The sequence below is a fragment of the Mauremys mutica genome, unplaced genomic scaffold, assembly GCF_020497125.1.
Source record: "Mauremys mutica isolate MM-2020 ecotype Southern unplaced genomic scaffold, ASM2049712v1 Super-Scaffold_100290, whole genome shotgun sequence".
NCBI classification, from domain to species: domain Eukaryota; kingdom Metazoa; phylum Chordata; order Testudines; family Geoemydidae; genus Mauremys; species Mauremys mutica.
In genome coordinates this window covers 108443-248333 of record NW_025423305.1, presented here as the reverse complement: position 1 = coordinate 248333, position 139891 = coordinate 108443, and the positions used below count along the sequence as shown (strand labels likewise).

Here is a 139891-nt window from a genome sequence, read left to right as displayed (position 1 = left end):
GGACAAAGCAACCGTTAGTGTGGAATGCTGCTGTTGTGAGTGTGTGTGAGAGAGGGGGGGGTCTGCTGCTGTCTGAACACACAAGACAGCATGCTGACACACTCTCAGCCCCCCAAACACACTGTCGCTCCCCCCACGTACACACAACACACTCCCTGTCACACTCCACCCCCGTCCCCCATTTGAAAAGCACGTTGCAGCCACTTGCACACTGGGATAGCTACCACAGTGCACTGCTCTCTGTGGCATTGCCAGAGCTGCTAATGTGGCCACTCCAGTGTGCTTGCAGCTGTCAGTGTGAACACACGGCAGCGGTTTCCCTGCTGTGGTTTAACTCCCAGTGCTCTACATCTGCAAGTGTAGCCAAGCCCTAAATTTGCCAGACCAACCGAACTCAGTAACTGCCCTCCACCACCACATGCAGGGAGTAGGGGCACCGTGGAGCACACGCCGCACTTACTGGCTCAGCCTTGTGCATTCTGGGGTGGCCACCTCCCCGTTGATGAGACCTGGTCCCATCATCTCCGCGGAGCTCCAGTCTGCCCTGCTGCCATCCCTGTCTGTGTTGTCTTCTCTAGCAGTTGACTGGAAGGTGAGCACTGGCCGCATGCCATGTAGCCGTGTTGTCTCGAAGGGCGAAAGCAGGAGGAATGGTGCCTTCATAGCCCACCTAATATTCCATAACATAGTTAAGGAAAATATTTCTCAATGAATTCTCAGTAAAAGATCAGAGGCAGCCAGTGTCCGCATCAGTCTACGAGCATTGGTATTTTCTTGAAATTTGTCAGACCAACCTATCTAACACCTAACACACATTTGAAGTTCTTCTTTTCACACTGTTGCTCATTCTCAGGTTCTGCTTTGTCTCCAGACAGATCCATTCTCTTTCAGGACAGCCTTGCTCTTTCTGTCCGTGTCACTCACTGAGGTGTCGGAGTAAACACTCCCCTTCCTTCTATTCTCAGACAAACACTAGTATTAAGTGTTTGCTACTGATGGGTCTAGAAAGGATTTGTCAAGTGGAAGATACTGTTTCTGGGGGAGTGCTCCCAAGATCCAGTACTTTGGGTTCAAATGTCTCCCAGCTTCCTTGGGGAACATAACACCAAGGCTTTGTTGCAATATACAAGGAGTTTTTCCACCCCAGCTGAGACTCGAACCCACAATCTGTGGCTTAGGAAGCCAATGCCTTATCCATTAGGCCACTGGGGCCCTGAAAAGCAAGAAAAAGAAGGATGGAAATTCCCTCTCAGGATTGCACATTCCTCACATTCACTCAGAAGCCAAATACCCCATTTAATGGCCTTACAGAAACGTCTGCATCCCCTGGCAGTGAGGCAACTGGGCAGGTGGCTGACAGAGCTGAGCACCACCTTTCTGCCAGCCATCTTTAGAGAAGAACCCCACCCTAGAGTCACCCCTCCCTCCTTCAGCACCTCCACGGCTGTGGCTCTGAGCAGCAGTAGGATGATTAGGGGGTGAATCCGGGGCTGGAAGGGGGGTAAGGTAGACCCAGGGGGAGGCTGTGGGCTGCTGGTTGGTTGTTGGGATCCGAGCTTTAGATCAAAGCTGCACAGTGACCTGACACCCAGGGTTATGTGGAGGCCAAGAATTAATTAATAAAGGTTTGAAGGGATCTTAATGTATGTTAGCTAATTAGCAGAGGTTAAGCTGTTACCCTGTATCTGGTGCAGAGTGAATTGTGTGAAAAGTCGTTACGACCTTGTGAATTGCAGTCTTGTTTTCTGTTCTGGTATTGCAGACAAATAAGATAATGAATAGGCTTATGTATAAACAAATGCAAATGTTTACTTTTACTGTCTGCAAGTTTGCTAGCCACTGTCTGTTAAGAAGGTATAAAGATTGTTATGATTGTTTTACTAATTGAGAGAGATCTGTTCAGGACAAGGGGCAACCCAGTTCCTGACACTCTCTCCCTCTTGTGTTCACTAGAGTATTATAATAAAGTATTTGTTTTTGCTGCACCTAAACATAAGCGAGAACTGAGTTTTCTTCGACAATTTGGGGGCTCGTCCGGGATGGCAACGCCCACGGACACACAGACGGCTGCTACGGATCGTTCCCCTTCGAACCCCATGGCGCCACAATAGAGGTAAGAGACCTTTTGAAATCTCTATTGGGGTATCGGAGGAGGACTGTCTGTGGGGGACGTCTGTTTCTATTGGGCTCACGCCATCTGAACTTTTTGACTGTGCAGCAGGATCAAATGCAGAGTGGTATTGGGGAGAGGCCCCAAGAAGGTTAGTTATAGCAGTACTGGGAACTGCTGAGTTGGCCAACAGGTAATGCATAAGGTAATGCATTAGAATGCACCGGTGCTGAGGGGTTTTTACCGCCTCAAGAGGGGTTGTCATACCGCCTCATGGTATTGGTCCGGACCAGGTAATGATGCATCTTGGTTAAAAAAAAAAATATAAAAAAATAAAAGAAAAAAGAAAAAAAAAATTTTAAAAAGGTTAAAAAAGGGTTAAATAGAGGAAAAGAGGCCTTGGTGTGTGTGTGTGTGTGTATACCTGTGTGAGTGTTCGTTGCTGGAAGACGCCCAGATTGCCCTGTGAAGCGATTGCTAATGATCAGGAGTAGTCTAACGCAAGCCCAGTAACTAGTGGATCTTTAGGAGATCCGACCCACGGTGGGCTGACTCAGCTTGGCATAGTCCGGCGAGGAAGCTGCCTGGGTCTAGGAGTGTGTGAACCCATTTTCCCTCCCTTTCCCTTCTGTGTGGGCTACTGACAATCTGATCGTCTCCCTGGATGCAATTAGAGTATGCGGGTTTATCTCCCGGAAATGGAGTCTTTAGCCGACGCTCTTTGCTGAAAGGAGATGTACGAGGGTCGTAGTCTTTCTTGTGAGTCTCTCCTGTACGTGAGTGCCCTGTAGGGAGGGATTCTTAGATTCTGGTCCGCTAGCGCGGACAGGGACCCCTTCAGTTGGTGTGACTGGAACATGGGGGGGGAACAGTCTAAACTTTCCACTTTACCCCCTAAGGGTACCCCAGCATATTACATGTACGTACATTATGGTCCTAAAACCTGCAGGTATTTAAATGATTGGAATCTGTACACGCGTGAAAATTCATTTAAACAATGCCCATTAGAAGGTACCTTTGAGTTAGATAAACTTACATGCCTCCGTGAAGCCCTTAAATCACACACCTCTGCTGCGCAGTGCGAGCAGTTTCTGTCTTGGTGGGAGGAAGCAACAAAGAGACTCCATGAGTCTCGGGTGCGGAGTCTGAAGGACTCCCAGGAGAAATTAAAAACTGAAGTACAAGATTTAAAACTTAAATGTCAGACATCCAAATGTCTTCCTGCTTCAGTGCAGCCCTCTGCTTCTCTTTATCCTCAATTAGTTAAACCTGAAAGTGAGGAGGAGACTACAGAAGATATAGTGGATTTTTTTAGCAGCATTCCACAGCCGCAGCAGGCTTCCCCCTCGGCCCCCCCTTCTCGGGCTGTGCAGGCAGTAATTGTTTCATCGCCGCAATTATCAACTGCACAAGTTGTTCGTTCTCCTTCTTCGGAAGAATTATCTTCTTCCCTACTGACTGACACCAGTAGTCCGGTTAACCCTGCTTCTGCTGATAACCATGCCGGCTACTTTCTTAGAAGCACGACACAGGCACTCCAGGCTCCTTTAAGGGACTTGCCTGGAGCTGGAGCGATAGGGGGGTTAATTAAGGTACATGCCCCGTGGACACCTGGAGATCTTAGAAACTTGGTGAAAGAATTTCCTAAAATCAGGGAGGAGCCAGTAAAGTTTAGAGAAGAGCTCCAGACAGTGATTCAGTGCTATAATCCATCTTGGGCAGATATTAATCAACTTTTACGAGCTGTACTGCCCGCCGAAGTACAGCAACGCCTTAACAGACAGGCGGCTTGGCCTGATTCCGACCCTGGTATTGGGGATGCTTTGACAGAGGCTAGGAATCGTCTCTTGACCTCTATTTCAGAAGTTTGTCCTAAGAAAACAGATTGGACCAAGATTGCAAATTGTAAACAAAATAAGGGAGAATCCCCTGCTGATTATCTTGATAGACTGACTAAGGTCTTTGAACAGCATTCGGGAATTACTGATCCAGCTGATAATGCCAGGGAAGCGGTGGGAGCTGCTTTTGTTCAGGGACTCTTGCCAAAAGTTCAGCAACCATTGAGAACTATTTGTATTGGCTGGCAAACTAAACCCCTTTCAGAATTGGTGACAGTTGCAAATCATTGTACAGCTTGCATAGACCAGAAGTAAGAAACCAGTGAAACAAAACTTATGGCTTTACAGTTACAAACTTATCAGAATAGGGGTCGTGGGGGAATGAGAAGAGGACGGGGACGAGGTCGTGGGAGAGGTATGGGACGAGGTTCCTCATATCCTGCCCAGAATCCTGCCCCGACTGGGAGCACTGCATGCCACTTGTGTGGTCAGGAGGGACACTGGAGAAATGAGTGTCCAAATCGATTTGCTCAAAATCCTACTCAGTTCCCCAATCCTGAAGCGCCTGTTTTCTCCCCACAAGGAACCCCTTACTAGGACAGCCTGAGGGAACGTAACTGCATCATGAATCCTTTAATTTCTATTAATCAAGAAGGCCCGTTTGTTGATTGTAATATTGCTGGTAAATCTGTTACTTGTCTTGTAGACACTGGGGCTAGTAGGTCTGCTCTGAGATCCTCGGAGTTTCCCTCTGTTCCTTTGTCCGCTTTGTCTGTTAATGCTGTGGGCATTTCAAACTGTCCTGTTTCGCATCCTGTCTCAGTACCCCTCGAAATTTGTCTTGGCCCTCTAGAAGATAAACATTCCTTTCTACTCAGTTCTACTTCTCCTGTGAATTTGCTGGGAAGAGATCTGTTGTGTAAATTAGGTTGTACCATCTACTGTACACCAGATGGCGTATTCTTACAGGTTCCTGATGAGAATACTAACCTGGTGTTGGCTACACTCCATATATCCGAGCCAGCTGCGTCGAAGGGTACGTCTACACTACGGGACTATTCCGAATTTGCATAAACCGGTTTTGTAAAACAGATTTTATAAAATCGAGTGTGCGCGGCCACACTAAACACATTAAATCGGTGGTGTGCGTCCATGGTCCGAGGCTAGCGTCGATTTCTGGAGCGTTGCACTGTGGGTAGCTATCCCGTAGCTATCCCATAGTTCCCGCAGCCTCCCCCGCCCCTTGGCATTTCCGGGTTGAGATCCCAGTGCCTGATGGGGCAAAAATCATTTTCGCGGGTGGTTCTGGGTACAGCCTCACCCCTCCCTCCCTCCCTGACAGCGGCAGACAACCGTTTCGCGCCTTTTTTGCTTGGTGAACCGTGCAGACGCCATAGCACAGCAAGCATGGACCCTGCTCAGCTCCATACCGCAATCGTGGATGTTTTAAACACCTCGCGCACTCTCGTGCAGTATATGCTGAACCAGGACCTTCGAACCGAGGCGAGTAAGAGGCGGATACGGCAGCGCGGCGATGACAGTGATGAGGACGTGGACACAGAATTATCTCAAACCGCGGGCCCCGGCGCTTTGGAGATCCTGATGGTAATGGGGCAGATTCTATCCATTGAACGCCGATTTTGGGCCCGGGAAACAAGCACTGACTGGTGGGACCGCATTGTGTTGCAGGTGTGGGACGATTCCCAGTGGCTGCGAAACTTTCGCATGCGTAAGGGCACTTTCATGGAACTTTGTGACTTGCTTGCCCCTGCCCTGAAACGCCATAATACCAAGATGAGAGCAGCCCTCACAGTAGAGAAGCGAGTGGCGATAGCCCTGTGGAAGCTTGCAACGCCAGACAGCTACCGGTCAGTCGGGAATCAATTTGGAGTTGGAAAATCTACTGTGGGGGCTGCTGTGATGCAAGTAGCCAAAGCAATCACTAAGCTGCTGCTACGAAAGGTTGTGACTCTGGGAAACGTGCAGGCCATAGTGGATGGCTTTGCTGCAATGGGATTCCCTAACTGTGGGGGGGCGATAGATGGAACCCATATCCCTATCTTGGCACCGCAGCACCAGGGCACCCAGTACGTAAACCGGAAGGGGTACTTTTCAATGGTGCTGCAAGCACTGGTGGATCACAAGGGACGTTTCACAAACATCCACGCGGGATGGCCAGGGAGGGTTCATGACGCTCGCGTATTCAGAAGCACTACTCTGTTTAAACGGCTGCAACAAGGGACTTACTTCCCAGACCAGAAAATAACAGTTGGGGATGTTGAAATGCCTGTCGTTATCCTGGGGGACCCAGCCTACCCCTTGATGCCATGGCTCATGAAGCCATACACAGGCAGCCTGGACAGTGGTCAGGATCTGTTCAATTACAGGCTGAGCAAGTGCAGAATGGTGGTGGAATGTGCATTTGGCCGTTTAAAGGCGCGCTGGCGCACATTACTGACTCGCTCAGACCTCAGCCAAACCAATGTCCCCTATGTTATTGCTGCTTGCTGTATTCTCCACAATCTCTGTGAGAGTAAGGGGGAGACCTTTATGGCGGGGTGGGAGGCTGAGGCAAATCACCTGGCCGCTGATTACGCGCAGCCAGACACCAGGGAGATTAGAAGAGCACACCAGGAAGCGGTGCGCATCAGAGAAGCTTTGAAAACGAGCTTCATCAATGGCCAGGGTACAGTGTGACTGCTGTGTTTGTTGATGAACACCCAACCCCCTTGATTGACTCAGTCCCTGTAAGCAACTCCCCCTCCCCCTTCGAGTACAGCTTACTTATGCAAATAAAGTCACTCATTTAAAAAGCATGAATTCTTTATTGATTCATTATAAAAAGAGGGAGAGAAGTAAGGGTGTGCTTTGGGAGGAGGAAAGGAGGGATGGAGAAGGCCATTAAAAAAATAAAATTCAGAGTAACGACATCCTTCTGGTTGGGCTGTCCACGGGGGTGGAGTGGGCGGGTGCACGGAGCCTCCCCCCACGCGTTCTTACACGTCTGGGTGAGGAGGCTAAGGAACATGGTGAGGGGGGAGGGTGGTTATACAGGGGCTGCAGCGGCACTCTGTGATCCTGCTGCCGTTCCTGAAGCTCCACAAGACGCCGGAGCATGTCAGTTTGATCACGCAGCAGCCCCAGAGTTGCATCCCGCCACCGCTGATCTTCCTGCCGCCACCGCTGATTTTCCTGCCGGTCTTCCTGCCTCCACCTCTCATCTCGGTTGTCCCTCCTGTCCTCACGTTCATCCCTCCTGTCCTCACGTTCACTGGCCTCTTTCCTGTAATTTGAAACCACGTCCTTCCACTCATTCAGATGAGCTCTTTCATTGCGTGTAACTTCCATAATATCCGAGAACATCTCATCTCGCGTCTTCTTTTTCCTCCGCCTTATCTGTGCTAGCCTTTGGGATGGAGGAGGGACGCTTGAAATATTTGCAGCTGCATGAGGGAGATAAATATTTAGAAAGATACATTTTACAGAACAATGGTTATACTCTTTCACAGTGAAAAGCACTATTCACCTTACATAGCACATGTGATTTCCCTACAAGGTCGCATTTTTCATCTTAATAGTGCCTGCTTGCAACTCTTGGGTTACAGATCTCAGACACAGGTCCAGGCATCAGGATTCAGCTTGCATGCGGCCATGGTAAGCCACTGTCTCAGTGATTTACCCCTCCCCCCCCCAACGCATGGCTAATACCACGCTAGCTCCCTGCTAATCAACAACCTTCCCCCTCCCCCCCACCCACTGCTTGTCCGGTAGCTTGGGGAAGATCGCCTCGCCGGTGACCAAACAGAAAAGATCATCGGCATTTCACTCCTCCCCTCCCCCCGCTTCGCTACGTGCAGGAAAGTGTTTTTTTTAAGCTGCTGCATTCCACGAACCCAGTAGAAAAATGGCCACCCCCCCTTACTTAAATTCCTGATTTCTAACCAGGTTATCCTGAACGATATCACTTTGCTGAGGATAACAGAACAAGATAAAGAGCGCATGCTTCTTGAATGCCAGCAGTCACCGGGACCATACGCCGCTATGCTTTGCCACGCAATGATACCTGATTACTTGCTACATGCATGGCATGGTAAAGTGTCCTACCATGGTGGGCGGAACAAGGATGCTTTGCCCAGAAACCTTCTGCAAAGGCTTCTGGAGTACCTACAGGAGCGCTTCATCGAGATGTCCCTGGAGGATTTCCTCTCAATCCCCGGACATGTTAACAAACTTTTCTAAGTAACTATACTGTCTGCGAATGCGTCCCAAGTCCTCAGGGCAAATCAATCATTAAAAAAGGCTTGCTTAAAAAACACTGTTTGCTATTTGCAAAGGTACACTCACCAGAGCTCCCTTCCATGGCGTCATTCTCTGGAATAGTTGCTTGTGAGGGCTGGGAGCAGGGTAATTCCGTCAGGGTGATAAAAAGCTCCTGGCTGCTGGGGGTCACGGAGTGCTGTGTGCTCTCTGCGAGGTCTTCCTCCTCTTCTTCATCTTCATCTTCCCCGTCTGACATGGCAGAGATTACAACCCCCACCTCGGAATCCACGGTCAGGGGTGGGGTACTTGTGGCGCAGCCCCCTAAAATTGCATGCAGCTCAGCATAGAAGCGGCATGTTTTTCGACCTGCCCCGGACCTTCCGTTTGCTTCTTTGGTTTTCTGGTAGGCTTGTCTGAGCTCCTTAACTTTCACTCTGCACTGCACGGAGTCCCTGCTGTGGCCTTTATCCGTCATAGACTTAGAAATTCTTTCAAATACTTTTTCATTTCGTCTTTTGGAACGCAGTTCTGTTAGCACTGAATCCTCTCCCCATATAGCGATCAGATCCATTACCTCCCGAGCGGTCCATGCTGGGGCTCTTTTTCGATTCTCAGGAGACTGCATTGTTAACTGTGCTGATGAGCTGTGCGTGGTCACCTGTGATGATGAGCTCTCCACGCTGGGGAAGCAGGAAATGAATTTCAAAAGTTCGCGGGGCTTTTCCTGTCTACCTGGCCAGTGCATCCGAGTTGAGAATGCTGTCCAGAGCGGTCAGTGGTGCACTGTGGGATAGCTCCCGGAGGCCAATACCGTCGATTGCGGCCACACTAACCCTATTCCGATATGTTAATACCGATATTAGCGCTACTCCTCTCGTCGGGCAGGAGTACAGAAACCGATTTAAAGAGCCATTAAAATCGATATAAGGTGCCTCCTAGTGTGGACGGTTGTGGCGTTAAATCGGTTTTAGGCTCCTAAAACCGATTTAAACGCCTAGTGTAGACCAGGCCGAAGTCTCCACTCAGCCCTGACCTTGTGCATTTGTTGTCACAAGTGCCCCCCCATCTCTGGTCTCGTCATGCAAATGAAGTGGGACAGATTAGAACAGCCGAGCTGGTTAAAATTCTTGTGGACCCTGCTAAGCTTTTGCCAAGGATTCCACAGTACCCACTGCGTCCTGAAGCAGTGGCAGGCATAGCTCCGGTTATAGAATCTTTATTGCAACAGGGTATTATTATTCCCACTATTAGTTCTTGTAATACTCCTATCTTTCCTGTAAAGAAGCCAGGAAGGAATACCTATCGTTTTGTTCAAGACCTTCGCGCTATTAATGCTGTGGTTTTGCCTTCTTTTCCAGTGGTTCCAAATCCAGCTACAATTCTTTCTTGTATTCCACCGTCAGCCACTTATTTCTCTGTTGTAGATTTATGTTCTGCATTTTTTTCCATTCCAATTCACCCAGATAGTCAGTATTTGTTTGCCTTTACTTATAAAGGATGTCAGTATACCTGGACCAGGTTACCCCAAGGGTATACTGAATCTCCCTCCCTGTTTTCTCAGATCCTGAAGAAGGATCTGGATGATGTGGTTTTCCCTGGAAAATCAGTACTTATACAATATGTGGATGACCTTTTACTGGCGTCTTTCTCTTTTGACTCTTCTAAAACTGATACTCTGACTCTTTTAACTGCTTTAGCTGCCAAAGGTCACAAAGCATCCCGAGAGAAACTCCAACTGTGTCAACCCAAGGTTCATTATCTTGGTCATGATATTTCTCATGGCAAGCGTCATTTATCAGACTCTCGTATTTCAGCTATTTTAAATATGCCTAGGCCTAGTACTGTTTCTCAAATGCGTACTTTTCTGGGCATGACTGGATATTGCAGGCAGTGGATTTTAGGTTATGCAACAGTGATTAAACCCTTACAGGATCTGACTAAGTCTGGTACCCCTGAACCTCTTCCTTGGCCCCCAGAGGCTGAGAGTGCTTTTGTTGCTATTAAACAGAGACTATCTACTGCTCCGGCCCTGGGACTTCCTGATTATACTAAACCATTTACTCTTTTCTGTCATGAGCGTAATGGGTTTGCTTTGGCTGTACTAACGCAAAAGCACGGGGACAAACACCGTCCAATTGCCTACTACAGTACTGCCTTAGACGCTGTGGCGGTAGGATTTTCCCCTTGTTTACGGGCTGTAGCGGCAACGGCCCTTTCTGTTCAGTTATCTGAATCTATTGTATTGGGTTCTCCTTTGAGTGTGTGTGTTCCGCATGCTGTGGCTGCACTCTTGTTGAAATCTAGGACGCAGCATTTATCCGCTTCTCGTCTTATCAAATATGAACTGGTTTTGCTTTCTTCCTCTCATATTACTTTGGCTCGTTGCCCTGTTCTTAATCCAGCCTCTTTGTTGCCTGGGCCTGAAGATGGAACCCCACATGATTGTGTGTTTGTAACGTCTGTTCTTACTCGTCCTAGAGATGATTTACTGGATGTGCCTTTGCAGAATCCTGATCTCCTTTATTTTGTGGATGGCTCGTGCTTGCGAGATTCTAAGGGTACATTAGTTGCTGGTTATGCTGTCTGCACTACCTGTGCTGTTGTTGAAAGTGCTTTCCTTTCTTCAGTGTTTTCCTCGCAAGTAGCTGAACTGGTGGCTTTGACTCGAGCTTGTGTTCTGGCTAGAGATCAAACGGTCACTATCTATACGGATTCTCGTTATGCTTTTGGAGTGGTTCATGATTTTGGATTGCTTTGGAAATATAGAGGCTTCCTTACATCCACTGGTTCTCCTATTAAGAATGGTTTTTATGTTTCTGCTCTTTTGGATGCTCTTTTGTTGCCTAAAGCTATAGCTGTTGTTAAATGTACTGCTCACAAGACCCCTCATGATGAAGTTACCCGTGGGAATGCTCTAGCTGACTCTGCAGCTAGGACAGCGGCTCTTTCTGCACCTCAGGCTGTACATTCCTGTGTACTGATAGAGCAGCCTTCACTGGCCTCCCTTGACGATCTGGCTACGATCCAGGAGGCAACATCAAGAACTGAGAAGCACTCTTGGAGTGCTGCTGGCTGCATTTTACATTCTGATAATCTTTGGCGTGCCCCGGATGGTCGCCTGGTGGCACCAAAGATGTTATTGCCCTATCTTGCTCGCATATACCATGGGATGGCACACGTGAGCAAAGGGGGATGGTTGCTGCAGTTGCCCGAGATTGGTTTGCACCCATTTTCCCTTCTGTTGCCCATTCCTACTGTCAACACTGTGTGATTTGTCAACAACACAACATTGGTAAAGCTGTTAAAGCTATGCGAGCAGCCCACCCTCCTCCTTGGGGACCTTTTGTAAATATTCAGATTGATTTTATTCAAATGTCTAAATGTTGTGGTTATGAATATGTATTGGTTTTAGTTGATGTATTTACCAATTGGGTTGAAGCTTTTCCCTGCAGGAAGGCAGATGCCAGGACTGTTGTGAAACTTCTGCTTAAGGATTTTGTCCCTCGTTTTGGCATTCCTGTGAGTATCAACAGTGATCGTGGAACTCACTTTACTGGACAGATTGTAAAGGAGTTATGTACAACTTTGCAGATCCAACACAACCTTCACTGCCCTCATCACCCACAATCTGCTGGGACAGTGGAACGCCAGAACGGGATTTTAAAAAATAAACTGGCCAAGATTTGTGCTGAAACGAACTTAAAGTGGCCAGATGCCCTTCCATTGGCACTGATGAGTATGAGAGCCATTCCCAATCGAAAGACTGGACTCAGCCCTCATGAGATTTTGACGGGGCGCCCAATGCGACTACCAACTGCACCCCCACTGACCTTAGCTCAGATGGACATTCATTTGATGGATGATATAATGCTTAAGTATTGTCAGGCACTAATGAAATGTGTTAAGTCTTTTTATACACAGGTGAAGGAAGCCTTACCGAAGGATCCTGTGCAACCTTGCCACTCATTGGAACCGGGAGACTGGGTCTACATAAAGGTCCATCAACGAAAGACTGCCCTGGCTCCACGCTGGAAAGGCCCTTTCCAAGTCCTGTTGACTACCAACACTGCTGTGAAGTGTCAAGGACTACCTGCCTGGACCCATGCATCGCACTGCAAAAAGACCCCTCCACCTCGGGAGGCCACACCTACTGATGATCAACGTGCTCCTTCTTCTAGCCCTGCTGTTCCTGCTGGACAGCGGAAGAAGAGGACAAGGTGACGTACTGGTGACCTCTCCCTTGTCCTCTGACGGACCTACTGTGCCTTTGGATTTTTCTAAAGGTATTCCCACATTACAACCCTCTTCCCTTTATCATGCTAGAACTGAGTTTTCTTCGACAGTTATAAGGCCGACATAGTGACCCCCTTACTGGCCTCGGTGACCCCCAAACCCTTGTTACTAAGGGCATTGAGGAGTCTCTGTCCCTTAATAACTTCTGGGAGCTCCCCAGCAGGCTGCAGGCGTCAGCCGCCTCCTGCCGCACAGGTTAGACTCTTGGGGCTGTGCCAGCCACCCCCTCGCTTGCAGGCCCAGTGTAAGAAGAAGGAGGCCCGGTGCTGGCAGAAGAGGGTTTTGATTGATCGACCTCTGTGTTATGGGCACAGGACGCTTCCACTCAGTAGCATAGCTGGGGGGGAGCAGGGGGAGCAGCTAAGGGCGCCGGGTTCCTCCGGTGGGGGTGTGGAGCAGCCGTTCGTTTTCCTGTTCGCACTCCTCTGCGGTGTGAAAATCGGGGAGGGGAGGCAGAAGCCCCACTTCCCTCCCGAAATGACGCCCAGTGGGGGAAGCCAGGACAACAGGGTGGGGCAGCAAGTGGTGGCCAGACTCTCACTGCCAGGGTCTAGTCTAGCTCAGGGTCCAACTCAACTTCCTCCCCGCGCCACTGGCCCCCAGTCCCCTTCCACCACCAGGTCAACTTGGGCACTAGGGCAGGAACGGGGTGAGGCAGCAAGTCAAGCTGAGCAAGGCAGGCAAAAGTGAGTCTTGTCTTCCTGGGCTGCTCACAATGACGTCCTTTTTGTGTGCAACTGCTGCAAAAACATCTCGAGCAGAGAAGCAACAGGCCAAAATATTACCATGCAGCTGCCAAAGTAACTCAGTTGGGAGAGCATTAGAGTGAAGTTCTAAAGGTCCTTGGTTCAATCCCAGGCTTTGGCAGGACCTTTCATCCCTCTTTGCACAGTGGTGGCTTGTTTTCTGGGAGCACAGTGGTCCCTGCGCCCAAGGTGAGTCCCTGAGCTTGGGCTCTACAGTAGGAAAAGATATTGTGGGCTTCTGCCCCTAATTGGCTGGCCTGACATTTAACAATGAGGGACAGGAGCTGTCTCTCCTAAGTGAGTTATTGGTGGATGCAATATGGCAGGAAGAGAGTGCTAGAGGGGGTGCTGGGCAGTGACAGGCAGGTATAGAGGATGAAAACTCCTCTGTGCAGCTGAGGGAGGGCAGTACCAGGGAAGGGGCATGTGTGAAAGTGGCCCTGTGGAAGGGAGTTGGGGGCCCAGGAGGAGGCACTTGATGTTCAGTGTCTTGGAGCAGCTGGGCTTGGACATGGTGGGTGTTCAGGAAATGCACATTAACAACTCTAGGGTAGCTTGATGGGCAGAGGGTGATTGGAGGAAGGGCCCATCTCTCTGGTCCTCCAGGCCAGGGAAGAATGATGGGGTTGGAGTCTTGTTCTTCACATTCGCAGTGCGAGTACAGAAGGGGCTGGAGCTCCGACCAGGGAGAGCATTACTGGTGGGCTTTGTGCTCCATGGCACTGGTTACGGCTATATTAGTGTGTATGGTCCCCAGTTAAGGCATGAAAGGAAAGTTCTATGAAGGAACTGGCTCCCTTCTACTAGACTGCACGGTGTTTGGTGTCGGGGGGGATTTCAATTGTTGCACCGGCCTGAGGACTGCTGGTCCTGTTTTCCCAACAGTCAGAGGAAATTCTTCTATGATGAGCACTACCTGACACAGGTCTGTAGAGAGGTTGCCTTAGAGGACGTGTTTCTCCACAGTGGAACCAGTGGAGGGTTGGCAGTAGCCTCCTATTCCTCTGACCTGAGCTCACAGCAGCCGCAGAGGGGATACACCTTTCTGCAGGGACAGGCCAGGAGTCGCACTGACCGGATTTCCGTGAAGGAGAGCACGTCGACAGCCCAGTGCAGGGTGGAGCCAATGGACTGTTCGGATCACGCAGCTCTCACCATGTGCTCAATGTGGGCAATTCCCTGACCCAGGGCAGAGGACATTGGAAGCTGAACATCCAGAGCTTGCAAGATAAAGGAGCAGGGGGGTGAAGCCTGGCGGTGTTGGCAGAACAGGAAAGCATCAGAGGGTTCTGTGGTTACCAGGGGGATTGGTGGGAGTCGGTGAGGGAGGAGTTGGCGGCTTTGTTCCGGCGGCTGGGGAAACACCACAACATTAAAGAAACCAGTGGTTCCAAGTCCTGCAGCGTCGCCTGTGGGATTTCCACAAGAGCATCCAGGCAGGGGAGCCAGTCAGCGTGTGACTGTACGACCGGATCAAGCGACAGCTGGCCGAGTTCCAGGAGATGAGGCTGCAGCTGGCCGATATGAGCGGGAGCATCGAGTGAAGGGAGGAGCAGACTCCCCTGACATTTTTGCAGCCTGCAGGGAATGGAGACAAAGCAGGGGGATGCAAGGACTCAGGGCAGGACCCACGGATCCGGTAGTGCAGGACCACAGTCACTGGAGGAGGACAGAGAGTCCCCCAAGAGGAAGCTGATGGTGGGAAGCAATAAGTGCAGAGTGCAAACCAGCCAAGAGTCAGAGGGGTCTAGTAAGTGAAATAGCAGCAGGTTCCATGGTGTAATGGGCAGCACTCAGGACTTTGAATCCTGGAATCTGAGTTCAAATCTCAGTGGGACCTCGTGGCGATATGTTGCTTTGCTGCAAAGCCCTGGAGCTCAATGTGTTTGGCTACCTTCTCTCAGGGTGAACTAGACTGAGTATTTTTTCCCCTTACGCTGGGTGACTGATGCCCACTGGAGATAGGTCTTTGGTCCGGCTTGTTCAGTGGACTGGCCACTGTAGGTTGGGGGTCCCAGAACTTAACAGTCTGGCTAGAGATTCCTGTGGATTGATCATATGGTTGTTTCTCGCTGCTTCACCTGATGTCCACAACTTTGGTCCCTGCAGGTGCCACACTCTTCCTCTTGCCCACATGGCATTTAAAGGAAGGAGGGCCAGGGCCAGGCTTCATAGTCAGGGCTAGGCAGGAGGGAGGCAGAGTCCCAGGCTGGAGCCCAACACACCTCTCCTCCTCTGGGCACCTGGGGTGTTGTTCCCCCCTGTTCAGGCACCCCTGGGGCCCTGCACTTCACACAGCTCTCCCTGATTTCAGCTGTTAGTGAGGGAGTCTCACTGCTAGCGCAGACTGGGCAGTTTCTTGCATGAGAGACACTGTCCCAAAGCAGGACTAATGCTTAGAGCTGGTTATCAGTGATTTCAGATGTGTTGGTCTGCAGCAAGACTCTCCATTGAGTCTTAACCGGCTCTGTTATTACACAGGAAAGAACAAAAGGGTGAAATGGGGCCTGGAACCCTTAAGAAGAATCCACCCCACCGAGTACAACACTTGTCGCTACCTGCACTCACCTCCACTGAGAATGTTTTGGGGTCACTCCTCACCTTTATCAACCTAGGAAACTGGGATAAGAGCAATTAACAGGTGCTCCAGTGGTGCAATTGGTTAGCGCACAGTACTTATAGGGCAGTGCTGATAGGAGCCATGCTGAGGTTGTGAGTTCAAGCCTCACCTGGAGCACTGGTTCTCATTAGCCAAGTGGTGTCACCCCCTCCTTTGGCCTGTGGGATGTAGAATTCCAGCCCTGGGGACCCTCAGGAGGGGGCTAATAAAAATGCCCCCTTCACTTATTACCTCCTCTCCAGGTCAGAATCTACAATCCTTTCTCCCCCCAGCCCCTGTGCCAGGATCCCTCAAGCAGAGCCTGGAGTCCTGCCCAGGGCGTCTGTACTATTGACAAAGACTAAGTGACAGGGACAAAACACTCAAATCCCACCTGGTGCGGGGAGCCAGGTTTGCTCTTCAAATTCTGTCATTGGTACATTTTCAGGCCTGGGAATGTCCCACAACAGCATTTAATGGGAAGCTGCCTGCAGAACAGTTACACTGCACAGAGCTCCTGTGGAGGAGGGGTGGGAATTAGTAACATTTTGAGGATCGTTTGGGAAATAAGCCTTTGCTGACAAGGTTTGTCTCTGTTCATATTTCACCTTCAGGTGTTATGTTGAGGGATCTTTAGTATATTTTTGTGAGGTTAATAACTATCTCCTCAACTTTATTTACTCATCTTAAAAATTGGTGTCACTTGATTTTTTGCATGTCCCTGTGAAAATACAACTGACACGTGTGGCTTTCTACAGAGGGTCGTGATGTTAAAGTTAAGGAATTCAGTCTCTGTACTTGTGTGGGGGGAGTGTTGCTTTTTTACAGCTGCCTCAGGGCCAGGCACACTGGGCTGTTAGCTGCACCCACTGTCCTTGCCAGGGGCCCCTGCTGAACCCTGGGGGTTGCACTACCGTGCTGGGGTGACTGCAGGTAGAGAAGCTGCTGTGGAGCAATGTAGAGCAGGTGCCGGAAGGAGACGGGGTCACTATTCTCATTCTGAACTGCACAGTTTTCCAAATTTGGGACTAGATTAATAGATTCATAGACTTAAGCTCAGAAGGGACCATTATGATCATCTAGTCTGACCTCCTGCACAATGCAGGCCACAGAATCTCACTCACCCACTCCTGTAACAAACCCCTAACCTATGTCTGAGTTATTGAAGTCCTCAAATTGTGGCTTAAAGACCTCAAGGTGCAGGGAATCCTCCAGCAAGTGACCCGAGCCCCATGCCGCAGAGGAAGTCGAATGTCCGAGAACAATTCTAGGGGAAGGTGAACGCAGAGCAATGACACTGGAGATGCCCAGACCTCCAGTGGGGGCAGCGTGGAAATTAATAATGGGAAGATCATTTGTGAAATTAGTCGTCACTGACAAGATTTGTCTCTGTTCCTATTTCACGCTATGGTGTTAGTTAGAGGAATCAGTACAGATTTTTACTATATTAATTAAACACTTAATTTTATTTAATCAAGCCAAAAACTTAGTATCACTTATTTTTTCTCTGTCCTAGCAAGAATGAATTGAATTTTGTGACTTTCTGGAAAGTGCAGCGAGATTAAATGTGGGAAATTCAGTCTCTGTGTTTGTGAGCTGATGTTTTCCTCTCACAGGTCAGTGCCTGCATTGAAATACCCAGATGGCTCTAAGGGCTGGTGTACGCTGGGCACTGAACTGGCAAAGCGATGTCTCCCATGGTGTGATCCCTCCCACAAAGGTGACCTAAGCTTGGGTTAGACAGTGCTAAAGAAAAGGAAGAATTGTTCTGTCCATGTAGCTATTACAGGGATGGGAAAATCCTTCCAGTCCCTGTCTACTCCAAAGTGCTATAGCAGTGCCACAGCAGCGTTTTAAGTGTAGACAGAGTGAAACTAGATTTATCTCCAGTTCGCATTGTGGATGCTCAGGCACTAAGACTGCAATAATAACAACAGCACCGCAGTGCTTGCATAGTTGGCAGGATTTGAACCTGCGCAGGGAGACCCCAATGTATTTCTAGTCCATTGCCTTAACCACTCGGCCACAACTACTTAACATTCATATGTTTCACTGCATGATGGTTCTGTTGTCACTGAATTGTCACTTCAAATTGTTTGCTCAGACCAACTTCCCCAGCACACTCACGGCTGCGCATCAGTGTAAGTGTGTCCTTGGGTGAACAGCGAGAATTCCTGCCCATTTCCCTTCCGGCTGGAGCAGCATGAGAGTGTGTTTGTGTGAATGACATTGCTGTAGATTGTTGTTCATTCCCCACTCTGACAATTCAGACAGTCCCTTTCCCATTCAAATCTCCAGCACATCGTTCCAATAGCAGGCGGCAGGATTTCTCTGGGGCACTGAGGGCTGGTGCGTGAACTCAGCCTTGCATTCCACCCTTGATGTTTCATGGACTAACAACAGCAGCAGAAAGAAAGAGCCGAACCAATATCTCCCTGGCAGGGATGCAGGTGCCATGACCCCTCTGTCTGACCGTCGCCATTGCAGGAGAAAAAGGTTCACTGGCATCGAATGCCGTGGGTCAGACCAGAGACACAGGGAGGTTTTGCTGTTTATGGATCTGTGCAAAGGAATTTTGTCTCTGTGTGAAACTGAGGTCAGAAATGAAACGTCCACATGGTGGCCCAATGCTCTATGGAATGTGGGTGAAGGACTCGGGCTGAGAAATGATTTAACAGGGGTTTGTTTCAATTTATTGCCCTGATTAAAATCTATGGCTAAAAGGCAGCCACTGTTGTTAGTACTTGTACCTGTGTAGGGACACCCCAGTGGGTGTCAAGTCCATTGCCTTCACCAGGGGCAGTCGATTATTTTATCAAGGTACAAATTTCTTGGCCAAGGCATAGTCAAGGTCTAGGCTCCAGAGAAAACAATACACTGCTGATAAGAAGAAGTACATCAAAAGATTTTGCAGCCACCATGGGCATAACTATGATGTGTCGTGTTTCACTCTTTATACCTGGCGCCACCTCCTTTCCCTTTAGCCTTGTAGTTGACCAAGGGCAAAGCTGAACATCTCCTCAGATACCAGGGAGTGTTTATGTCCATTCCTGTGAGCTACACAGGGGTTTGATGTTGCTGTTTTAATCCTCCGGGATAAGGAACAATTCAGGCTGTCCCTGAACTGAAGGAGGAAGATCAGTTTTTGACAGGGAGAGGGACGCCTCCTCTTAAAGGTGTTTGTCTGGCTGGCAGTCCTGGTTCCCAGGTCTTGCCCGTGGGGCTCCAGCAGTTTTGGGACCAGGTCACTCCCTTGGCCCCACCTGCTGCCCCCAGGCGGTCCCCCCCAGGGGCCCTGTCAGTGCAGCGGAGCTGAGCAGCATCTGCCTGCTCACTGCAGTGGCTGCCGGCCCCTCCCCATGGCAGGGAGGGTCTGTGCCTCCACGCGCTGCCCCTGCCCCAAGCCCCTGCAGCCAATGGGATGCTGTGGGGGTGATGCCTGGGGGCAGCAGCACACGGAGGCCCCCCAGCCTGCCCTGCCTTGGAGCCCCAGGTAAGCGCCACACCCCTGACCCCCTTCCTGAGCCTGCACCACCACCCCCTCCTCATATACTCACTCCCACCCCCAAACTCCCTCCCAGAGCCTGCACCCCCTCCCTCCACACCCCCAGCCCCCAAACTCCCTCCCACAGCCTGCACCCCTCCTGCACCCCAATCCCCAGCCCCAACCCAGGGCCTGAACCCTAGACCTCCTCCCCCCACCCAAACTCCCTCCCAGAGCCTTAGGCAGGTGAGGGGCGGAGTTTTGGGGGATGGGTTCTGGGCAGTATGAGTGACATTATTGGCCCACTGGGAGGACTGGAGGACTGGCCCTGGCCCTAAGGTAAATTGTGGTTGAGACCCTGCTTTAAGGGATTGGAGCAATGCTGGAGAGACTGACGGGCAGGGAGCTGGGGAGCTGTGTGTGCCCCAAGGAGAGTTGTTGTTGTGCTCTGGTGACACAGAGCGGGGGTGGGGAGTTTGTAAGCTGTGGTGTTTGTATAGAAGAGAGAAAGTTTACTAACCCCCAGGTTAAAAACTGTTCCTGCTCTGGGCTATCCAGGGCACTCTCTGTTGTGAGTGTAGGTCAGTGGGTGAATGTTTCCTTCTAGGATAATAGGTTTGTAGTTCCAATCCAAGTGATTCCCTTTAAAAACTTTTTCAAATGAAAATCAATTTCCAGACCCATCTCCAGTATGTTCAGGAGTTCGCTGAATGGGGGCAGGGGGCTTGAAATGAATTTAAACACTCAGCATTTTCCTGTGCAAATGAATAAAGACCTAGCAGAGCTGTCCAGCAGCTGAAATCAGTTCCAGTCCTCGGCGTCTCTCAGAGGGACACTCGATAGCTGAGGCATGTGGGACACCTCTGTGGTGAGGACAGGTGAAAAAATGCTGGATTCAATGAAAGCTGAGACCATAGGAGGGGAAGGTGAACGGCAGCACCACACAGGGTCATAACACTCAGACATGGGGCTTCGCTGTCCCCTGTGTTTTCCATCATTTCTATCCTAAGGAACACACCCTCCCCCTCCTGCACACACTGTCACACACAGTGGGTTTGTGCCCAGTACTTATAGAGCAGTGCTGAGTGGAGTCATGCTGAGGTTGTGAGTTCAAACCTCAACGGGAGCACTAGTTTCTTTTAAGCAAATGGCTTCTGCCAATCATTTTGCCCTGCAGAAAATACAATTGCAGCTCAGAAGACACCGAGGTCCCCTTGCTTTACAGAGAGCAGGGCAGATTCCACAGATCTCCCAGGCTCTGCTCTCCACCAGCCGCCTGTGTCAGGAGGGGTCAGGCAGAGCCCAGAGCACTGCCCCCGACTCCCCCTCAGTCTTTGCTCCCCAAACCACCTGTGTGCTCACCCTCTTCGCTGTGAGACTCAAACCCTGCCTGCCTTTCTGTATGTTGGGTTTTTTGTTGTCTGTCGTGTTGATGTGCATGTGGGTCCTGTGTGGATGCCATATAGTTTTTAGTGTGTGTGTGTGTATGACTTTTGCATGCAGATTGTTTTTTGCTATGTATTCTGGTATGTGGTTTTTGTGCTTTCTTGTTGTGGGCTTTTGCTGTATTTTTTGGTGTGGATTTGTTCTATGTTTTGTGTGGCTTTCCCTTGTGTGTATATGGCTCTGTGTGCTGTGTGGGTTTGTTTTTTGTTTATGTCTGTGTGGGCCTGTGCAGTCTGTGATGGTCTCTTTCTCTCTATTTGTCTCTCTGTTTGTATCTTCATGTGTAAATTCACTGGAACTTTTCAAACTCTCCACAGCTTTGCCAATTTTCACCAGGAATTTTACTCATTAACAAATTCTCACTTGTTCCCTACCAGTTGGTGACCATTGCCCCAGGGGCCTGTCAGTCTCCGGGTCCTGATTTCCCATTGTTCCTTCCCCCTTCTATTGGGACTGGGAACTAGCCAACCAAAAAAACCCCACTCAGTTTTAGTAAAGGGCCAACAGTCCCCTTACACAAGCTGGGCCTGTGAGGGAGGGAGAACTCAGTGGTTTGAGTATTGGCCGGCTAAACCCAGGTTTGTGAGCTCAGTCCTCAAGAGGGCCATTTAGGGATCTAAGATAAAAATCTGTCGGTGGATTGGCCCTGCTTTGAGCAGGGGGTTGGACTAGATACCTCCTGAGGTCCCTTCCAAACCTGGTATTCTATGATAGGGTCACCAATGTTCAGAGAAACTAGCACAAGCTGGTCCCATGGTGTAATGGTTGGCATGCTGAAATCTGAGTTCAAATCTCAGTGGGACCTTGTGGTAAATCCCTGGAAATCCAAGTGCTTTCCTATCTCCAGCTGTCTAAGAATGAGTTGTTTACCTTGTGCTGAGTGACTCATACCCACTGGAGCCAGGTCTTAGGTTGGAATGGGGTCTAGAAGTGGCTATGGTTTGACTGGGTGTTTAGGATTTTTGATGCCCACACGTTTGGCCCTTGTGCTTTCTACCACACTTTTTTTCTTGCCCACATGGGGCTTGAAGAAAGGAGTGTCAGGGCCAGGTTTTATAGTCAGGGAAAGGCAGGAGGGAGGAAGAGTCCCAGGCTGGAGCCCAGCACCTCTCCTCCTTTGGGCACCTAGGACAGAGGCGGCTGGTGCTGACAGCTCCAAGGGACGGCTTAAAAGCCACAGAGCAACCAAGGGCAGGGCAAGAGGAGGGGAGAACCATGCCAATGCGTGGCCAGCAGACAGCCACAGAGACACCCAGCCAGGCTGCTCCCTGCTCCCTGGCATGCCGAACACCCACTGAAAACCACCCACAGCCAGCTGCTGATGCTTTGTGGCCAACATCAGAAGACGGTAGGAAAGCAGGGCCAGCCCCCCTGGTGGGGCCTCTTACCGTTCCCACTCACGGTGCTCACTTTGGCAGTGGGGCAGGAGATTTTACCCCAAGAGGCTTTTCCCCAGCTGGCAAGAAGCAGAGAAACACCCAGGCTCCCAAGGTGCTATTTAGCAAGTACCGTCCAGCACAGGGACAGGTGCACACTTGGAAGAGCGAAACTGCTCCACACGCTAGCCCGGGCAGCCGCCCATTTTCTTTGGCAAGTCAGGAAGGGCAAAGGCGAGACTGGAAGCACCTGGGGCTCATGCCCCAGCCTGTGTGACACCCAACCCCCAACTCCTTCCCGGGGCTCTAGCTGAAGCCAGAGCATTGGCCTGAGCGGCCAAGAAGAGGTTCCAGCCCTGAAGGGAGCAGGACTTTCAGCACAACGGTAAAATTGCACAAGCACAATCATGAAGGGACTCGAGCCCTCAATCACCTGATCAGAAGTCAGACGCCTTATCCGTTAGGCCACGTGGTCACAGGAACACAACCTTTCCAAGCACTGATTTGGAAAAGGCAGACACTGTGTTTCTCAGGTCCTCTACTGAGTGGGGCCGAGACTCTCTGGGCACAAGAAGTCGAGTTCCCAGCGAGATGTGAGACAATTCTCTGAAGCCAGGTACAGGACTTGGCAGGGAGGCTCAGGCATGAGGGATTGGGGTGCAGCGGACAGACCAGCTTTCTAGATGCTTAGATTTGGTCTCACTGAGGAGAAGGAGGAATCCTGCTGACAGGCAGTGGCTGTGGAGAAAAAGTAGGATCTCCAGGCTGCTCCGGTCTCCTTCTTCCAGCTCCTCATCTGGCTGAGCTGCTCCACCGGCCTGGACAAGTCCTCTGCATGCACAGCAAATAGCCCAAGAGCCATTTCTGCCCAAACCTGTGCTGGGGGGTGAGCGTCTGTCTTCCCTGTCCCATCCGCGCTAGAGCAGACCTCTAGATTGAGAGAGACAGTCAACAACGATTAAGGCTCAGATTATATAAAGGGGGTCACAGAATAAGTGACTGTCAGAGATCTCAGTGACATTTTCCACCTCAGCCCTGGGGCAGCAAGACTGGAGCTGTCGGCCGGTGGGGGCCCCACAGCTATCAGCCACCAGTGTCGGAAGGGGCTCCCACAGGCCCATGCCACCATGGATGGTCCCCACAGCTCCCAGCTACTGTGAGTGGATCCCAGAGCTCCCAGCCACGGGGGGTTGTGCCGATCGGGTGTCCGCACTAAGTTTGGCATCAATATGGTGATCCCGGGGAAGATTAGGGTCCCCAGGTTGCCTAAGGAGGAGTGAACCGGCCCAGGTCGGAAACAGAGCAGGTCAAAACTCCCGTGCTGATCAGTAGTGGGATCGCGCCTGTGAGTAGCCTCTGCAGCTTAGCCTGGGCAAGACAGTACCACGGTCTCTTTTTATACACCCCCCCTCCTCCGCAGAGACTGTATGGGGGGATGGGAGCACCCATTGTGGGGATCCTGAACTGGTGGGAGGGAGGCACCATGTACCAGGGATCCCAAAACAGGGCCGCCCAGAGGGGGGGGGCAAGTGGGGCAATTTGCCCCAGGCCCCGGGCCCAGCAGGGCCCCCCACGAGAGTTTTTAAAGGCAAAAATCCTGATCTTTCCAAGGGGAGCTGCTGCTTCAATGTTCAGTTTGGGGAGGGATTTGGCTGCACTCAGAGATCTGCCCGCGGGTTAGAATCTGCGATCCGAAGGGTCGAACGCAAACAGCGTTTAGATGGGACCGTTAGTGCCGCCCCCATGTGGCCAAAGATTAGAACTGACCAGCAGAGTTTACAGCTGGAGCCTGGGACGCTCCTGAACAAACTGTGCCCAAAGCCTCTCGCGTGGGATCCTCGCTGTGCAGCAGGAGGCGGAGGGAAGCTGATTGTCAGGGCTCAGGGCTGCACCCTGCCATGCTGAGCCGGTGTCTGTGCTAAGCTCGGCATCAATCAGGTGATTCTGGGCAGTTCGGGGTCCCCGGGCTCCCACAGGAGGGTGAAGCAGGTCACCCCTGGAGCAGGTTAAAGCTGCAGGGTGACAGTGGGGTTGCTGCTCCTGTGAACAGCTGCTGTAGCACCGCCTGGGCAGGACAGGGAGAGCCAGTTATACCCTCCCCCCCAGCCTGTATCGGGGGATGGGAGCACTCCCACCCTGGGGACCCACCCACCAGAGATCTACGGGGGGGAGAGTGGCACCCACACACCCAGGATCTTGTAGCGGGGGACAAGGGCATCCACACTTCGGGATCCTCTGCTGAGGTACGGACACCCACACATCCAGGATTCTGTATGGGGGGCAGAGGTACCCGGACACCTGGGCAGGGGATGGGGGCACCAAAACAACTGTGATCTTACCTGGCAGGACAGCGGCGCCTGCAGCTCGACATGAGACAGGGGCGGGGGAAGCAGGAGCATTTCCCAGTTCCAGGCTGTCCCTGTCTGGCCAAGGCACAGAGCTCACAAGCAGAGTTTAAAGCTCCAGCTGCCAGGCTGTGAAACAAGCTGGGCTCTGTGGCTGGTGCCTGTGGTCCCAGCGCCTGGGGAGGCTGAGGCCAGTGGATTGCTTGAGCTCAGGAGTTCTGGGCTGCAGGGGGTTGTGCCGATCGGGTGTCCGCACTAAGTTCAGCATCAATATGGTGATCCCAGGGGAGCTTGGGGTCCCCAAGTTGCCTAAGGAGGGGTGAACCGGCCCAGGTCAGAAATGGAGCAGGTCAAAACTCCCGTGCTGATCAGTAGTGGGATCATGCCTGTGAATAGCCCTTGTAGTGTAGCCTGGGCAAGACAGTGAGACACAGTCTCTTTTTATACAGACACCCGCCGCAGAGCCTGGAGGGGGGATGGGAGCACCCACACGCTGGGGATTCTGACTTGGGGGGAGGGACGCCCCCCTGAAACACGGATCTTGAAAAGGGGAACAGAGACACCCACAGTTCCCGGATGGGGGTAGGCAGTGGAAACCACACACGGGAGCTAGTTCATGGGGTGGGGGACAGAGACACCCACCGGAGATCCTGGATGGGAGCACCCACATGATGGGGATCTTGAACTGGGAGGAGGGAAGCACCATGTACCAGAGGTTCTGAAGGGGGAAGAGCAACACCCACACACCAGGTGTCTTGCAGCAAGAGCTGCGGTCTTCATTTAAACACGACAGTGATGGGGGTTTAACCAAATCCAGTGCGGAGCTTGTTCCACTAGATAATCAGCCTCACGGTTAAAAAATGGTAATTTCCAATTGGCATTTTGTGACATTGACAGCAAACCAATGTGGTCGTGTTCAACCTTTGTCTGGTGAATTAAAGAACCCTTTAAAATCAGATATTCCCCCCTCTGGGAATTTTTAAACTGTGTATTTAAAAACAGTGATTAAATCCCCTCTTAACCTCCAGTCAATGAAATCAATTGAGCTTCTTCAATCTCTCGCTGTAGACAGAAGAGAACAATGCACATTTTCCTTGTTTTTAAAGGCAAAAATCCTGATCTTTCCAAGGGGAGCTTCTGCTTCAACTGTCAGTTTGGGGAAGGATTTGGCTTTCTGGGCTATAATCTGCCTGCTCGGTTATAATCTGCCGTCTGAAGGGTCAAATTTAGATGAGACTGTTAGTGCTGCCCCCATGTGGCCGGAGAGGGGAGCTCACAAGCTCACAAAAAACTCCCGTGGGGTCCCCTGTGGGGCCCGGGACAAATTGCCCCTCTTGCCCCCTGGCCTCCCTTGCCTGGATGCTCTTGTGGAAATCCCAAAGATGACGCTGCAGGACTTGGCACTGTTGGTTTCTTTAATGTTGTGGTGTTTGCCCGACCGCCAGAACAAAGCCGCCAACTCCTCCCTCACCGACTCCCACCAATCCCCCTGGTTACCATAGAACCCTCTGATGCTTTCCCGTTCTGCCAGCACCGCCAGGCCTCGCCGTCCTGTTCCTTTATCTTGCAAGCTCTGGATGTTCAGCTTCCAATATCCTCTGCCATGGGACAGGGAATTGCCCACATTGAGCACACGGTGAGAGCTGCGTGATCCGAACAGTCCATTGGCACCACCCTGCACTGAGCTGTCGACGTGCTCTCCTTTTTTTTTTTTGGAACATCATCTTAATAAAATGTTGATATTTGTTCAAGATCCAGGCTCCTGTTTCTCTGCGAGGGGTGTGTGTTTGCTCCGGGTTTTAGTCTGCTAACACAGCGAGGGGGCCGATTGAGCCAGACAGATCCAAGTCTGAACCTCGTCCCCCCACAAGCTGAAGGCTTAACTGAAAACAGTTTAAGAAGTGCTCCCGTCTCCGGCACTCAGCTCCCCAGCTCCCAATGGGGTCCAAACCCCAAACAGATCCCTTTTACCCTGTAGAAGCTGTAAAATCCTGTGACCAGGGCAGCTGCCTAGCAGCCTGCGCATCTGCCTGCCAGCGCGAGAGCTCGTAAGGCACTAATCCAGATAGTGGCAACGGGGGGATGAAGAGCCCGCAGAGTGGTGCAGTGGAAGTGTGCTGGGCCCAGCAGTCTATGGATCAAACCATCCTCCACTACCTGTGTGCTTGTTTCTTTTCCCTCTGGGCCTTCAAGTGAGCCGGTGACCAGCAGAGCACCAAGAGCCTAGGCCATGAGGCAAGAGGTGGCTGAGGCAAAGCGGCAGCCTGCCAGGGAGCTCCCCGGCACCTCTGGCTGCCTGGGCTGAAGGCAAGAGGCAGGCCTGGGCCTGGCGAGGGCCTCCTGTCCAGGATTGAGGCTGCAGTGCTACCTGGTCCCCTTTTCCCACCCACACCGGCAGGCGGCTGCTGCAGGAGAACACAAGGGAGGGTCTTGGGACGCCAGGCAGTGCTGTGTGTGTGGCTGTCAGGGGAAAGAGCCTTCTTCTCTAAAGATGGCCGGCAGAAAGGTGGTGCTCAGCTCTGTAAGCGACCTGCCCAGTAGCCTCGCTGCCAGGGGATGCAGACATTTCTGTAAGGTGCAGAAAGAAGGTATTTGGCATCCAAGTTAATATGAGAAATATGCATTTAGGAGATGGAATTTCCATTCTTCCATCAGGGCCCCAGTGGCCTAATGGATAAGGCAATGGCTTTCGAAGTCAGAGATTGTGGGTTCAAGTCCCATCTGGGGTGAAAAAATCCCTCTATATTGCAAGGAAATCTTGGCCTTATTTTCACCAAGGAAGCTGGGAGATGTTTGAACACAAAATACTGGATCTTGGGAACAATCCCCCAGAAATGGCATCTTGACAAATGCTTTCTAAACCCATCAGTAGCAAACAGTTAATACTAGTGTTTGTCTGAGACTAGAGGGAAGGGGAGTGTTTACTCTGACACCTCAGTGAGTGAAACAGATGAAAAGAGCAAGGACGTCCTGTGGAGACAAAGCAGCCCCTGAGAATGAGCAACGGTGTGAAAAGAAGGGGTTCAAATGTGTTAGATGTTAGTTAGTGTTAGAGGGTTTATCCCTTCACCCTCCCATTACTGAGTCCTTCTTGCGCACACACAGAGCAGCAATACCCAAAGTCCCAAGGTGCAAACAATTAGATGTTTATTGGATTGAACTTCCAGCAAGCAATGATTCCTGTTTCCTTCCTCGGTGTCCCCATCCCAGCCCTGACGCCACAGAGCCTTGCCTGTGTCCCTGTTCCCATTCTCCCCCTTAGCAAAACATAGGACATATAGTGACACATTTCCTGATCGGGCCAGGCATCAAGGTGGAAGGTGTTGATATTCCATTTGTCCCACTGCCCCGTGCGTAGTACAGTGCCCTGCACCTTCTCTCGTACGGGCGGGCCACACCTGTTCCAATTAGTGTTCCAGACTTCCCACTATAGTGGGCCCAAGAAGGTTGAGTCCAGGTTGTCTAGTACAGCGGGGAGGGGCTTACTCCATTACTTGTAGGTTATTTCCATAGGCAATGTAACACAAGTATACTTAGCAATACACCAGCCACTGCAACAATCCACAGCAACACCGAGAGACCTGAGCACTGCCGCATGGTCCAACATCCCGGCCACCACCGAAACACCTCCTCTCCTCCTTCGATGGGGTCAAGCACTTAACATGCCCAGGTGCTGGCAGCTGCAATATGCTGCCGCTGCAGGTTTTCGTGCTTTTGTCCATATCATAAGTCCATTGAATGTCCACAGAGAAATGGGTTATTGTCCAAACCAACTTAACCTCATGGTGTGGAATCAGGCTGTATGTGCTGGTTCGATTATTCACAGCAGTAAGATTCACAGATCTATCTGTGCGCCAAAGCCCAGAGAGCAGTGTGTAGTGTGGAATTTGGTTAGGGGCTGGGGTAATTGTGCCCCCAGTAATATGTACATTTCCAGCAAAACACCTCATACACAGTACACCCAATTGTCCACCCCTTACCATGGGCCATTGGGTGTGCTCCTCCACGGCCATCAGGGAGGGGCACGTTCAAACATCTTCTCTGGATTTACACCATTTTACACACCCCTCCATTGATTCCCAGCAAGCAAGTCCCCTTCTCATTATTCCCATAGGGCTTGTGGGGCCCACCTTAGCTGCCGATTCACTTCCAGATACCATGGTAGCTATTGCACAGGTGCTGGCCTCCTAGGAGAGCATTTTGAATTTCCATACACATCTTCCCCCAAATCAGCCTTTTGAAGCCATCCTCACCCATGTCATGAGGTTTTCTGTTCACTGAAACACAACAATCCTAACAACAAGACAAAAACCACAGACAAACAATACAAAACATAGATTCATGGTATTATGGTTTAGTCTTTTGCTGGCACCAGCTTGCTCGTAGAGTGTCTGAAAAACAAAAGAAACAATTCCCCCGGTAGGGACAGATTAGTGCTTAATAATAATAATACCACTTCCTTTTACAAATTTCCTTGCTAATTGCAGGAAAAACAGAAGAATTCCCTCCAGGCTGTCCTTATTTTGTTCTATAGTCAGATAGTGAATTACTCCCCTCACTGGTCATTTATGAAATTCATGAGGTGGTGTGCCTCAGTTTCCCCTCTTGTACAGCAGACCCAGTTTGCAATAGTTTCTCTGCTGTACCAAGCTTTAAGTTTATCCTCAGGTAATAGCTGAGAGACAGCTTTAGATTTAGCTTTAGCACTGTACATAAACACACACACACACTCACTCCTTAGGGTTAACCTGTCCCCCTTATTTTCAGGCTTGACTAGTTTTTTCACCTCCCTTTCCTGGAGGGCCACAATCTGAGTCTTCCAGTAGCTTGTTTGCTGACCAGATGTATTTATTATTTGCAGCTCCTTTGTGCTGCCACTGATGGGCAGTTCTCTCCTTCCCCCATCAGCTAGGTCATTTGCATTCACACCGGCTTTCGGGCTTGGCTTTTGGATCCAAAGCCATCAGCAGCTCAGAGACTGTCTTAAAAGGGACACAATCAACTTCCACCTGAGTTCTGATTACTTTCCACTTTCATCTTCTGCTTCAAAACACACAGATCTGAAAAAGAAACCTCAACCTATTGTGGCTCCCTTTGGAGCCCTAATAGGGTTTGAGCTAAGTACCATGTTTTGTTTGCATTTCTTTTACCCCTTCTCCAGTATACACTGCACACGTCCTGGGAAAACGCACATTCCTTTCATAGTTTAACCTTCATAACATTATGTTACAAACCATCAGTCTCAGTTTAGGTTTTTAAAACCTTACACAATTACACACAACATTTTGTTTTGTCTAACATCCCTTGCACTGCAATAATTTTTTTTTACACAACTCTATCCCGATTACACGTCCATCTTGTACAACCAGAGACAGCCAGGGGCAGGCAGGTTAAGTGCCAATAGAAACCCCAGACATTCCTTTAGTGATTTTGCTTACATTACCCAGGAGTCAAATCATTTTGATGAGATTATCTCTCCGCCTGCTGCCTGCAGCCGTCCCCTATAGACCATTTCTGTGGGCAAAGGGCCCATTTCCCCTCAGAATGGCTGTAAAGGCTTCTCAGGACAAAACACAGTGGTGGCAGTAGCCACTTTACCTGACCCTCTTGTATAATTTAATTACTAAGCTTCCATCCAACGTGAGTGCACAGAGCTGCACATACAGTTACATTTATATAACTGGGTTTTATTATTAAACCAAAAACTGCCTTCTTGTAACACCACAACTGTTGCCTTTTACTATTTGCATAACTCACAAATGTTTACTGTCCTCCAAACTCTGTATTATTAATTTTTGCAAAACCCTGGGCGGCTGCACTGCAGTGCTGGGGTGACTCTGCAGGGGGAGAAGCTGCTGTGGAGCAATGTAGAGCAGGTGCAGGAAGGAGCTGGGGTCACTATTCACATTGTGAACTGCACAATTTTCCAAATTTGGGAATGTCTGAGAACAATTCTAAGGGGAAGGTGAATGCAGAGCAGTGACAGTGGAGGTGCCCAGACCTCCAACGGGGGCGGTGTGGAAATTAATAATGGGAAGATCATTTGCGAAATTAGTCGTCACTGACAAGATTTGTCTCTTCTTATTTCCTGTTACGGTGTTATTTAGCGGAATCAGGACATATTTTTACTATGTTAATTAAACACTTAATTTTATTTAACTGAGCCAAAAACTTAGTGTCACTTATTTTTTTCTCTGTCCTAGCAAGAACTAAATGAATGTTGAGACTTTCTGGAAAGTGCAGCGAGATTAAATGTGGGGAATTCAGTCTCTGTGTTTGCGAGCTGATGTTTTCCTCTCACAGGTCAGTGCCTGCATTGAAATACCAAGAGGGATCTAAGGGCTGGTGAACGCTGGGCACAGGGGTGTTTGCAGAAGGGGCGGGGCCTCAGGTGGAAGGGGCGGGGCAGGGCGTTAGTCTCCCCCAGCTGGCGGTTCTCGCCCTGCCCATGGTGTTGCAAAGACAGAGGCTGCCCAGGCTGCACTTGTAGCGAGGTTCCCCCACTAGGTGGCCGCGCAGAGGCTGCAGGAGACAGGCAGGGGGCAGCAGGGGAAGTGGTGACACGGGAGCTCTCAGCAGCAGGGTGAAGGACAATGCCGTGGAGCAGCAGCGATGCAGAGTGAACAGGGCAAACCGAGAGCCAGTTGAAGGAGTGTCGGCAGCAGAAGCTGAGGTTTCTCTTGATGCCTTCCCCTCCCTCCCCCACCTCTGGGGCTTTGCTGCCCAAGGGGAGTGGGGGTTGGGGGAAGGAGAGCGGAGGGGTCTGGTAAAGGAACATTGGATTGGCCTGTCACACTGCAAGGTGAGAAACTGAGTCACAGCACTGCCCAGCGTACTCTGGGGTGGGGGGGTTGCTGATGGGCGTAGATTTGAATGTGGTTGTGGGGTTTTCCCAAACTCAGGCTTGATTCTCTTTCCCTTTTAATAGAAGTTCTCAATGGCTCTCCGCCCACACAGAGCTGGGGAGTGGGGGCATGGTGCCTTTCCCCCAGGCAGAAGGGTGACACCTGCCTGGCGAGTGAGGCTCGGTTTGGGTGACCCCCACTCAGGGCAGGCTAAGGGCAGGTCTCTGCCCTTTACTCAGCCCAGGAGAAGTTTTTTGCACTAACATCCCAAGTGTGCAAGTCCGTCCCCGCAGAGCAGCCTCATAGTGTGACCTTGAAGCAACTGTGGAAAACGGGACAGGGGTGGGGGGGTAATAGGCTCCTATATAAGAAAAAGTCCTCCCAGACCGGCCTGTCCCTTTAAAAACGGGACATCTGGTCACCCTGGAGCAGCCCTGCACTCCTGCTCCCCGGTTGGTGCGTTTGTAACCCGGGGGCTGAAGCCGACGCGAGAAAGGGAAGTGAGCGAGCTCAGAGCTCTCCGGCGCCACCTGCTGGGAGCAGAGGGAAAGGACTGAGCGACGTCCTGGCTAATTTAAATATCACCTGGTTCTCTGACGGGTGGATCCACTGGAGAGCTGGGGCGTGGCCTGAGTGTGGAAGCACCTTATTTGCATATATTAAAAGCGGCAGTTTGGGGCTATTGGGGTAAAATATGAGTTAGTTTTGGGGTTGGGCCCCACAGGTTTAGTGCAGGCTGTGGGGAGCCGGGCTGAGCAGAGCCTGCCCCGATGGGGTGTGTGGTCACCCTGAGCTGGGAGCGTGTGGCCAGACATGGGGAAGCGGCTGCGGGGGAAAGGGGGGGTTCCCTTTTTTTGGTCTCTGGGTGGGGTTCTTGTTACCTAATGAAGAGCAGTGGTGGGGGAGGGGAATTGAGACTCTGGTTTGGGGGTTGCTGTGGGGCGTGACACAAGCCACCCGGTGCTGGCTGCTGCTGTGGGGCAGAGGACAGGTGGGGGCGGGGCTGTCTGGGTCCTTGAGACGAGGGGCGGTTCCTGGTTGGCTGGTGCTGGCCTGTCTAGTGTTTTCTTTCAGCTGATCTCCCATTGGCCCTCGTGCGGGGCGGGTCTCTGAAAGCTCGTCTCCCATTGGGCCCTCCCCAACGTCTCTGACAGGCTCATCTCCCATTGGTGACGTTGTCTGACAGTGATGCGGGGCGGAGCCGCCAGGGCCTCATGCGCTCAGAGCGCAGCGCCGCCCGCAAGAAGCTCCAGGGTCCCCCTGTCCCATGTGGTGGCTGGGAGCTCTGGGATCCACCCACAGTAGCTGGGAGCTGTGGGGTCCATCGGTGGTGGCATGGGCCTGTGGGAGCCCCTTCCGACACTGGTGGCTGATAGCTGTGGGGCCCCCACCGGCCGACAGCTCCAGTCTTGCTGCCCCAGGGCTGAGGTGGAAAATGTCACTGAGATCTCTGAAAGTCACAAATTCTGTGACCCCCCCTTTATATAATCTTGGCCTTAATCATTGTTGACTGTCTCTCTCAACCTAGTGGTCTGCTCTAGCGCGGATGGGACAGGGAAGACAGAAGCTCACCCCCCAGCACAGGTTTGGGCAGAAATGGCTCTTGGGCTATTTGCTGTGCATGCAGAGGACTTGTCCAGGCCGGTGGAGCAGCTCAGCCAGATGAGGAGCTGGAAGAAGGAGACCTGAGCAGCCTGGACATCCCACTTTTTCTCCACAGCCACTGCCTATCAGCAGGATTCCTCCTTCTCCTCAGTGAGACCAAATCTAAGCACCTAGATAGCCGGTCTGTCCGCTGCACCCCAATCCCTCATGCCTGAGCCTCCCTGCCAAAGTCCTGTACCTGGCTCCAGAGAATTGTCTCACATCTCGCTGGGAACTCGACTTCTTGTGCCCAGAGAGTCTCGGCCCCACTCAGTAGAGGACCTGAGAAACACAGTGTCTGCCTTTTCCAAATCAGTGCTTGGAAAGGTTTTGTTCCTGTGACCACGTAGCCTAACGGATAAGGCGTCTGACTTTGGATCAGGCAACTGAGGGTTTGAGTCCCTTTGTGGTTGTGCTGGTGCAATTTTACCTTTGTGCTGAAAGTCCTGCTCCCTTCAGGGCTGGAACCTCTTCTTGGCCGCTCAGGCCAATGCTCTGGCTTCAGCTAGAGCCCCGGGAAGGAGTTGGGGGTTGGGCGTCACAAAGGCTGGGGCATGAGCCCCAGGTGCTTCCAGTCTCGCCTTTGCCATTCCTGACTTGCCAAAGAAAATGGGCGGTTGCCCGGGCTAGCGTGTGGAGCAGTTTCCCTCTTCCAAGTGTGCGCCTGTCCCTGTGCTTGAGGGGGTTGCTACATAGCACCTTGGGAGCCTGGGTGTTTCTCTGCTTCTCGCCAGCTGGGGAAAAGCCTCTTGAGGTAAAATCTCCTGCCCCACTGCCAAAGTGAGCACCTGGAGTGGGAATGGTAAGCAGGGCCGGCTCCAGACCCCAGCATGCCAAGCAGGCGCGTGGGGCGGCCCTTTCCCCGGGGGGGCGGCATTTGGCTCCGGTTGAGCTCCTGCAGGCATGCCTGCGGGAGGTCCACCGGAGCCCGGGACGAGCGGACCTGCCGCAGGCATGACTGCGGCGGGTCCCCTCTTCCCGCGGCTCCGCTTGAGCTGCTGCAGGCATGCCTGCGGGAGCTCAACCGGAGCCGCGGGAAGAGGGGACCCGCCGCGGGACCGGGGAAGGGCGGCGCAGCGCGCCGCGCTGCTTGGGGCGGCCTAATTTATAGAGCTGCCCCTGATGGTAAGAGGCCCCACCAGGGGGGCTGGCCCTGCTTTCGTACCGTCTTCTGATGGTGGCCACAAAGCATCAGCAGCTGGCTGTGGGTGGTTTTCAGTGGGTGTTTGGCATGGCAGGGAGCAGGGAGCAGCCTGGCTGGGTGTCTCTGTGGCTGTCTGCTGGCCACGCATAGGCATGGTTCTCCCCTCCTCTTGCCCTACCCTTGGTTGCTCTGTGGCTTTTAAGCTTCCCTTGGAGCTGTCAGCACCAGCCACCTCTGTCCTAGGCATAGGCGGCAGGTTCGTATAATTTTTGGTGGGGCCCAAAATGGTGGTGTCCCCCCCCCCCCGGCTCTCACCCTGTAAGCTGATATAAAATGAAGCTACAATGCGTCAGCACTACAAGATTACAAGGGTCAATTAAAAGTGGAAAGTCAGAAGCTGCACTTGCCTGCTTTAATATACAGTATTAAATTTTGTTGCACCTGTTGTGACAAAGTGGGAATGTTCTTAATGTTTTCTCTGAATACTGTGTGGGTGCCTCAGTTTCCCCTGCAAAGTGCCAACTGACGGTGTTGGGGACAAAGAGATCAGGTGGCCTCCTTGTCCGGAAGAGACACAAAGGCCAGATGAGGGAGTGTCAGTTTGGAGCTGGCTGGGGAAATCGGGAGAGGCCCAGAACTTGGGTCTGGGCTCCCCACCCCCCAAGATGGACCTGACTGAGGGGTCCTGTTTTCTGTACCTACAAGCTCTGTTTTAGACTGTGTTCCTGTCATCTAATAAACCTTCTGTTTTACTGTCTGGCTGCTGGCAGCCGAGGACCTGGAGAGCCCCCTGGACCTGCTGCTCTTCAGCCTCACGGTGCCCTGGCCCAGCCCCGGCAGGAGGGAAGGCAAGGATCTCTGGCTGTGGGGCTACCTGCTCAGCACCGACGAACCCAGCCGGCCGCTCACCTCCTCACACACTCCAGGAGCCCCTCGCCGCCATCGCAGCCCGGGCTCGGCTCCAGGGGACCCCGTTTCCGTCCCTCCCCAGCTCCTCACACACACTGGGTAGGGCCGCCCAGAGGATTCAGGGGGCCTGGGGCAAAGCAATTTTGGGGGCCCCTTCCATAAAAAAAAGTTGCAATACTATAGTAACATGTATTTGGAAATGTAAAAAATAACTAGTGAAAATTAATTTGTAATAATTTGAAAATACACCAAATACATTATTTAAAAACATTAAATGCTTTACTGGTCTGTCTAAATTTGCAATTACATAATGGGCTGTTGCTGGGTGATGGTTGGTGCCAATGGGCTCTCACTGCCTGGAGGTGGTGCTGCTGTTGCCCAGGGCTGGGTGGGGAGCTGGGCTCTGGGGGGTGCCTGGCTCACAGGGGCTGGGCTCAGGACTGTGGGGAGATGGGGTCGGAGGTTGTCTGGCTCAGAGGGGCTCGCCTCAGAGCTGGGGGTCTGGGGTGGGGGGGGTGGGGTCGGGGGGTGCCCGGCTCAACGGGGGCTGGGCTCGGAGCTGGGGGTCTGGGGTGAGGGAGATGGTGTCGGGGAGTGCCCACCTCAGAGCAGCTGGGCTCAGAGCTGGGGGTCAGGGCTGTGGGGGATGGGGTCGGGGGTGCCCACCTCAGAGCAGCTGGGCTCAGAGCTGGGGGTCAGGGCTGTGGGGGGAATGGGGTCAGGGGGGTGTCCGGATCCGAGGGGCTGGGCTCGGAGCTGGGGGTCAGGGCTGTGGGAGGAATGGGTACAGGGGGATGTCCGGATCAGAGGGGCTGGGCTCGGAGCTGGGGGTCAGGGCTGTGGGAGGAATGGGTACAGGGGGTGTCCGGATCAGAGGGGCTGGGCTCGGAGCTGGGGTCAGGGCTGTGGGGGAAATGGGTACAGGGGGATGTCCAGATCAGATGGGCTGGGCTCAGAGCTGGGGGTCAGGGCTGTGAGGGGGATGGGGCCGGGGGTGTGCCCAGGTCCGAGGGGCTGGGCTTGGAGCTGGGGGTCAGGGCTGGGTGGGGAGGATGGGTTTGGGGGGGTGCCCACCTCAGAGTGGCTGGGCTTGGAGCTGGGGGACAGGGCTGGGTGGGGAGGATGGGTTTGGGGGGGTGCCCATCTCAGTGGGGCTGGGCTTGGAGCTGGGGGACAGGGCTGGGTGGGGAGGATGGGTTTGGGGGGGTGCCCATCTCAGTGGGGCTGGGCTTGGAGCTGGGGGTCAGGGCTGGGCCTGGGGGGTAATGGGGTTGGGGGGTGCCTGACAACCACCTCCCTGAGACCCCCCCAATCCAACCCCCCTTCCCTGGCCCCTGACCGCCCCTCCCCCCACAGAACCTGTGCCCCCTCCCTGCCCCCCGAGTGTCCCCGGGACTCCCTGCCCCTTAGCCAAGCCCCCGGCCCCGGCTGCTTACCCCCCGCTCACTGCGCGCCTCGAGAAGCGGCCCTGCACAGCGCTGCAGCCGCGTGGCTCCCGGAGGGGGCTGAGCTCTTCCCCGCTCAGAGCCGCATGGTCAGGGGAGGAGCCGCTCGGCCCGGAGCTCCCAGCCCCGCCCCCTGACCACGCGGCTCTGAGCGGGGCGGAGCTTAGCCCCGCCCCCCCCCAGCCAAGCTGCTGCTGCTGCGCTATGTAGGACCCAGGCGCGAACAAGCGGAGGAGGAGCGGCCCGTCCTCTGCAGCCAGGCGGGGCCGCGCTACCGGTAAGAGGCCATCCCTCTCCCCCAAGCGGAGCCGGTAGCGCGGCCCTGCCCCGGCTGCAGGGGACGGGCCGCTCCTCGGCTCGCAGCGGCAGGATGAGCTGGGGCCCCAGCTCTAGGCACCAGCTTGTTTTGCTGGTGCCTAGAGCCGCCCCTGCCGGGCGGGGAGGGGGGAAGCTCCAGCCGTGGCGACGGTGGCGGCGGCGGCGGCGGGGGGTGCGCTCCAAGCAGGGGAGAAAACATTGGTGGGGCAGAGCCCCTGCTTGGGAATATTCCTGGGGCTAAAGCCCCAGAGCCCCATATAAGTCGGCGCCTATGCCTGCAGGGGGCCTTTTTGGGCTGCTGCTTCTCACCTTGAAGCTTATTCTCAATAAACCATCGCTCCAGTCAATAATGGCCAATGCAAGACGGACATCGCTTGCTATTTTAGCACTCGGAAATGTCATTAACTAGTCTTTGGATCTCGCAAATGCTGCGCTTCAGTTCATGGGGGAAAGGTGAGAGAAGCGACCTTTGAACAAAAGGCCTGGGGTTAACATCCTAACGCTGTCTCCAACTGTAACACTATTTAATACCAGCCCACCCTGTGCTGGTGACAGTTTCATTGCTAGATGTTAGTACATTTCAGTTACTGTTAAAAGTTTCTATATGCTTAAAGGAAATTATTTTTTTATTTGCTTATATATGGCATGAATAAATACAGGTTTACACATCCTAGCATGAAAATTTATTGTCTTATATGACAGAGAGAATCATGCATCCAAACTGTGCATCAAAATCATGAAATGAGCTACAAATGCAACAAAAAATAAGGTATTCAATGGTTTAACATATGGAGCGGGGGTGGGGGGCACTGAAGACACGTCTTGCCTGGGACGCCACTTGGTCTAGGGGAGGCCCTGTCAGGGAAGCAGGAGTTAGTCTCACACGCCTATTTCCAGGCTGTTATCTGTGGCTGCCCTGCTCTGGGGGAGGGATCGCGGCAGCCCGGACTCAGGGCTGGAACAGGCCCCGGATTGAGGGGGTGGCTGCAGGGTTTGCAGCGCTCTGATGTCTCAGACAATGTGTCTCCCCAAAGCCTCAGAGCTGCGTCCCCAGTGCTGCCTCCGCTCCTCTCACAGTCTATAGCAAGGAGCAGCAGCAAGGGTCAGGGATGAGCCATAGGCACTAGGTGGGGGGCAGAGGCTTCAGGACTAAACCCAGCCCCCAGAGCAGAGGGGGGTATGAGGCTTTTTCTCTCTCCTTAGCCACGGGCTATGGCCCTGAGAGCTCTGTGAAATGCCTCCCCGCCCACAGCCTGGGGAAGGGGAAGGAGTCTCAGGTTCTAGATTGATTTGGATGAGGATCGCTGGACCCTAGAACCATTCACTGCCCTTTTCCGGAGAAACCTGTGATGCACAGAACGGGGCTGAGATAAATGCTGACAGGAGCCAGGAATTGCTCCCCTGGAATAGCAGCAGGACTGGGCAGCTGGAAATCTCCCCAAAGGAGCTGAAGCCTTGGTGGGTCAGACACAGATGTCCCAGGTACTGCATGGGGGGTTTAGGTTTGTTTCTGGACAAGAGCAGTGAGAGTCTTATTGTCTCAACATTTCAGTAGAAAAATTCAGACCCAAACTGTGTGTGGCGGGGAGGTCGATAGCGGTTTCTTTGGGTGTGATTATTTTGTTTTCTCATTCTCATTGTAAAAGCCTTTGATGATTTTGATGGGAACAATGTTTGCACAAGGCCAAGGAAAAGTAAGAAAAGTTAAAAATCTACATTGGGGTGAGGGGTTCTGTGTGTGCCAGGGCAGGGGTGGAGATTTTCATGGGGAGGGGTTAAGGGATAAATGAGAGGCTTTTGCGGGAACACAGGGGGATGTTTTGCAGCTTATTTTTTCCAAAGGGAAACCTCCCCCCTTTCCTGTGCTGCTGCCCAGCTCAGACCCCACTGACACCCGTGAGGAAGCGGGAATTGCCTGAACGTTTTCTATGCATATTGGGTATGCCTCAGTTTCCCCTATTTGTTGCACGATTATCTAGGTCAGAGGTCCAAAATGTGGGGTGCATCCTGCCAGGTGTAATGAAGTAACATTCAGGGGAATGCAACTGGGGCCCAGGCAGGCCCCACACAGGGGGTGGGGAGGGAGAGCCACCCAGCTCCGTCCTGGCCCCAGGGCTGCCCAGAGGATTCAGGGGGTCTGGGGCAGGGCCGGGTCTTCAGCGGCGGGTCCCGCTCGGAGGGAAGGACCTGCCAACAAATTGCTGCCGAAGAATGAAGTGGCGGCAGTAGAGCAGCCTAATCACTGCCAATCGCGGCTTTTTTTCCTTTTCCAGCCACTTGTGGTGCTTGTACTCACCGGCCAAAGTGCCGCTGAAAACCCAGAGCGACTCGCGGGGCCCCTGTGGGGCCCGGGGCAAATTGTCCCACTTCCCCCGCCTCTGGGCAGCCCTGCCTGGCCCCAGCCCCAGCTGCTGGCCCTGACTGCAGGCAGTGCTCCCAGGGCTCCACTCCCAGCCCTTCTCCTGGGGCTACACTGCCGGTCTCACCCCTCACCCCCAGCTCTGGCCCCTACCTCAGCCCCCTGACCCCTGTCTGCATCCCTTCGCCTGTAGCAGTGGCCCTATTCCCAGCCGTGGCTCATGGGGGACATGGACAGGGGTAAGGGGTGGCATGACCCTCAAAAGTTTTGGGACCACTGATCTCGGTGGTGGGACAAGGGTGTTTACTCTTTGCGGAGACCCCCAAAGGGCAGGTGTGGCTGCTGTCCGGCTGCCTGGGCCCAACAATGGCCACTAATTCTGTCTTCTAGCAACTGCTGGCCCGGGCGCACCTGCTGCAAGACACCAGCTGGCTGGGATGAGCTGGAGAACAAAGAACAAGGTGGAGGCCAGGTGAGCAGGTTGCCAGGGAAACAGAACAAAGGACAGAAGAGGGGAAAGGGTCTGGCTGAGTTGGGCTGTTGGGAGCAAGGAGTCTGCTGGTTTGGGGACTCGACGGGAGAACCCAGGCTCTGAGTTCGTGGTCTCCCCAAGATAGACGTTGCTGAATCTTCCTGCTTCCTGTGCTAACACAGAACTTTCCCAGGCTGGATTCCAGACCACTAATAAAGCTTCTGTTGTACAGCGCTGGCTGAGAGTCACTGGTGATTGTGGAAGTTAGGGGTGCAGGACTCCCCTTCGGGGGGGAAAGGCTTTCCGAGGTGTCTGATTCAGATGGACTCACGACAGGAAGGTCTTGGGGTGGGACAGGGATGCTGAAAGGTCCAAGGTTGGTCTGAGGACGTGCTGAAGCCAAGGAGGCTTCTCCCAGTGAGAGCATGTGGGAGGAAAGACTTAGACCTGCCAACTTTTTGAACATGTGAATGTGAAGTGACCAAGTGGTGAGTTAACAATGATGCTGTTGCACAGGATTTGACTGGAACTAGAAAACAAAAAGCCCTTAAAGTGGAACTCTTGGGTGACTAGAAAGATCTGATTTGTATTTGGAAGTAAATAGATTGTTACATCAGTCAGAACAGCCTGGTTTGGTTTGGATGGTTGGTTCATGGGTTGGCCGCTTTCCCTGGTAAATTGCAGAGGGTTCAGAGAAGAGCCACAGGAATGATTAAAGGCTTGAGCAGGAAGAAAAGTTTAAAAAAATCCTGCAGCCCAGGAGAACCTCCCACTGCTGGCAATGGGAATTGAGCCTTTGTAACTAGCTGCTGGTACCTGCGGTCTCAGCTATGGATTAAACTGGTGGCAAACACAGCTTCAGCCAAAGAAATGAAGGATGTAAGTGAAAGAGCAAAACTGGCCATCCGGGGAGCTGCTGCAGTCCCATCACCACAGCTGGAAGGGAGAAAAGGAAAAACTCCCTAAAGTGCTGGGAGCAGCACCGAGAAAAGGAAGTTTGGCCATGAGCTCAGTAGCAATAACTATGAAATGACGGAGTGCTTTCTCCTCTGTGCCGACAGGTTTGAATTGTGTCACTTTACTACAGGACAAAACTTTAAAATATCCTGCTCTAATTTCAGGATGGGTCTGTAAACATAATCGGGTCTCTGTGGGAAGTGGGACATTCAAAATTCCCAAGGAATTTAAGGGGTGGGGTTCACGGTTGGTCACCTGAGGGCAGTGCAGTTCAATCTGATGACCAGAGAGGAGAGAGCAGGGATTGTGGGACACCTACCTGAGGCCAGCTGCAGCGCTGTAATCGACCAGGGTGTCTACACCGGTACCGCGGCGCTGTAGCCCCGGTGCAGAAAGCTGTACACCTCTCGTCAGGGTGGTTTTTTTACAGCGCTGCAACTGTGCAGTTTCTGTGCACTAAGTGGCTTAGCAGTGTGCACACCTCAGGAGTTTTACTGTGCAGAAACCTGCCAGTGTAGACAAGGCCGTCAATGGCTTAACTAAGAACCCAAGACTGGTCATACTGGGTCAGACCAATGGTCCATCCAGCCCAGTGTGCTGCTGAGAGTGACCAGTGCCAGATGCGTCAGAGGGAATGAACAGAACAGGCTTGTTGACTGGCAAGATGAGGGTTTTTCACCATTGCCTTTAACTTCATTGTTGTTGATTCCTACTTATCCTATCTCACCACACCTCCCCCGAGGCCTCTGGGCAAATCAGGTGTGAACCACTCCTGTGATACAGGCCTGTCCCAATCCAGCTGAATTGAGGCAGACTTTGGGCCAATGTCCGTTTGGAAAAGGCCTGCTTAACCCAGCAGGTTTCTCAAAGTATCTGTTGCTGTGAACAGCATGAAGTGTAGCCGTGTGCAGGGGCAGCAGGTTATATGGGCTCGTGGTGCCCGAGCACCAGGAATATTCAAGGCTGGGGGCTGTGCTCCACCAATATTTGGAGCTGGGTTTCTCCCCTGACCCTGCCTGGAGCGGGCCCTGCCCCCCCGCCCCGCCCCGTCCCAGAGCATCTCCTCCCCCCGCCCCCGCCTCAGAGCTTCCCTGCCTGAAAAAAACAACCGGTGCCTCCGTCCCTTGCTTGTGCTGCCGGCTGCCTGCCGCTGCTTCTGCCTAAGGCTAGAGAGAGCAGCGACTGGCAGCCTGTTGGAGCACCAAGGGAGGGGGAGGGGGAGAGAGGAGTGGGGAGGAGGCACACATGTGCTTGGGAGCCCTCTCTCCTGTCCCCAGCACCCACCTGGAGGAGACGCCAAGGGGACTTCCGGCCAGGAGATGAACATCTGGAGTGGACCTCACTCACCAGAGCAGCTGCTGGGGCTTCCATGAGGCTTGACCCTGTGATCCATCCCCAGTGAGGCTATGGTGAGGGGCAGCAGGCTGCAGCAGGGGAGGCAGGAAGCCACATGTGCTGGCAGTTCCCCCTGCCCCCCAGCACCCACCCACCCACCCACCACAGGGGAGATGGGGGTGGGGGGCTTCCTAGACCTGAGCAACTGGGGCTTGGGTGAATTTTGTGACACCCTGCCCCCCCCAGCCACCACCTTGCAGTCCCCACTCCTGCCCCACGCTGGGCAAGGGGCAGCCCCATCCCCCATCCCCAGTGAGGCTATGGTGAGAGGCAGCAGCAGGGGAGGGCACACATGACGGCAACAACCCCCCACCCCCGGTACCCACCATAGGGGAGGCGTGTGGGCTTTCTGGACCTGAGAGAGGCCCTAGGAGCATGTGCAGTGACCATGGTGCAAAGTGAGTGTGCTGCCGGGGGGGGATCCTCTCTGGCCCTAACCCTGGGGTAGCCTGTCTGCACCCCAAGTTCCTTATCCCCAGCCCTGCGCCCCCAGCACCCCAACCCTGAGCACCCTCCTGCATTGTGAACCCCTCATCCCCAGCCCCACCCCAGAGCCCTCACCTGAGGGGAAAACCGTGCAACTTAAATTTGGTGGTCAGTTTGGTGTATCATTGTGTTTAGCACAATACTTGATTATTTTACACCCTTTAAAGTGTATAACTAGTTGTATACAGGTGTTACTAAGTGGAAATGTTCTTAATGTTTTCTCTGAATACTGTGTGGGTGTCTCAGTTTCCCCTATGCATTTCTCAAGGATCTAGATGGTGGGATAAGGGGGTGTGATTGTTGTAGAGCCCTAGAGTGCCAGTGTGATGCCGTCTGCACAGAGAATGGCCAAAACCCTGTCTCCTGGTAACTGATGGCCTGGGCCACTCTCCTGCAAGGTGCCAACTGAAGGTGTTGGAGAACAGAGAGATCAGGTGGCCTCCTAATGCCTGGAAAAGAGACAAAGGCCAGAGGAAGGAGTGTCAGTGCCTGTGCGGACTTCCGGGAAGAGCATGGTGTGGAAGGGGATGCTGTGATGCTTTGGAACTACTCCATACAAAGCCAGTCAGGACTCTGGGGGAGCCTCCTCTCTCGGAGCAGACTGTCTCCAGGGCAAGAAGCTTACACCTTGCTGGGTCTGACTTCAGAGCATTCAGCCCTTCCACACCATGCACTTTCCACAGCGAGTCTGCCCAGGCAGGTCCTGGGGCAACTAGAGGTCCCTGCACCCCAACTCTGCAGTCAGACGTGACTCTCAGCCAGACAGTAAAACAGAAGGTTTATTAGATGACAGGGATACAGTCTAAAACAGAGCTTGTTGGTACAGAAAACAGGACCCCTCAGTCAGGTCCATCTTGGGGGGTGGGGAGCCCAGACCCAAGTTCTGGGTCTCTCCCCATTTCCTCAGCCAGCTCCAAACTGACACTCCCTCCTCTGGCCTCTGCGTCTCTTCCGGACAAGGAGGCCACCTGATCTCTTTGTCCCCAACACCGTCAGTTGGCACCTTGCAGGGGAAACTGAGGCACCCACACAGTATTCAGAGAAAACATTAAGAACATTCCCACTTTGTCACAACAGGTGCAACAAAATATAATACCGTATATTGAAGTAGGCAAGTGCTGCTTCTGACTTTCCACTTTTAATTGACCCTTGTAATCTTGTGGTGCCGACGCGTTGTAGCTTCATTTTATATCGGCTTACAGGGCGGGAGCGGGGGGCCACCACCAAAAATCATACAAACCTGCTGCCTATGGCTGTGCTCCCCGAGAACAAAGCGCCTCCTGCACAAAGGGGATGAAAGAACCTGCCAAAGCCTGGGATTGAACCACAGACCTTTAAATCTTCAGTCTAACGCTCTCCCAACTGAGCTACTTTGGGCTGGTGTTTCTCTGCTTGGGATGTTTTTGTCAGCAGTTGCACACAAAAAGGACAGTAAAATGAACGGCTGCTCCACACCCCCACCGGAGGAACCCGACGCCCTTAGCTGTGGGGAGTAAGAAGTGGCTGTTGGCTGACAGGGCCTGTCCCCGAGGAGCTGGAACAGCAGCTGCCGCCTCCCCCTCGACTCCAGGCTGTGGGAAATGCTCATTGCCTGGCTGCATGGGCGGCTGCCGCTCCGTGCTCTGGAGAGTGTCTGTATTGCTCTGTCAACCCCCCGTCTTCACTGAGCCAGTCTGGTAAGGTCCCAAGTGCCCCCTCCGGCCTGGCAGCTGAGAGTCTGTGCAGACATCAGTCCCCCTGCCGGGCTGTCATAAACAGATAGTTAAGGGTTAAAGTCTGTTTTACCTGTAAAGGGTTAACAAGCTCAATAACCTGAGAAACACCTGACCAGAGGACCAATCAAGGAACAGGATAATTTCAAATCTCTGTGGAGGGAAGCTTTTGTCTGTGTTCTTTGTTGGCTCTGTGTGTTCTCTTTTTGGATCTAAGAGAGGCCAGTCATATCTCCAAGTTCTCCTGGAGTAGTTCCTACTATTCAATAGTGAGTATTAATTAAAAAGGCGGATTAGTCTTATAATTTGATTTCTACATTTGCAATTGTGTGTTTGCTGGAGAAATTCTTTATTTCTATTGCTGTTATTGCTTTTGCTGAGAAAGAAAGGAGGGGGAATTCTCTCCAAAGATTGATAAGTTTAGACCCTGTATATTGTTCCATCTTGGTTACAGAGACAGTGACTTTCTTTTTTATTCTTTAATAAATTCTTTTCTATTAAGGACTTGGTTGATCTTTCCTTGGGTGGATTCTCAGGGAAAGGGGAGGGGGAGGCATTCCTCTGTAGTTAAATCCCGGTATCTCTCCTAGGAAAAGGGAGGGGGGAGAAAGCAGGAGGGAATGGTTTATTTCTCCTTTGTGTAAGAACTCCATGGATTTGGGGCTCTTGGGATCCCCAAGGATTTTGGGGAAGGACTGTGTCCCAATCCACATACCTGATTGGGTGGTGGCAGCTTTACCAGATCTAAACTAGGATTTTAGTTTAGAAGAAGGATTCATGCAGGTCCCCATATTGGAACCCAACAGCTCTAAGTGGGGGTGAGACCTATGACACGGGCCCACAGGCAGCAGCAGTGCCAGCCCCCCAGGGGCACTCAATGTACTTCCTGTGGGGAAATGGCTCCTTGGCGTCCAGCTGCTAGAGTGAGAGCCAGGAGAGAGCAGTGTCTGGCTCACCGTGGGGGAGAGAAGAGACCTGGTGAGTGCGGATCTCCCTCAGCCTCCCCCGCAAGGCTGGTCAGTTGTATTGTCACTGTGATAGTCGGTGCTTCCCTTCAGGGCCGGCCCTAGAGGGGTCTGTGACAAATCCCCCCTTTCCTGCCCAGGCCCTGCCCCCACTCCACCCGTTCCCCCAAGCCCCCAACCCTGTCCCATCTCTTCCCACCCTGCACCTTCCTCTCCCTCCCCCACCTCTTCCCGTCCCTGCTCCTCCCCCTCCCCACCCAGTGCCTCCTGCACCCCACTGAACAGCTGATCACTGGCAGGTGGGAGGGGCTGAAGGGGAAGAGGAGGAGCTTGTCAGCAAGGCCTGTACTGGGGTGGGAGGAGCTGGCTGCCAGTGGGTGCTGAGCACCTATTTTTTCTCTGTTAGTTCTGCAGCCCCGTAGCTCCCATGGAGTCGCTGACTTGGCTCCTTTCACACCCTAGAGAGAGGAGCAGAACCAGGGCTATGGCTGATCCATGGGGCACCAGATGAGTGGTTGAGGCTTCAGGTGCTGAGAGTTTGCCTGACCCCTCAGGGACACAGTGTGAGGTGGTGTCCCAGGGATCTCTATGAAAGGAGCAGAACAGGATTTACTTGGGGTGGGAAGAGAATTGAGAATGTCTCAGGGGGTTGTACAGAGGTATTGCCCGGGTGAGAGACTGGCTAAAACTCAGGCCTCGCTGTGAGCAGGATTTGAACCTGCACAGGGGAACCCTATTGGATTTCAACTCCAACGCCTTAACCACTCAGCCATCACAGCTGTGAGCACAAAACTGCCCCAATGCCACAGAAACTGGTAAAGAATCCCAATGCCCAGGCCTGAAGTCATCTGAACTACAGAATTCCCACCGCAAACCTGGCTCCCAAAGCACAGGGGGGATTTGGGTTTGTTCTCTTTGCTTAGCCATGTGCAGTCGCACAGAGAGCGCGTTTAACAGTCTCCCCTCCCACAGAGCGGGAAGGGGAAATGATTCTCAACTTGAAGCCTGATGTAGGGTGACCAGACATCCTGATTTTATTGGGACTGTCCCGATATTTGCTTGTTTGTCCCACGTCCCGACTGATGTTTGGTCGGGACACTGGACAAACAAACAATTTTGCCCTTTTCTCCGGCACACAGGCAGAGCCTGGAGGGACACTTGCCCCCCCGACTCCACCCCCTCCTTCCCCCATTGGATCCCTCCCCAAATCCCCGCCCTGGGCCTGCCTCCAGCCCCACCCCCTCACTGCCCCATTGGATCTCTCCCCAAATCCCCGCCCTGGCCCTGCCCCCAGCCCCACCCCCTCACTGCCCCATTGGATCCCTCCCCAAATCCTCGCCCTGGCCCTGCCTCTTCCCCAAGCAGGTGGCATTCCTCCTCCCTCCCAGGTTTGCACATGGGCCATAGCCATGGCCGGGAGGGCAGCATGGAGGCTGCTCCAGCCCTGGAGCCTGCGGGGCAGCGCAGTGGGGCTGGGGGCAGTGCGGAGCGGGCAGGGCCCAGGTGGGCGGGGGGCGGAGACACATGTGGGGCAGACACGCTCCTGCCGGGAGGGCCCGGGCCCGGCTGCCTGGTTTGCCCCTTGCCCGGGAGCTGCAGGAGGGACCTGGAGCGCAGCTCGGCTGCAGAGCTCGGAGCCCAGGCTGGGCCCAGGAGCGAGGGGATGGGGGAGCTGGGGGTGTATCGGGGGTCGGACCCGAGAATTGGGTGGAGACGGGGCTGTGCCACTGCCGCCTGGCGGTGGGGGGGGGGGAGCCGCCGGCTTTTTTTTTGTTGCTCCGCCCCCCGCGTCCTGATATTTCATCTTTGACATCTGGTCACCCCAGCCTGGTGTGAGTGAGGATGTCTGGACCAAGGGGCCAGGGACTGGCCTTTGCTAGAGAAACCTCTGTCAAGTTTGAGCCAATTAGGACAAGTCAGCAAATAAGAACAACCTCAGGTCTCAGTAACTGCTGCAGGTAGCAAAGTCCTACAGGGAGCAGTTTCTGGCACTACACCTGCCCAGCTCTGCTCCCCGGCTCTTCTCGGGCTCCTGCTCTCTCCTTAGCTCTGCCCCACTCTGGCCCAGGCAGTTCCAGCTCCTACAGAGGATGGGACCCCCTGGCCTGGTGACTCCCTCATTACACTGCCTGGCCTGTCAGTGCGGCTAACTTGGAGCTTTGGCCTCTCCCCATTGCCCCTGGGGACTGTCAGTCTCAGGGGCCTGATTTCCCATTGGCCCTTCCCCCTTCTATTGGTGCTGGGAACTAGCCAACCAACCCCCCCCCCCCGACACACACACACACACTAAGTTTTAGTAAAGGGCCAAGAGCCCCTTACACAAGCCAGCCCCGTGAGGGTCACCGATGTGCAAAGAAGGCAGCATGAGCTGGTCCCATGGTGTAACGGGCAGCACTCAGGACTCTGAATCCTGCCATCTGAGTTCAAATCTCAGTGGGACCTTGTATTGGCTTGTGATAAAGTCCTGGAGCTCCCAGTGCTCAATTTCCCTGTGTCCAGCTGTGCAAGAGGCAGTCTCCCCCCCTCCTGCTGGGTGACTTACACCTTGTAGAGCCAGGTCTTTGGCTGGGAAGGCCACAAAGGGTTGGGGCTGTGGAACTTGCTACCTTGATGGTTGGGCTTCACCTGCTGCCCACAAGTTTGGCCCTTGTGCTTCCTGCCACACTTTTCCTCTGGCCCACATGGCGCTTGAAGAAAGGAGTTTCAGGGCTGGGATTGATAGTCAGGGCTTGGCAGGAGGGAGGAAGAGCCCCAGGCTGGAGCCTGTCACACGGTCCCTCCTCTGGGCACTGTTCTCTATTTGGTTGTCATGCTTTTTGTTGCTATGGCAACTGAGTTAGATTATTAGGGGATAGTCCAGCCTGTTTCGGCCGGTTGGGTGAGCTGTGTGTCTGTAAATAAAATGGTAGTTTTGTTAGCTGTCTGCTGTCTGGCCTCAAGTGATTTCTTCCTAAACCGGCTGCCCCCAAGGATATAACAGTAGACATCTTGGCTCAGGCTCAATACTGGGCTCTGGGAGCCCTCAAGGTAGGGAGGGAGTTTAGCAAGCAAGAAAGGTAAAATGGCAGTGGAGTGTTACCCTGGACTCAATGGCATTTCTCCATTGGTCTGTCTGCTTTGGGGCAGGGACAATAATACGTCCTGCTGCTTTTGTTATTTCAAAGGGCGGTTTAGGATTTTCATTCTCACACACGGTGCACAAAGCAGGACTCAACCCTCGGTGCAAACTAAATGAGTTGCTCACAGATTCTGGCAGCCACAATGAGCATTTGGTGTGAGAGCTCAGACCTGCCCCTGTCCCAGAGAGAGGGGGGTCATCTGTGTTGGGCTGGACCACTGACCTATCAGCTCTTAACTCCCAAACTTTCAGTAACTCTATCATCAGTGCCTGTGAGTGTAATTTAAACCATAAAAACAGCTATACTGGGCTGGACCAAAGGCCCACCCAACGCTGTGTTTTGTTCTCTGACAGTAGCTAATACCAGGTACCCCAAGAGTTACTCAAAAAGGCACCACTGGTAGTTGAACCCAGGATCTCCTGTTTATAAAGCAGGTGTTTTAAGCTAGCTAAGCCATGGTGCCTGCTTATAACTAAGACACAGTGTCTGCCCACAGCTGACTCCCTGCCAGCCCCACTGGGGCCTGACACGCTTTGCATGTGTTTGGATACTGCAAAGCAGAGGAGCAGGTGACGTTTTCCTTGCAAGCTGTGTGTGTGTGTGAATCTTTGGCCAGGTCTGCACTAATTCTTTCAGCAGAATTATATTGCTCAGGTGTGTGAAAAACAGACAACGCACCCTCGTTCGGCAGCTTGTGGCTGGTACACACACTGCAATGCCACGTCTGGCGACAAAACTGCCCTGTTTTGGTGACAAAATAAAAACACCTCGACGAGAGGCCTAGAGCTTTTTGCAGCAAACTTCAAGCGATAAATTGTCAGTGTAAATGCTGCTGGTCATTATATCACCATGACTGGTCGCCACCAGTATCCCACCATGCCTGCTGTGAACTCGCCTGCCCTGTATTTCTGCTACAGAGGCTGGGCCCTTCCCCTTTCAGTGTCCCCCTGCTCCAAGGGAAAGTTCTGACAGCTGAGCTGATATCTGCACTGGGATTAGGTTGATAGAACTGCATTGCCAGCCTAAGTAATGTAATTACACCAACCTAATTTTGTAGTGTAGACCTGTCCAAAGAATCACACACCCACCTTGGGAGCAAAACTTCACCTGCTCCTCTGCTTTACAGAATCCAATCACGAGCAACACTTGTCAGGGCCCAGTGGGGACTGGCACAGAGTCAGGTATGTGCAGACACGATACTGTAAGTGACAGCAGGCACCATGGCTTAGCTGGTTAAAACACCTGTTTTGTAAACAGAAGATCCTGGGTTCAACTCTCAGTGGTGTCTTGGGGAGTGGCTTTTAGGGCACCTGGTATTGGCTACTGTCAGAAGACAAAAATCAGAGCTACATAGATTCCTATGCTGCCCCTTCCTCCTGCCCTTACGGTCATTACAAAGTGGCAAGGCAGAGCCCTCCCATTTTTAAAAGTCCTGGGGTGTTGTTCCCCCCTGTTCAGGCACCCCTGGGGCCCTGCACTTCACACAGCTCTCCCTGATTTCAGCTGTTAGTGAGGGAGCCTCACTGCTAGCGCAGACTGGGCAGTTTCTTGCATGAGAGACACTGTCCCAAAGCAGGACTAATGCTTAGAGCTGGTTCTCAGTGATTTCAGATGTGTTGGGCTGCAGCAAGACTCTCCATTGAGTCTTAACCAGCTCTGTTATTACACAGGGAAGAACAAAAGGGTCAAATGGTGCCTGGAAGCCTTAAGAAGGATCCACCCCACCGAGGACAACACTTGTCGCTACCTGCTCTCAAGCTCCACAGAGACTGTTTTGAGGTCACTCCTCGCCTTTATCAGCCTAGGGAACTGGGAGAACAGCAATTAACAGGTGCTCCAGTGGCACAATTGGTTAGCGCACAGTACTTATAGGGTAGTGCTGAGAGGAGCTATGCTGAGGTTGTGAGTTCAAGCCTCACCTGAAGCACTGGTTTTCATTAGCCAAGTGGCATCACCCCCTCATTTGGCCTGTGGAATGTAGAATTCCAGCCCAGGGACACGGAGGAGGGGCAGAGTCAGAAATGCCCCCTTCACTTATTACCTCCTCTCCAGAGTGCAGGTCAGAAGCTACAATCCTTTCTCCCCCCCCAGCCCCTGTGCCAGGATCCCTCAAGCAGAGCCTGGAGTCCTGCCCCTGGCGTCTGTACTATTGACAAAGACTAAATGACAGGGACAAAACACTCAAATCCCGCCTGGTGCGGGGAGCCAGGTTTGTACTTCAAATTCTGTTGGTACATTTCCAGGCCTGGGAATGTCCCACAACAGCATTGAATGGGAAGCTGCCTGCAGAACAGTTACACTGCACAGAGCTCCTGTGGAGGAGGGGTGGGAATTAGTAACATTTTGAGGATCGTTTGGGAAATGAGCCTTTGCTGACAAGGTTTGTCTCTGTTCATATTTCACCTTCAGGTGTTATGTTGAGGGATCTTTAGTGTATTTTTGTGAGGTTAATAACTATCTCCTCAACTTTTTTTACTCAACTTAAAAATTGGTGTCACTTGATTTTTGCATCTCCCTGTGAAAATACAACTGACACGTGTGGCTTTCTACAGGGGGTCATGATGTTATAGTTGGGGAATTCAGTCTCTCTACTTCTGGGGGGTGGGGGGGGCTGCCTTTTTACAGCTGCCTCAGGGCCAGGCACACCGGGCTGTTAGCTGCACCCACTGTCCTTGCCAGGGGCCCCTGCTGAACCCTGGGCGGCTGCACTGCAGTGCTGGGGTGACTCTGCAGGTGGAGAAGCTGCTGTGGAGCAGGTGCAGGAAGGAGACGGGGTCACTATTCACATTCTGACCTGCACAATTTTCCAAATTTGGGAATGTCCGAGAACAATTCTAAGGGGAAGGTGAATGCAGAGCAGTGACACTGGAGATGCCCAGACCTCCAATGGGGGCGGCGTGGAAATTAATAATGGGAAGGTCATTTGTGAAATTAGTCGTCACTGACAAGCTTTGTCTCTGTTCCTATTTCACGCTGTGGTGTTAGTTAGAGGAATCAGTGCAGATTTTTACCATATTAATTAAACACTTAATTTTATTTAACCAAGCCAAAAACTTGGTGTCACTTATTTTTTCTCTGGCCTAGCAAGAATGAATTGAATTTCGTGATTTTCTGGAAAGTGCAGAGAGATTGAATGTGGGGAATTCAGTCTCTGTGTTTGTGAGCTGATGTTTTCCTCTCACAGGTCAGTACCTGCATTGAAATACCAAGAGGGATCTAAGGGCTGGTGTACGCTGGGCACTGAACTGGCAGAGTGACATCTCTCAGGGTGTGAACCCCCCCCCCCAAACCCATAGAGTTAAGGTGACCTAAGCCCGGGTTAGTTAGTGCTAAAGAAAAGGAAGAATTGTTCTGTCCATGTAGCTATTACAGAGATGGGAAAACCCCTCCAGTCACTGTCTACTCCAAAGTGCTATAGCAGTGCCACAGCAGCGTTTTAAGTGTAGACAGAGTGAAAGTAGATCTGGCTCCAGTTTGCACTGTGGATGCTCAGGCACTAAGACTACAGTAATAATAACAACAGCACAGTGCTTGCGTAGCTAGCAGGATTTGAACCTGCGCGGACAGACCCCAATGGATTTCTAGTCCGTTGCCTTAACCACTTGGCTACAACTACTCAATACACAGTTGTTTCACTACATGATGATTCTGTTCTCACTGAATTGTCACTTCAAATTGCTCAGACCAGCTTCCCCAGCACACTCATGACTGCGCATCAGTGTAAGTGTGTCCTGGGCTGAACAGCGAGAATTCCTGCCCATTTCCCTTCCAGCTGGAGCAGGATGAGAGTGTGTCTGTGTGAATGACATTGCTGTAGATTGTTGTTCATTCCCCACTCTGACAATTCAGACAGTCCCTTTCCTAGTCAAATCTCCAGCACATCATTCCAATAGCAGGCGGCAGGATTTCTCTGGGGCACTGAAATTTTTTCAGGGGGCTGGTGCATGAACTCAGCCTTGCATTACACCCTTGATGTTTCATGGACTAACAACAGCAGCAGAAAGAAAGAGCCGAGCCAATATCTCCCTGGCAGGGATGGAGGTGCCACGTCCCCTCTGTCTGACCGTCGCCATTGCAGGAGAGAAGGGTTCACTGGAATCGAATGCCCTGGCTCAGACCAGAGACACAGGAAGATTTTGCTTTTCATGGATCTGTGCAAAGCAAATTTTGTCTTTGTGTGAAACTGAGGTCGGAAATTAAACGTCCACATGGTGGCCCAATGCTCTAGGGAATGTGGGTGAAGGACTCGGGCTGAGAAATGATTTAACAGGGGGTTGTTTCAATTTATTGCCCTGATTAAAATCTAAGGCTAAAAGGCAGCCACTGTTGTTAGTACTTGTACCTGTGTAGGGACACCCCAGTGGGTGTCAAGTCCATTGTCTTCACCAGGGGCAGTCGATTATTTTAGCAAAGTACAAATTTCTTGGTCAAGGTCTAGACTCCAGAGAAAACAATACACTGCTGATAGGAAGAAGTACAAAAAAGATTTTGCAGCCACCGTGGGCATAACTATGATGTGTCATGTTTCACTCTTTATATCTGGCGCCACCTCCTTTCCCTTTAGCCTTGTAGTTGACCAAGGGCAAAGCTGAACATCTCCTCAGATACCAGGGAGTGTTTATGTCCATTCCTGCGAGCTACACAGGGGTTTGATGTTGCTGTTTCAGTCCTCTGGCTCTGCCGGGATAAGGAACAATTCAGGCTGTCACTGAACTGAAGGAGGAAGATCAGTTTTTGACAGGGAGAGGGACGCCTCCTCTTAAAGGTGTTTGTCTGGCTGGCAGTCCTGGTTCCCAGGTCTCACCCGTGGGGCTCCAGCAGTTTTGGGACCAGGTCACTCCCTTGGCCCCACCTGCCGCCCCCAGGCGTTCCCCCCCAGGGACCCCAGCAGTGCAGTGGAGCTGAGCAGCATCTGCCTGCTTGCTCCAGTGGCTGCCGGCCCCTCCCCATGGCAGGGCAGGGTGGGTCTGTGCCTCCGCACGCTGCCTCTGCCTGATCACCCCTGTGGCCAATGGGACGCTGTGGGGGTGATGCCTGGGGGCAGCAGCACACGGAGGCCCCCCAGCCCGCCCCGCCTTGGAGCGCCAGGTAAGCGCCACACTCCTGACTCCCTCCCAGAGCCTGCACCGCCCTCCACACACGCCTGCCCCCAACTCCCTCCCACAGCCTGTGCCCTCTCCCTCCACACACCCCCTCCCACCTGCCCCAATCTCCCGCCCAGAGCCTGCACCGCCACCCATCCTCCTGTTCCCCCACCCCCTGCCCCAGCCCAGAGCCTGCACCCAGCACCCAAACTCCCAGAGCCATAACAAGGAATTTTTGTGCCCGAGGCAAGGGCCGGCTCCAGGATCTTTGGCGGCAGGTCCCTGAGTCCCTGTTGGAGGGAAGGACCTGCCGCCCAATTGCCGCCGCTGCTTCATTCATCCTTCGGCGGCAATTGGGCAGCGGGTCCCTGAGTCCCTCTCGGAGAGAAGGACCCACTGCCGAATTGCTGCCGAAGAAGCGGAAGCAATAGAGCTGCTGATGAAGCGCCACTGATCGGGGTAGAGCTGCGCCCCTCCACTTTGCGCATCCGAGGCAAGTGCCCCACTCGCCTCGCCCATGTTACGGTGCTGCAAACTCCATCCCAGAACCTGCCCCCCAGAACCCCTCCCCCACCCAAACTCCCTCCCAGAGACCAGCCTCTCACCCCTCCTGCACCCAAACTCCCCCCAGAGCCTGCACCCCTCCTGCATCCCAAACCCCAGCCCAGGGCCTGCACCCCAGACCTCCTCCCCCGACCCAAACTCCCTTCCAGAGACCAGCCTCTCACCCCTTCTGCACCCAAACTCCCCCCAGAGCCTGCACTCCAGAACCCCTCCCCTACCCAAACTCCCTCCCAGAGACCAGCCTCTCACCCCTTCTGCACCCAAACTCCCCCCAGAGCCTGCACCCCAATCCCCAGCCCAGGGCCTGCACCCTAGACCTCCTCCTCCTATACAAACTCCCTCCCAGAGCCTTAGGCAGGTGGAGGGTGGAGTTTTGGGGGGCGGGTTCTGGGCGGTATGAGTGACATTATTGGCCCACTGGGAGGACTGGAGGACTGGCACTGGCCCTAAGGTAAATTGTGGTTGAGACCCTGCTTTAAGGGATTGGAGCAATGCTGGAGAGACTGACGGGCAGGGAGCTGGGGAGCTGTGTGTGCCCCAAGGAGAGTTGTTGTTGTGCTCTGGTGACACGGAGCGGGGGTGGGGAGTTTGTAAGCTGTGGTGTTTGTATAGAGAGAAAGTTTACTAACCCCCAGGTTAAAAACTGTTTCTGCTCTGGGCTCTACATGACACTCTCTGTTGTGAGGGTAGCTCAGTGGGTGAATGTTTCCCTCCAGGATAATGGATTCCAATCCAAGTGATTCCCTTTAAAAACTTTTTTGAATGAAAATCGATTTCCAGACCCATCTCCAGTATGTTCAGGAGTTCGCTGAATGGGGGCAGGGGGCTTGAAATGAATTTAAACACTCAGCATTTTCCTGAGCAAAGGTATAAAGACCTAGCAGAGCTGTCCAGCAGCTGAAATCAGTTCCAGTCCTCGGCATCTCTAAGAGGGACACTCGGTAGCTGAGGCACGTGGGACACCTCTGTGGTGAGGACAGGTGAAAAAATGCTGGATTCAATGAAAGCTGAGACCATAGGAGGGGAAGGTGAATGGCGGCACCACACAGGGTCATAACACTCAGACACGGGGCTTCACTGTCACTGCCCCTGTGTTTTCCATCATTTCAATCCTAAGGAACACACCCTCCCCCCCTTGTCACACACAACCTTCTCCCCTTGAGCCCCATCCCATCCCATCCCTCCCCCTCTCCCCCACACACGCCATGGGACACAGCCTCTCGGTGACTCACCCAGATGGGGGCTTGTCTCTGCATCTCCCCAACAGGGGAGCAGAGAGCCGAAAGGGCCACAGGAGGCCAATGGAGCTAGGCAGGGATAGAAAAGACTTCCCCTCCCTTCAGTCCCGTTAATCTCACCCATGGGACGTTCCAGCACCGGGTGGGCTCAAAGCACCAACCTTCCCCTCAGCAACGGAAGGGGGAACCAGCTCTATCACATGGAAGGAGGCTCCCCACCTCTGCTGCTGCCATCCTGCAGCCTTTAATATGGATTTGTTTTAGCTAATGCAACCCCCCCCCTCCACTAATCCATCCATGAAACATGGAGACAAGCTCCTGAAAGCAGGGTCCAGGGGTGCAATGAGTTAGTGTCCAGTACTTACAGAGCAGTGCTGAGAGGAGTCATGCTGAGGTTGTGAGTTCAAACTTCATCTACAGCACTAGTTTCCTTTAAGCAAATGGCTTCTGCCAATCATTTTGCCCTGCAGAAAATACAGTTGCAGCTCAGAAGACACCGAGGTCCCCTTGCTTTACAGAGAGCAGGGCAGATTCCACAGATCTACCAGGCTCTGCTCTCCACCAGCCGCCTGTGTCAGGAGGGGTCGAGCAGAGCCCAGAGCACTGCCCCCGACTCCCCCTCAGTCTTTGCTCCCCAAACCACCTGTGTGCTCACCCTCTTCGCTGTGAGACTCAAACCCTGCCTGGCTTTCTGTATGTTGGGGGTTTTTTGTTGTCTGTCATGTTGATGTGCATGTGGGTCCTGTGTGATTTTTGTGGATGCCATATAGTTTTGTGTGTGGGTGTATGACTTTTGCATGCAGATTGTTTTTTGCTATGTATTCTGGTATGTGGTTTTTGTGCTTTCCTGTTGTGGGCTTTTGCTGTATTTTTTGGTGTGGATTTGTTCTATGTTTTGTGTGGCTTTCCCTTGTGTGTCTATGGCTCTGTGTGCTGTGTGGGTTTGGGTTTTGTTTATGTCTGTGTGGGCCTGTGCAGTCTGTGATGGTCTCTTTCTCTCTGTTTGTCTCTCTGTTTGTATCTTCATGTGTAAATTCACTGGAACATTTCAAACTCTCCACAGCTTTGCCAATTTTCACCAGGAATTTTACTCATTAACAAATTCTAACTTGTTCCCTACCAGTTGGTGACCATTGCCCCAGGGGCCTGTCAGTCTCCAGGTCCTGATTTCCCATTGGCCCTTCCCCCTTCTATTGGGACTGGGAACTAGCCAACCAAAAAACCCCACTCAGTTTTAGTAAAGGGCCAACAGTCCCCTTACACAAGCTGGGCCTGTGAGGGAGGGAGAGCTCAGTGGTTTGAGTATTGGCCTGCTAAACCCAGGTGTGTGAGCTCAGTCCTTGAGAGGGCCATGTAGGGATCTAGGATAACAATCTGTCTGTGGATTGGCCCTGCTTTGAGTAGGGGGTTGGACTAGATACCTCCTGAGGTCCCTTCCAATCCTGGTATTCTATGATAGGGTCACCAATGTTCAGAGAAACTAGCACAGGCTGGGCCCATGGTGTAATGGTTGGCATGCTGAAATCTGAGTTCAAATCTCAGTGGGACCTTGTGGTAAATCCCTGGAGATCCAAGTGCTTTCCTATCTCCAGCTGTATGAAAATGAGTTGTTTACCTTGTGCTGAGTGACTCATACCCCCTGGAGCCAGGTCTTTGGTTGGAATGGGGTCTAGAAGTGGCTATGGTTTGACTGGGTGTTTGGGATTTTTGATGCCCACACGTTTGGCCCTTGTGCTTTCTACCACACTTTTTCTCTTGCCCACATGGCACTTGAAGAAAGGGGTGTCAGGGTCAGATTTCATAGTCAGGAAAAGGCAGGAGGGAGGAAGAGTCCCAGGCTGGAGCCCAGCACCTCTCCTCCTCTGGGCACCTAGGACAGAGGCGGCTGGTGCTGACAGCTCCAAGGGACGGCTTAAAAGCCACAGAGCAACCAAGGGCAGGGCAAGAGGAGGGGAGAACCATGCCTATGCGTGGCCAGCAGACAGCCACAGAGACACCCAGCCAGGCTGCTCCCTGCTCCCTGGCATGCCGAACACCCACTGAAAACCACCCACAGCCAGCTGCTGCTGCTTTGTGGCCAACATCAGAAGATGGTAGGAAAGCAGGGCCAGCCCCCCTGGTGGGGCCTCTTACCGTTCCCACTCACGGTGCTCACTTTGGCAGTGGGGCAGGAGATTTTACCCCAAGAGGCTTTTCCCCAGCTGGCGAGAAGCAGAGAAACACCCAGGCTCCCAAGGTGCTATTTAGCAAGTACCGTCCAGCACAGGGACAGGTGCACACTTGGAAGAGGGAAACTGCTCCACACTCTAGCCCGGGCAGCTGCCCATTTTCTTTGGCAAGTCAGGAAGGGCAAAGGTGAGACTGGAAGCACCTGGGGCTCATGCCCCAGCCTTTGTGACACCCACCCCCCAACTCCTTCCTGGGGCTCTAGCTGAAGCCAGAGCATTGGCCTGAGCGGCCAAGAAGAGGTTCCAGCCCTGAAGGGAGCAGGACTTTCAGCATAAAGGTAAAACTACACCAACACAACCATGAAGAGACTTGAACCCTCAATCGCCTGACCCAAAGTCAGACAACTTATCCATTAGGCCATGTGGTCACAGGAACAAAACCTTTCCAAGCACTGATTTGGAAAAGGCAGACACTGTGTTTCTCAGGTCCTCTACTGAATGGGGCCGAGACTCTCTGGGCACAAGAAGTCGAGTTCCCAGCGAGATGTGAGACAATTCTCTGGAGCCAGGTACAGGACTTTGGCAGGGAGGCTCAGGCATGAGGGATTGGGGTGCAGCGGACAGACCAGCTGTCTAGGTGCTTAGATTTGGTCTCACTGAGGAGGAGAAGGAGGAATCCTGCTGATAGGCAGTGGCTGTGGAGAAAAAGTGGGATGTCCAGGCTGCTCCGGTCTCCTTCTTCCAGCTCCTCATCTGGCTGAGCTGCTCCACCTGCCTGGACAAGTCCTCTGCATGCACAGCAAATAGCCCAAGAGCCATTTCTGCCCAAACCTGTGCTGGGGGGTGAGCCTCTGTCTTCCCTGTCCCATCCGCGCTAGAGCAGACCTCTAGATTGAGAGAGACAGTCAACAACTATTAAGGCTAAGATTATATAAATGGCGTCACAGAAACTGTGACTTTCAGAGATCTCAGTGACATTTTCCACCTCAGCCCTGGGGCAGCAAGACTGGAGCTGTCGGCCGGTGGGGGCCTCACAGCTATCAGCCACCAGTGTCGGAAGGGGCTCCCACAGGCCCATGCCACCACGGATGGACCCCACAGCTCCCAGCTGCTGTGAGTGGATCCCAGAGCTCCCAGCCACCACATGGGACAGGGGGACCCTGGAGCTCCCAGTGGGGTGACTGGGTTATAAAGTCCGGTCAGCGGTGCTGCGGGGCTCAGGCAGGCTGGTCCCTACGTGTCCTAGGGCACCGCACTGTGCCCTGGAAGTGGCCAGTAGGTCCCCCCTGCTGCACCGCTGACTAGGAGCCGCCTGAGGTAAGTCTGCACCCCAACCCCTTTCCCCAGCCCTGAACCCCCCGAAACCCAGAGCCCCCTCTTGCACCCCAGAGCCCTCACCCCTCTGCACTTCAACCTCCTGCCCCAGCCCAGAGCTTCCTCCCACACCTGGAACCCCTCATCCCTGTCCTCACCCCAGAGCCATCACCACATCCTGGACCCCAACCCCCTGTCTCAACTCACAGCCCCCTCCTGCACTGCGAATCCCTCAGCCCCACACTGCAGCCCCCTCCTCCACTCCAAACCCCTCGTCTCCCCACAGCTCCCGCAGGCAGACCCTGGAGCTCCCAGCAGCCATGGGTGGCCGGGGAGCCCCCACAGCCCCACCCCACTGCTGCGGATGGACCCAGGATTTCCCAACAGGCCTTGATGGCGGGAGGACCCTGCAGCCCCACGTCATTGCTAATAGACCCTGCAGCGCCGAAGCCCCGGGAGCTCCCGGCCGCCCCGGGCAGGAGAGGAGCCCCCAGCGCTCAGACACCGCAGGCAGAGCCCGGAGCTCCCAGTCACCGGGGCGGGGGGGGGGAGAAGCCGCAGCCCTCGGCCAGTGCAGGTGGCCCCGTAGCTCCCAGCCGCCGCGGGCGGACGGACGCCAGAGCCCCCAGCTGCCATCGGGACCCCGCGGCCCCCGGCCGCCCCGGGCAGGACCCGTCACCCCGCGACCGGCAGAAAACAGCCGCGCGCGGAAGCACCTCACGCCCTGTGACCCCCCCGGTGCTGCGGCTTCTCGCGAGGCGGGAGGCGGCGCCGCTGCTGCGGTCTCGGTTCCTCTGCCCGGCAGCGGGACCGGGCCCCGCGCGGCCTCGCGCCACTTCTCGCGGGCGGCGCTGAGCTCTGAGCACACAAGGCCCTGGCGGCTCCGCCCTGCATCGCTGTCAGACAACGTCACCAATGGGAGATGAGCCTGTCAGAAACGTCAGTTGGGGAGGGCCCAATGGGAGACCAGCTTTCAGAGACCCACCCCACGCGAGGGCCAATGGGTGATTAGCTGTCAAAAAACACTAGGCAGGCTGGCACCAGCCAACCAGGAACCGCCCCTCATCTCAAGCCCCCAAACAGCCCCCCCACCCCCCACCTGTCCTATGCCCCACAGCAGCAACCAGCACCAGGTGGCTCATGTCACACCCCACAGCAACCCCCAAAGCAGAGTCTCAATTCCCCTCCCCCACCACTGCTCTTCATTAGATAACAAGAACCTCCCCCAGACACCAAAAAAGAAAGGACACACTTTCTGCTTCTTACACCCAAGCTTCTCCCGCAGCCCCTTCCCCATGTCTGGCCACACGCTCCCAGCTCAGGGTGACCACACACCCCGTTGGGGCAGGCTCTGCTCAGCCCGGCTCTCCACAGCCTGCACTAAACATGTGGGGCCCAACCCCAAAACTTACTCATATTTTACCCCAATGGCCCCAAACTGCCACTTTTAATATATGCAAATAAGGTGCTGCCACACTCAGGCCACACCCGAGCTCTGCCGTGGAGCCACCCAGCAGAGAACCAGGTGATATTTAAATTAGCCAGGACGCTGCTCAGTCATTTCCCTCTGCTCCCAGCAGGTGGCGCCGGAGAGCTCCGAGCTCGCTCAATTCCCTTTCTCGCGTCGGCTTCAGCCCCCGGGTTACAAACGCACCAACCGGGGAGCAGGAGTGTGGGGCTGCTCCAGGGTGACCAGATGTCCCATGTTTAAAGGGACAGGCAGGTCCGGGAGGACTTTTTCTTATATAGGAGCCTATTACCCCCCCACCCCTGTCCCGTTTTCCACAGTTTCTTCAAGGTCACCCTATGGGGCAGCTCTGCGGGGACGGACTTGCACACTTGGGAGCCATCAGCCGGATCTGCGTGCCTGGGAAGCTGCGTCCCGCCAGAGGCGCTTGAGAAGCCAAAGGGGCCGTGGGTGAGTTTGTGATGAGGTGAGTGTGAAGTGTGGAAGGGGGAGGGTGGCAAGAGGAGGTTTTGAGAGGAAAAAAGGTGCTGCTGAGCTGGTAGGTGAGGGCAAGGTCCCAGGTGGGTGTTGTGTGAGGAGCGGTGTAGGCCCCGAAAGGCGTCCTGCTGGGCAAGGGCAGGTGAGGAGGGCCAGGGCTTTTCCCAGGGCTGTTGCTGCGGCCAAAGCCTTTGGGAAGCAGAAGAGGGCCAGGGGTGTTGTTGCCTGCTGGGGCCCATGCGACGGTGTAGGTGTACACTGACCAAGGCTGGTCTGTGGGAGCTGGGGCCACTCACCGTGCCCCTTTCCTCATTAGTATAGTGGTGAGTATCCCTGCCTGTCACGTGGGAGACCGGGGTTCGATTCCCTGATGGGGAGGGTGACCCCTTTTGAAGGGGGGACAAAGAAATCCCTGGCCTGCCCACCACATGCCTTGCATTCTCCTTCTACAGCCACTTCCCTTCGCACCCCGCACTGATGACTTTCACCTCCAGAGAGACAATTACCTCGCAAGGACACGCTGGCCCTAGCCAAAGCCTCCCCCGGGGCTTGCACGTGGGGGCACGTTTCAGAGCGGCAAAGGGAAATAGGCTGACCAGGGCCATGAGGACAATGGCCCAGACAAACGGGGAGGGACTTGGTCCAGGGGTGGAGGAAGACAGAAAAAGGGACAGGCATGGGATTGGCTTCCTCTATTTTTCCTTTGCTCAGCATTTTACCTGTGACTGTAATGGGGAGACTTGAGAAATACCTGTGGCTGCCGGCGAGGTAGGTGGCCGCCCCGAGAGCGCAGAGCTGAGCATTTTCTGCTGGGCTGCTGCCTGTTCGCCCAGCGCCTGCCCGTGATCGTACAGTGGTTAGTATTCTGCGCCGTGGCCGCAGCAACCTCCGTTCGAATCTGGGTCACGGCATTAATTTTTGGTGGGGAGGGGCTATCCTGCAGCACGCCTCGTGGCTCAGTCTGATGGCGTCCGTTTGCAAAGAGAGCCATCAGCCGGTCCTTGGTTTCTGCTTGGTAAAGGCAAGTCAGTGGGGTCCATCCGTCAGAAAAAGAGTCCCAGGACTTCTTGCTGGGCTCCAGGGTCCAAAAGCAGCGCGTTCCCTCCTGGAAAGGGCTGTGTTTGGAATGTCCGTCCAGTGCGCGTTGAAGGGAAGGTGTACGCTGACCATAGCTGGTCTGTGGGAGCTGGGGCCACTCACCGTGCCCCTTTCCTCGTTAGTATAGTGGTGAGTATCCGCGCCTGTCACGCGGGAGACCGGGGTTTGATTCGCTGGTGGGGAGGGTGACCCCTTTTCAAGGGGGGAACAAAGAAATCCCTGGCCTGCCCACCCCATGCCTTCCATTGTCCTTCTACGGCCACTTCCCTTCACAGCCCGCACTGATGACTTTCACCTCCAGAGAGACAATTACCTCGCAAGGACATGCTGGCCCTAGCCAAAGCCTCTCCCTGGCCTTCCGCCCCCGGGCCCAGCTTCGGGGCCTGCACGTGTGGCACGTTTCAGAGCGGCAAAGGGAAATAGGCTGGCCAGGGGCATGAGGACAATGGCCCAGACAAACGGGGAGGGACTTGGTCCAGGGGTGGAGGAAGACAGAAAAAGGGACAGGCATGGGATTGGCTTCCTGTCTTTTTTCCTTTGCTCAGCATTTGACCTGTGACTGTAATGGGGAGACTTGAGAAAGACCTGTGGCCGCCGGCGAGGTAGGTGGCCGCCCCGAGAGCACAGAGCTGAGCATTTTCCAGTGTGCTGCTTCCCATACCCCCAGCGCCTGGCCGTGATCGTATAGTGGTTAGTACTCTGCGCCGTGGCCGCAGCAACCTCGGTTCGAATCCGGGTCACGGCCTTGCTTTTTGGTGGGGAGGGGCTATCCTGCAGCACGCCTCGTGGTTTTTCCATCCTGGTGTTACAGAGATAATGTACTTTCTTTCTTTCTTTTAATAAAATCCTTTTCTTTTTAGAACCTGATTGATTTCTTCCCTTGTTTGGATTTTCAGGGGAAGTGGAGGGGGAAAAGTGAATCCTTCTTTGTTTGATTCAAGGAGTTTGAATCAAGGTATCTTTCCCAACAACTAGGAGAGGGGGAAGAAGGTGGGGGAATGGTTTATTTCCCTTAGGGTTAAGAGTCAAGGAGTTTGGATCTGTGTTCCCCAGGGAAGGTTTGGGGGAACAGGGCGATTGCTAGACAATGGAACTTCTAGAGGGTGGCAGCTTTACCAGATCTAAACTAGGATTTAAGTTGAGTGGGGCCCATGCAGGTCCCCATCTTGTGGATGCTAAAGTTCGAAGTGGGGAATAAACATATGACGGGGCGATGCCCGCATTCTCCCAGCCTGTCGACTAAGGGCTCCTGATGAGCGTGGTGGACGGGAAATTCGGCCATCTGACTTTTGGCCTTGCTGCCCGTAGCGGTCAGGCCGAAAAATTAAAAGCCATCCTCCCCAGGCCCACAGCCACCCAGGGGCTCCTCTGCACCATCTTGCCTCCACTAGTGCCGCACTCTGACCAGCTGAACCAGGCAAGCCACGGGAAACTTCTCAAGGTCTTCCCCTGGTGTAGGCTTGGATGCGAAAAGCACCTGGCCGTTCATCAGCTGTTGCAAGAAGTGTGCAGAGTAGGAGTAGCGATGGGGCTGTAGCTTTCCACAGCATCTCAATTTGGGCAGCTTTCCATTCCCCTTTTCTGTGTAATGTCCCTCCCACGGGTTTCACTTGTGGAACTGTATGACTCTGGCAGGGTGGCCATTTAGAAATCTTTTCCTTGCTTTTCTTTTTCGCCTGGCCCCAGCGTTAGGACCGTTTGGGTGTTACAGTGTGTGTGTTTTCCCATTTGGAGGCATTTGGAAGTTTGGAAGGGGAGCCGAAAGAGGAGTCTTTTTCACAAGCAAGTTGGCTTTCTGCACAGGTAGGGCCCTTGGCCGTAAAGCTTAGCTCCCTCAGTGTGTCTGCATGGGGTTCCTCCAGTGCCTCAAGAGCCCGTGCTAAACTCTCGGTGTGGGCGTTTGGCTTGCGCCAGTCAGAGTGCGGTGCCTGCGTCTTCCCAGGGCCGGCTCCCGTGAGGCGCGCATAACTTGGGAGGAAAGGGGTAGAAGAGAAAGCAAGTGAAGCTGACTTCAAGTGGTGGTGCCCCTGGGCGGAGTGGTCCTCCTGCTCCTTCCTGTCGGAGGGGTGGGCTTGGGGGGTCTGGCTGTGGGCGGTGGGAGGATGGTGTCCAGGGAAGTCCCAAAGGTCACCCTGCGCCGGCGGAGTGTGAAGCCTCTCCCCTAGGTTGGGGTGCCGAGTATTAAGCCTTCCTCTGTGGCTTGGGCTGGGGAGCGTGATCCGGCGTCGGGTACATTTGGGTGGAGCTGGCGGCCGGCAAGAATTCGGGCCATCAGGTCAACCCTCTGTGGACACTGGGGGCGAGCCGGCAGGCCTGCGATTTTGGCTTCGCGGGCGGGCAGCTCAAGCCTGGCCTCCTATGAGCCTGGAAGGCAGCCGGCCGGGCTCACCCATCTCCAAGTTCCTTTCAGGCAGCAGGTGGAGCGAGGAGCCCAAGGAGGTGTCCGGAGCCTGGTCCTGCCCGGCGCCTGCGCCCAGCAGGGCTCTTGCCCGCTCCCGGCCCACCTGGTTTTGGCCTCTGACACCCCTAGCAGTCAGCCAAAAGAGCAGTAGCCACCCTCTCCCTCCTGGAGTGGCCAGCATGGGGCTTGAACCCATGACCTTGGCGTTATTAGCACCACGCTCTAACCAACTGAGCTAGCCGGCCAACGGCAAGGCCTGTCTGCCTGACCCTTTTGGAAGGAGTCACTGGCTGGCGCGGGGAACGATGTGGCCTCCGTTATCGAATGGATGGATCGAGACACCATCTGCCAAGGTAGGGGAATTAGCTCAAGTGGTAGAGCGCTCGCTTTGCATGCGAGAGGCAGCGGGATCAATGCCCGCATTCTCCAGCGGCAAGGTAGCCCCAGGACCTTCTCTTGCCCTTCTTTTAGAAGCCATGGACAGTCAGCCGGCTCAGCTCCTCCAGTGGCCTCCATCCCTCTCCCCGCTTGGCCTCCCAGAAAGCCAGCCCTTGCGGAGCACAAAGCTCTTCCTCCCCGGCCCTTCTCCCCCTTGCGCTGACTGGGAGGCTGGAGACAGCTGGGGGAAGTTAGCTCAAATGGAAGAGCAGGGGAGAAGTAGTCAGACCCATACACACATTCTCCAGCCTGCTCTGCTCTGCTCTGCTGGGCTGGGCTGGGCTCTAGTGGGGGACCTGCACCTTTCTTTCTGAGCTCTCACTGGAGCACAATCCCTTTCCTCCTCCCTCCCTGCTAGTCTACGCCAAGCTCATTGGCCGGGAGGGAGAGCCACTCAAATACAGAATTACTCACATCCCAGGGGTCCATGAAGGGAATGAGGAGATGGGCGGGGTGGCACGCGAAACCAGCTCAGCTGAGACCGTGAGACCTCGCAGCCTCCTGATCTCAGGCAGCATGGCAGCCGTGGAGCAGAGCAGAGCACGCAGACAGCTTGGAGACAGCCAAAGCGGGGAAGGGCTGCGTTGGTCTGGAAGAGGGAGTCGGTGGCTGTCTATCCTGGTGGAGGCAGGGTCGCTTTGCTGTATGCTGGGCCAGGGGCCAGGGAGTCTGCTAGAGTTGCTGAGCTGGGCCTGCTCCGGGCTTTGCTTGGGTTAGAGGAAAGTGGTGAAGATAGGAACGGCCCTCCTGGGTGAGACCGATGGTCCAGCTAGGCCACTATCCCGTCTTCTGACAGTAACCGATGCCAGGCGCTTCAGAGGCAATGGCCAGAGCCGGCAATCGTCAAGTGATCTATCCCTGCGTTGTCTTCTGAAGCTTGGTGCTTGTTTCAGGGGCTAACTCTCAGCCCAGACACACTCCAGGGAGGGAGCGTTGGTGTTTGTGCGGAGGAGCGTGGCTGGGACTCGGACCCCCTTCCCCAGCTCTGGGTAGTGCCCCGCCCCCATTTCAGGCTGTGTTCTGCTTAAGGCCACAGAGCTCTTGCCTTTTTTTGCTCGGTGCCTGAGAGTCAGGCCAGCTGCGGGGAATTAGCTCAAGCGGCGGAGCGCTCGCTTTGCATGCGAGAGGTAGCGGGGGACGCTGCCCGCATTCTCCGAGCCTGTCGACTAAGGGCTCCTGATGAGTGTGGTGGACGGGAGAGTCGGCCATCTGACTTTTGGCCTTGCTGCCCGTAGCAGTCAAGCCGAAAAATCAAAAGCCATCCTCCCCAGGCCCACAGCCACCCAGGGGCTCCTCTGCACCATCTTGCATGAGCCGGTGGAAGTGGATCCTGGAACTGAGCTGATGCGCTGAGGGTTATTTGCACTGTGCGCTTCACATGGAGGTGAAAACACGGGGCACAGATCTTTGAGCACAACCCTCATCCTGAGGAATGGTGGCGGGGGGGGGGGCGCTGCATAAAGAGAGACCGGCTCTCCCTGGCGGGGCTGCCGTGGCTCTTCACAGGGGCAGTCCCACGGCCAATTGGTACCAGAGTTTTGCCGGCCTCCTTTCATGGGCTGACCTGGCTCCTCTCTCTTTAGGGAGACTGGTGACCCCAAACTTTCCAGAAACCATCATAGCGAGGCCAACCTGAGCACAGACACCTGCTCAGCACCCCGGGTTGCAGCCCTGAACCCTGGCAATCAGCTACGCCCAGCTGCCCACCCAACAAGTGTTACACGCAGGAGCCTTCGTGCCCCGTGTGTTCAGGTCCCTCCCAGCGCCAGCTTTAAACTCCGCTGCTCAGTTCCAAGCTTTGGCCACACGGGGGCAGCGTGGAGCTCAGCCAACGCCTCCCGTTGCTGGTTGCGTTTCCCGCTCCTCGTGGCAGGTTCACAGCCCGCAGGCAGATCTCTGAATCGGAGCCGAACAGTTCCCCAAATCCAGTGCTTTAGCAGCAGCTTTGCTAGGAAAGCGCTGACGTCCCCAAGTAAAGTAAGAGCCAGAGCGCTGTGTCCAGGATCTTCTATTGGGCCCCTCACCGTGGTGTCTGTCAGGCGCAAGGAGAAACCAGGGAAATGTTTTCATGGTGTTTAAGGGCAGAAGGGGCCATTAGCTCAGCTAGTCTGAGCCCCGAATAACACAGAATTGCACCATGACACACATTGATCCCACAGACCTTAGACAGATCAAAGCGTTTCAGCCCTCAGGAAGGAGGCTAAACTGGATGCCAGAGGCAGCGAACAAGGGTCCCCCAAGGCAATGGCAGGGAGCTGACAAGGTGAAATATGCCCCGATGATCCCAGCAGGCGACCCACCCCCATGCTGCAGAGCTGGGAGTCCCTGTTCCTCCTGCCCTTAAGAATCTCTGGTAGTAAGTGGGTCCCCCAGTTCCCCAGATAAGAATCCTCCATGTGGTTTCCCTGGCTTCACCTCCAGATAAGAACATTGTGTGGAGGGGGTGGGAGGAAGGTTGTCTGGCAGATCTGTAAAGGGGAACTGTGTCTCCCTGTCTGGCCCAGGCTCCTGGGAGGAAGTGATCTCAGTGTGTCTGGCTGTCTCCATTCCTCCCACCCATAAGAATCCCTGGTGTGTGGGTGCACCCTAGACCATTAAGGATCTCTGGGGGGTGGGTGTCTCTCTCCCCTAGTCAGGATCTCTGGGGCGTGCCTGTATAAAAAGAGACTTTGACTCACCCAGGCTGGGCTGCCATCATGGAACAGACCAGGTCCTTCTGTGGAGGGTTTACGTTCCTTCAAGGCCGTGATCTCAGTGTGTGTGGGTGTCCCTGTCCCTTCAACCCTTAACAATCCCCGGTGCGTTGGTGCGCCGGGCCCCATTACAATCCCCTCTGTCTTACTCCCCATGAGGGATCTGGTGGATGTCGGTGTTCCCCATGTTACTGGGGGTGTCTGGTGCCCCTGTCCCTCCTGGTTAATAGTGGAGTGTGTGGGTGACCCCCCGCCCGTTAAGGATCCGTGTTGTGTGGATGCCCCCGTTCTTCTCATTAAGAATGGTGCAACGGAGCATAAGGGTGTGTCCCCCACCCCATGAACTAGCTCCCGTGTGTGGTTCCCCTGACCCCATCCAGGATCTGTGGTGTGTGGGTGTCGCTGTTTCTATTTTCAAGATCTGTGTTGCAGGGGGTGTCCCTCCCCCCAAGTCAGAATCCCCATCCTGTGGGTGCTCCCATCCCCCCAGCCAGGCTCTGCGGGGTAGGGGTGTCTATGCATCCGAAGAAGTGAGCTGCAGCTCACGAAAGCTCATGCTAAAATAAATTTGTTAGTCTTTAAGGTGCCACAAGTACTCCTGTTCTTTTTGCGGATACAGACTAACACGGCTGCTACTCTGAAACCTGTAAAAAGAGACCGTGTCTCACTGTCTTGCCCAGGCTACGCAGCAGGGGCTATTCACAGGTGCGATCCCACTACTGATCAGCACAAGAGTTTTGACCTGCTCTGTTTCCAACCTGGGCCGGTTCACCCCTCCTTAGGCAACCAGGGGACCCCAAGCTTCCCCGGGATCACCATATTGATGCTGAACTTAGTGCGGACACCTGATCAGCACAGCCCCTTACAGCCCAGAACTCCTGAGCTCAAGCAATCCGCCGGCCTCAGTCTCCCCAGGAGCTGGGATGACAGGCGCCAGCCACAGAGCCCGGCTTGTTTTGTGGCCTGGCAGCTGGAGCTTTAAACTCTGCTTGTGAGCTCTGTGCCTTGGCCAGATGGGGACAGCCTGGGACTGGGAAATGCTCCTGCTTCCCCCGTCCCCGTCTCATGTCGAGCTGCAGGTGCCGCTGTCCTGCCAGGTAAGATCCCGGCTGTTTCGGTGCCCCCTTCCCCCACCCAGGTGTCCGGGTACCTCTGCCCCCCAGACAGAATCCTGGCTGTGTGGGTGTCCGTCCCTCTGCAGAGGATCCCGGAGTGTGGATGCCCTTGTCCCCCCCCACAACATCCTGGGTGTGTGGGTGCCACTCTCCCCCCCAGTAGATCTCTGGTGGGTGGGTCCCCAGGGTGTGAGTGCTCCCATCCCCCGATACAGGCTGGGGGAGGGTATAACTGACTCTCCCTGTCCTGCCCAGGTGGTGCTACAGCAGCTGTTCACAGGGGCAGCAACCCCACTGTCACCCTGCAGCTTTAACCTGCTCCAGGGGTGACCTGCTTCACCCTCCTGTGGGAGCCCGGGGACCCCGAACTGCCCAGAATCACCTGATTGATGCCGAGCTTAGCACAGACACCGGCTCAGCATGGCAGGGAGCTGCCCTGAGCCCTGACAATCAGCTTCCCTCCGCCTCCTACCGCACAGCGAGGGTCCCACGCGAGAGGCTTTGGGCCCAGTTTGTTCAGGAGCATCCCAGGCTCCAGCTGTAAACTCTGCTGGTCAATTCTGATCTTTGGCCACAAGGGGGCGGCACTGACGGTCCTATCTAAACGCTGTTTGTGTTCGACCCTTCGGATCGCAGATTGTAACCCGCTGGCAGATCTCTGAGTGCAGCCAAATCCCTCCCCAAACTAAACATTGAAGCAGCAGCTCCCGTCGGAAAGATCAGGATTTTTGCCTTTAAAAACAAGGGAAATGTCTACAGTGAGAGACTGAAAAAGCTCAATTGATTTCATTGACTCCATAAATGTTCCTCTGTGTCCCCCTAGGAGTCATGCCCCACATTTTGGGGACCACTGAACCCTACTTGCTAATCAGGGGCTAGTGATGCCAAAGCCCAGGGAAAGGGAGAACAAGTGTGGGGCCCCCAGCACTGGAACCATGTGAAGGGGCTGCAGGAGAGGGGCAATGGCTGGTGGCCCAGGGAGTTAAGGGCAAAGGGGGCACAGGAGGGGGCAGGAGTTAGGGGTGAAGGAGGTGCAAGGGTTGGGGGTGCAGGAGCTAGCGGTAAAGGAGGAGTGGGAATCATCCAGGGGCAATGGGGAAGTGCCAAAGTACAAGCTTTGCCCAGGGCACCATTTCCCCTAACGCTGGTCTGAGCAAACAACTGGAAATGACCCTTCAGTGAGACCAGAACCATCGTGTAGAAAAGCCCCTTTGTTAAGTGGTGGTGGCTGAGGGCTGAGGGAGATGGGTTACAAAACAACGGGCATTTGTCTGTGGAGGTTTGATTCTTGCCTGTTAGGCAAGGCTGGTGTGTGGTGTCTCCATGGCTGCACTTTCAGTGTCTGGTTTGCCACAGGGAGCCAAGTCTAGACATACTCAGAGGCTCTATGCCAGGGTTTCTCAAACTTCCTTTCGCTGCAACCCCCTTCTGCCAAAAAAAACCAACTTACTACCTGACCCTAGAAAGACGCACCAAGCCCCTCTACACTGGGCACAGGCAGAGGAGACAAAGCCTGAGCCCTGCCCCAGTTGGGGGAGGGCAAAACCAGAGCTTGAGGGATTCAGCCCTGGGTGGTGGGGCTCAGACTTTTGGTTTCAGCCCCAGGCACCAACAAGTCTAATGCCAGCTCTGGTGACCCCATTAAAACAGGGTCACATCCCACTTTGGGGTCCTGACACAGTTTGAGAACCACTCCTCTATACTGAGGGGAGAGAGTTTTCCTGTGGGTGCAGTTAATCCACTTCCCAAGAGGTGGCAGCTATGTCAGTGGGAGAAGCTATATCGGTGGGTGTGCAAGCTGTGGTGTTTACCACATTTAAGAAGTTTAATCAAACCCCATTTTTAAAACCACCTGTGGTCTGGGAATGGCAAAGGGCCTCGATGAAGCAGGGTCTGTCCTTCAAAGTGCTGGACATCATGATTCTGTTGTCATGGGGATATTGCTCAATGGTAGAGTGCTAAACTGCAGTTTAAGTAGTCCTCAGTTCAAACCTGCGTGTTCTCTTATAACCCTCTTTCTTTTTTAAAAAAAAAGGAAAACATTTTCATTTCCATTCTCCATTCTGTTCAGGGGCTCCTCTCTACAGGGGTGCTTGATATCAATGTAAACACTCAACATTTTGCTGTCCAAATGCACAAAAACCTAGCAAAGCTGTCCATCCACTGAAATCAGTTCCAATCCTCTAAGTGTCTAGTTTATGTTTTCATCAGTTAACCAAAGGTATCATACGAATGTACATTCGCAGATCCCTCTTCTCCAGGAGCTATGCTGTGCAGAAGAACAAGAGCCACATCCAGCTGCAGTTCAGGAGTCTGATGGCCAAAGAGCCACGAAGTGTTCTGAGGGCTGGAGAAAAATGCCTTCTAGTGAGCTATTAAACGAGCTCAACCTGTTTAGCTTATCAAAAGAAGATTGAAAGGTGACTTCATTGAAGTGTTGAAAGGCCTTAATGGAGAGAAAAGATTGGGTATTAAAGGGCTCTTGAATCTAGCAGAGAAAGGCATAACAAGACCCAGTGGCTGGAAGGTGAAAAGAGACAAATTCATATTAGAAATAAGACACAAATATTCAACAGCGAGGATGATTCACCACAGGAACAAGCTACCAAGGAAAGTGGTGGATTCTCCATCTCCTGATGTCATCTAATGGAGACTAGATGCCTTTCTGGAATGTGTTTGCCCCAAAAGTAGCTCTTGTGTCATACAGGAGGCCTGTGATATGCAGGGGGTCAGATTAGATGCTCTAATGGTCTCTTCTGGCCATAAAGTCGACTAATTTCTGAAAAACTGAGTGTAGCATTGGGAGCAGCGTTTGATGTTTTCCTGTCTAGCCGGCTTGCTGCCTAGAACGAATGCTCCTTGAGTGGGGTGATCCACAGGGAGTAGCTCAAACCTCCAAAGTGCCTGGCCAGGGGCAGGACATTAGCACAGCAAGGGAGGGGTGTGGCAGTGACATCACAAAGGCTTTTTGCAGGACCTCAGACTATTGGTCAAAGGTGGTGGGGAGGTGGTGACCTCACAGAGAGATGCTGACATCAGCCAGGCAGGACAGGGGCGACGGGCCAGGGAAACCTCAGACACCCCTGTGGCTTTGCTTCAGCAAGTCTCCTTCTCTAGGTCTCTCTTTGAGGACTGAGAGAGTATTCGGGTTCACGTACGTGAGCGCCAGGAGGAACCTCTTTCGAGTTTTCTCCTTCCCTTTTCCTGATTTTACTAGAAAACAGCCGTCCCTGTTTAGAAGGTAAGAGCCTCCTTGGGGTTTGAAACCTGTTCAGTCTGATCCATCTGGTGACAGTTGAATTCTAGGCATGGAAAACACGAGCTTAAGGAGGCAGAATTTTATTGCGCACCTGGGATTTTGTCCCTTAGAATCACTGGGGTCATTAGGGTTTGTCCTTTTGGTTTCACCTTTTCCTCCATCCATCCCTTCCTCCTTTCTCTTTGTCTCTTGCTTCTTTTGTCCTTTCTCCTGTTCCCCTCCCAGCACCAGGAAGGGTGTGCGTATCTGTCTCAGGGGAATGCTCTGCAGCTCCCACTGTGGGTGGTCCACCCGAAAATGTGGGGCTGAAATAGTGCTCGGGCAGTGATCCCCACCAGTGACCTGGGCCATCCTTTGGGCGAGAACCCTCAGCCTCCTGTCCTCAGTCTCTAACCTGATTGGCTGAGCAGGGGGTTATTGACAGGGAGGAGACTCAGGTCCTTGTTGTTCTCTTTTAAGACCAAGGAAATAAGTCATAACCAGTCATATGTTTGATGAATTTTGCTGCTCCTCTGCATTAATTGTCTCTGAGCAGTTCATGATTCTCTCTAACATTGCAGTTCGCCTCAAGTACTTGCTGAATATTTATTGTGCACTGTTGTTGGTCTGGAGCTCATCTGAGAGCACTTTATTCAGGTCATTCAGTGTCTGAAATTCAAGATCCGATGGTTAGTTTGAAAATCAGGGCTCTTGGGTCCTATTCCCAACTCTGCCACTGGCTGGCCGTGTGACCTAAGACAAGTCAATTCTCCTTTCTCAGCCTTAGCTTCTTCCTCTTTCGAGTAGGGATAATAATGATCCTCTCCTACCTACCTCATGGTGGGTGGGGATCCATTGGCGAGTGTCACTAGGAGTAGTGCGTAATATGCGGTGTCCTATCACGTTTACTCAGAGCAGATTATGACATAATAGAATAGCTGAAATAGTCTATTTGATTTGTATTTTTTTATTTTGAAATTGTTAAGAGCAGCAATTACTTAGCTCAGACTGAAGCATCTTATCTAATGTTTGAGATCTAAGTGTCTCCTCTTTGTGTGCGAGGAGACAATTTAACACACTGTGACAAACAGGAGATGCTTTTGTTTTGCAACAAAATATTTTTGCAAAGAACTTTCATCTCACTTGTTTTGATTTCGGGAAACAAACTGGTTTAGTCTGAAGGGGATTTTCTGACAGAAATGGTTTCAATGAAATTTCCCCACCATCTCGATTCCTGGGCTCTATCCCTTTCTCTGGTTTTTTTTTTTTTTTGTCCATTAGAACAGGAGTCAGGACTGTTGGCTTCTCTTTCTGGCTCTGCCACCACCTTGCTGTGTAGGCCCTTGGGAAGGTCACGTCCCTTCTTTATACTTCAGGCTTCTCCCCATCTGTCCAATGAGAACAGGGACAGTTCTCGAACTCTGGGCAGTCATTTTCAGCCGGGCCCCGGCAGGGATAACAAAAAAATTATATAGATATTTATATGTATATATAAAAAAGACTTTCGTTCCTTAGGAACCGGTTCCCTATAAAAAGTTCTGATTTAAGGGATGTGCCACAGTATGTATTTTTTGTACCAATAGCGTTACCATGCGTCCGTATTTTCCCAGGAGGAATTTTTAAATTTTTAAATTTTAAAAATTCCTCCCAGACAGTGATTTAAGAACCAAAAAGCCTGACATGTCCAGGAAAATACGGGTGTATGTTAACCCTACCTAAAGTTCTTTTTTAAAAAGATGGGCCTGAACTAGAAACGAATTCCGTTTTACATGTGTGGGTCCCCGCCACTCCCTGGGGGTGTGCTAGGGTGACCAGATGTCCTGATTTTATAGGGACAGTCCCAATTTTTGGGACTTTTCCTTATATAGGATCCTAATAACCCCCACCCCCTGTCCCGATTTTTCACACTTGCTGTCTGGTCACCCTACGGTGTGCACATGTGTGGGTTCCAGCTGCTCCCTGCCCCCCTCATTGAAGCAGGTGTGCAGGGTTACTGCCCTGGGAACTGCAGGGCACCAGTGGACATGGGGCTGGCTGGAGGCAGTGCAGTGGCTGACTGGAGGTAGGGTCTGGCTGCAGGCAGGGCAAGGGGTGCGGGGCTGGCTGGCTTCAGGCAGGGGGGTGCAGCAGGGGCTGGCTGCAGGCAGGGCAGGAGTTGCAGGGCCGGTGGTGTAGGGCTGGTGCGGGCAGCGGGGTGTGGGGAGCTGGCTGGCTTCAGGCAGGGCCGCAGGGGGTACGACAGGGGTTGGCTGGAGACAGGGCACGGGGTGCAGGGCTGGCTGCAGGGGGTGTGGGGCTGGTGCAGGCAGGGTGTGCAGCAGGGGCTGGCTGGAGACGGGCTGGCTGTGGGCAGGGGCTGGTGCAGGCAGGGCAGGGGGTGCAGGGCTGGCTGGAGATGGGCTGGCTGTGGGCAGGGGGTGTGGGGCTGCCTGGAGGCAGGGGCTGGTGCAGGCAGGGCAGGGGGTGCGGGGCTGGAGGCAGGGCAGGGGGTGCAGGGCTGGCTGGAGATGGGCTGGCTGCAGGCAGGGGGTGTGGGGCTGGCTGGAGGTAGGGGCTGGTGCAGGCAGGGCAGGGGGTGAGGGGCTGGAGGCAAGGCAGGGGGTGCAGCAGGGACTGGCTGCGAGCAGGAGATGCAGGGCTGGCTGGAGATGGGCTGGTGCAGGCAGGGCAGGGGGTGCAGGGCTGGCTGGAGATGGGCTGGCTGCAGGCAGGGGGTGTGGGGCTGGCTGGAGGCAGGGGCTGGTGCAGGCAGGGCAGGGGGTGAGGGGTGGCAGTCAGGGCAGGGGGTGCAGCAGGGGCTGGCTGCAGGCAGGGGGTGCAGGTACAGAGGGTACAGCCCACCCTGTACGGTAAGTGCCCCCTCCTCCCTCCGTCAGCACCGGGGTAGCAGCAGCAGCCCGGGGCTTGGGGGCTATTTAAATGGCCCGGGGCTCCCCTGCTTCCACCGCCCCGGCCCTGTAAATAGCTGAGGGAGCCCTGGGGAAGCTGCAGGGCTCTGGGGGCTATTTAAAGGGCCGGGCGGTAGAAGTAATGGGAACCCTGGACTTTTTAAATAGCCCCCAGCACCCCGCAGCCCTACCCCAGCCCCTACTGGGAGCCCCAGGCCCTTTAAATTGCCCCCTGGGGAAGCCGGGCCACCCTGGTACAGCGCACCAGCTCTTGCCAGTACGCAGTACCAGGGCTTGGGCACGGGGCCCTCTTAGGGGTGGGGCCCGATTCAGGGGAATCAGGAGAATCGGCCTAAAGCTGGGGTGGGGGTGGGGGTGGGGCAGGACTTGGTCCCATTCTGGGCACCACCAAAAATTATACAAACCTGCCGCCCCTGTCCAGCCCAACCTTCTGCTGATGCACCTCAGCCCAGACCCGTGCAGGGTTTGAAGCTTCCATTGCTTAAATTCCAGCACACGGAGGGATTTCAGCTCCCCTTTGCCCACAGGGAGCTTTCACCCCACTCCCAACCAGGTTCTTGTCCATGGGATCACTGTAGGGGGGCTGGGTCCCGCTGGGTCTTTTCTCTCTCTGTGACAGGCCAGGGTGCAATAACTGGGGCATCTGAACACCCAGGACCTTCTGTGGGGCTGTCATTCCCCTGCCACTTCTGTGGTCTCATAAGTCATTGACTCCAGCCTTTTTTCTATCCATCGTCAGCACCATCCCAAGCCAGCTGCACTCGCCTTCAAAAGACAGTGTCCCCTGGTGGGTGTAAATCACTGACCTCCCTCCTCTCTGAGCACTGACTGCCCCTCTGTTTCCTTGCCTCTCAGTCTGTGCAGATGGGACCTTTCCCTCCAGTGCTGGAGGATTCGCCCTTCTCATCTACCCTTGTCCCAAGCAGCACAGCGGGTGGGAATCTTACATGTACTGAGGTGACTTAGGAGCAAAAAACCCCCCAGACCTTCCATGCAGTTGGCACTTGCCCCTCATTGAGCAGGATTGAAACTCCTGCAGGGAGACTGCTGGGCCACATCCCCTCTGGGCATGAGCAAAGCAGCAGGGTGAAAAAATCAACCTGGAGATCCAACCCAGGACCTCATACATGCAAAGTATGTGCTCTACCACTGAGCTACATCCCCAGATAGTTTTCGCTTGCTATGGGTTACACCAGGGGTAGGCAACCTATGGCACGTGTGCCGAAGGTGGCACACGAGCTGATTTTCAGTGGCACTCACACTGCCCAGGTCCTGGCCACCAGTCTTGGGGGCTCTGCATTTTAATTTAATTTTAAATGAAGCTTCTTAAACATTTTAAAAAACCTTATTTACTTTACATACAACAATAGTTGGTTATATATTATAGACTTATAGAAAGAGACCTTCTAAAAACATTAAAATGTATCACTGGCATGCGGAACCTTGAATTAGAGTGAATAAATGAAGACTCGGCACAGCACTTCTGAAAGGTTGCTGACCCCTGGGTTACACTCAGAGCCCTCTTGTTTCCAGAGCACCCAGTGGCCTAAGAGCAGCATGGGGGACACATTCCCTGCTCTGAGGGCAAACCTGCTGTCCTGGAGATTGCTGGTTCTTAGGGTCACTTTGCAGCAGGGCCAGATTCGATGTGTGGGGCAGAGAGAGTGGGTGCCCTGGGCTCAGGGTGCAGAGATCCACTCAGCCCTCTCCCCTGCATTGGGTGAGGGGTGCTGCCACCCCCTGCTGGAAGGTAATGGGAGGGGAGGGGGCACTGTGAGTCGCTCAGCACCTGACCCTGGTGGCAGCAGTCCTGTGGGGAGCTCCAGGTGTTTCTAGGATCTGCTTTTTCCACCTGCCTGTAAAGTCCAGCTTTCCCCAGCACATTCACTGCGGTGCAATTGGGTCACTGTTTCCATAGCTGAGCAGCAAAGAATTTCTCCCAGTTTCCCTTCTATCGGCGGCAGGATTAGCCTGTGTCAGTGATTAATGAGGTGAATCTAGTTGTAGATTGTTATTCATTCCCCACTTTGACAATTCACACAGTCCCTTTCCCATGCAGATTCCCAGCACCTCGGTGATCCTGGTAGCAGGAGTTGGGTCCTGAGATTTTCAGGGTCCTTTTTCCCCTCCACCTGGAGTGAACTCAGCTTTTCCCCCATCCCAGACAATCCATGAAATAACAACAGGGGCATAAAGAAAGAGGGGAGGGAACATCTCACGGCCAGGGCTGGATGTGCCCAGGGCCCCCTGCTTGTCCATTGTTTCCATGGAATTCGGCCCCCTGCTTTGCACAAGGGACAGAGAAAGATCTTACTGTTCCTGTGTGTCTGCAAGGAAAATTGTGCTTCCCTAGGAAAGAGAGGCGGGAAATGGCCCCATGATGGGACAATATCCTCAGGATTAAGACCTAAGGGCTCAGGCTGAGAACTGATAGAACTGCACTCATCTGGGATTTAACAAATTGTCTTTCATGGAGCAGGGCCAGTTCCAGTGTTTTTGGCACCCCAAGCGGAAAAAAAAATAAAAAAGCTGCGATCAATGGCAGCTCTACCGCTGCCACTTTTGGTGGCAAGTCCTTCCCTCTGAGAGGGACTGAGAGGGCCAAATTGCCGCTGAAGCCTCCCCTTTCCATTGACCAGCCCAGGAACCTGCTTCCTGGAGCCAACCCTGCCATGAAGACACTGGGAAGATGGGGGAATCAGGAACAACACCACGGATTTGTTTACATTGCAAGTGAAGAATAATTGAAGCTCTTCTGGTTTAAAGTCATTTTTCCCTGACTGGAAATTGAACCCAGGCCTTAGCAGTGAAAGTGCTAAATCCTAACCACTAGACTACCAGGGAGATGATGATGATGTGGCTTTTCTTCTCACTTATACTACACTTTCTTAGGCTACTTTCTAGCCACTTTCTGAAACTGTTCCACTGTCCACTCCCTGAGGGGCTAAGAGCAGAGAACCCCTGTGCTCAAGGTCACAACCTCAGCCCAACCCAAGTCACTGAAACAAACTCAAATGATGCTTCCTCCAGCAGGATCACAGAGCCACACAAAAAAAACCCATGAGGAACAATCCTCCTCTGCCTTCATTTACCCCATCGCAACCCTCTCAGCAGCCGAATCTTGCGGGAAGGACACTGAGCTGATAGGAGCTCTGGCATAGAGACCAAGGGAGGGGTGTTGCTCCCCCTGGGTGTGAGCTGATCACATTCTGACTCTGTGTAACGGGGCTCTGAGCTTTGCCACCTTGTGAGTTCTGAGTGCTGAGCCCCCCGGACCCTTCTGCTGGGAGCATGGTGATTGCACAACAGTTGGAAGCCCTTTTCCCGTCTCCTTGTCCTCCTCAGCTTCCCCAGACCTTCCCCACAAATGGTTCTATCAGGCGCTGGAGGGATCTAAGGACCTGCAGGTTTCCCAAACCCACCTCTTAAGGCAAACAGTGATTCCCTTCTCTGACACTCCTGGGCCTGGGCTTCTTTTGAGTTTTTCCCTAGGGGGCCTGACTCCCTGTGAAAATGTGTGTGTGGCATGTGGGGAACTCAGACTCTCCCCCACTAGAGGAGTCCAACAGCACCTCCCCTTGGTGGGAGATTCCTAAATTCCACCCTCCCACCCTGGTTACTCTGACCAGCTGATGGCGGCAGCATGTTAAATCAACCCCAGCTCTCTGGTCTAGAAAGCAGCATCTAACCAGCCTTGTGACAGCTCCGGTTTGCTCGCTGGAGACATAACGAACCAGGAAAGAAGGCAAATGTCAGACAGGGAACCTCAGCTCACAAATAAACACCCTCAGGCTCCTTCTACACTGCGACTGGGCAGTTGACTGACTTTAAATCTAGCTAGCTCAGTTGGTAGAGCCTGATGCTCTTAATCCCACCATCATAAATCCAAGCCCCATGGTGGGTGGTAGCGACAGCCCTTAGGTGTCACTCTTCTGCTAATAGTGACAGACCAAAATGAAACAAACTCTCCATGCTCTTCGGCAGGTCATGTTTCCTCCTCTCTCTGAGCTTCAGTAAAACATGAAGAGAGACCAAACTGACATTTGCACCCTCCGTTAAGAGAGGAATTTCTCCTCTTCCATTCTACCCCAGGCAAGAAGAGGGGATAATAACCATTTAACAGATGATTGCAGAGAGAAAAGTTTGGTCTTTATAAATAGGACGATGATCCATTGTTCTCCACGTCCACTGACGGTAGGACAAGAAGTAATGGGCTTAATCTGCAGCCAGGGAGATTCACGTTAGATGTTGGGAACAGCTTTCTAACTCTGAGTGTAGTTAAGCTCTGGAATAGGCTCCCAAGGGTGTCTGTGGAGTCTCTGTCCTCGGAGGTTTTTAAGAACAGGTTGAACAAACCTCTGTCAAGGATACTTTACATATACTTGGTCCCATAGACAACCTGCTCTGGCTCTGGTTCCCTCCTTCTGCTCCCTGCCTGGGCCGGCTGCTGTGGGCACTTGACCCCACATGGCCCTGACACATCATCTCTGCTAGGCCCTGCCTCAGCAGAGAGGGCTGGATTTCATGACCTCTCCAGGGCCCTTGCAGCCGTACAGCTCTGTAATTCGATGCCATCGCAATATAATATAAACAACAACAAAAGTGGAAACACCCCAATGTAACATCTAACAATTCAGCGTGAACTGACATTCCACAGCACAAAGTGACAACACGTAGGAGTGCAAAGCCCGACAATTCAGCACCATGCAAATGAACGCCCCAAGGGGCAAAATGACACACTGCAAAAGAGCTCAGCTCAAACCAACGCAACACAAGGCGGTGCAAAAACCATACAACACGAAACAATGCGTCAGAGTGCACAGTGACACTGTGCAAAACAGCTCAGTGTGGAACAACGACACAGCACAAACCCACACAACAGAATCATATAGAAAGGTAGGGTTGCGAGGGAACCCGAGAGTCAGGACCAAATCTCCCTAGGCCACCCCTGACAGGTGTTTGAAGAACAGGGAAACAAAGGGCACCACGAACTTATGTTTTTTGGATGAGCCAAGAAAAGGGAGCAGCATTGTCCCCCTCGGGTAGCCCCTGTTCAATTCCAGGTCAGAAAGCAAAACTCTTCTGCAAGAATATCCAAAAAATGCTGTGTTTCACTTTACTTCATAAGTATAGTTGTGTGGCAATGAAATGATAACCCTAAAGTTTCATAAAAGTGCGGGAAATACGGATGTATCTGAGAAAATGGCTTGGAATGAAGAAAGACAAAAAGTGATCAGTCGAGAGAACAGGCCCTGTTTCCCCCTGGTTTGGAGCTTCTCTCACAACTACTGGAATAGAAAAGCTAAGCAAATGGGGTTCTATTGTTCCAAAGGAGATTGAAGTGAGGCCATTTTCTCCAGACAGAATTAAATGGTAATGTCAGGAGTGGGATTTGAAACCACATCTCTATGCAGAGACCAGAACACCCAAGGGACTGGAAAAAAAATGAGTCTTATAACTAGCACTTTAGACCAGTCCACCATCCTGATACTACAAAGAATATGACTTATCAACCCTAGCTTTCATTAATAGTTGATAAACTCTTTAGGGCGGTCGAGATGGCACATCTCTTTCAACTCCTAGAGACCTTCTACAGCACAGCTGAATTTTAGACACACTCACCCAGATCTAAAGTTACCCGTTTCCTGGAGCTCCATGAGTTCTATGGTGTTGTAATCTCCCTGCTCACATTTTAAGTGAACAAAAGATGGGTGCTGGCATTCTGAGAAAGTAATGGTGAACCTCAAAATCCTGCCCTGGGGGCCAGACAGTTAAGCAACAAGCACCCACAACCTCTACCTTGATAGCCAGGGCCGGCTCCAGACCCCAGCACGCCAAGCGCGCGCTTGGGGCGGCATTTTGCCGGCAGGGCGGCAGGCGGCTCCGGTGGACCTTCCACAGTCATTCCTGCGGAAGCTCCACCAGAGCCGCGGGACCAGCGGAACCTCCGCAGGCACGTCTGCAAGAGGTCCCCCGGAGCCGCGGGACTGGCGACCGGCAGCGCGCCCCCTGCGGCATGCTGCCGTGCTTGGGGCAGCCGGATTCCTAGAGCCGCCCCTGTTGATAGCATCCTCTCTGGGAACAACTCACTTACCAACAGCTGGGGTGTGACATCTTCATTTCTTTGTTGTTCTACCACTGTAGTCCCCACTTTCCTATTGCTTGTCTGTATAATCTCTGTCTGGCGCTGTGATTGTTTCTGTCTGCTGTATAATTAATTTGTTGGGTGTAAACCAATTAAGGTGGTGGGGTATAATTGGTTAGATAATCATGTTACAATGTGTTAGGATTGGTTAGTTAAATTTCAGTAAAATGCTTGGTTAAGGCATAGCTAAGCAGAACTCAAGTTTTACTATATAGTCTGCAGTCATCAGGAAGTAAGGGGGGAATGGGAATGGGAATGGGAATGGGGGCGGGGAATAGGAACAGGGAAGGGGAACAGGGACACAGACAAGCCTCTGTGGTGTCAGAGCTGGGAAGGGGGATCCTGAGGAAGGAAATTGGAATCATTGCTTGCTGGAAGTTTACCCCAATAAACATTGAATTGTTTGCACCTTTGAGCTTCGTGCATTGCTGCTCTCTGGTCATGCGAGAAGGACCACGGAATGGGAGGGTGATGGGATAAACCCTCTAACAAGTACATTTTTAGGGTGTGAAAAACCCCAGAACCAGTATAATTAAGCTGACCTAAGCCGTGGTTAGATAGTGCTAAATGAAAGGAAAAATTGTTCTGCCAGTGCAGCTGTTACATGGATGGAAAACCCCTCCCCTCACTGTAGCAACTGTCTACACCACAGTGCTACAGCAGTACTTTAAGTGTAGACAGCTTTAGAGTGAGACCAGATCTGGCTCCATGGATGCTCAGGCACTAAGACAACAGCAATGACAATACACTAATGCTTCCATAGTTGGCAGGATTCAAACCTGCATGAGGAAGATTGCTAGCCCATTGCCTTAACTACTCAGCCACAACTACTTGATATATAGCTGTTTCACTACACAATGTTTCTGTTCTCACAGAATTGTCTCTTCAAATTCCTCAGACCAGCTCCTCCAGCACACTCACGGCTGAGCATTAGTGTAAGTGTGTCCTTATCTGAACAGCAAGAGTTCCTGCCCATTTCCCTTCCAGCTGGAGCAGGATGAGAGTGTGTTTGTGGTTAATGACATTGCTATAGATTGTTGTTCATTCCCCACACTGACAATTCAGACAGTCCCTTTCCTATTCAAATCTCCACCATATCATGGCAATAGCCGGGGGCAGGATTTCTCTGGGGCACTGAAATGTTTCACGGGGGTGGTGCATGAACTCAGCCTTGCATTCCATCCCTGATGTTTCATGGACTAACAACAGCAGCAGAAAGAAAGAGCCAAGCCAATATCTCCCTGGCAGGGATGCAGGTGACCATGTCCCCTCTCTCTGACCATTGCCATTGCAGGAGAGAAGGGTTCACTGGAATCGAATGCCCTGGCTCAGACCAGAGACACAGGGAGGTTTTGCTGTTCACGGATCTGTGCAAAGGAAATTGTGTCTCTGTGTGAAATTGAGGCGGGAAATGAAACGTCCACATGGTGGCCCAGTGCCTTAAGGAATGTGGGTGACGGACTCTGGCTGAGAAATTATTTAACAGGAATTGGTATCAATGTATTGCCCTGATTAAAAGCTATGGCTAACGGCAGCCACTGTTGTTAGTACTTGAACCTGCGTGGAGACACCTGAGTGGGTATCAAGTCCATTGCCTTAATCAGGGGTAGTCGATTATTTTATCAAGATCCAAATTTCTTGGTCAAGGTCCAGTCAATGTCTAGACAGCAGAGAAAATAATACACTGATGATAATAAGAAGTATATAGAAAGATTTTGCAGTCACTATGGGCATAACTATGATGATTGTTTCGTGTTTCACTGTTAATATCTGGCACCTCCACTGCCTTTCCCTTTAGTCTTGTAGTTAACAAAGGGTAAAACTAAACATCACTTCAGGTACAAGAGAGTGTTTGTGTTCATTCCTGCGAGCTACACAGGGGTTTGATGTAGCTGCTTTCAGTCCTCTGGCTCTGCTGGGATAAGTAACATTTCAGGCTGTCACTGAACTGAAGGAGGGAGATCACTTTTTGACAGGTTACGCCTCCTCTTAAGGGTGTTTGTCTGGCTGGCAGCCCTGGTTCCCAGGTCTCTCCTGAGGGAAGAAAGTTTCTGTGCAAAATACCAAAACTTTTAACAGAGAGGAGGGAAAGGCGATGGCCACATGATGGGGCCAGTATGTACCACAACATGGTTCTTTTATGTGGGATGACTCTGAACACTGACTGATCTCCACTCCCTTGTGTTTGAAGAGATGTTTAGTTTTGCACTTGGGAATTTGTAAGGCTCAAGCAATGTTATGGATGGTGACACTACGATTGAAGGGTTATTTAATGTTGTAAAAATTGTTAAAAACACTGAGCTTAAACTGGAATTGCCTGTCATTAAAGGCTGGTTTCCCCACGTCAGTTCCATAAGCTCTGCTAGAAACACCCTGGGTTTTCTCCTGCCTCGGTGGGAACTGGAGGGAATTGTCCCCTGCTGCCCTTGGCTCCAGGCTGGTTTTTCTGGGGAGGGGACGTGGAATTGATTTGTTTGCTGTTGAGAAGGGAGCCAGGCCAGTTCTCAGGGAACGAGAACTCCCAGCATCTTCCCAGCCCAGCCCAGGCTGCTGCCCTGTCCCAGCCTCTGTTCCCCTGGGGGCCCTGCGTGTTTGACTCTAGAGCAGGCCGGGAGCAGCAGCTGAGGCAGAGGACAGCCTGGGCTGGGCAGATAAGAAGGAGTTTAGCAAGCAAAAAAGGTAAAATGGCAGTGGAATGTTACCTTGGACTCGACGGCATTTCTCCATTGGTCTGTCTGCTTTGGGGCAGGGACAATAACATGTCCTGCTGCATTCGTTATTTCAAAGGGCGGTTTAGGATTTTCATTCTCACACACGGTGCACAAAGCAGGACTCATCCTTTGCCGTAAACTAAACGAGCTGCCCACAGATTCTGGCAGCCACAATGAGCATTTGGGTGAGAGCTCAGACCTGCCCCTGTCTCAGAGGGAGGGGGGTCATCTGTGTGGGGACTGGACCACTGACCTACCCGCTCCTAACTCCCAAACGTTCAGTAACTCTGTTATCAGTGCCTGTGAGTGTTATTTAAACCATAAGAAAAACCACACTGGGCCAGACCAAAGGCTCATCTAGCTCTGAACCTTGTTTTCTGACAGTAGCCAATACCAGGTGCCCCAACAACCAGTCAACAAGGCACCACTGGGAGTTGAACCCAGGCTCTCTTGTTTACAAAACAGAAGCTTTAGCCAGCTAAGCCATGGTGCCTGTGGGGCACTGTAACACACTGTCTGCCCACACCTGACTCCCTGCCATCGCCACCAGGGCCTGACAAGCTTTGCTTGTGTTTGGATTCTGCAAAGCAGAGGAGCAGGTGAGGTTTTCCTGGCAAGTTGTGTGTGAGTGAATCTTTGGCCAGGTCTGCACTACAAAGTTGTTTCAGCAGAATTATATTGCTCAGGTGTGTGAAAAACACACAACATTCTCTCGGTCAGTGGCTTGTGGCTGGTGTACACACTGCAATGCCATGTCTGGCGACAAAACTGCCCTGTTTTGCTGACAAAATAAAACGACTTCAATAAGAGGTCTAGAGCTTTTTGCAGCAAACTTAAAGTAACAGAGTAAACACTGCTGTTCATTATATCACCATAACTGGCCTTCCCCAGTATCCCACAATGCCTGCCGTGAACTCGCCTGCCCTGCATTCCTGCTACAGAGCCATGGGCCCCTCCCCTTTCATCGCTCTGGGAAGTTCTGACAGCTGAGCCTGCTGCTCTGCTCCGGCTGCCAGGAGCAAATCACTGCCATGGATGCTGCTCTCTCCCGCACTGCGAACACAGAGCAGGGTGGTGGGAACTTCCTTACAGTGTAGGGAGGCCACTGGCATCTGAACTGTGACATGCCCATGACACCCCTTCCCTCGAGGAGGCTCTTACCTTCTAAACAGGGACTTCTGTTTTCTAGTAAAATCACGAAAAGGGAAGGAGAAAACTCAAAAGAGGTTCCTCCTGGCGCTCACGTACGTGAACCCAAATACTCTCTCAGTCCTCAAAGAGAGACCTGGAGAAGGAGACTTGCTGAAGCAAAGCCACAGGGGTCTCTGAGTTTTCCCTGGCCCCTCGCCCCTGTCGTGCCTGGCTGATGTCAGCATCTCTCTGTGAGGTCACCACCTCCCCACCGCCTTTGACCAATAGTCTGAGGTCCTGCAAAAGGCCTTAGTGATGTCACTGCCACACCCCTCCCTTGCTGGGCTAATGTCCTGCCCCTGGCCAGGCATTTTGGAGGTTTGAGCTACTCCCTGTGGATCACCCCATTCAAGGAGCATTCGTTCTAGGAAGCAAGCCGGCTAGACAGGAAAACATCAGACGCTGTTTGGATGGACAGGGTGGGTCTCAGGGGAGGGGCGGGGGGGGGGGGAACTGAACGCAATGCTCCAGATGTGGCCTCACCAGTGCTGACTAGAGGGGAATAATCACTTCCCTCGATCTGCTGGCAATGCTCCTACTAATCCAGCCCAATATGACCAGTTACCAATATTGAATGCAGACACAGCAATATCTGATACATTGGTTCCTGTCCATTCAGGAGGTTATTTCCCACCTATTCATAAATAATGAAGCTGCTCTAAGCGGAGGGGAGAGAGCTGTCCCGTCCATGCAGTTAACCCATCTCCCCAAGAGGTGGTAGCTATGTCAGTGGGGGAAGCTATGTTGGTGGGTGTGCAAGCTGTGGTATCTACATGTGTATATAAAGTTTAATCAAACCCTATTTTTAAAACCCCTGTGGCCTGGGAATAGAAAAGGAGCTCTCTGAGGCAGAGCCCGTCCTTCAAAATCCTTAAGATCACTGACTTGCCCACACAAATGTTATGGGGGTATAGCTCAGTGGTAGAGTGTTTGACTATAAATCAAGTGGTCCTTAGTTCAAATCCAAGGATCCCAATTTCTTAAATAAAAATAATTTTATTTCCAGTATGCTCAGGAGCTCCACTAAATAGGGATCCCTGAAATGAATGGACACACTCAATGTTTTCCTGTGCAAATGCATAAAAACCTAGCAAACATGTCCCCAGCTGAAATCAGTTCCAATCTGCTAAGTGTCTAGTTTTGTTTTCATCAACTAAACAAAGGCACATGAAGACACATTTGCAGGTCCTTGGTCTCCATGGGCTACAATGTGCAGAAGAACAAGAACCACATCCATGTGGGAGGAATGGCCTAGTCTGTATTACATTTGGTAAGTAAGTTGCCATTGGGACTGAAAACTCTACTGGGGGTGGACAGGAGCCTGTTACAAAACTAAAATAACCAAGATTTACAAACTCCCTGTTACACATTCAATCCTCTGTTTGTGCACACGGCATCAACTGGGGCTGTAGTAAATGGCAGCCTTCCTTTAACACAGATCGTTGTTCCTTGTGACTTTCAGATACATTCGAATGGCAGCTGCTTAGAGGTCATGTGCTGCTAGTTCATGAGCAGCAGCAGAGTCTCTGTACGTTTACCAACCGTAGAGCTGGGTGTGTCTGCATCCAAGTAACTGCAGAGTCAGTGTAGTACCAGACAGTTAATTGCACAGTCTCACTTTCTGGTCTCATCGATCATTTGGGTAGAAACAGCAACGGTTTGGTGGGTTTTGGTTTTTTTTCCCCTTCATTTTCTCCTAAGGAATGTGTGATCTTGAGCATGTTAGTTTAAGTTCTCTGTGGGTCAGGAAAATTCCATCTCCTTGAAATAGCTGGGAAGTGACCTGTTTGTATAACCTAGAATAAAGGAGCTTTTGTAAAGCAGTTTTGCCTTTAAATATACTGGGATAAAGATAGTAAGTTCTGCGGCCAGACACCAGGCCAGGATCAACTGATGGGGCCAGGATCAATTAATTACAGAAGAAACAAACTCTTGGGAAGTAGATGTAATTTGTCCCGAAACCTTTCCTTGTTCTCATATGCTATCAGGGATTCTCTTTTAGAGGGCAGAGTTAAGGTTATCTGGGCATGTACCATCACTCTGTATTCCCTGTTTTTCCAGAGTTTGAGTTGTACTGAACTCGATGTTCTGGAAGGTAAGAGATAGTCACAGTCAAAGTTAACTCTCTGTTAACAAAGGTTTTGTTAGTGACAAATAATGAGACTAATCCCTCACTGCGGTAATTCCAGTGACTTCAATGTGCTCTTTTCCCATTTCTAGTTCCAAAAAAATAAGCAAATTAAAACAACCTTGAGAACTAAAATACTGTGAGAAAGTGGAAATTTTAGTAGCTCAAATAATTCAGTTTCTTCTGTGTCTTGTGCGTGTGTAAATGGCACAACATGTTAATTATTAAGCACATCTTTCTTAACTTCTTTAAATGTTCTGTAGTACATTGACTAGATCAAGTGGGTTGTTCAATGCAGTGAGGTTTTCATGCATTGCCCAAAACATATTTTTTCATGTTATGTAAACGAACACAACTCATTGAACACAAAATTGTGTATTTCATGCTGTGAACTGTGTTGGTGGCTCAAATTAATAGGTTTTTTCCCTCTCTCTCTCCATGAAAAATGGAAGAAACCGTGAAAATACCCATGGGAGAGAGGGGGTTTCTGAGAGCTGGGGTAGATATGAAGATATTTATGAAAGGGGGAGAAGCCAAAGTAGGGCCTTAGCTGGAGCAAAGGGGGAGGTTTTTGTGCAGTTTCATTTCAGCCAGCCTCACATCCTGTAGTCCCTACTTCCCCACCCCCCCAACAAAGCCACCTGTGACTCCTGAGACAGCCCCACTGCAAAAACTGCAGAGCCTCCAGCACTCCCTCTCCTAGCTGGACCCCCTGGCAGCCAGAGCTCTCCGCAGAACTGCCGTGGTTGCTCTCCTGGGTGTCCGGTCAAGGACGGCTACCGGCTTCTCCTGAGAATGCAGCTGAGAAATGACTCACCCTTCTCTAGATTCTCACCTGTGGGCTCTGAGAAGCAGGATGGGCCCTGTATGATAAAGTCCATGCAACATTCCACTCTCATCCCAGCCTTGGTATGTTGCCAGTAGCTGCTGTCCCTGGGTAGCAGCAAAGGATGTTTCCCACCATTCAGGGGATCCCAGCCTGGGATTAAAGTCAGCCCAGCCCAGCCCCCACACCCTAAAGTGAATAAGGAAAAGTTAATTACTTGTTCCCATAATATAAGAACTAGGGAACACCAAATAAAAGTAATAGGCAGCAGGTTAAAAACAAATAAAAGGAGGTTCTTCACACAGTGCACAGTCAACCTGTGGAACTCCTTGCCTGAGGAGGTTGTGAAGGCTAGGACTATAACAGGGTTTAAAAGAGAATTAGATACATTAATGGAGGTTAAGTCCATGAATGGGTATTATCCAGGATGGGTAAGGAATGGTGTCCCTAGCCTCTGTTTGTCAGAGGATGGAGATGGATGGCAGGAGAGAGATCACTTGATCATTGCCTGTTAGGTTCAGTCCCTCTTGGGCACCTGGCTTTGGCCATTGTTGGCAGACAGGATACTGGGCTGGATGGACCTTTGGTCTGAGCCAGTACGGCCATTCTTATGTTCTTATGAAGGGAGGGAAAAAACACTGCAGCAGAGTTTCTGTAGTGCAGTGGTTATCACATTTGCCTAACCCGCAGAAGGTCACTGGTTCAGAAACAACCAGGTTTACTTTTTCTGCCTGTCCAGCAAGGCGCTCCTACTGCTGCCACTGGCCTGTCCTGCAGTAACCCCAACCCCTGCATGGCAGAGGGTGGTGAAATGAGCTGAGAAAAAGCCTTGGCATCAGCAGGGGAAAGCTAGAGGATCTGGGCCAGGCACCTTTTGAAGCCTTGTGGCTTGGTCTCCTCTGCTCTGGGAGGTTGGCCTATGGCGGCCGGCCCTTCCTGCTGGCCTCCTTTGTGTGACTTGCCAAAGGAGGAAGTGAGACAGGAATGGGGCAAAAGAGGAAAGTCGAGCTGAGGAAGGCAGGGCAGAAGCTAAGCGCCTCAGTGTGGCTAAGTGGGGTTAGTAGAGTGTCACCAGTCGTTCTGCAAAGCCTGGGGAGGTGCGGTTGGCTGCTGGGAGGTAGAATCCTGTGCCTGCCTCTTGGCTTCCCAGGGGTGGCTACTTGCAGCCCAGGAGAAGAAATGGGGTTCTGGGTGGAAGGAAAAGAAGCAATGGTGAGTCCTAGTGGGCGGCTTTCTGGCAAGATGGTTTTCTGCTTTAGGCTTGGGAGGAGCCTGCGAGCTGTGGGTGGAGTTGTTCCAGTGAGAACCGCTGCTCTTGTCTTGCAGACCTGGGGGCGCAGTGACAGCTTGAGGGGGCAGGTGCTGGCTTGAGTGACTGGGATATAGGGAACCCTGCCTGCCCCTCGGGGCCAAGTCCACTGCTTGTCTCCTGCGTTGTGACATCCAGATTTAAATCTTCCCAGCATGTGCTGTGGCTCGTGTATTAAGCCTTTCTGGTGGGCCTGGCTGTTGCCAAAGTAGCTCAGCTGCGAGTGCATTAGAGTGAAGATCTGAAGGTTTCTGGTTTGATACCAGGCTTTAGCACCCCCTCACCCTGGGCGTGTCGTGCTGGGCTTTCTCCTGGGTGTGCAGCTGTGCCTAGAACTCACCAGTTTTCCTAATTTCAGAGGCAACACTTGCAGAGAGCGTGTGTGGGGCTCCACCTGAGTTAGCTATCACCTGCTACATCATGTGGTGCTGCCAGCGCAGCAAGGAGGTGCCTGGGGCAGCCAACGGAAAGGCGAGGTACGTCCGGCTCTTCAGCGGCAATTTCGCCCACTCAGTCCCTCTCAGAGGGAAAGACTTGCTGCTGAAAATCGTAGAGCTGCCATCGATTGTGGATTTTTTTAAATTTATTTATTTATTTTGTTGCCGCTTGGGGCAGGAAAAACACTGGGTCTGGCCCTGCTCCGTGGAAGACAAGTTGTTAAATCCCAGATGAGTGGAGTTATATCAGTTCTCAGCCTGAGTCCTTAGGTCTTAATCCTGAGGTTATGTCGCGTTCCTCCGGTGGGGGTGTGGAGCAGCCGTTCGTTTTCCTGTTCGCACTCCTCTGCGGTGTGAAAATCGGGGAGGGGAGGCAGAAGCCCCACTTCCCTCCTGAAATGACACCCAGTGGGGGAAGCCAGGACAACAGGGTGGGCCGGCAAGTGGTGGCCAGACTCTCACCGCCAGGGTCTAGTCTAGCTCTGGGTCCAGCTCAACCTCCTCCCCCTGTCACTGGCCCCAAGTCCCCTTCCACCACCAGGTGAACCCGGGCACTAGGGCAGGAACAGGGTGAGGCAGCAAAAGCGAGTCTTGTCTTCATGGGCCGCTCACAATGACGTCCTTTTTGTGTGCAACTGCTGCAAAAACCTCCCGGAAAGAGAAGCAACAGGCCAAAATGCTCCTACACAGCTGCTAAAGTAGCTCAGTTGGGAGAGCGTTAGACTGAAGGTCTAAAGGTACCTGGTTCAATCACAGGCTTTGGAAAATCCTTTCATTCCTCTTTGTGCAGGGGTGGCTTGTTTTCTGGGAGCACAGCGGTGATTGCACCCAAGGTGAATCCCTGAGCTTGGGCTCTGCAGTAGGAAAAGATACTGTGGGCTTCTGCCCCTATTTGGCTGGCCTGACCTTTAACAGTGAGGGACGGGAGTTGTCTCTTCTACATGAGTTATTGGTGGACCCAATATGGCAGGAAGAGGGTGAGGCAGGGTGGCCCTCAGGAATGGGGCCAGAGGGCTGCAGGGCAGTGACAGGCAGGTATAGGGGATGAAAACTTCTCTGTGCAGCTGAGTGAGGGCAGTGCCCTGGAAGGGGTATCTGTGAAAGTGGCCATGTGGAAGGTGGAAGGGATTTGGGGGCCCAGGAGGTGGCACTTGATGTTCATTGCCTTGGAGCAGCTGGACTTGGACAGGGTGGGTGTTCAGGAAATGCACATTAACAACTCTAGGGTAGCTCGATGGGCAGAGGGTGATTGGTGGAAGGGCCCATCTCTCTGGTCCTCTAGGCCAGTGAGGAATGATGGGGTTGGAGTCTTGTTCTTCACATTCGCGGAGTGAGTACAGAAGGGGCTGGAGATCTGACCAGGGAGAGCATTACTGGTGGGCGTTGTGCTCTGCAGCACTGGTTGTGGCTCTATTAGTGTATGGTCCCCAGTTAAGGCGTAAAAGGAAAGTTCTATGAAGGAACTGGCTCCCTTCCTCTGGACCGCACGTTGTTTGGTGTTGGGGCGGGATTTCAATTGTTGCACCGGCCTGAGGACTGCTGGTCCTGTTTTCCCGACCGTCAGAGGAAACTCTTCTACGATGAGCACTACCTGGCGCAGGTCTGTAGTGAGGTTGGCTTAGAGGACGTGTTTCTCCACAGTGGAACCAGTGGAAGGCAGGCGGTAGCCTCCTATTCCTCTGACCCGAGCTCACAGCAGCCGCAGAGGGGATACACCTTTCTGTGGGGACAGACCAGGAGTCGCATTGATCGGATTTCTGTGAAGGAGGGCACGTTGACAGCCCAGTGCAGGGTGGTGCCAATGGACTGTTCGGATCCCGCAGCTCTCACCGTGTGCTCAATGTGGGCAATTCCCTGACCCAGGGCAGAGGATATTGGAAGCTGAACATCCAGAGCTTGCAAGATAAAGGAGCAGGGGGGCGAGGCCTGGCAGTGTTGGCAGAACGGGAAAGCATCAGAGGGTTCTATGGTAACCAGGGGGATTGGTGGGAGTCGGTGAGGGAGGAGTTGGCGGCTTGTTCCGGTGGTTGGTGAAACACCACAACATTAAAGAAACCAACAGTGCCAAGTCCTGCAGCGTTGCCTGTGGGATTTCTACAAGAGCATCCAGGCTAGGGAGCCAGTCAGCATGTGACTGTACGACCGGATCAAGCGACAGCTGCCCGAGTTCCAGGAGATGAGGCTGCAGCTGGCTGATATGAGCGGGAGCACTGAGTGAAGGGAGAAGCAGCCTCCCCTGACATTTTTGCGGCCTGCAGGGAATGGAGACCAAGCAGGGGGATGTGGGGACTCAGGGCAGGACCCACGGATCTGATAGTGCAGGACCGCAGTCGCTGGAGGAGGAGACAGAGTCGCGCGAGAGGAAGCCGCTGGTGGGAAGCAATAAGTGCAGCATGCAAATGAGCCAAAAGTCACAGGGGTCTAGAAAATGAAACAGCAGCAGGTCCCATGGTGTAATAGGCAGCACTCAGGACTTTGAATCCTGGAATCTGAGTTAAAATCTCAGTGGGACTTTCTGGAGATATGTTGGTTTGCTGCAAAGCCCTGGACCCCAATATGCTTGGCTACCTTCATGCTGGGTGACTGATGCCAACTAGAGGTAGGTCTTTAGTCTGTCGGTTCAATGTGCTGGCGGCTATAGGTTGGGATCCTAGAACTTAACAGTCTGGCTAGAGATTCCTGTGGATTGATCATATGGTTGTTTCTCGCTGCTTCACCTGATGTCCGTAATTTTGGTCCCTGCAGCTGCCACACTCTTCCTCTTGTCCACATGGCATTTAAAGGAAGGACGGCCAGGGCCAGATTTCACAGTCAGGGCTAGGCAGGAGGGAGGAAGAGTCCCAGGCTGGAGCCCAGCACCTCTCCTCCTCTGGGCACCTGGAGCAGAGGCTGACAGCTCCAAGGGAAGGCTTAAAAGCCACAAAGCAACCAAGGGCAGGGCAAGAGGAGGGCAGGACCATGCCTATGAGTGGCCAGCAGACAGCCACAGAGACACCCGGCCAGCCTGCTCCCTGCCATGCCGAACCCCCACTGAAGGCCACCCACAGACCAGCATTCGTTCTGCGGCCGGCCAGCATCACAAGGTGGTTGGAAAGCAGGTGGGGCCTCCGACTGTTCCCACTCAGAGGGCTCCTTTTGGCAGTGGGGCAGGAGATACTTCTCCTAAGAGGCTTTTTCCCAGCTGCTGAGAAGCACAGAAGTACCCGGTCTTTGCTCTTGCGGTGAAAGGGGTTAATATGTTTAGGCAGCCTGGCTAGCTCAGCTGGCAGCACCTGTGGCTCTTACTCTCAAGGTTGAAGTTACAATTTCCTGTTTGGGTGATTGGGGCTCCTCTTCAACAATACAACACACAATCTGCTTAAGCCCCTGTCATAAACAGAAGTTAAGGGTTAATGTCTCTTTTACCTGTAAAGCGTTAAGAAGCTCAGTAAACCTGGCTGACACCTGACCAAAGGACCAATAGGGGGACAAGATACTTTCAAATTTTGGTGGCAGGAAGGCTTTGTTTTGTGTTCTTTGTTTTGGGGTTTGTTCGTTCTCGGGACTGAGAGGGACCAGACGTCAATCCAGGCTCTCCAAATCTTTCTGAATCAGTCTCTCATGTTTCAAATTTGTAAGTAACTAGCCAGGCAAGGCGTGTTAGTCTTATGTTCAGGGCCGTCCTTAGGATTTCTGGTGCCCTAGGCGAGATTATTAAACTGGTGCCCCTGTGCCTGATCTGCTCTTAGCAACACAAATATAAGCATACAGTATTGGAAAACTTGCCACATTCACGTTATTAAAACCAGTTTAACTTAATTAAGCACACTGTAATGCTGATGCACTAGCACTAAAGAAGTAGCACTATAGAAAAAATTCTGATTTGACAGAATGATGCAAATAATATAAATTTTTTAATTTGTCAAAATTTTATTGGAAATTTATATAAAGAGGTATTGAAACAAAGATTTGTTTTTAATGAAAAGCAATCTTTCTGGCTTTTTTGGCTGCAAAATCAGTTTAATAAGCTGGGTTTCCAAACAGTGGGAAAATATAACCCTAGTTTTACTGCTAGGTAAAGCACAAAGTGACTAAAATGAAGTCAGCACAGAATCATCTCATCTAGATTAAGGTAGCACAGAAATGTTACAGAAGTCCTATTGTGCCTTATTTTGTTTGGAAAGACATTAGCAATAGCAGCACATTCACATGATAAAATACATGATAAATCACTGCCCCTAAAGTTCCATCAAAAACTGACATTTTCACAGCTCTAGCATGATCTGCTGTACAGATTCTTCACAAGGAACTGTCCCTGGCCTTTTTAACTCATATTAACTATGTATTTACATTATGAAAGTTGGAGAAAACATTGTGAAAACGTAAAACATTGGCTGCCCAACTTCTGGGCTGGCAAAAGCTATACTGACTCACAGGAAAAAAAAAAAAGCAGGAGAATCTTAGTACAACATATGGTCAGTCTATACCAGGGGTCGGCAACCTTTCAGAAGTGGTGTGCCAAGTTCACTGTAATTTAAGGTTTCTCATGCCAGTAATACACTTTAACGTTTGTAGAAGGTCTCTCTCTATGTCTATATTATATAAATAAACTATTGTTATTATCTGAGGTCCTGGCCACCAGTCCTGCTCAGGCCACTGCCAGCTGAGTAAATGAAACCCCAGACAGGCAGCACGCTGAGTGGGACTGGTGGCTGGAACCCTAGACAAGGATCCCAGGCCCTGGTCAGCCCGCTGCTGGTCTGGGGTTCTGCTCACCCAGGCTGGCAGGAGGCAGAGTGGGGCCGGCGGCTGGGCTCCTGACTGGCAAGGGGCCGGCAGCCGGAACCCCGGAGTAGCAGCAGGCTGAGTGCTGCCGGCACCCCAGACTGGCAGCAGACTGAGCCACTCAACCCTCCACCGGCCCTGCTCAGCCCGCCACCAGCCCACTCAGCCCGCTGCCGGCTGAGTGAATGGAACCCCAGGCTGACAGCAGGTTGGGTGGTTCTGCCAGCCTGCTCAGCCCGCTGCCAGCCTGGGGTTCCTTGGGGGTCCCCAGGCCAGCAGCAGGTGCTGAGTGGGGCCGACGGCCGGTATCCCAGCTGGCAATAGGGCAGCAGTCGGAACCCCAGAGCAGTGATGGGCTGAGCTGCTCAGCCTGCCGCTGCGTACCACCAAAAATCAGCTCACCTGCCACCTTTGGTGCGTGTGCCATAGGTTGCCGACCCCTGCTTTATACACTAGTAAGGAGACGAGCATATTACAGTTGTTGGAGGGCTCTTATCAGGAGTAACAGGCTATAGGAAAGTCAGTCAACATTTTTTGTTTCTCTGATGAAAACTGGACCACTCCCTGCCTCAAACCAAACCTGTCACTAATAATTGTCAACAACTTAATTTTCTGTTTTTGGCTAAGATATTGATTTAAAAAAAAAAACTTTGAAATTGGATTCAGGATTGTTAGCAAGAATTTTTGGCAAACAAAGTTGTTAAATGACAATCTAAATGGCAACACAGTACTGCTTTCATGCTTGGCTCACCCCCCAGCCTGCTGGTCCAACAGCTGCAGTACACCCCAAAATCCATCTCTTGGGGTGCAGAGTGGCAACAGCAGCAGCAAACCCTCAGGTCCAATCACACGCCAATGGGCACCACCACCAGCCTTACGGACCATGGTGAAGTTAGCACAGCATCTGATCTCAGGGACAGGTCACCCATGGAGCCACAGCAGCTCATCCTGCCTGTGTAGCTCCCCCCGGATGCGATGGATCGCTGGCAGCTGCCAGCCCGGGGGAGAGGCGCTCCCCAGCTAGTGTGACCAGATCCAGATATCCTGATTTTATAGGGCCAGTCCCGATATTTGGGGCTTTGTCTTATATAGGCACCAATTACCCCCACCTAGAGTGACCAGACAGCAAGTGTGAAAAATCAGGACAGGGGGTGGGGGTGGGGGGGTAAAAGGAGCCTATATAAGAAAAAGACCCCAAAATTGGGCCTGGCCCTATAAAATAGGGATATCTGCTCACCCTACCTCAACCCCCTGTCCTGATTTTTCACACATCTGGCTAACCCCAGCCCAGCCCTGTGTGACATTCCAATCCTGGCTCACTGCCAGGAAGTGAGTTACTTTCACTGTCATTCCTAAGCAGGCAGCCAGCCAGCCTCCTCCCCGCACCTACCCCCCAGCACCTCACCCAACCCAGCCCTGACGGAGGGGAGGGAGGAGAGAGAGCGGGATGCTCCTCGGGAGGAGGGAGAAAGGAGGGGGTGCTCCATGGGGCATGGGGGAGAAGAATGGATGTTATGGGGGACAACAGAGGATACTGGTTCCAGAGCCGCAGATCCTGCCTCACCTCACCTCAGCCGGGGGGGGGGGAAAGAGTCACACTCACAGGTGAGCTCCTTCCCCAACCGCTCCCCCTCCCCTTCCCAGAGACACTAGCAGCCAATCCCCTCCCTCAGCCTGTGCTGCATTCGGCTCTCTCTAGGATCCAGCAGCCCGGCTCTTACATGCTCCACTGCTTCCCATCTGTCCAGCCTCCCAGCAGAGCAGTGCCCCCAGAGCTAGTGGTGCCCTAGGCAGCTGCCTATAGCTAAGGACGGCCCTGGAGACATGAGAGAGAGATCAGGCTAGAGCAGAAAGTGGTTGGGGGCAGGGGGGGTGAAGGGTTTGAAATGCAAGGAGAAGAAAAATCTTCCTCCTGCTCCCTCACATCAGAGCATCTAAGAACCAGGTGAGAGAGACCTCTCCCCCACTGCAACATCAACTCTGGTGCGCTTGGGCTGAGAGAGGAACTTCTCTCCCCAGCAGCTCCAGCACACCTGGGCTGGGCCATGGACATCTCCCCCCACAGATCTGGTGTGCTTGGCCTGGGACAGGGGAGGGGCTCCTCTCCTCTCCATTGGGGACATGGCGGGATGAGTGATGAGACAGGGCTTTACGGGAAATCATTATTTGCCTGATTCATGTGCCAGTCCTAGTCCTTGCTGACCCAAACGAACGGTTTATCCTGCATGCTGATGCCAGTTTGGAGGGTATGGGAGCACTCTCCTACCAGGAAGTGGAAGGTAAATGTAAATCTGTGGCCTTTGCCAGCTGAGGACTGTCTGATAGCAAAACTCGCTATCCCATCCACCAGCTGCAGTTTTTGGTCTTGAAATGGGCCATGACTGAGAAATTTCCAGACTACTTGTCCGGTGCTCAGTTTCAGCTATGGACAGAGAACAATCCACTGACTTCTGTGTTAACAAGGCCTAAGCTGATGCTACAGGGCAGAGATGCTGGGTCCTAGAGAGAGCCGAATGCAGCACAGTCTGAGGGAGGGGATTGGCTGCTGGGGTCTCTGGGAAGGGGAGGGGGTTGGGGTTGGGGTTGGGGTTGGGGTTGGGGAAGGAGCTCACCTGTGAGTGTGACTCTTTCCCCCGGCTGAGGTGAGGTGAGGCAGGCTCTGCGGCTCTGGAACCAGTATCCTTTGTTGTCCCCCATAACATCCATTCTTCTCCCGCCCTGCCCCATGGAGCACCCCCCCTCCTTTTTTGCTAGCCATAACTTCAGCATTCAATACCAATGAGTTGGTATAACAGGGAGTGTGATTTATCAGGACCACCAATTCTTGGCTGGGGGGAGGATGTAAGCAGGGTCAGAATGAACTCTACGCTGCCATCTGTTGGTGATGTGATGCAAAGGCATTTAGTTGCTGATGTGCATGGTCACACCCACCCCGCATTGCATGATGGGGGTGCTTGTCCAAATGGTGATTTTGGCTGCTGTGGTATCTCCAAACAATTTCTTATTAGGGCAAGAGTAATTAAGTGTAGTAATCCTGGTGACATGAATGAAGAACAGTAGAACGGTACTTAGCAGTTCTTGATTTCAGAACTCACCCAAAACAATATAAAAATCTTTAGACAAGGCACATGGGTTCCAAACAATAGCAAGTTAAAAGAGATTGAAAATCAATATTTGTGTTTTGTACAAGGGGATTCTTTAGCAATCTCTAAACACACATTTTATGGTTTTCTTCTCTTTTCAGTTTAAAAATAGAATTAATTAGTATTCCATTTTAAATGTGTTATAGCATACACTGAAAATCTTCAAAGCAGAAGTAGCAATTTTAGTTATACTTAAACAGGTTGTCTTTGAGGGTACTTAAAAGCTAAAGTTGGTAGAAATATACTGCTGAAGGAGAACCTGGTAGAAAAGTTTTGCTGGAAGAGTTAGCAGAGTGAGATTGTTAATCACAGGACAGTGGGTGGGTTTATGCAAATTCTGGACTCTGGGACCGGGGGGCAGGGCACATGTACCACCTCTGCAACTGACGTTTGCTACCTCACTCCATAACAACACACCTTTTACCTCTCAGGACCAAATTACACCGTGAAAGAGATCTAACGGCATAAGCTTAGGGTAAGCAACAACAGCACTAACAACAATTTTAAAAGATTCAAAACGGCCTCTGTCTTTCCACACCAGGGACAGCAGAAAGGACATCAGCCCCACCTACAAGACACCAACAAACATCCATTTCTACCTCCCACCAGGAGCAGCCGTTAGGAATCCATACCCCTTAATGGTGAGTACTTTTCAGGAGAGGGTGACGCTCTCAGGCCTCAAATGCCAGGTACAGTTACTCTGTCCTTGATCCAAAATCAACAGGAAAATACACTGGATTACTCCTGCCCCAATAACAAAGAGACTGGGGATATCGCAGCAGCTGAAATGACCGTTTGGACAAGCACTCCCATCATGCAATCCGAGGTGGGTGTAACCATGCAAATGACATCAGCCCCAAAATGCCTTGACAACACATCACCAACAGATGGCAGGGCAGACTTCATATTGACCCTGCTTCAACTAGATTGTGGCAAAGATTCCAAAACACCGAACGTTAAAACTCACCAAACGCGGGTCAATCCATCCTCATCTAACCGCTCGTTATACTCCACACCCGAACGTAGCCCTGATATGGACATAATACCCTCCTAACTCAGTATCTGTACGTTAACCTTTTACCCCCCAATCAGGGCTATTGCAGATTATGTATTCCTTATGCCACCCGATCTTAAACCGAACTTTGCGCCCCTTGGGTAAGCTGTACGTTGTTCCCTGAGCACCAGAAACTTCTATGCCGAAACTCTGTACCATACACTTTTTTTTTCTTTGAACGTCATCTTAATAAAAAGTTGACTTTTGTTCGAGATCCCGGCTCCTGTTCCTTTGCAAGGCGTGTGCGTTTGCTCCGGTTTTTAGTCTGCTAATACAGCGGGGGGCGGGGGGGGCGATTGAGCCAGAGGCGCTTGCCTGCTGCAGACACGGATCCAAGGCTGAACCTCGTCCCCCACAAGCTTGAAAGCTTAACTGAAAACTGTTTAAGAAGTGCTCCCGTCTCCGGCACTCAGCTACCCAGCTCCCAATGGGGTCCAAACCCCAAATAAATCCTTTTTACCCTGTAGAAGCTGTAAAATCCTGTGACCAGGGCAGCTGCCTAGCAGCCTGCGCATCTGCCTGCCAGAGCGAGGGCGCGTAAGGCACTAATCCGGATAGTGGCGGCTGGGTGGCAGGGGGCAGGTGTGAAGAAGCAGCAGAGTGGCGCAGCGGGAGCGTGCTGAGCCCATAACCCAGAGGTCGATGGATCAAAACCATCCTCTGCTACGCCTGCGCTTGTTTCTTTTCCCTCTGGGCCTTCAAGCGAGCCGGTGACCAGCAGAGCCCCAAGAGCCTAGGCCATGAGGCAAGAGGTGGCTGAGGCGAAGCGGCGGCCTGCCAGGGAGCTCTCTGGCTGCCTGGGCTGAAGGCAAGAGGCAGGCCTAGGCATGGTGAGGGCCTCCTGTCCTGGAATGAGGCTGCAGTGCTTCCTGGTCCCCTTTTCCCACCCACACCGGCAGGCGGCTGCTGCGGGAGAACACGAGGGAGGCTCTGGGGGCGCTAGGCAGCGCTGTGTGTGTGGCTGTCAGGGGAAAGAGCCGAGGCTCCTGACTCGACCTGCCATTGACTCGCGTGGCTCTGCGTGCCGTCAGCCGGGGCGGGCCAGGCCGCGGACGTGACTCAGGCTTGGGCCGTATGGCCGCGCTTTCCTGACGAGGCATGAGGCGGGCCAAGAGCTTTGCACAGCGTAGAGGGAAGTGGGAGGGAGGCGTCTTTGAGCCGGCCTGTCTCCTCCGCTTCTCCCTTGCCGCTTGGGTGGAGGCGGGAAGGGAGCGAAATGTTCCCGGCTGAAAGTTTTTGTGCTCGGCCTTGAGGATTAAGCCTGAGCCTCCAGCACGGCTGCTGGCAGATGGGTTTCTGAATGGCATCCAGCCCGCTCTTTGGACCACCAGCTGAAAGCACTGAGGCCAAGAGGCAGCAAAATGGGACCTTTGAGGCTCCCCCACCGGCCTCGGGGAAGCAAGGAAGCAGCACAGGCTTAGCACCGTCCCTGGGTGGGCTCGAACCACCAGCCTTTCGGTTAACAGCCAAACACACTGACCCATTGCACCACAGAGACACGGAGGGACCAGGCTGTACTGAGCACAAAAGCCGGGAATCAGCTCAGGGTACGGTATAGCACATACATGCAGTGGTTAGACAAGCAACAGCAAGAAACTGGACTGGTATGGAGCGAAAGTTCTGTGGGAAGGAACCAAAAATAGCACTGGGGCTGCGGTATAGCGCTTTCATACACTTTCTTTGGCCTCTTTTGCTGGAAGAGTTAGCAGAACGAGATTGTTAGTCACAGATCATAGGGTGTGTTTATGCAAATTCTGGACTCTGGGACCAGAGCTGGGATTGGGGGCAGGCACACAACTTCAGTGGCACATGCACCATCTCTGCAACCAATGTTTGCTACCTCACTCCATAACACCACACACAGAGCAGCCTTTTATATCCCAGGGCCAGGGCCCAAATATACCATGAAAGAGATCGCATAGCATAAGCTTAAAGCTAATGATTTCAGCACTGCCATATTTTAACAACAATTCTAAGTGATCCAAAAATACTTTTGCTTTTACACATTAGGAACAGCAGAAAAAAAAATCAGCAGGAACCCATACCCTTTGGCATTTGGAAACCATACCCCTTAATGGTGAGTACTTTTCAGGCGAGTGTGAAGCTTTCAGGTTTCAAGTGCCCGGTACAGTTACTCTGTCCTTGATGCAAACTAAACAGGTAAATAAACTTGATTACTCCTGCTTCCTCTCCCGCAATGCTCTGCTCCCACACCTGCTCACGTGGCTCCAGCCCTCCAGTCAGGTCCCTCCCCCTGCCTACCTGCCCGGCCTGGGGCACTCCCCTGGCCAGCCCAGGCTCTTTGGCGCTAAGAGCCCGGCTGCCAGCCCCACCAGGGGCCCTTGCCAAAGGGCCGCCTGGTCCCCGCCGGGGCCTCTGCTGGGTCCAGCTCTCCCCGGCGGGCCGGTGGCTGCGTCAGGGGCTGCAGCCCAGCTCAGAAAAGGAGGGGGCTGGACAACGCTGGAACCTGATTTCAAGAACACTTCAGTGATGCCCGATAGACATAGCCGGGTCCAGTCCCAGGAATGATCAAACCTGAGATTTAAATCGGTTCAATTACATGCTCTGCCGGTGCCCCTGACTCCCAGCCCGCAGCCTCTGCTATCCCAGCCCTGAGCTTCCAGTCAGCGCTCTGCCTGTGCCTCTCACTCCCAAACCACAGCTCTGGCTTGTCGCTGGGGCGCTGGGCAATGCTGTGGAAGTGCGCTATATACAGCCAGTCCGGATTTTTTTTTTGCTTAAAAATGGGGGTTTATTATTTATTTACACAAATATAAAAGCATCTGCAGGTGAAGGAGGAACCAGGGACAAAGACAGGAAGCAGGTCAGTCGGTGATAATTAGCTCATCCACACCCCAGTCTTCATAGCTTCCATCTGGCAGGTACCTGCGGATGATTATGGGAATCTTCCGAGCTTTGAGTTCTTTCATTGCAATCAGCAGAGGATCTGTCTCTCCTTCCAACTCTACCATGACTGGAGCACACATCGCTCTCTGGAGTGCACGAGTGCCCAGGACTCTGGCTCGCTTATATTTGGTCATGTATGGAGTTGTGATCCGCTTCTGATTTGCCTGCTGTCTCTCTCCAGATGGAAGGATTTCTACATTCTCTTGACCCTCCTCCTCTGCGTTCTCCAAATCATCTAGCCCTTCATCTTCCTCCACATCGTCAAAGTCGTCACCATCGAAGTTGTCCTCGTTGTTGGACATGCTGCCGGCCCGGCGCGAGACTCTCGCGACGCGATCCCAAGCATAGACCCCGCTGCGGGAGTTTCCTTTCTCTGAGCAGGCTGTCTGCAGGGCAAGAAGCTTATGCAGCTTCACCCTTCCTGGGTCTGACCCTTGAGCATTCAGTATCCCTGTCCCACCAGCCGCATTCTGCTGTGCGACTGCACACGGCTAAGCAAAGAGAACAAACCCCAAATCCCCCCGGTGCTTTGGGAGCCAGGTTTGCGGTGGGAATTCTGTAGTTCAGAGATGACATCACACCTGGGCATTGGGATTCTTTACCAGTTTCTCTGGCATTGAGGCAGTTTTAGGCTCTCAGCTGTGATGGCCGAGTGGTTAAGGCGTTGGAGTCAAAATCCAATAGGGTTCCCCTGTGCAGGTTCAAATTCTGCTCACAGCGAGGCTTGTGTTTTAGCCACTCTCTCACCCGGGCAATACCTCTGTATAACCTGCTGAGACACTCTCAATTCTCTCCCCACCCCAAGTAAATCCTGTTCTGCTCCTTTCATAGAGATCCCTGGGACACCCCCTCACACTGTGTCCCTGAGGGGTCAGGCAAACTCTCAGCCCCTGAAGCCTCTGCCGCTCATCTGGTGCCCCATAGATCAGCCATAGCCCTGGTTCTGCTCCTCTCTCTAGAGTGCGAAAGGAGCCAAGTCAGTGACTCCATGGGAGCTACGGGGCTGCAGAACCAACAGAGAAAAAATAGGTGCTCAGCGCCCACTGGCAGCCAGCTCCCCCCCCCGCCCCCCACTACAGGCCTTACCGACAAGCTCCTCCTCTTCCCCTTCAGCACCTCCCACCTGCCAGTGATCAGCTGTTCAGTGGGGTGCAGGAGGCGCTGGGCGGGGAGGGGGAGGAGCATAGACGGATAGAGGTGGGAGAGGGAGGGGACAGGGGTGGGAGTTTGGAGGAAGGGGTGGAGTGGGGGCAGGGCCTGGGGAGGAAAGGGGGGGAGTTGTTCCGGGCCGGCCCTGAAGGGAAGCACTGACTATGACAGTGACAATACAACTGACCAGCCTTGCGGGGGAGGCTGAGGGAGATCCGCACTCACCAGGTCTCTTCTCTCCCCCACGGTGAGCCAGACACTGCTCTCTCCTGGCTCTCACTCTAGCAGCTGGAGGCCAAGGAGCCATTTCCCCACAGGAAGTGCATTGAGTGCCCCTGTGGTGCTGGGGGGGCTGGCGCTGCTGCTGCCTGTGGGGCTGGCAGGGGGGCTGATGTCTGCACAGACTCTCAGCTGCCAGGCCGGAGGGGCACTTAGGACCTTACCAGACTGGCTCAGTGAAGACTGGGGTGTTGACAGAGCAATACAGACGCTCTCCAGAGCAGGGAGCAGCAGCTGCCCATGCAGCCAGGCAATGAGCATTTCCCACAGCCTGGAGCTGAGGGGGAGGCGACAGCTGCTGTTCCAGCTCCTCGGGGACAGGCCCTGTCAGCCAACAGCCACTTCTTACTCCCCACAGCTAAGGGCGCCGGGTTCCTCCGGTGGGGGTGTGGAGCAACCGTTCATTTTCCTGTCCTTTTTGTGTGCAACGGCTGACAAAAACATCCCAGACAGAAAAGCAACAGGCCAAAATACTATTATGCAGCTGCCAAAGTAGTTCAGTTGAGAGAGTGCTAGACTGAAAATCAATCCCGGGCTTTGGCAGGCCCTGTCATCCACACTTGTGCAGGGGTGGCTTGTTCTCTGGGAGCACAGCAGTGCCTGCAGCCAAGGTGAGTTCCTGAACTTGGGCTTTGCAGTAGGAAAACATAGAATGGGCTTCTGCCCCTAGTTGGCCCACCTGACCTTTAACAAGGAGAGATGGGAGCTGTCTTTCCCAACATGGCAGGAAGAGAGTGAGGCAGAGCAGCCCTCAGGAATGGTGCCAGAGGGCTGCTGGGCAGTGACAGGAAGGAATTGGGGATAGAAGCTCAGCTGAGCAAGGGCAGTAGCAGGGAAGGGGCATCTGTAAAAGTGACCCAGCAACACCTCTCCTCCTCTGGGCACCTAGAGCAGAGTTGGCTGATGCTGACAGCTCCAAGGGAAGGCTTAAAAGCCACAGAGCAACTGAGGTCAGGGCTAGAGGAGGGCAGGACCATGCCTATGTGTGGCCTTCAGACAGGCACAAACACCCAACACCCAGCCAGGCTGCTCCCTGCCATGCCAAACACCCACTGAAGGTCACCAGCATGCGGGGCGGCTGCTGATGCTCTGTGGCCAAGGTAACAAGATAGTAGGAAAGCAGGGCCAGCCCCCATGGTGGGACCTCTGAGTGGTCTCACTCAAGGTGCTGACTTCTGCAGTGGGGCAAGAGATTTTACCCCAAAAGGCTTTTCCAGAGCTGGTGAGAAGCCGGGAAACACCCAGGCTCCGAAGACGCTATGTAGCAAGTACCCTCCAGCACAGGGAGAGGCGCACACGCTAGCCCAGGCAGCCGCCCAGTTTCTTTGGCAAGTCAGGAAGGGCAAAGGCGACACTGGAAGCACCTGGGGCTCATGCCCCAGCCTTTGTGACGCCCACCCCCCAACTCCTTCCTGGGGCTCTAGCTGAAGCCAGAGCATCGGCCTGAGCGGCCAAGAAGAGGTTCCAGCCCTGAAGGGAGCAGGACGTTCAGCACAACAGTAAAAAAGCAGAAACACAACCACCAAGGGACTTGAACAATCAGTCTTCTTATCCACACTCAGATGCTTTATCCATTAGGCCACATGAGAAAAACCACTCCAACTGCTTCTTTGGAAAAGGCAGGCATTGTGTTTCTCAGGTCATCTGCTAAGGGGAGCCGAGACTCTCTGGGCACAAGAAGTTGAGTTCACAGTGACACATGAGACTTAATTCTCTGGAGGCAGGTGCAGGGTTTTGGCAGGGAGGCTCAGGCATGGGGGATTGGGGTGCAGCAGACGGACTGGCTGTCTAGGTGCGGAGATTCAGTCTCACTGAGGCACAGGAGGGAGGAGGAGGAGGAATCCTGCTGACAGGCAGTGGCCGTGCAGAAAAAGAGGAGGGGTTCCTGGGACTATTTTTGCCTCTCTTTTGCCTGCCTGCTCGCTTTTGTGGTGAACGGTGAAAAGGGTCTTACCCAACCCAGGTAGCTCAGTGGATAGAGCATCAGGCTCTTAATCTGAGGGTCCAGCGTTCAAGCCCCTCTCTAGGTGCCCAGCTTTTAAGTTGCCTTGTGTGCCAGCAGCCAAATGATTCCTGGTGCTGTCTACCAGCCACATGTGGATTCCCAGAAGCTGTGGCCATTTCCTGGAAAGGTTCCTTTCCTCAGGAATCAGGAGAGAGGCCACATCCACAGGAGCAGGCCTGGAACAGGCAGTCTCTGGCTGGCAGGAAGCGCTGTGGGGCCAGGTGCTGAGAAAGCCCAGAGGGGGAGCAGCAGAGATGAGGGGAAGAGAGACAGAGAAGCAATGAGGACAGAGCACAAGTGTACAGGGGGTTCAGGTCCGGCTATTGTGGGGAACTTTCCTGGTTTATACACAACCCTGGTGCAACTGGCGGCGGAAGGATCTGAGTCCCCACACCCTTACCCAGAGGCTGCCTGACCCCAAGGATGCTCTTTCTACTCTCCTGTGTGGCAGAGACCTCGTAACCCCAAGAAGGCTGGGCCCAGGAATCCTGGGGGATTTGATGACCCCCAATCTTGTCATGATCACTTGAACGGGGGCAACAGTTTCTCCACTCTGGGCACTTCCCTGACCCACTCCTCATTGCATGTGCTTCAAGCAAACACCATTTATTACACAGCAATCAATGTAAAACATAAGGAAAGATTAAAGGAAAACACGTTACCCTGTTCTGTGGCGCAGGGAGATCACAACCAGCGTCTGTGGAGGGTCAGGGCAGCTCACAGTCTCTCCCTCACATGTCCCAGGCCTCCTTCCCAGGCCCTGGCTGTGCTGCAGGGACACCACGGGCTGGACACTTGCTCTGGCAGTGGCCACATGCTCTAGGTGACAGGCCCCTTGTTCCCAGTGTCAGCCCCCATGTAGGGGATATGATCCCCCCAGCCCCAAAAGTCTGGTCTGCAAGATCTCTTGATGGGTGGCATCTCCTTGCACTGGGCCTTCTGCCCAGGGTCCCCCTCGCTCTCCCACGCTGCTCACTGCACCCACCTCCAGCCCCAGTGCTGCTGCGGCTCTGCCTCCAGCTCCCTGGGCTGCTCCTCTGGCCTATCTGTCTCCACTTGCTGCAGCTCTTCTCCCAGCACAGACCTGCTCCCTGGGCGGCTTCTACGGCTCGTGCTGCTGCGGCTCGGCTCCCAGCACAGCTCTGCTCTGGTTCTCCCTGGCTGGGGCAGCTCTGCTCCCCGGCTCTTCTCGGGCTCCTGCTCTCTCCTTAGCTCTGCCCCACTCTGGCGCAGGCAGTTCCAGCTCCCACGGAGGATGGGACCCTCTGGCCTGGTGACTCCCTCATTACACTGCCTGGCCTGTCAGTGCGGCTAACTTGGAGCTTTGGCCTCTCCCCATTGCCCCTAGGGACTGTCATTCTCAGGGTCCTGATTTCCCATTGGCCCTTCCCCCTTCTATTGGTGCTGGGAACTAACCAATGAAAACCCCCACTAAGTTTTAGTAAGGGGCCAACAGTCCCTTACTCAAGCCGGCCCGTGAGGGTCACCGATGCACAGAGACAGCAGCATGAGCTGGTCCCATGGTGTAATGTTCCATGGGCATCCCACTAGATTGCCAGCTGCCTTTCAACTGCAGTGCGGAGACTGTTTGTGTGTGGGGAGAGACAGTGTGTGTGTCGGGGAAGAGTGTGTGTGTTGAGGTAGGTAGGAGCAGATCATTATCTTCCCTCTTTCAAGGAGGGAGAAGCTAAGGGCTGGTCTACACTAAGGGGAAAAATCGATATAAGATACGCAACTTCAGCTACGTGAATAACGTAGCTGAAGTCGAAGTATCTTATATCGATAACTTACCCGTCCTCACGGCATGGGATCGATCTCCGGGGCTCTCCATATCGACGACGCCACCGCCGTTCGCGGTGGTGGAGTTCCGGAATCGATATAAGCGCGTTCGGGGATCGATATATCGCGTCTAGATGAGACGCGATATATCGATCCCTGAAAAATCGATCGCTACCCGCCGATACGGCGGGTAGTGTAGACGTAGCCTTAGGCTGAGAAAGGAGAATTGACTTGTCTTAGGTCACACAGCCAGCCAGTGGCAGAGTTGGGAATAGGACCCAAGAGCCCTGATTTTCAAAGTAACCATCAGATCTTGAATTTCAGACATTGAATGACCTGAATAAAGTGCTCTCAGATGAGCTCCAGACCAACAACAGTGCACAGGAATTATTCAGCAAGTATTTGAGGAGTCATGCCTGCGGGAGGTCCGGGACCAGCGGACCCTCCGCAGGCACGTCTACAAGAGGTCCCCTGGAGCCGCGGGACCGGCGACCGGCAGCGCGCCCCCTGCGGCGTGCCGGCCTGCTTGGGGAAGCCAAAATCCTAGAGCCACCCCTGTGCTCAGCCAATCAGGGTAGAGACTGAGGACAGGAGGCTGAGGGTTCTCACCAGAGAGGCCAAAGGATGGCCCAGGTCACCGGTGGGGCTCACTGCCCGAGCACTATTTCAGCCCCACATTTTTGGGTGGACCTCCCACAGTGGGAGCTGCAGAGCACTCCCCCACAACACACACACACACAACTCCTGATGTTGGGAGGGGAACAGGAGAAAGGACAAAAGAAGCAAGAGACAAAGAGAAAGGAGGAAGGGATGGAGGAAAAGGTGAAACAAAAAGGACAAACCCTAATGTCCCCAGTGATTCTAAGGGACAAAATCCCAGGTGCGCAATAAAATTCTGCATCCTTAAGATCGTGTTTTCCGTGCCTAGAATTCAATTGTCACCAGATGGATCAGACTGAACAGGTTTCAAACCTCGAGGAGGCTCTTACCTTCTAAACAGGGACGTCTGTTTTCTAGTAAAATCAGGAAAAGGGAAGGAGAAAACTCAAAAGAGGTTCCTCCTGGCGCTCACGTACGTGAACCCGAATACTCTCTCAGTCCTCAAAGAGAGACCTGGAGAAGGAGACTTGCTGAAGCAAAGCCACAGGGGTCTCTGAGGTTTCCCTGGCCCCTCGCCCCTGTCCTGCCTGGCTGATGTCAGCATCTCTCTGTGAGGTCACCACCTCCCCACCACCTTTGACCAATAGTCTGAGGTCCTGCAAAAGGCCTTTGTGATGTCACTGCCACACCCCTCCCTTGCTGTGCCAATGTCCTGCCCCTGGCCAGGCACTTTGGAGGTTTGAGCTACTCCCTGTGGATCACCCCACTCAAGGAGCGTTCATTCTAGGAAGCAAGCCGGTAGTTTTGGATCATCTGCACATTTTGTCACTTCACTGTTTATTAGATCGTTTATGAATATGTTGACTAGTCCTGGTCCCAGCACAGACACCACTAGTTACCTAGTTCCATCCTGAAAACTGGCCATTTATTCCTACTCTTTGCTTCTTGTCTTTTAACCAGTTATTGATCCACGTGAGGACCTTCCGGAGGTGAAAGTAAGCCGGTATGTTCCGGTATGGGGTACCGGCAAGAGCCGGTACGCTGTGTCAGCCCGGCCCGGCTTCCCCAGGCTGGTGATTTAAAGGGCCCAGGGATCCCTGCAGCGTCCGGAGCCCCGGGCCCTTTAAATGGCCTCCTGAGCCCCCCTGCCGGAGCCCCGGGGAGCAAATCACTGTTGTGGATGCTGCTCTCTCCCGCTCTGACAACACAGAGCAGGGGCGGTAGAAGCTTCCTTACAGTGGGGGGGGGGACCGTTGTCCGAACTGTGGCACCTCCATGACACCTTCCCTAAGGACCCCCACTCACAGCACCTCTCCCCCCGAGGCCACACCCACAGACGCCTCTTCCCCAAGACTGCACCCTCCCCCCCCCATCATATGTCCTAAAAGTCAGTAAAGAGTGGTGGGGCCATGGCCCTCTAAACCCCCTGTTCCAGCCCCCCTGACACAGAGCTAAGCAGGCCGCAGTGTGTGTGTGTGTGTGACAGAGAGTGCTGTGCTGAGCTGAGCCAGTGAGAGAAGGGGGCTGATGTCGGGGCTGTCCCCTGCCTCAGGATTGGTTGCTTCCAGCAGCTGTCTGAACTTAGAGACAGTGTGCGACACACTCACTCTTCCGCAACGCACACACTGTCTCTCCCCCACACACTCTCTACCCCCACCATGCACATTGCAGTTGAAAAGCAGCTGACAATCTAGTAGTGTTAGCCAAAAGGGCTTGTTTTTCCCCGGAGCTTACCTAATTACACCAAGGAGGCACGGAAGACCAGGAAGACAAGTACCACACCCTTTATTGATTGGTTAGCTGAGCGGGTGCTCTTATCTCGGCTCGTGCCAAAGAGAGAGACACACCCCACAAGCCCGGACGGTTTTTTTTTATAATCAGTAACAAACAACTTAGCCTACGTTCGTCTACGTTATTTGGTTGACCTGTAGAACCTGTACATGTATCTGTTAGGGGATAATTGGGTACGCAGGATACATATATTATTTTGTGGGGGCTACAAGAGACATACAGCTGTTGAGGATACATTTGTTATTCTGAAGGGGAAACAAGGTACATCTGTTGACCCTTTGTACTAAATATCTTGAAGACATACATGGGAACACAGCTGCATTCTTTTGGGGAGCCAACATAGACTTGGGGAGCCAAACAAAACTGATAAGCGAAATAGCTGACTTAGGTAGATACACGGCCTTTAGTTTAATGAGTTTTGTAAGCTTTCCACCACAGTTTGGACAAGCATAACATAACTTTGGTTTACTCAGGCCTAATACGGAAAGGCTTTATTAGCACTATGATTTTCCAACAGTAGGATGCCCATGGAACAATGGGATAGAAAAACCTGCATCATGTGATGCTGTACCAGCCCGTGAGGCATTGCAAACCCTTCCCAAAGCACCCTGCAGCCAGCTGCACAGTGGGATAGCTACCCACAGTGCACTGCTCTCTGTGGCAATCCAAGAGATGCTAGCATGGATGTGCTCTGGTGACACAGGGGCATAGGCTGGACATGCAACAGCTGTTCAATTAAAACACTTTAACTAAAGCCGTGTTACTCTTTCATGTAGACACAGGTTGAGACTGAGGCAAGAGCCAGTTCTATTGAAACTAAAGAACCACAACTGCCTCTATAGTTGCCAGGATTTGAACCTGCGCAGGAAGACCCCCCAAGGGATTTCTAGTCCATTGCCTTAACCACTCAGCCACAACTACTTGCTTGTTAAGTGGCTCTCACTGCACTCTAGTTCTGTTCTCACTGAGTGATCAATTCCAGTTGTTTCCTGAAACCAGCTTCCACAACACACACACTGCTGTGCTGTTGTGTAAGTGTGTCCATGGCTGAACAGCAAGAATTCCTGCTCCTTTCCCTTCTGGCTGGAGCATGAGGAGAGTGTGTTTGTGGCTAATGACGTTGCTGTAGCTTGTTGTCCATTTCCTGCCTTGATCATTCAGACAGTCCCTTTCCCGTCATATCCCCAATACATCAGTGATTGCGATAGCAGGGGGCAGGTTTTCTCTGGGGCACTGAGCTTGGCCAGGGGGCTGGTGGCTCCTTTCTTTCCTCACCCTGGAGTAAACTCAGCTTTTTATTCCATCCTTGATGTTTCAAGGAATAACAACAAATGACCAAAGAAAGAGGTGGACAGGGTGGGTCAGAGAGGTGTGGGCAGGGTGGGTCTTAAGGGAGGGGGCAGAGAGGTGTGGGCAGGGTGGGTCTCAGGGGAGGGGGCAGAGAGGTGTGGGCGATGGGCAGGGCAGGTCTCAGGGGAGGGGGCAGAGAGGTGGGGGCAGGGCAGGTCTCAGGGGAGGGGTCAGAGAGATGTGGGTGATGGGCAGGGTGGGTCTCGGGAGGGGGCAGAGAGGTGTGGGCGATGGGCAGGGCAGGTCTCAGGGGAGGGGGCAGAGAGGTGGGGGCGATGGGCAGGGTGGGTCTCAGGGGAGGGGGCAGAGAGGTGTGGGTGGTGAGCAGGGCTGGTCTCAGGGGAGGGGGCAGAGAGGGGTGGGCAGCAGGCAGACCTTGGGGTAGGGGGTGGAGAGGCGCGAGGAGGCCCTGGGGGAGGAGAGGAGCGAGTGACCAGCAGGTCTCAGCCAAAGAGCAGGGGTGGGAAGTGGCCAAATGGGAGTGAGGGCGGAGCACAGGTGGGGCCTCGGAGGCAGGAGAACGAGGGAAGGGGGTGGAGTGGGGGGACAGCACCACGGTCTGGGCAGGGGCCGCCCACAGGATTCAGGGGGCCTGGGGCAAAACAATTTTGGGGGCCCCTTCCATAAAAAAAAGTTGCAATACAATAGAATCCTGTATTCTCCTGGGGGCCCTGCAGGGCCTGGGGCAAATTGCCCCCCCCGCCCCCCCCCCGAGCGGCCCTGCCCTCAGCCTCTCCTCGTAAGTCCCCTGCCCCCTGATCATTTTTGTTGCCCTCCCCTAGACTCTCTCCAATTTGTTTCTGTAGTGGTGGGAGGGGGGCGAAAACTGGACGCAAGGCTCCAGATGTGGCCTCACCAGTGCTGACTAGAGGGGAATAATCACTTCCCTCGATCTGCTGGCAACGCTCCTACTAATCCAGCCCAATATGACCAGTTACCCATATTGAATGCAGACACAGCAATATCTGATACATTGGTTGCTGTCCAGTCAGGAGGTTATTTCCCACCTGTTCATAAATAATGAAGCTGTTCTAAGCAGAGGGGAGAGAGCTGTCCCGTCCGTGCAGTTAACCCATCTCCCCGAGAGGTGGTAGCTACGACAGTGGGAGGAAGCTATGTTGGTGGGTGTGCAAGCTGTGGTGTCTACATGTGTATATAAAGTTTAATCAAACCCCATTTTTTAAACCCCTGTGGTCTGGGAATAGAAAAGGAGCTCTCTGAGGCAGAGCCCGTCCTTCAAAATCCTTAAGGTCACTGACTTGCCAATGCAAATGTCCTGGGGGTAGAGCTCAGTGGTAGAGTGTTTGACTGCAGATCAAGTGGTCTTTGGTTCAACTCCAAGTGCCCTCTCACAATCCTGTTCCTTCAGTAGAAATAATTCCATTTTCAGGAGCTCCACTAAATGGGGATCCCTGAAATGAATGGACACACTGAATATTTTCCTGTGCAAATGCATAAAAACCTAGCAAACATGTCCCCCAGCTGAAATCACTTCCAATCCTCTAAGTGTCTAGGTTTGTTTTCATCAACTGAACAAATTCACATGAAGACACATTTGCAGGTCCTTGGCCTCCATGGGCTACAATGTGCAGAAGAACAAGAACCACATCCACTTGGGAGGCATGGACTAGTCTGTATTACATTTGGTAAGTAAGTTGCCATTGGGACTGAAAACTCTACTGGGGGTGGACAGGAGCCTGTTACAAAACTAAAATAACCAGGATTTACCAAACTCCCTGTTACACATTCAATCCTCTCTTTGTGCACACGGCATCAATTGAGGCTCTAATAAATGGCAGCCTTCCTTTAACACAGATCGTTGTTCCTTGTGACTTTCAGATGCATTCGAATGACAGCTGTTCAGAGGTCATGTGCTGCTAGTTCATGAGCAGCAGCAGAGTCTCTGTACGTTTCCCAACCGTAGAGCTGGGTGTGTCTGCATCCAAGTAACTGCAGAGTCAGTGTAGTCCCAGACAGTTAATTGCACAGTCTCACTTTCTGGTCTCATTGATCATTTGGGTAGATACAGCAACGGTTTGGTGGGTTTTGTTTTTTTTCCCCCTTCGTTTTCTCCTAAGGAATGTGTGAACTTGAGCATGTTAGTTTAAGTTCCCTGTGGGTCAGGAAAATTCCATCTCCTTGAAATATCTGGGGAAGTGACCTGCTTGTATAACCTAGAATAAAGGAGCTTTTAAAGAAGAGACTGCTTTACAAATATGCTGGGATAAAAACAGTAAATTTCACAGCCAGACACTAGGCCAGGATCAATGTATGGGGCCAGGATCAATTAATTACAGAAGAAACAAACTCTTGGGAAGTAGCTGTAATTTGTCCCCAAACCTTTCCTTGTTCTCATATGCTATCAGGGTTTCTCTTCTAGAGGGCAGAGTTAAGGTTATTTGGGCATGTACCCTCACTCTGTATTCCCTCTTTTTCCAGAGTTTGAGTTTTACTGAACTCGATGTTCTGGAAGGTAAGAGATATTCACAGTTAAAGTTAACTCTCTATTAATAAAGGCTGTTGTTAGTGACAAATAATGAGACTAATCCCTCACTGCGGTAATTCCACTGACTTCAGTGTGCTCTTTCCCCATTTCTAGTTCAAAAAAAAATAAGCAAATTAAAACAACTTTGAGAACTAAAATACTGTGAGAAAGTGGAAATTTTAGTAGCTCAAATAATTCAGTTTCTTCTGTGTCTTGTGCATGTGTAAATGGCACAACACGTTAATTTATAAGCACATCTTTCTTAACTTCTTTAAATATTCTGTAGTACATTGACTAGATCAAGTGGGTTGTTCAATGCAGTGAGGTTTTCATTCATTGCCCAAAACATATTTTTTCATGTTATGTAAATGATCACAACTCATTGAACACAAAATCGTGTATTTCATGCTGTGAACTGTGTCAGTGGCTCAAATTAATAGGTTTGTTTTTCCTCTCTCTCTCCATGAAAAAAGGAAGAAACCGTGAAAATACCCATGGGAGAGAGGGGATTTCTGACAGTTGGGGTAGTAATGACGATATTTATGAAAGGGGGAGAGGCCAAAGTAGGGCCTTAGCTGGAGCAAAGCGGGAGGGTTTTTTGTGCAGTTTCATTTCAGCCAGCCTCACATCCTGTAGTCCCTACTTCCACACTCCCCCAACAAAGCCACCTGTGACTCCTGAGACAGCCCCACTGCAAAAACTGCAGAGCCCCCAGCACTCCCTCTCCTAGCTGGATCCCCTGGCAGCCAGAGCTCTCCGCAGAACTGCCGTGGTTGCTCCCCTGGGTCTCTGGTCAGGGACAGCTACCGGCTTCTCCTGAGAATGCAGCTGAGAAATGACTCACCCTTCTCTAGATTCTCGCCTGTGGGCTCTGAGAAGCAGGCTGGGGCCTGTATGATAAAGTCCATGTAACATTCCCCTCTCATCCCAGCCCTGGTATGTCGCCAGTAGCTGCTGTCCCTGGGTAGCAGCCAAGGATGTTTCCCACCATTCAAGAGACCCCAGCCTGGGACTAAAGTCAGCTTCAGGCTTCTCCTCTCTCCCTTCTTGGAATCAAGTTCATGCTTTTACCAAGAGCTAAAGCAGCCTGAACCCCCAGCGTCTAGATCAATGTCACAAGTTCCCCATGTCTCCATGGAAGAGAATTTGTTAAATCCCAGATGAGGGGGGTTAAATCAGTTCTCAGCCTGAGTCCTTTGCTCTTAATCCTGAGGATATTGTCCCACCATGGGGCCATTTCCCACCTCTCTTTCCTAGGGAAGCACAATTTTCTTTGCACAGACACAGGAACAGCAAGATCTTTGTCTGTCCCTTGTGCAAAGCAGGGGGCCAAATTCCATGGAAACAGTGGACGAGTTGGGGGCCCTGGGCACATCCAGCCCTGGCCGTGAGATGTTCCCTCCCCTCTTTCTTTATGCCCCTGTTGTTATTTCATGGATTGTCTGGGATGGGGGAAAAGCTGAGTTCACTCCAGGTGGAGGGGGAAAGAACCCTGAAAATCTCAGGCCCCAACCCCTGCTACCAGGATCACAGAGGTGCTGGGAATCTGCATGGGAAAGGGACTGTGTGAATTGTCAAGGTGGGGAATGAATAACAATCTACAACTAGATCCACCTCATTAACCACCGACACAGGCTAATCCTGCTGCCGATAGAAGGGAAAGTGGGAGTGATTCTTTGCTGTTCAGCCATGGAAACAGTGACCCAATTGCACCACAGTGAATGTGCTGGGGAAAGCTGGACTTCACAGGCAGGTGGAAAGAGCAGATCCTAGAAACACCTGGAGCTCCCCACAGCACTTCTGCCTCCAGAGTCAGGTGTTGAGTGACTCACAGAGCCCCTCCCCTCCCATTACCTTCCAGCAGGAGGTGGCAGCACCCCCCACCCAATGCCGGGGAGAGGCCTGAGTGTATCTCTGCACCCTGAGTCCAGGGCACCCACTCTCTCTGCCCCACACATTGAATCTGGCCCTGCTGCAAAGTGACCCCTAAGAACCAGCAACCTCCAGGACAGCAGGTTTGGCCTCAGAGCAGGGAATGTGTCCCTCATGCTGCTTTTAGGCCACTAGGTGCTCTGGAAACAGGAGGGCTCTGAGTGTAACCTATAGCACATATGGCCCATCTGGGGATGTAGCTCAGTGGTAAAATGCTTGCTTTGCATGTATGAGGTCCTGGGTTCAATCTCTAGTATCTCCAAGTTCTTTTCACCCTGCTGCTTTGCTCATGCCCAGAATTTCAATCCTGCTTAGTGAGGGGCAAGTGCCAATTGCATGGAAGGTCTGGAGGGATTTGCTGCTCCTAAGTCTCCTCTGGACATGTAAGATTCCTTGCTGCTTGGGACAAGGGGTAGATGAGAAGGGTGAATCCTCCAGCACTGGAGGGAAAGGTCCCATCTGCACAGACTGAGAGGCAAAGACTAGACTTATTTCTTGTCTGGGCCCAATCTTTTCACCTGGTATAGCCCTTGTTCCAGCTCAGGTGATAGTTAGGGGGTGTCTCATGAATGCAGCCATGTTTGTTCAGTTCCACCCCCTTATACTGCTTTGGTACAAGGCAGGAATCTTTTGTCTCTCTCCTGAGGAAGAGCCCCAGGTTTAAGATGGATTCCTGTACCAGGGGACATGGTCACATGTCCTGTGAGACCCTCAAGCCTTCATTCTTCCTGGCCTGACTCACAGATGGTGCAGGACAGAGCCATCTCCAGTCTATTGTCCTGGTTAATGGGAGCCATCAAGAGTCCAAACCACTATTAATGGCCCACACTTTGCATCATTACAACAGGACCTCAGAGTTATAGTTCATATTTCTAGTTTCAGATACAGGAATGATCGGTTCATACAAATAGGATGAACACACACCATAGATTATAAGCTTTGTAATGATACCTTACAAGAGACCTTTTGCATGAAGCATAGTCCAGTCACTTTATATTCATACTCATTAGCATATTTTCATAAAACCCTATGGAGTGCAACGTCACAGCAGGGAAAGGGTTTTACTGCAGCACCTGAGAGCAGTTGAGTTTCATGTTCAGGCTGTGGTATGAGTTCCTCCCGGTTTCTCGTAAGCACACAGGGACCTTGGCGGGTGCTCTCGATACAGGAATGGCCCTGACATGATAAAGTGATGGGGATTGCATTTTCCTTTTTTATTTCTGTATTTCCAATGACATTTCTGTTTGTGATTTCATTTTGCTTTGTATAACTGTTTTCTCCTGGATTTGATATTTAATGAAAAAAAGAATAAGGCCTCAGGGCACCGGATAGCGGAGCAGGCTGGGGCTAGGACTGCTAAGAGAGCGAGAGTAGCAGGTTTTCCATATTGTTTCCTGCCCTCATTTTTCTTGACTAGTTTCTCTTCTGCACGAAATTTGCCATTTTTCAAATGTGAGCATGGCTAGCTCAGTTGGCAGAGAATCAGGCTTTTAATCTGAGGGTCCAGGGTTCAAGTCCCTGGCCAGATAAAGAAACACTTTCTGCCTGTAACTTCCCCGAAGAGTTTTAGAAGGACTCTGCTTGACTTTAGAAGCAGCAAAGAATCCTGTGGCACCTTATAGACTAACAGACGTTTTGCAGCATGAGCTTTCGTGGGTGAATACCACAAAAGGCTTGCATCTGAAGAAGTGGGTATTCACCCACGAAAGCTCATGCTGCAAAACGTCTGTTAGTCTATAAGGTGCCACAGGATTCTTTGCTGCTTCTACAGAACCAGACTAACACGGCTACCCCTCTGATACTTGACTTTAGTTTTTCCTTTTCAGGACATGGCCTTTCCTAGGAAGGGCCCTTTACTGCCTGGGACTCAAGGTGCTACTGTCTCATCTGTCCACTGGCTTCACAGTCTGGAGGAAGAAAGGCCTCTTGCCTGCAGCAAAGTGCTGTGTGCTGACTTTTTGAACAAATGCAGGGCTGGCCAGAGAGGCATGTTCCCACTGAATCCTCCCTGCCAGAAAAAATTGTCCCCACAGACAGGGGCGGCTCCAGGCCCCAGCACGCCAAGTGCATGCTTGGGACAGCAAGTCACGGGGGGTGCTCTGCCGGTCACCACGAGGGCGGCAGGCAGGCTGCCTTCAGCGGCATGCCTGCGAAGGGTCCGCTGGTTCTGCGACTTCAGCGGACCTCCCGCAGGCAAGCCGCCGAAGGCAACCTGCCTGCCGTGCTTGGGGCGGCAAAATGCCTAGAGCCGCACCTGCCCACAGAGTCCTCCCTGCTGGAAGTCTACAGTAATCAACAGGTGCTCTGCTGGTCCCATGGTGTAAGGGCCAGCACTCAGGACTTTAAATCCTGCAATCTGAGTTGAAGTCTCAGTGGAATCTGAGAACAATTCCTGTGCCACAAACCCTGCTGGGTCTTCCAAAGCTCTGTCTTGCTTTCTCAAAGGCCATGAAAGCCACCACAAAAGGTTTTTTCGTCCTGCTGATAATAGCTCACCTTAACTGATCACTCTCGTTATAGTGTGTATGGCAACACCCAATTTTTCATGTTCTCTCTGTGTGTGTATATATATAATATATATATATATATATAATATATATATAATATATATATATATATCTTCCTTCTGTATTTTCCACTACATGCATCCAATGAAGTTGGTTTTAGCCCAGGAAAGCTTATGCTGAAATAAATTTGTTCGTTTCTAAGGTGCCACAAGTACTCCTTGTTCTTTTTGCAGATAAATGAATGGAGGTTAAGTCCATGAATGGCTATTAGGCAGGCTGGGTAAGGAATGGTGTCCCTAGCCTCTGTTTGTCAGAGGGTGGAGATGGATGGCAGGAGGGAGATCACTTGATCATTACCTGTTAGGTTCAGTCCCTCTGGGGCACCTGGCATTGGCCACTGTTGGGAGATAGGATGTGGGGTTGGATGGACCTTTGGTCTGACCCAGTATGGCCGTTCTTATGTTCTTATGAAGGGAGGGGAGGAGGCTTGAGACAGAGTTTCTGTAGTGTAGTGGTTATCACATTTGCCTAACATGCACAAGGTCCCTGGTTCAAAACCAGACAGAAACACGATGGCTTATTTTTCCCAGCTCCTACTGGCCTGTCCCTGCTGTTGTAGGAGCAGCAGTGATTTCTATGCTCAGAAGGTCTGTTATACTTCCCCTGCTCCCACTTTTGTCTCCTCTCCCTCTCTGAAGGCCTGTGAAGTGGCTTTTCCCCTCCCGCTCCCCCCTGGAATGCTCCTGGGATGAAGGGGCTGGTTGAAGAGCAGAAGAGCTCCCAGGTAGACAAGGTGTCTGGGACTCTGATTAGGCAGCGATCACACACCCAGAGCATGGACACTGCCCAAGGTGGAGTGTGACCAACCAGATGCAGCCAAGTCATCTCTAGTCACAGGCCATGAGGTGCAGGCCCTTGAAAGGGGAAGGGGCCCTGTGCTCAGGAGAGCACTCACAAGCTTGTACCTCCAGTGAATGCCCTTTGCCCGGACCGCCTGGCCAGTGGTTCTCTGCGTTGTATTTCATTGTGCCTCAGGGAGACTTACCTTCATCGCACCATCCATAGCTGTGCTGTGGGACACTTACTTTGCAGAATCCTGACATCTCCAGTGCCGAGCCTGTCCTGGGAGCGTGAGTATGTGAGTGCGAGTGTGACACACCCCCCCCTGCTTATTTTGAGCTTAGCTGTCAGTATAACAAACGTGCTGCTTTCTGCCAAACTCTGGGGGGTCATTAGTCCTCCCTACACTGACTAGCTGGCCCAATTTTGGGTAACACCTGCGATAACCCCAACCTCTGCATGGCAGAGCGTGGTGAAATGAACTGGGAAAAAGCCTTGGCATCAGAAGGGGAAAGCTAGAGGACCTTGGCCAGTCACCTTTTGAAGCCTTGTGGTTTGGTCTTCTCTGCCCTGGGAGGTTGGCCTATGGCGGCCGGCTCTTCCTGCTGCCTCCTCTGTGTGACTTGCCAAAAGAGGAAGTGAGGCGGGAATGGGGCAAAAGAGGAAAGTCGATCTGAGGAAGGCAGGGCAGAAGCTAAGCACCTCAGTGCGGCTAAGTGGCGTTAGTAGAGCGTCACCAGTCGTTCTGCAAAGCCTGGGGAGGTGCGGTTGGCTGCTGGGAGGTAGAATCCTGTGCCTGCCTCTTGGCTTCCCAGGGGTGGCTACTTGCAGCCCAGGACAAGGACAGTTCTGGGTGAAAGGATGACAAGCAAAGCTCTGGGAGGAAATTTGGGTGCGGGCTCTGTGCTGGGGGAGGGGGTTGGGGTGCAGGAGGGGTGGCACTTACCCCGGCCAGTGCAGCTCCCAAAGTGACTGGTACACACAACCCTGCGGCAGCAGCTCCTAGGTGGGCCATGCCAGGGGGTCTCTGTGTGCCACTGCCTGGAGACGCTGCCCCCAGAGCTCCCATTGGCTGCAGTTCCTGGCCAATGGGGGCTGCGGAGTTGGTACTCGGGGCAGGGGCAGCGCATGGAGACACTCCCCCCACCCCAGGGGATGCTGGGACATGCCAACCACTTCTGGGAGCGGCACGGAGGGACGGAGGCAGAGTGGGCAGGGAGCCACCTCAGTGCTGTTGGCACATCTCTGCCCACCCATGGCGGGAGGGGAGCAGAGGTCGTCCATGTGCTGCCTGGGGTAGGGGCAGTGCACAGAGCTGCCTCCCCTCCCGGGTCTATTACAGGAGTGGGTGGGTGGGGTCTTTTGGCCTGCAAGGTGCAGCAGGTCGGACTAGATGATCACACTGGTCCCTTCCAACCTTAAAGGCTCAGAGTCTAAAAGGGAGAGGGAAGTAAACAATTTTTTTTTTTAATAATAAACCAAACATTGTAATACCAGGATAACTCCAACAGCTCATTGTATAGTCCTGCCCCTTTCTTCCTCCATTGTGTGTTGAATGAACTGCAGGACATTGATTCTCTCATTTCATTGATAAACGTATACAATGTGACTGAAATAAAACCAATTCCCAGTAGAGAAAATGTCACATCTCTGTACTGGCTGGGAATCAAACCCAGATCAATTGCTTGAAAGGCAACTATGCTCACCACTATACCACCAGTGCAGCTGGCAAAAGTACCACTTATGCTTGCCCAATGAGGCTAGACCAGAATTGAGGCCCCAGACATCCTGCAGAAATGATGAGCTGCATGCCATTCTAGGGGGTGCCCCTGCAACAACCCCACCCATTGCTTCCCTCCTCCCCCACCCCTCCTGGGCTACCGTGGCAGTTATCCCCCCATTTGTGTGATGAAGTAATAAAGAATGCAGGAATTTGAAACAGCACTGACTTTATTGCCTCTGCAAGTAGAGCTCAAAGGGGGGAGGGGAGGGCAGCCTCCAGCTGCTATAATATTCCAGGCAGGACTGAATCTTCATTAGACAAAGCTTAAAGAAGAGAATGACCTGGGAGTCATTCCCATTTTTGCCCAGGCACCCCCGGGCGACCTCACCGAGGCCAGCCAGGAGCACTCACGGGACGACGATGACGGATACCAGTCCTACTGTACCGTCTGCCATCGGGAAGGGAAGGGGATGTTGCTGTGTAGTGCTGCAGCACCGCGTCTGACAGCAGCATCCAGTAGACACACGGTGACATTGAAAAAAGGCGAGAAATGATTTTTTCCCCTTTGCTTTCACAGGGGGAGAGGGGGGATGACATATACCCTGAACCACCCGCAACAATGTTTTTGACCCTTCAGGCTTTGGGAACTCAGCCAAGAATTCAAATGGTTTTCGGAGAGTGCAGGAACTGTGGGATAGCTACAGACGTCAGTCGCCCCTCCCTCCATGAGTGTCCATTTCATTCTTTGGCTTTCTGGTACGCTTGTCTCAGCTCCTTAAGTTTCAGCACTGTGTTGAGTCCCTCTTGTGGCCTCTGTCCATCATAGCCTTGGAGATTTTTTCAAATGTTTTGGCATTTCGTCTTTTGGAACGGAGTTCTGATAGAACAGATTCATCTCCCCATACAGAGATCAGCTTCAGTATCTCCCCTACAGTCCATGCTGGAGCTCTTTTTTGATTCTGGGACTGCGTGGTCACCTGTGCTGATCGGCGCTCCACGCTGGGCAAACAGGAAATTAAATGCAAAAGTTCGCAGGGCTTTTCCTGTCAACCTGGCCACTGCATCCGAGTTCAGATTGCTGTCCAGAGTGGTCACAATGGTGCACTGTGGGATGGCGCCTGGAGGCCAATACCTTCGAATTGCGGCCACACTAACCCTAATCCGACATGGCAATACCGATTTCAGTGCTACTCCCCTCGTCGGGGAGGAGTACAGATATCGGTATTAAGAGCCATTTATATCGATATAAAGGGCTTCATTGTGTGGACGGGTGCAGGGTTAATGCGATTTAACGCTGCTAAATTCGATATAAACTCGTAGTGTTGATCAATAAGGCTAATCATCTAGTGGAACAAGCTCCGCGCAGGAAATGGTTAATTCCCCATCACTGCCGTGTGTAAATCAAGACCGCAGCTCTTGCTGCAAGACACCTGGTGTGTGGGTGTCCCTGTTCCCCCTTCAGAACCTCTAGTACATGGTGCTTCCCTCCTCCCAGTTCAAGATCCCCATCATGTGGGTGCTCCCATTCAGGATCTCCGGTGGGTGTCTCTGTCCCCCCACCCCATGAACTAGCTCCAGTGTGTGGTTTCCCCTGCCTGCCCCCATCCGGGATCTGTGAGTGTCTCTGTTCCCCTTTTCAAGATCCGTGTTGCTTGAGTGCATCCCTCCCCCCAAGTCAGAATCCCCAGCGTGTGGGTGCTCCGATCCCCCCCTGCAGGCTCTGCGGGGGGTGTCTGTATAAAAAGAGACCATGTCTCACTGTCTTGCCCAGGCTGCGCTGCAGGGGATATTCACAGGTGCGATCCCACTACTGATCAGCACAGGAGTTTTGACCTGCTCCGTTTCCGACCTGGGCCGGTTCACCCCTCCTTAGGCAACCTGGGGACCCCAAGCTTCCCCGGGATCACCATATTGATGCCGAACTTAGTGCGGACACCTGATCGGCACAACCCCCTGCAACCCAGAACTCCTGAGCTCAAGCAATCCGCCAGCCGCAGCCTCCCCAGGAGCTGGGAATCACAGGCACCAGCCACGGAGCCCGGCTTGTTTTGCTGTCTGGCAGCTCGAGCTTTAAACTCTGCTTGTGAGCTCTGTGCCTTGGCCAGACGGGGACAGCCTGGAACTGGGAAATGCTCCTGCTTCCCCCGCCCCCGTCTCATGTCGAGCTGCAGGCGCCGCTGTCCTCTCATGTAAGATCCCGGAGGTTTCGGTGCCCCCCATCCCCCGTCCAGGAGCCCAGGTGTCTGGGTACCTCTGCCCCCCCCATACAGAATCCTGGATGTGTGGGTGTCCGTCCCTCTTCAGAGGATCCCGGAGTGTGGATGCCCTTGTCCCCCCCTACAAGATCCTGAGTGTGTGGGTGCCACTCTCCCCCCCCAGAAGATCTTGGGTGCGTGGGTGGGTGCCCCTGTTCACCCTTACAGCATCCCTGGTGCACGGGAGCCTCCCTCCGTCCCAACTCAGGATCCCCAGGGTGTGAGTGCTCCCATCCCCCGATACAGGCTGGGGCAGGGGGGGTATAACTGGGTCTCCCTGTCCTGCCCATGCGGTGCTACAGCAGCTGTTCACAGGGGCAGCAACCCCACTGTCAACCTGCAGCTTTAACCTGCTCCAGGGGTGACCCATGCGGGTCGGGAGTGAGGGGCACCAGCAGAGCTGTGAGTCTGGAGGTCAGGACTGGGATAGCAGGGGCTGCGGGTCGGGAGTGAGGGGCACCATCAGAGCTGGTTGATGCCTAAGGGGCTGCGGGTCGGGAGTGAGGGGCACCAGCAGCACAGTAACTGGGGAGCTCAGCGAGGAATCCAGGGGGCTGCGGGTCGGGAGTGAGGGGCACCAGCAGAGCTGTGAGTCTGGAGGTCAGGACTGGGATAGGAGGGGCTGCGGGTCGGGAGTGAGGGGCAGCAGCAGAACTGTGAGTCTGGAGGTCAGGACTGGGATAGCAGGGGCTGCGGGTCAGGAGTGAGGGGCACCGTCAGAGCTGGTGTACGCCTAAGGGGCTGCGGGTCAGGAGTGAGGGGCACCAGCAGAGCTGTGAGTCTGGAGGTCAGGACTGGGATAGTAGGGGCTGCGGGTCAGGAGTGAGGGGCACCGGCAGCGCAGTAACTGGGGAGCTCAGCGAGGAATCGAGGGGGCTGCGAGTCGGGAGTGAGGCGCACCAGCAGAGCTGTGGGTGTGGAGATCAGGATTGGGATAGGAGGGGCTGCTGGTCGGGAGTGAGGGGCAGCAGCAGAACTGTGAGTCTGGAGGTCAGGACTGGGATAGCAGGGGCTGCGGGTCGGGAGTGAGGGGCACCGGCAGAGCTGTGAGTCTGGAGGTCAGGACTGGGATAGTAGGGGCTGCGGGTCAGGAGTGAGGGGCACCGGCAGCGCAGTAACTGGGGAGCTCAGCGAGGAATCGAGGGGGCTGCGAGTCAGGAGTGAGGCGCACCAGCAGAGCTGTGGGTGTGGAGATCAGGATTGGGATAGGAGGGGCTGCGGGTCGGGAGTGAGGGGCAGCAGCAGAACTGTGAGTCTGGAGGTCAGGACTGGGATAGCAGGGGCTGCGGGTCGGGAGTGAGGGGCACCGGCAGAGCTGTGAGTCTGGAGGTCAGGACTGGGATAGCAGGGGCTGCGTGTCGGGAGTGAGGGGCACTGGCAGAGCTGGAGGGAGACCAGGATGCTGCGGGTCGCGAGTGAGGGGCACCATCAGAGCTGGTGGACGCCTAAGGGGCTGCAGGTCGGGAGTGAGGGGCACCAGCAGAGCTGTGAGTCTGGAGGTCAGGATTGGGATAGGAGGGGCTGCGGGTCAGGAGTGAGGGGCACTGGCAGCGCAGTAACTGGGGAGCTCAGCGGGGAATCCAGGGGGCTGCGGGTCGGGAGTGAGGGGAACCACTAGAGCTGGGGGGAACCCAGGGGGCTGCGGGTCGGGAGTGAGGGGCACCGGTAGAGCTGAAGAAAGCCCAGGGGGTCTGTGGGTCAGGAGTGAGGGGCACCAGCAGAGCTGTGAGTCTGGAGGTCAGGACTGGGAAAGCAGGGGCTGCAGGTCGGGAGTGAGGGGCACCGGCAGCGCAGTAACTGGGGAGCTCAGCGGGGAATCCAGGGGGCTGCGGGTCGGGAGTGAGGGGCACCAGCAGAGCTGTGGGTGTGGAGATCAGGATTGGGATAGGAGGGGCTGCGGGTCGGGAGTGAGGGGCACCGGTAGCACAGTGACTGGGGAGCTCCGCGGGAAGCCCAGTCGCTGCAGGTCGGGAGTGAGGGGCACCAGCAGAACTGTGGGTCTGGAGATCAGGACTGGGATAGCAGGGGCTGCGGGTCGGGAGTGAGGGGCACCGGCAGAGCTGTGAGTCTGGAGGTCAGGACTGGGATAGCAGGGGCTGCGGGTTGGGAGTGAGGGGCACCGTCAGTGCTGGGGGGAAACAAGGGGCTCCAGTTCGGGAGTGAGGGGCACCAGCAGAGCTGTGGGGCTGGAGGTCAGCACTGGGATGGCAGGGGCTGCGGGTCAGGAGTGAGGGGCACCAGCAGAACTGTGGGTCTGGAGATCAGGATTGGGATAGCAGGGGCTGCGGGTCGGGAGTGAGGGGCACCGTCAGTGCTGGGGGGAACCAAGGGGCTGCGGGTCGGGAGTGAGGGGCACCAGCAGAGCTGTGGGGCTGGAGGTCAGCACTGGGATACCATCCAGCCTGATGGTAAGTGATGCCCAGCTGAGCCCATGGCCAGTACGTCCTGCTCCACCCACGACCGGGCTGGGAGCCAGGACTCCTGGTTCTTCTCCCCAGCTGTGGCAGGGCAGTGCAGACTAGCGGTTAGAGTGGGGGGGTTGGGAGCCAGGGTATCCGGGTTCCACCGCTGGCTCTGGGAAGGGAGTGGGGGCCAGTCTTGTGCCCCCCCTGGCGTGAAGTGGTTTCCATCCTGTGCAGGGTTTACAGTTTTGGTCACTGGCTCTCAGCACCTCCCACTGTACAAATTGTCCCAGTGCCGCTGGGTCTAGTGGTTAGAGCCGGGGAGGCCGGGAGCCAGGCAGGGGAGGGGCCTCTCAGCCGTGCCGGCTCGTCTCTTTTTCCCCAGGTTCGGCCCAGCTGCTGGCCTGGCCCCTCCCCCCCTTCCTCAGCGCCAGCAGCTGCCCATTGTGGGGAGTGGAGCGGCCGGGGGGTGGGGGCCTCTCAAGCCCCCCACGGGGAGCAGGGCCGGGGCACTGGGGGGCAGGGGCTGCGATGGGGGGAGGTGGGGTTGGAGAGATGTCGGGGGGTGAAGCTGGGACTCAGGGGGGGAATGGGGCAGGCTGCAGGGAGGAAGTGTTGGGGGGGCCACCGGAGGGGAGCTGGGGGGCTGGGAAGCTGCGGGGGGGACACAACCGGGGGGGGGTAGTGGTGACACCGCAGGGGGGGGCTGCTCAAGAGGCAGTGGGCCGGGGGGGAAGGGCGGGAGCTCGGACAGGGGTGGGGGGGTCAGGCTATTGCGGGTCTCCCTGTGAATGGCACCAGGCTGCAGGGACCGGCCCGGCCGGCAGCCCCCCCTGCTGGGGGCTCTGGTCACTGCAGCCCCCCCCCCCGTGCACCCTGACACGGGGGAGGGGGAAGGTTTCTTCTCGCGCTCCCATTGGTCAGGGCTCTGCCTCCTCTTCCTATTGGCTGTCTCGGGAGAGGCGGAGTTTCCGATAGGGCGTCACGTGGCTTTGAGGCGTTCGCGAGGCGGCTCCTGAGCAGCCCAAACACCCCCCCGAGCGCCCCCTCCCTCAGTGCCGCCCCTCCCCCTCCTCCCCCGCCCCCAACCCCCCCCGAGCTCCCCCTCCCCCAGTGCCGCCCCTCCCCCTCTCTGCCCCCGCCCCCAACACCGCCCCGAGCTCCCTCGATGCCGCCCATCCCCCTCTTCTGCTCCCGCACTCAAACACCCCCCCGAGCTCCCCCACACCCAGTGCCGCCCATCCCCATCTCTGCCCCAGCCCCAAACACCCCCCGACCTCCCTTTCCCCCTCTCTGCCCCCGTCCCCAAACACCCCCCCGAGCTCCCCCTCCCCCAGTGCCGCCCATCCCCCTCTTCTGCCCCAGCCCCAAACACCCCCCCGAGGCCCCCTACCCCAGTGCCGCCCATCCCCCCTCTGCCCACGCCCCCAAACACCCCCCCGAACTCCCCCGATGCCGCCCATCCCCCTCTTCTGCCCCTGCCCCAACACCCCCCCGAGCTCCCCCTCCCCCAGTGCCGCCCATCCCCCTCTCTACCCCCGCCCCCAAACACACCCCCGAGCTCCCCCTCCCCTAGTGCCGCCCATCCCCCTCTTCTGCCCCAGCCCCAAACACCCCCCCGAGCTCCCCCTCCCCCGATGCCGCCCCTCCCCCTCTTCTGCCCCTGCCCCCAACACTCCCCAAGCTCCCCCTCCCCCAGTGCCGCCTGTCCCCCTCTTCTGCCCCCGCCCCAAACACACCCCGACACTGCTCCTGGTCTTGGGAGGGGAACAGGAGAGAGGACAAAAGAAGCAAGAGACGAAGAGAAAGGAGGGATGGATGGAGGAAAAGGTGAAACAAAAAGAACAAACCCTAATGTCCCCAGTGATTTTAAGGGACAAAATCCCAGGTGCGGAATAAAATTCTGCCTCCTTAAGGTCGTGTTTTCCATGCCTAGAATTCAACTGTCACCAGATGGATCAGACTGAACAGGTTTCAAACCTCGAGGAGGCTCTTACCTTCTAAACAGGGACGGCTGTTTTCTAGTAAAATCACTAAAAGGGAAGGAGAAAACTCAAAAGAGGTTCCTCCTGGTGCTCACGTCCGTGAACCCGAATACTCTCTCAGTCCTCAGAGAGAGACCTGGAGAAGGAGACTTGCTGAAGCAAAGCCACAGGGGTCTCTGAGGTTTCCCTGGCCCCTTGCCCCTGTCCTGCCTGGCTGATGTCAGCATCTCTCTGTGAGGTCACCACCTCCCCACCACCTTTGACCAATAGTCTGAGGTCCTGCCAAAGGCCTTTGTGATGTCACTGCCACACCCCTCCCTTGCTGTGCCAATGTCCCGCCCCTGGCCAGGCACTTTGGAGGTTTGAGCTACTCCCTGTGGATCACCCCACTCAAGGAGCGTTCGTTCTAGGCAGCAAGCTGGCTAGACAGGAAAACATCAGACGCTGCTCCCAATGCTACACTCAGTTTTTCAGAAATTAGTCGACTTTATGACCAGAAGAGACCATTAGAGCATCTAATCTGACCCACTGCATATCACAGGCCTCCTGTATGACACAAGAGCTACTTTTGGGGCAAACACATTCCAGAAAGACATCTAGTCTTCATGAAATGACATCAGGAGATGGTGAATCCACCACTTTCCTTGGTAGATTGTTCCTGTGGTGAATCATCTTCGCTGTTGAATATTTGTGCCTTAGTTGTAATATGAATTTGTCTCTTTTCACCTTCCAGCCACTGGGTCTTGTTATGCCTTTCTCTGCTTGATTCAAGAGCCCTTTAATACCCAATCTATTCTCTCCATGAAGGCCCTTCAACACTTCAATGAAGTCACCTTTCAATCTTCTTTTGATAAGCGAAACAGGTTGAGCTCACTAGAAGGCATTTTTCTCCATCTCTCAGAACATTTATTGGCTCTTTGGTCATCAGACTCCTGAACTGTAGCTGGATGTGGCTCTTGTTCTTCTGCACAACATAGCTCCTGGAGAAGAGGGATCTTCAAATGTACATTCCTATGATACCTTTGTTTAATTGATGAAAACATAAACTAGACACTTAGAGGATTGGAACTGATTTCAGCTGATGGACAGCTTTGCTAGGTTTTTGTGCATTTGGACAGTGAAATGTTGAGTGTTTACATTCATATCAAGCACCCCTGTATAGTGGAGCTCCTGAACATAAGGAAGAATGGAAATGAAAATGTTTTCCTTTTAAAAAAAAAATAAAAAAGAAGGTTATAAGAGAACACTGGGGCTTGAATCAAGGATCACTTGATCTACCATCAAGCACTGTACCACTAAGCTATACCCCCATGACCATGGACTCATGATCTCCAAGACTTTGCAGGACAGACCCTGCTTCCTCGAGATCCTTTGCCATTCCCAGACCAGAAGTGGTTTTAAAAATGGGGTTTGATTAAACTTCTTAAATGTGGTGAACACCACAGCTTGCACACCCACCGATATAGCTTCTCCCACTGACATAGCTGCCACCTCTTGGGAAATGGATTAACTACACCCACAGGGAAACTCTCTCCCCTCAGCATAGAGCAGTGGTTCTCAAGCTGTGGGTCAGGACCCCAAAATGGGTCATAACCCTGTTTTAATGGGGTCACCAAGGCTGGCATTAGACTTGTTGGTGCCTGGGGCTGAAGCCAAAAGTCTGAGCTTCACCACCCAGGGCTGAATCCCTCAAGCTCTGGTTTTGCCCTCCCCCAACTGGATAAGAGGGCACAGTGTGAAATGTTTGGGGACCACTGGTTTAGGGTGACCTCCTCAATCGCTTCTATGAAGTCCAATGAAAGCTATTCCTCACCCACCTACCCCTCCATCAGGACCGACTAGGTATGTTCTGCTGCCCTTCACTCATGCAGGAAGGATAACAACATTTCATTCCACTCAATCCTAAAGTGATTTGTAACCCGCCACCAGCCAAAACTGGTCATTTTGGGGAAGTGGCCCCATCATGCTGCATAGCTAGGCAGAGTAGGTGTGTCTGTGCAAACGCGGTCTGTTCCTGAAGTCTTTCCCCCAGCTCCTCACTAGATGTGAGGGGGGAGCTCATTCAGCCTCTGCTTCCGCTTAGTATTTAAAAACTCCTTATTGTCCCTATCTCTGCTGGCCTTAGATTTCTCCTCCTGTCTTTTCCTTGATAGTTCTGATGAGGTGGCTGAGTGGTTAAGGTGATGGACTGCTAGTCCATTGTGCTCTGTATGCATTTAGTCATTACTTCTCCTTTGTAGACAACCATGTCCCCGTTTGGTATGATGTTGCTTCTTGCAAACAAAAACCTTCTCAGAAACTCAGAACTCTCTTGCTTTAAATAAAATGTCTAAATCCCAGATTTCTTAAAAAACATCCTCGTCATCTCCTCCAAACACCCTGGGACCTGCCCAAATTATTAAAATACCCTCAACCCGAGCAAGGCCAGAGCAGTGAACCAGAGCTAGTGTCTAGGCCAAGCTGTTCTGAAGGAGGCAACTCAAACATTTTCTCCCTGCTTCCCTTGGCAAGGTCTGACTGGGAAAACAAAATTCCCCAAACTGAAAAACCAGTACTAATCTGTTTGGGGACTTTGGTTTGTAAGTATTATTGTTATTATTCTCTTCTGAATCAGTTCAGTTCAGTCTTTGTCCTCCAGGTGTGTTTCCAGCTAAAACCACATTGAGGGTACTGGACCACTGACCTATCAGCTCTTAACACCCAAGCTTTCAGTAACTCTTTATCAGTGCCTGCGAGTGTAATTTAAACCATAGGTCCATCTAGCTCTGAATCTTGTCTTCTGACAGTAGCCAATACCAGGTGCTCCAAAAGCCAGTCTTTAAGGTACCACCAGGAGTTGAACCCAGGATCTCTTGTTTACAAAACAGGTGCTTTAACCAGCCAAGCCATGGTACCTGCTGTTACTTAAAGCAGCGTGTTTGCCCACACCTGACTCTCTGCCAATCCCCACTGGGCCCTGACAAGTGTTGCTCGTGTTTGGCTTCTGTAAAGCAGAGGAGCAGGTGAAGTTTTGCTCCCAAGGTGTGTGTGTGATTCTTTGGACACGTCTACACTATGAAATTAGGTTGGTGTAATTACATTACTTAGGCTGGCAATGCAGGTCTATCAACCTAATCCCAGTGTAGATAGTGGCTCAGCTGTCAGAACTTTCTGGAGCTATGAAAGGGGAGAGGTCCAGCCTCTGTAGCAGGAATGCAGGGCGGGCGAGTTCACGGCAGGCATGGTGGGATACTGGTGGAGACCAATTATGGTGATATAATGACCAGCAGCATTTACACTGACAATTTGGCACAAAGCTCTAGGCCTGTTGTCGAGGTGGTTTTATTTTGTCACCAGACGTGGTATTGCAGTGTGTGCACCAGCCAAAAGCTGCTGACCGAGGGAGCGTTGTCTGTTTTTCACACACCTGAGCAATATAATGATGCTGAAATAACTTTGTAGTGCAGACCTGGCCAAAGATTCACACACACACACACACACACACAGAGCTTGCAAGGAAAACCTCACCTGCTCCTCTGCTTTGCAGAATCCAACACAAGCAAAGCTTTTCAGGCCCCAGTGGGGATGGCAGGGAGTCAGGTGTGGGCAGAGAGTGTCCCTAAACCACAAGCAGTTTGCACCATGGCTTAGCTGGCTAAAGCACCTGTCTTGTAAACAAGAGATCCTGGGTTCAACTCCAAGTGGTGCCTTGTTGAGTACCTCTTGGAGCCCCTGGTATTGGCAACTGTCAGAGAACTAAATGGGCCTTTGGTCCAGCCCAGTGTGGCTGTTTCAATTACACTCACAGGCACTGAGAACGGAATTACTGAAAATCTGAGAGTTAAGAGCTGATAGGTCAGTGGTCCAGCCTGCCACAGATGACCCCCCTCCCTCTGGGACAGGGGCAGGTCTGGGCTCTCACACTAAATGCTCATTGTGGCTGCCAGAACCTGTGGGCAGCTCATTTAGTTTGCACTGAGGGTTGAGTCCTGCTTCATGCACCATGTGTGAGAATGAAAATCCTAAACCGCCCTTTGAAATAACAGATGCAGCAGGACGTGTTATTGTCCCTGCCCCAAAGCGGACAGACCAATGGAGAAATGCCATCAAGTCCAGGGTAATACTCCACTGCCAGTTTATCTTTTTTGCTTGCTAAACTCCCTCCCAACCTTGAGTGCTCCCAGAGCCCGATATTGAGCTTGAGCTGAGATATCTACAGTGCAAATTTACCACCCCACGGCCCTAGCCTGGGAGCCTGCACTGGCACAGGAAAGCCATGAGGGTTTCATTGCAGTATGGACATAGCCCCAACCCACTCAGCTTTGGAACCCATGTCCCCTGCCTAGCAAGTGCTATTGAACTGAGGATGAGTCCCTCAATCAGGGTCTGCCAAGCACAGTTGTGCTGCCCTTGGTTCACACAACAAGGATAACAACCCTTTATTTCTCCTGCCCCTATAACATGGAGACTGGGAATCCAACACCAGCCAAAAGTGATCATTTCGGCAAGCAACCCAACCTATTTCCAACATACTGTAAAATCCACATGCAGACTCATACACGAAACCTTGCAAGAAAATCTTGCTGAGGGGGTCTGAAGCACCTGCTGCTGGAGGGAAGGAGGGAGCTGTGGGTTGGGATTGAGGAGCAGCGTGAGGAGGGGGGCCTGTGGGTTGGGATTGAGGGGCACTGGGAATAGGAGGGGGCTGTGGGTTGGGACAGAGGAGAAGGGTGAAGAGGAGCAGGCTCTGGTTGGGAGTGAGGAGCATGTGCATAGGAGGGACTGAGGGTTGGGACTGAGGGGCACTGGGAAAAGAGGGGACATGGGTTTAGGCTGAAGAGCATCTTCATTTGGGGATCCAGCAGGACAGGGGAAGGCAGCAGGTGATTCTAATTCCTTAGGGATATTCTGTGTGTTTGTGTGTCTGTGTGTGTGTGCAGGGAAGGAACATGCTCTATGCCCAGAGGCCTTTATTCCTCCAGGCTGCAAGGACAGAGGGGCTGTCAGGAAGTTGCCCCTTCAAACCCACACACAAAAAGGCCCGTCTGAGGAAAGGGAAAATCCTGAAGAGAAAAAGTAACATCAAAGAGGACTCCAGCAAGACACCTTAAGATCTTGGTGAGTAGTTTATCACCTGACCAGGGACTTGAACCCTGGACCCTCAGATTAAAAGTTTGATGCTTTGCCCACTGAGCTAGCCAGGCTCACAAAGAAAAAGAGCAAGTCGGTGCAGAGGAGAAACTAGTCAAGAAAACAAGTGTGGGAAACAATAGGGGAAACCTGCTGCTCTCTCTGCCCTGGTCAACACTACGAGTTTATATCGAATTTAGCAGCGTTAAATCACATTAACCCTGCACCCGTCCACACAACGAAACCCTTTATATCGATATAAAGGGCTCTTAATACCAATATCTGTACTCCTCCCCGACGAGGGGAATAGCGCTGAAATCGGTATTGCCATTTCGGATTAGGGTTAGTGTGGCCGTAATTCAATGGTATTGGCCTCCAGGCGCCATCCCACAGTGCACCATTGTGACCGTTCTGGACAGCAATCTGAACTCGGATGCACTGGCCAGGTTGACAGGAAAAGCCCCGCAAACTTTTGAATTTCATTTCCTGTTTGCCCAGCGTGGAGTGCCGATCAGCACAGGTGACCACGCAGTCCCAGAATCAAAAAAGAGATCCAGCATGGACCGTACGTGAGATGCTGAATCTGATCTCTGTATGGGGAGATGAATCCGTTCTATCAGAACTCCATTCCAAAAGACAAAATGCCAAAACATTTGAAAAAATCTCCAAGGCCATGATAGACAGAGGCCACAACAGGGACACAACGGGCCGGTATGGCTGGTAACCATCTTTGCTAACTTGCAGAAGGCAAGGGGATGCTGCTGTGTAGCGCTGCAGTACCGCGTCTGTCAGCACCATCCAGTAGAGATACGGTGACAGTGAAAAAAGGCTGAACGGGCTCCATGGCAATCCAGGGAAAAGGGCACGAAATGATTGTCTGCCATTGCTGTCACGGAGGGAGGATTGAGTGACGACAATTACCCAGAATCACCCGCGACACTGTTTTTGCCCCATCAGGCATTGGGATCTCAACCCAGAATTCCAATGGGCGGGGGAGACTGTGGGAATTATGTGATAGCTATGGGATAGCTACCCACAGTGCAACGCTCCGGAAATCAACGCTAGCGTCGTACATGGACGCACACCGCTGAATTAATGGGCTTAGTGTGGCCGCGTGCACTCGACTTTACAGAATCTGTTTCCAAAAAACAATTTCTGTAAAATCGGAATAATCCCGTAGTGTAGACACAACCTGTGATTAACAACTTTGGTGGCTAATTGGAAGGCTGATGGTTCAAACCCAAGTGAACATGGAGGTGTTTTTTTTTTAGTGATGAGAATCCCCTACATTTTAACAGGCAGAAAATCTCCTCAATAGTGCTCTAGCCTCATTGGGCAAGCATAAGGTGCACTTTCACCAGATGCATTGGTGGTATAGTTTCAACACACAATGGAGGAAGAAAGGGGCGGGACTATACAATGAGCTGTTGGAGTTATCCTGGTATTACAATGGTTGGTTTATTTTTTAAAAAAACTTCCTTTACTTCCCTCTGCCTTTTAGACTCAGAGCCTTTAATGTCAGAAGGGACCAGTGTGATCATCTAGTCCGACCTGCTGCACCTTGCAGGCCAAAAGACCCCACCCACCCACTCCTGTAATACACCTGGGAGGGGAGGCAGCTCTGTGCACTGCCCCTACCCCAGGCAGCACATGGAGGCCCTCTGCTCCCTTCCCCCAATGGGTGTGCAGAGATGTGCCAGCAGCACTGAGATGGTTCCCTGCCCACTCTGCCTCCGTCCCTCCGTGCCACTCCCAGAAGTGGTTGGCATGTCCCAGCATCCCCTGGGGCAAGGGGAGTGTCTCCATTCACTGCCCCTGCCCCAAGTACCAACTCCGCAGCCCCCATTGGCCAGGAACTGCACACAGAGACCCCCCCCCTGTCATGGCCCACCTATGAGCTGCTGCCACAGGGTTGTGTGTACCAGTCACTTTGGGAGCTGCAGTGTCCGGGGTAAGCGCCACCCCTCCTGCACCCCAACCCCCTCCCCCAGCGCAGAGCCCGCACCCTGCACCCAAATTTCCTCCCAGAGCTTTGCTTGTCTTCCTTTCACCCAGAACTGTCCTCCTTCTCCTGGGCTGCAAGTAGCCATCCCTGGGAAGCCAAGAGGCAGGCACAGGATTCTACCTCCCAGCAGCCAACCGCACCTCCCCAGGCTTTGCTGAACGAATGGTGACGCTCTACTAACCCCATTTAGCTGCACTGAGGTGCTTACCTTCTGCCCTGCCTTCCTCAGTTCGACTTTCCTCTTTTTCCCCATTCCTGCCTCACTCCCTCCTTTGACAAGTCACACAAAGGAATCCAGCAGCAAGAGCCGGCCGCCACAGGCCAACCTCCAAGGGCAGAGGAAGCCAAGCCACAAGGCTTCAAAAGGTGACTGGCCAAGGTCCTCTAGCTTTCCCCTGATGATGCCAAGGCTTTTCCCCAGCTCATATCATAGAATCTCAGGGTTGGAAGGGACCTCAGGAGGTCATCTAGTCCAACCCCCTGCTCAAAGCAGAACCAAAGAGGACGCTGCACCGGGATCATCCAAAGCACAGCCCGGCCTGGATAAACTGTCAGCCTGCCTGCAAATGTGGAGTCCCATCCACGCAGCCTTCCAAGCTCTGCCCAGCTCCATTCCATGTTCTGGGGCTGGAAGGGAAACTGAGGGCTTTGTCAAGCCTGACCTTAAAAACCTCTAAGGAAGGAGATTCCACCACCTCCCTAGGTAACCCATTCCAGTTCTTCACCACCCTGCTAGTGAAAAAGTTTTTCCCAATGTCCAACCTAAACCTCCCCCTCTGCAACTTGAGACCATTACTCCTTGTTCTGTCATCTTCTACCACTGAGAACAGTCTAGATCCATCCTCCTTGGAACCTCCTTTCAGGTAGCTGAAAGCAGCTATCAAATCCCCCCTCATTCTTCTCTTCTGCAGGCTAAACAATCCCAGTTCCCTCAGCCTCTCCTCATAAGTCATGTGTTCCAGCCCCCTAATCATTTTTGTTGCCCTCCGCTGGACTCTCTCCAATTTATCCACATCCTTCTTGTAGTGTGGGGCCCAAAACTGGACACAGTACTCCAAATGAGGCCTCACCAGTGCTGAGTAGAGGGGAATGATCACATTCCTCGATCTGCTGGCAATGCCCCTACTTATACAACCCCAAATGCCATTAGCCTTCTTGGCAACTAGGGCACACTGTTGACTCATATTCAGTTTTTCGTCCACCGTAACCCCTAGGTCCTTTTCTGCAGAACTGCTGCCCAGCCATTCGGTCCCTAGTCTGTAGCAGGGGTTTCACCACCCTCTATCCTGCAGGGGTTGAGTTTATCACAGGTGTTACCCAAAATTGGGCCAGCTAACAAGCGTAGGGAGGACTAATGATCCACCAGAGTTTGGCAGAAAATAGCATGTTTATTATACTGACAGCTATGCTCAAAAGAAGAAGCTGGGGGGGAGGGGGTGTGTCACACTCACACTTGCATACTCATGCTCCCAGGACAGGCACAGCACTGGAGATGTCAGGATTCTGCAAGGTAAGTGTCCCACAGCGCAGCTATGGACGGTGCAATGAAGGTAAGTCTCCCTGAGGCACAATGAAATACAACGCAGAGAACCACTGGCCAGGCCGTCCAGGCGAAGGGCATTCACTGGAGGTACAAGCTTGTGAGTGCTCTCCTGAGCACAGGGTCCCTTCCCCTTTTAAGGGCCTGCACCTCATGGCCTGCGACTAGAGATGACTTGGCTGCATCTGGTTGGTCACATTCCACCTTGGGCAGTGTCCATGCTCTGGGTGTGTGAGTGCTGCCTAATTAGAGTCCCAGACACCTTGTCTACCTGGAAGTTCTTCTGCTCTTCAACCAGAACATTCATCCGAGGAGCATTCCAGGGGGGAGCGGGAGGGGAAAAGCCACTTCACAGGCATTCAGAGAGGGAGAGGAGAAAGTATAACCGACCTTTTGAGCATAGAAATCACTGCTTCTCCTACAACAGCAGGGACAGACCAGGAAGAGCTGGGATGATTAAGCCCATATGTTTCTGCCTGGTTTCGAACCAGGGACCTTTTGCGTGTTAGGCAAACGTGATAACCACTACACTACAGAAATTCTGTTATGGTGTTGTGCCCCTCCCTTCATAAGAACATAAGAATGGCCATACTGGGTCAGACCAAAGGTCCATCCAACCTCACATCCTATCTGCCAACAGAGAACATGAAAAAATGGGTGTTGCCATACACACTATAACGAGAGTGATCAGTTAAGGTGAGCTATTACCAGCAGGAGAAAAAAACCTTTTGTAGTGATAATCGGGACGGCCCATTTCCAACAGTTGACAGGAAGGTATGAGTAACAGTAGGGGGACAAATAAAAATGGGGAAATAGTTTGACTTTGTGTAATGACCCATCCAGTCCCAGTCTTTATTCAAGCCTAATTTAATGGTGTCCACTTTGCAAATTAATTCCAATTCAGCAGTCTCTCGTGGGAGTCTGTTTTTGAAGGTTATTTGTTGTAATATTGTGACTTTTAGGTCTGTAATCGAGTGACCAGGGAGGTTTAAGTGTTCTCCAACTGGTTTTTGAATGTTATAATTCTTGATGTGTAATCTGTGTCCATTTATTCTTTTATGTTGAGATTGTCTGGTTTGGCCAATGTACATGGCAGAGAGGCATTGCTGGCACATGATGGCATATATCACATTGGTAGATGTGCAGGTGAACGAGCCTCTGATAGTGTGGCTGAAGTGATTAGGTCCTATGATGGTGTCCCCTGAATAGATATGTGGCCAGAGATGGCAATGGGCTTTGTTGCAAGGATAGGTTCTTGGGTTAGTGTTTTTGTTGTGTGGTTGACGGTAAGTATTTGCTTCAGGTTGGGGAGCTGTCTGTAAGCAAGGACTGGCCTGTCTCCCAAGATCTGTGAGAGTGAGGGATTGTCCTTCAGGATAGGCTGTAGATCCTTGATGATGCACTGGAGAGGTTTCAGTTGGAGGCTGAAGGTAACGGCTAGTGGGGTTCTGTTACTTCCTTTGTTGGGCCTGTCCTGTAGTAGGTGACTTCTGGGTACTCTTCTGGCTCTGGCAACCTGTTTCTTCACTTCAGCTGTACTTCAGGGTACTGTAGTTGTAAGAACGCTTGATAGAGATCTTGTAGGTGTTTGTCTCTCTGAGGGTTTGGAGCATATATGATTGTATCTTAGAGCTTGGCTGTAGACAATAGATTGTGTGATGTGGTCTGGGTGAAAGCTGGAGGCATGTAGGTAACTATAGTGGTCAGTATGTTTCTAGTATAGGGTGGTGTTTATGTGACCATCGCTTATTAGCACAGTAGTGTCCAGGAAGTGGATTTCTTGTGTGGACTGGTCCAGGCTGAGGTTGATGGTGGGATGGAAATTGTTGAAATCATGGTGGAATTCCTCAAGGGTTTTCTTTTCCATGGGTCCAGATGATGAAGATGTCATCAGTGTAGCGCAAGTAGAGTAGGGGCATTAGGAGATGAGAGCTGAGGAAGCGTTGTTCTAAGTCAGCCATAGAAATGTTGGCATAGTGTGGGACCATGCGGGTACCCATAGCAGTGCTGCTGACTTGAAGGTATACATTGTCCCCCAAATCTGAAATAATAATGGGTGAGGACAAAGTCACAAAGTTCAGCCACCAGGTTAGCCGTGACATTATCGGGGATACTGTTCCTCATGGCTTACAGTCCATCTTTGTGTGGAACGTTGGTGTAGAGGGCTTCTACCTCCATAGTGGCCAGGATGGTGTTTTCTGGAAGATCACCAATGGATTGTAGTTTCCTCAGGAAGTCAGTGGTCTCTCGAAGATAGCTAGGAGTGCTGGTAGCGTAGGGCCTGAGGCGGGAGTCTACACAGCCAGACAATCCTGCTGTCAGGGTGCCAATGCCTGAGATGATGGCGCAACCAGGATTTCCAGTTTTATGGATCTTGGATAGCAGATAGAATACCCCGGCTGCTTTTTTGGCCTGCTGCTTCTCTGTCCGGGATGTTTTTGTCAGCCCTGGCACACAAAAAGAGCATCACTACGAGCGCCCACAAAGGCAAGATGAATTTTTGTCTGCCTTGCTCAGCTTGACTTGCTTCCTCACCCCATTCCTGCCTTAGATCCTGGGTCACCTGGTGGCTGATGATACTCCATTGTCTCAAGTGGTGCCAGAGACTGACACAGTGCCCCGGGCAGCCTTTGCTCTGCACATGCTGGCCGTGCACATTTGCAAATACTTTAAAGCTCCTGTCAGTAAGTTCTGGGGACAGTTGCTCACCTTCAGCGGAAACTCCCTAAAATTGGCCTGTCTCACCCAGTGGTACATTGACCTCTGTTCAGACTGAGCCAAAGGCCTGGGAGGGGGAGGGGGCTTGCTGTTGTGGCCACCGCTGCTGTGAGAGTGTCCACTGTTGCAGATGAAGCCATCCTGCAAGCACCTTCCACTTAGCCACCCACTGAAAATCCTGTAGGCTGTAAGGTGGGAATAGAAGAACACGAGGGAGGGGCCTTCCTAATCTCCTCCCCCTTCCGCCACTATCGGCCATTTCATACCCGGTGCTGCACCCAGTGGGGTAAAAAAAATACGGCCGTATCGGAAGAGTCAGTTTCTTTCTTTATGGTTCCAACACCATTCCCCTCGGGCCTGACCTGCCCTCCAGCTCAGCCACCCACTGAAAATTGAAAAACAAAACAGTAGAGCCATAAAAGGCTTCGAAGCCCACCAGGCCCAACCACCATTTCTAATAGAGCAGAAAAGCCGCACTTCTCCTGACTAGGTGGGGACGTCCTATTGCCCCACAAGGAGTGGAAGGCCATCGTGTTCGGTCTCTGCAGCACTCGTGGAACAGGGGGAAACACCTGGCTGAGGAAATTCCCCACAGATGGGTCTTGAGCATGACAACCTTGTAGGTAACAACAAGGTCCACTTACGCCACCGGCTGAGCCATTCCTCACAGGCCAGCAACCATTTCTCCCAGTTCGCATTCCTCACCTCGTCCCCAACCGAACGCTAGAAGGCCCAGCCATCAACCTGCCCACTCTTGCAGCCCTTCTCTTCCGCCTTGACTGATGGGGGGAGTATTGAGCCTCCCTCCCTTAGGCCCTTCAGCATCCCTGGGGAACACCAACGCCACCCAAGTGACTTTGGGCCAGTAGGTCAACCAAAAGGGCTGCCTCCTAGGCCAGGCTGCAGCCCAGCTTCAGGACTCAGAGGAAATGCAGCTCGCATCCCTCCCTACAGGACTCCAGGCACGGCCAGGCTTCTGGATCAAACGTCCCCTCTTGTGCTCAAGTCACAACAAGCTAGCGGGCAAAAGACAGGCTTTCATGGCATTGGAGAGAGCAAGATAGAGTCCCAGGCAGTACATGGCCCTTCCTAGTGAAAAGCCAAGTCCTGCGGGGGAAAAAAGGTGATGTCAGATAACATCCTGGAGAGATGCCTTCTTTTGTTTTGAGGGGAACAGCTCCTTTTTCACCTGACCAGGGACTTGAACCCTGGACCCTCAGATTAAAAGTCTGACACTCTACCAACCGAGCTAGCCAGGCTCACACATAAATGAAACAAATTTCATGCAGAAGAGAAACTAGTCATGTAAATGAAGGCCAGAAACAATACAGAAAACCTGCTACTGTCGCTCTCTTAGCAGTCCTAGCCCCAGCCTGCTCCTCCATCCGGTGCCCTGAGGCATTATTCTTTTTTTCATTAACTATCAAATATAGGAGAAAACACAGTTATACAAAGCAAAACAAAATCACAAACAGAAATGTCATTGGAAATACAAAAATAAAAAAGGAAAATGCAATCCCCATCACTTTATTGTTTCTGGGCCATTCCTGTATTGAGAGCACCCGCTAAGGTCCCTGTGTGCTTACAAGAAACCTGGAGGAACTCATACCACAGCCTGAACATGAAACTCAACTGCTCCCAGGTGCTGCAGTAAAACCCTTTCCCTGCTGTGACGTTGCACTCCATAGGATTTTATGAAAATATGCTAATGAGTGTGAATATAATGTAACTGGACTATGCTTCATGCAAAAGGTCTCTTGTAAGGTATCATTACAAAGTTTATAATCTACTGTGTGTGTTCATCCTATTTGTATGAACCGATCATTCCTGTATCTGAAACTAGAAATATGAACTATAACTCTGAGGTCCTGTTGTAATGATGCAAAGTGTCGGGCATTAATAGTGGTTTGGACTCTTGATGGCTCCTATTAACCAGGACAATTGACTGGAGATGGCTCCGTCCTGCACCATCCGTGAGTCAGGCCAGGAAGAATGAAGGCTTGGGGGGGGGGGGGTCTCACAGGGCATGTGACCATGTCACCTGGTACAGGAATCCATCTTAAACCTGGGGCTTTTCCCCAGGAGAGAGACAAAATATTCCTGCCTTGTACCAAAGCTGTATAAGGGGGTGGAACAGAAGAAAGGTGGCTGCAGTCATGAGACATCCCCCAGCTATCACTTGAGCTGGAACACGGACTATACCAGGTGAAAAGATTGGGCCCAGACTCCTGCCACCACTGCCAGCAGCACCAGGGGACTAAGGCAGTTTCCTGCCCGCCCTCGCTCCATGTGGCACACCACTCCCGGAAACGGCTGGCACGTCCCTGCAGCCCCTGGCGTGGGGTGGGGT

General features: G+C 52.9%; 1 protein-coding gene and 17 non-coding genes across 18 annotated transcripts; 8 read left to right on the top strand and 10 right to left on the bottom strand.

The window, feature by feature from the left end:
- Nucleotides 1-15015: 15015 nt before the first annotated feature.
- Nucleotides 15016-15087, top strand: TRNAQ-UUG. Its single transcript has one exon. It is a non-coding gene; the product is annotated as a tRNA-Gln (tRNA).
- An 803-nt stretch (nt 15088-15890) lies between these two features.
- Nucleotides 15891-15984, top strand: TRNAI-UAU. The gene is made up of 2 exons: nt 15891-15928; nt 15949-15984. It is a non-coding gene; the product is annotated as a tRNA-Ile (tRNA).
- A 1813-nt stretch (nt 15985-17797) lies between these two features.
- On the bottom strand, nt 17798-17879 carry TRNAS-AGA. Its single transcript has one exon. It is a non-coding gene; the product is annotated as a tRNA-Ser (tRNA).
- A 9274-nt stretch (nt 17880-27153) lies between these two features.
- TRNAR-UCG lies at nt 27154-27226 on the top strand. Its single transcript has one exon. It is a non-coding gene; the product is annotated as a tRNA-Arg (tRNA).
- An 18619-nt stretch (nt 27227-45845) lies between these two features.
- On the bottom strand, nt 45846-45927 carry TRNAS-UGA. Its single transcript has one exon. It is a non-coding gene; the product is annotated as a tRNA-Ser (tRNA).
- Nucleotides 45928-47518: 1591 nt separating this feature from the next.
- TRNAQ-CUG lies at nt 47519-47590 on the top strand. The gene has a single exon. It is a non-coding gene; the product is annotated as a tRNA-Gln (tRNA).
- A 2510-nt stretch (nt 47591-50100) lies between these two features.
- Nucleotides 50101-50194, top strand: TRNAI-UAU. The gene is made up of 2 exons: nt 50101-50138; nt 50159-50194. It is a non-coding gene; the product is annotated as a tRNA-Ile (tRNA).
- Nucleotides 50195-64250: 14056 nt separating this feature from the next.
- Nucleotides 64251-64324, bottom strand: TRNAI-AAU. Its single transcript has one exon. It is a non-coding gene; the product is annotated as a tRNA-Ile (tRNA).
- A 111-nt stretch (nt 64325-64435) lies between these two features.
- On the top strand, nt 64436-64508 carry TRNAA-UGC. Its single transcript has one exon. It is a non-coding gene; the product is annotated as a tRNA-Ala (tRNA).
- A 12736-nt stretch (nt 64509-77244) lies between these two features.
- Nucleotides 77245-77316, bottom strand: TRNAE-UUC. The gene has a single exon. It is a non-coding gene; the product is annotated as a tRNA-Glu (tRNA).
- A 6431-nt stretch (nt 77317-83747) lies between these two features.
- Nucleotides 83748-83821, bottom strand: TRNAT-UGU. The gene has a single exon. It is a non-coding gene; the product is annotated as a tRNA-Thr (tRNA).
- Nucleotides 83822-85422: 1601 nt separating this feature from the next.
- On the top strand, nt 85423-85495 carry TRNAY-AUA. Its single transcript has one exon. It is a non-coding gene; the product is annotated as a tRNA-Tyr (tRNA).
- A 14109-nt stretch (nt 85496-99604) lies between these two features.
- On the bottom strand, nt 99605-99678 carry TRNAN-GUU. The gene has a single exon. It is a non-coding gene; the product is annotated as a tRNA-Asn (tRNA).
- A 1284-nt stretch (nt 99679-100962) lies between these two features.
- Nucleotides 100963-101389, bottom strand: LOC123360607 (DNA-directed RNA polymerases I, II, and III subunit RPABC2-like). Its single transcript, XM_045001251.1, has one exon. The coding sequence runs from the start codon at nt 101387-101389 to the stop codon at nt 101006-101008; it is 384 nt and encodes a 127-aa protein (XP_044857186.1). The 3' UTR covers nt 100963-101005.
- A 336-nt stretch (nt 101390-101725) lies between these two features.
- TRNAL-CAA lies at nt 101726-101807 on the top strand. The gene has a single exon. It is a non-coding gene; the product is annotated as a tRNA-Leu (tRNA).
- A 17648-nt stretch (nt 101808-119455) lies between these two features.
- Nucleotides 119456-119527, bottom strand: TRNAE-UUC. Its single transcript has one exon. It is a non-coding gene; the product is annotated as a tRNA-Glu (tRNA).
- A 15763-nt stretch (nt 119528-135290) lies between these two features.
- Nucleotides 135291-135363, bottom strand: TRNAV-AAC. Its single transcript has one exon. It is a non-coding gene; the product is annotated as a tRNA-Val (tRNA).
- A 3364-nt stretch (nt 135364-138727) lies between these two features.
- On the bottom strand, nt 138728-138800 carry TRNAK-UUU. Its single transcript has one exon. It is a non-coding gene; the product is annotated as a tRNA-Lys (tRNA).
- Nucleotides 138801-139891: the final 1091 nt, after the last annotated feature.

Excerpts from the sequence above, each read along its gene's own strand:
- LOC123360607 (XM_045001251.1), bottom strand. The coding sequence starts at position 101,389 with ATGTCCAACAACGAGGACAACTTCGATGGTGACGACTTTGACGATGTG.